At 39.9% G+C, this 132,026-nt stretch overlaps 2 protein-coding genes across 3 annotated transcripts; one reads left to right on the forward strand and one right to left on the reverse strand.

Annotated features, from left to right (window-relative positions):
• Window positions 1-17,202: 17,202 nt before the first annotated feature.
• On the forward strand, window positions 17,203-30,795 carry LOX (lysyl oxidase; the record flags this gene model as incomplete). Of its 2 annotated transcripts, XM_080372672.1 has the most annotated exons (7): window positions 17,204-18,272; window positions 18,718-18,826; window positions 20,076-20,213; window positions 22,462-22,618; window positions 25,079-25,174; window positions 25,355-25,470; window positions 27,039-30,795. In XM_080372672.1, the coding sequence occupies exons 1-7, from the start codon at window positions 17,528-17,530 to the stop codon at window positions 27,043-27,045; spliced, it is 1,368 nt and encodes a 455-aa protein (XP_080228798.1). In that variant the 5' UTR covers window positions 17,204-17,527. The 2 variants fall into 2 exon arrangements, with proteins under 2 accessions (XP_080228799.1, XP_080228798.1); XM_080372673.1 differs by lacking the exon at window positions 27,039-30,795 and having other exon boundaries at window positions 17,203-18,272; window positions 25,355-25,474.
• Window positions 30,796-34,986: 4,191 nt separating this feature from the next.
• SRFBP1 (serum response factor binding protein 1) lies at window positions 34,987-118,176 on the reverse strand. The gene is made up of 8 exons (XM_080372674.1): window positions 118,012-118,176; window positions 90,080-90,168; window positions 88,950-89,022; window positions 61,391-61,462; window positions 38,642-38,723; window positions 36,977-37,718; window positions 36,522-36,559; window positions 34,987-35,784 (listed from the first exon to the last, which is right to left on the reverse strand). Exons 1-8 carry the CDS (start codon window positions 118,039-118,041, stop codon window positions 35,597-35,599), a joined length of 1,314 nt encoding a protein of 437 aa, XP_080228800.1. The 5' UTR covers window positions 118,042-118,176; the 3' UTR covers window positions 34,987-35,596.
• Between the last annotated feature and the right edge of the window lie 13,850 nt (window positions 118,177-132,026).

The raw sequence follows: 132,026 nt of genomic DNA on the forward strand, positions 1-132,026 counted from the left end.
TATGCCAAGGCTAACATCCTTTCTTTCATGAACACTTCTAGATGTATAATGGCTACAAGTGATTTAAACCCTAATTCTGCCCTCATCTCATGTAACATACTGTACCTCTAGCAACACAGCATTTCCTACCTTTGTGCTGGACAACAGGGTTAGCTAGCAGCGACTCAAAGCTATCACCCACTCAGTTATTATCACCATATACTTCAGTATTTTACAGCAGTATACTTTCAAAGAGTCAGACATAGCTGACCATAGATGGTCTAAGTTCTTCTGGACTACACTTAAGGTATTGCTTCCCACCTGTTCTCTTGCATTGCTTTAGCTAATCTCCAGCTCTCCATTTAAAATTGCTTTATATTTATGGTTTCCTAAATAAATTAAATTTTTTTAAAGAAGAAAATACTTGCCACTTTTTAATATCCAGTGAGTTTTCTGATCTTAGTTAAATAAATCATATTGCTTAGAAATTAACTTGGAGCACAAAATTCCATGGAAAAGATAATATTTTAGTAGTACAATTCAGAATCTCTGCCTGGATATTAATTTGGTGCTACTATTTGAAAAATCAAATTAGTTCATCTTCCCCCTCTCACACACCCTTGAAGCTAAAAGGAGAAAGCAAATGACTACCTTATCAAAGAATAAATGGCAAGATGACGATGACGATAAAAGCCAATTTAGTTTATAAATCTTATACACAGTAGAAACAAAGTAGGAAGTAGGTGTGAAACCACACAAAGTCTTTGGGTGATGAATTTGAGTTGGTTTCACCAGGAAACATTGTTGTACTGACAGAAATTAAAACTATACCCTAAGCCTCAGTAGAAAAACTACTGTCCAAACGTGAAGATTTACTAAAGGAAAGGAGAAGTGATGCTTACCTTTCTAACAGTTTACATGCATTATGTCTCCTTAAAATCCATGAAGTTTTTCATGGACTTGAACCTGTTATGAAAAAAGTGTGTAGATACATAAAGAATAATCAAAGTGTATCCACTTCTGTAGTATCTCTTTATTTTCAATTTAAACTACAAGATTCTCTCACCTTGAACTTAAAAACACTGATGTGCCTTAGATATTCAGTGCCTCTACCTGACACTTGATCAAACCTCTTTTACAATCTGGTTGCAGATCTACCTATACCAACACAGCATATGATGCCTAGTGACTACTGTATGTTACCTACTATATTAACAGTTTATTTCTTTAGCTGTAAGGACAACCAAAAGTTCTCACTCCTTTTAGTGTTACCATGTTATATAAAGCCATATTCCAGGATGTGGACATTTCCACTGAAACCTACCAGAATGTCTGCTAAATCTGGCAGACAGAGTATTTTGGGAGCACTATGAAGTTATTGTAGACAAATTCTTTAGTCTAAACATTCAGTTTAAGTCTCATCCCATTAAAGTTAAAGACTTCCCTTACACCTGGGAGGTCCCAGAACCACCAACATTCCTCCTGGGCAGTTTGGGATCTGAATAGAATTATCTTCAAATGGAGAAGATTAATAAATAACATAGCTAAAGGAAAAGCGGAGTTTCAAGAATGTCCCAATGCTCTGGCTTTCAGGACAACACTGTATCTGCATACATGTAAGAGTCTATGTTGCAAGGTCCAAAAATTCGCTTAAATAATTGTAGATCTTCATGTCATTGTTCCAACAGATGAAGTAACTGGGGATTTGCTAAATTAAAAATGTGGTAAATTGAATATGATTAATTAGATTTTGCATCATAAAACACATGACCTTGCATTCAAAGCAGGAAAATCTGGGATGATTCGGTATTATGCCTTAGTTGCATGCCCAGGTTTACTGCTGATGTGGCCCTTATGCAGGTGTCCTTGCAAGACACCTGGCTAGCTGGCTGTCCCTCTTGCTTCCTTGCCTGGGAAAGCCTTTCCCCAGGTGTGGGCTTTTAAAGCCTCTTTTACTACTCCAGCACTCATTTCACAGAAACAGAGGACAGTAGGTCAGAGAACAACTTTCTAAATGAAATGTAGTAATTCTGTTGACATTTTATATGTGCATATACACATGCATGTATGCATAATACTCTCTCCCCACTCTCCCGCCCTCCTTGCCTCCCCCCCCCCCCCCCCCCCCCCCAAATACCTGATACATATAACAGGATATAAAAATCAGTGAGAAGCTTCAGTCTATATGGGAATCCAAGATTATTTCCTTCAAATTTATGTATGTGGGAGATTAGATCCTGGGCTCACACATAAAACTGTTTACATGGAATAAGACTCTGCTACTTCTCTTTTCAATGTATTTTCCATCTCATGCCATTAAAGCTGCACTTAAAATTTCTCATTCTTCTGGATGACAAATGCAGGCCACGGGGTTCTTAATTCAAAATCCATTACCATGTATGCCACCTGTGTTAATGTATGATGCCCCTGCTGGTACCCAGCATAGGATGGCTAGGGGGCCAAACACCAGCAGGTGTGTCTGGGGTGACACACCTTGGGGACACGTTCCTAACCTGGAGAAGTCAGCAGGCTGCAGCTCTCCTAAGCACAGCTGCTGTCAAACTGCTGGATTTAATACATACTTATGGATTCTGTCTTTCATTATTTTCTCAGTTCGGTTCACAACTCCTGCATTGTGCCCACTATATCATTCAGAAGTAGTGAGTCCACAAGGTAATTATAACCTGCTGTAAAAAAGATTATTCCTTTTTTTTAACTTTTACAATGTGAGCTTGGCAATGTTCATATTTCTGAGTACTTCTTTGCGCCAGTCATGATTTTAAACCTCTTATCATTCCTCTGTCTTCATGAGTTTTCTCCTTTATGAAATGAAAGGTCCTGTTCTAAGGAACAAGCTCATCAAATTAGAACATGGGAAAAATCTAACTTAATATTAAGAAAAATATTTTACTGTGATGGTGGTGAAATACTTGAATGGGCCCAGAAAGCATGTGGTACTTTCAGCCCTGGAGACAGTCAGGCATTGCCCTGAACAAGCTAAAGCTAGGCCTCATATGTTTCATGAAGAACCATAAGATTGCTGTCTTCTGACATCCCTACCTATCATAATCTATTATCTCATAATAGCCTCCTTCTGTTGTAAGCATTTAAGGCAGGATGTTACAAAAAGCATTTGTTTAGTTTCAGGCGTTACCCGCATTGCCCTAATAGTGCAACAGCACAAGGAGCGGAGTTCACCAGGTCTGACTCAAATGTTGCCTTTTAGCCTGTTTCCAGTACACTAATGAGAGAGGTCATTTGTACAACTTGAAAACCCGTGTCCATGAGTCGTATATGGGACTGAAAAAGGAAAAAATTCTGTCGGAGGAATGCATAATGTTCTCAGGAGGCTCGTTTGGGATATTTGAAACCTGAAAAATTACCAGACGAAACCAGGAGAGGGCAATGAGCACACAGAATATTGTTGATAGCTAGAAAGGTCCAAGTTCCTGAGTGGTATGGTATTTTCCTCTTTTTAATCAAGGGGTAAATGTTTATTTGCCCCATTATTGGCTCTGAAGAAGCTGCATTTCTAAGGTTAAATATCATCGCATTGCACATGACAGGTCTAAGGGTGTCTCAAAACAAAACAAAGGTTTCCACATCAATCTCCCTAAATAAAAAAACCAACCAAACAAAAAAAACAATTCAGAATTGCTGCTGAGAATTTCCTCTTGGGCTACATGGAAGAATGGGTTTAACTGGAAAAATTCCCAGAATTAATGCCACAGAAATCTGCATTAAAAAACCCAACAATCAGCATTTAGAAGTGGAAAAACCATCGCAAAGATCTGTTCTAAGAAAATGCTTTCACAACAGTCTTCACATGAATGCACTCTCTGAGTTTCTTCTTTCCCAACACGTATTATTTTTAAGAAGCCTACTTAGTACATTTTAGTCTCTTTCAGAATGTTTAATTTTCAGTGAACTCTGAAAAACCTATCTGTTCATTAACAAAATGAGGCCAGCATTTGTTTGGTTTTCCCAGAAAGAAAACTTGCTGCTATATGTGTTGCTGTTACTTTCACTGCAGACATAAACAACAATAAATTGTCCTGCTGGATCGAGGCATATAATTTTCTTAGTTTTCTTTAACAGGAAACTCCCTTTAAAAAGACAGGGTAACTTCTAACCTCAAAGATGCTGTAATAAAAAAAAATTAAAAAAATGCTTTGGCTAAAACAAAAATAGCCTTTTCCAAAAGCAAATGAATAAGGTACACCATTATTCTCAGGTGTAAACAAGTGCAGGGGTTTAAACTGAAGTATTTTTATAGCTAAAGTGGAAATATATTCCATCAAAAATTTTTTTTTCAGAAGCTTAAGTCCTGATTTTTTTATTTTTCAACCTTAGTAATTTAGGTGGCATGTGTTGGATTCTGGTTTTGTCTTAAAGGTATTGGTTTAACATTTTATAACATAATATTTAAAGCCATGAGGCTTTAAATTCTGAGGAATTCAGAATACTTTCAGTATCCACAGGAGCAAAGACACACATATTGCCTGCATACCTAATAGTCTGCTGGCCTACTGTAGTGAGAAACTGCCCACCACATTTTATGGCGTAACCTCAGTGCTTAGTTTTTTGTGGGTTCAAATGAGTTTAGTTTGCATTTCTCAAGGATACCAGTATCTCACACTTAACATACGTATTTCGTTCACTGCTTGGAACACCTCTCCAAAATAATGTAAGTATCTGCATAGTTTATGAAAACAGGATTTCACGTGATATGAATAAGAACACGACCATTTTCTGTCACAGAAAATGACTGAATCAAACCTTATGTTCTTGAACAGAACAAGCTATTATTGAGAGCATTACTTTTGTAATTGGGGTGCTGCCACAGTAAGCAAAATAAAAATGAAGGCACATTTATCTCAATGGTAATTTAAAACCTAAAGAGATAAGAGATTATAGCCACCAAAAATCCAGAAGAGCAGGAATTAATGTTCCAGTGGCCTCATTTTGTTTGCAGGCTTCCTGGGAGAAGGATTACCTTCTTGGTAAGGATTTGAGCACATAGAGCACGGAGGTGCACCAGGCAGTCTGGAGTGCACAGGGCTTGCTGGGACTGCGCAGGTGAGACAGGACTGACTGGGTCACACTCACCACCATGGAAATGTGTCCTTTGTTTCTGGTCTCTGTTTGCTGTCTCTGAATCACAAAGAGAGGAACCTGGCCAGTTTCTCCAGGTACAGGATATAGTTTACCTGACATATTTTAAGTCTGGGCAAAAGCTGCAAATCATGATGTAGGACTGAGTATGTGGAGCTCTGTGGTTCCCCAGCACCAGACGCTTTTTGACCAGTCTCTCCACCTAGTATACCTTTTCACTAGAATGTGAATCTTAAAGATAGTTTTATAAACCACAACTACAATTGTGTGTTCTGAACATAAATTTTAAATGGTGGAGGAAATTGCATTTTCAAAAGTGACGCAGTATTCATTATGATCCTAGTGTTTAGAAAGTAAAAAACATGTAAGAATAGAGAAGACTTAGCAATTTATTTTGATTAATGTGCTTGATCACTCCTGGGAAAAAAAGCATCAGACTGTCTTCAGGTGCTTTCAGATATGAAAACTTCCCAAAATACTTATGGGCACTAAGCAGGTCTCTTCCTGCCAGCTGACACTGATTGGTGGTTTTCTCAGTCCAGTAGCACTTCATTGTTTGGCATGAAGAATGCAAAGTTAGATAAATACATTTTCATCACACCAGATGCTGCATCCAAAACTACTATAAGCAACATGCTTCTTCCACGCAGGTAGAAAGCTGGTGAAGGACAGTCATTCCAAAGACCAGGTAATGGCAGGGTTAATTTCAAAAGGTGCTTCAAAGCTGCTACAGCTCTTCAGCACTCTGGCATTCCCTCATGAAGCAAGCAGCCAGAAGGGGAAAGTGAAGGACCTTGCAAAGGTAAGTGAACAAACAACAGTGACCAAAACTTTGCTTTATTTTTCTTAACCCTCCAGTCACCACTTTTCATGCTTAAAACATGTTCATGCTTGTGTTAGCAGGTGCCTTCTTACTACAGGTGCTGTCCTGAATGACAGCTTCAGTGGACCTGTTCAATTCAAATTATAAATAAGGCATTGTTTTGTTTTGTTTTGAAGTGAAGGGGAAAAAAACTATTGCATCAGCTGTCTTTGGGATGTGGTGTGCTCTCTATCATTTGACCTCTTTAATCCAAGACTGTATTTCTAAAAAAAGGTATCTTAGCTCAGTGACTAATTATACCTTTATGTAGAAATTACTGGGTGACATTCCATTGCCTGTGTTATGCAGAAGATTAGACTGTGTAAGTCCTTCTTGGCTTTAAAATTTTGTAAATCCAAATTCCAATCCAAATTCTAACACATGTAATCATACTTAGAGATTTCCCCAGAGGTTTCTATAAAAGAATATTTCGTTTTCTTCCTCTCCAACACTGCTCATTAACATTACTTTAACAAAGATGACATGCTCTTCCTCAGTGGTGTGCAGAGTGATTGAAGATATTTCTATAATGTGCCTTTGAATCTTCCATGATGTAATGCAAACTAAAGTTGCTACTTGTTATTGTTTAGTCTTTGGTAAATACTAGCCTGTAAGGACAGTACAGTAATGGTGGAAAGGCAAATATTAGTTTGAGAAAGAGAGTATCTTGTCCTTAATTAACTCAGGCATTTTAAATTGTGCTCTGACCCTACTTTCTACCACAGTTAAATTTAAACTTTAATTAACCAAAGTTTTACAAGAAGAGATTTGTGCTGGAAACCGTTCTGATTTTAATGCAAAGTGAAATGGAAAGGCAAAGCTACAACAAAAAATGTGAAAAAGACAGTACCTGGTGGAATTTTCATTCTTTAAAATATACATCACAGGACACATACAAACATGTTAAATACTCTACTCTCAGCTGCAAAGCCCCACCCTGGTGTTATCAACTGATTCTCATAGGAGTTGTTCACTACAGTTGAGTATTGTCCACATAATTTTAAAGGGGAATCCAGACACAGTGTCTTCCTCACACATCTGTGAGGGAAACGCCTGCTTCTGAAACCAGACATTCAGTAAGCTTCATCCTCCTCAAGCAGCATCTTTCCTTCTTAAACTTGCAAATGCTTATTCAGGTTCTCTCTTCCTACAGTCTCTTCTGCTGATACAATTCCTAGAGAAGCCCTATTGGAGTTCCTATAGGTTCTGCTCTTTATTCCTTAAAAGGTCCATGGCAATGAGTAAAAAAATCCCACCAGGTCAAGACTTTCTGATTCCTTATTGATTTCTCATGGCTCTTTGGAGAAACACTTTTTGGCTTTCTCTAACAAAGCTTGACTTCAGTGGAGCAGTCACAACAACCTTCCCTCGGAAACAGCAGAAAACCTAGGAGCAGGCACAGCTCCCTTTCAGACTGGTGAGACACCGTGTTCTGCAGAACAGCTATGCCTCTGTTGAGTTGTCCATAGCAAAGCAGGCATGGTGACCAGAACTAGACAATTTCCTAAAGCGTAGGACTGTATGTATTTGTTTATGATGATCTGTGTATTCTTATAGATCCAAGCGTTTGCTTTTGTTCAAGCTATGCAGGGAAATGGTATTTGTATCTAGATACACTATTATATAGATAGACACATACAGGAAGTTTTGCTAAACAAGAACAAGTAAAATAAGACTAAAAGAAAGACTACTGTGGGTTTAGCTGTAGATCTACTGGGGAAGATAAGTAAAGGGTTTAATTGTTCTTATTTTTTCCCCGTCTCATGTCCTCGTGTCCTTGCCCCATGCCACCATACAGATAGCTGATACAAACCCAGCTATTGTGTGAAACCACAGCTATTCCCTAGTGCCTCCTACGCTACAGAGAAGTCAGTGCTGCACCAGAGTTGAGGCTGTTTGCCGTTGGTTCTCTCCACCATCCTGTTGCCTATCCTCTTGTAGACCCTAGTGGCATCATCACCACATCTCCTGACCTGATGCAGTCACGCAGCCTACACATATATCACAGGGGACAACACAAGTCAGCTGGAGGGGTGGAGAAGTGGCTCCACTTTCTCAGATCAAGGCAGCAGCCACTTCTGTCACTACAGTATTCAACTGAAATTAGCACAACTGAGTGTATACATTTCTGAGTAATGTATTCTCATGGACGTTTCTGTTTGGCTACATGACATCAAATGTAGGGATAATTTTGAATCCTTTGAAATGACACACATGCAGTGCACTTTAAAGCAATTACTGTGTTAGGCCTCAGCTCAGGTAGAATAAACCCAGTGAAATCAACCGGGCATACCGTGACAGTTTCTGAGCTTACCCTCAAAGATTGGTCTTCAGTTTCTAGCTGCTTGAGTCTTTTCACTGTGAGGAAAAAATGGTATTTACCATCAACATTTTTTTAAGCTCATTGAAGCCAAACAACTACTTTCTAAGTATATCTCTTTTCTTCTGCTCCTAGTTGGTAAGGCAAATATTGCAGTCATTGCCCTGATATACCTTCAACATCTTTTTATAAACATTCCTTTCAGTCTAACTGCATGACTTAATGTTTTACTTCAAGTAATTCCTCCAATCATCTGAGCAATGAGAACACCTAAAGTGAAATCTGATAATTACCTGTGGATAAAAGTAGGAATTAGATTAAGAATGTATTTCAAAAAAGATCTACTACAGAGCAGGATAGTAAGAGAGTTCATAATATTGGTATGTAAGACAAAATATTATGATGAAATTTAGACCAAAGGGAAAACCACCATGGGTGTTTTATTTGAGTCAGAATTGCTGAGTGTCAACTTTGTTCAATAATACACACAGCTGCATGAAGGCTTTCACTTACTTTTAATGTCAAATCTGTTCAGTACAGCATTCTGTATTCAGTGCTGCTCTTCATGTTGCAGCAGTGGCCAAAAGTAATAGTCAGACTCAGTGCCCTACCGTGAGCATCACAGAGCCTATACATAGGGAGCCATCGTCCCTGCCCTGGAGAGCTTACAATCTGGCTTGAAATAGGACCTAACAATTCAGAAAACACAAAACCCCCCAAACAAACAAACATACATACAAACAAACAAGAATAGTAAGGGGGAAAGATAACAGGACAAAGATCATGTACTTGGATAGGATGAGAATATGAACCACAAAAAATTTCTCAAAAGGTTTAGTGTTCTCTTCATTTTACAAGAAAGGTAAATAAATAAAGCAAGTTCTTCCCAAGACTCATTCAAGTAGACACTACTTTTTTCAGTCTTCCTAGAATACTTAATTATGACTAGAGAAAGAAATGCTCAGCATCCAAAAAATGCTTGAGTCCAGACCATCAATTTAGGCAACCTGGCATATCTTCACTGTTGTATGTAAGCTGATTTTTTTCAGAACTGGAAATATACCCATTTTCATAGACACATAGGATAGTTTGGGTTGGAAGGGACCTTCAAAGGTCATCTAGTTCCAACCTCTCTGAAATGAGCAGGTACATCTTTCATTGGGTGAGGCTGCTCAAAGTCCCATCTAACCTGACCTTGAACACTTCCAGGGATGGGGCATCCACAACTTCTCTGGGCAACCCACCCCCGTGTCTTACCACCCTCATTGTAAAACATTTCTTCCTTACATTCAGTCTAAATTGACTCTTTGCCAGTTGACCCTTGTCCTGTCGCTACACTGTTTTTCTTGTAAGCCCCCATTTATATACTGAAAGGCTGCAATAAGGTCTCCCCAAAGACTTCTCTTTTCCAGACTGAATGCCTCCAGCTCTCTGTCCTCCTAGGAGAACTGTTCCATCTATCTGACCATTTTCATGGCCCTCCTCTGGACCCACTCAACAGCTCCATGTCTTTCTTGTACTGGGCACTCCAGATCTGGATGCAGTACTCCATGTGGAGTCTCACAACAGCACAGGAGAGGGGAAGATTCAGCTCTCTCATGCTGCTGGACACCTTTCATTTTATGCAGCTGAGGACACAGTTGGCTTTCTGGGTTGCAAGTGCATGTTGCCAGCTCATGTCCAATTTTTCATCTACCACTGTGCCCCAGTCCTTCTCTGCTGAGTTGCTCTCAATCCATTTAACCCCCAGACTGTACTGATACTGGGAGTTGCCCTGACACTTGCATGTGGCTTTGCTGGGCTTCACAAGGTTCACATGGGCCTATTCCTCAAACCTGCCAAGGTCCCTCTGGGTGGCATCCCTTGCCTCAAGGAAGTCAACTGCACCATTCAGCTTAGTTTCATCCACAGACTTTCTGAGGGTGCACTCAATCCCACTGTTGGTGTCATTAATAAAGATATTGAGCAGTACTGGTCCCAATATGGACCGCTGAGGGACACTCCTTGTTACCAATCTCCCTTTGGACATCGAGCTGTTGATTGCAACTCTTCGGATTTTGCCCTTGGTGAAGCCATGTTGGCAGTCTCTAATTCCCTGTCTGTCATCCATATGCCTTGACATAGCTTCCAGGAGGACACACCACACCTGTACTCCACACAGAAAACCTTTTTCAGGGTTTACAGGTGAAATTTTCCACACATAATTGTCTGATAAACAAAATAGAGCCAGATTGTGTTAATATCAAACATTTGCTTGCCAATACCAAGCTAGGAACCAAGACTGAGTTGCAAATGTGAGGGTATTTATTTTAGAAACATCTTGACCTCTGATCAGACATTTATATTTTGACAACAGGTAGAGCAAAACACTGCTGGAGACATCTAAGAGGGATTAAAGGTGGTTAGATGCCTAAATTATACTGTTTTTTCTGTGGGAGCTTGGCTAATATAAGGTACCTTATAAATTTTAACCTGCTTCTCTATCACAAGACCTTTTGTCAAGTAGGCTTCTGTGTTCTGATAGAGGTAGATCTCAATGTGGAAAATTTGGCCTTTCCATCTGTTTCTATTCTTCCTTCATTTCTTTTTGAATACAGACTGGACACTATGTTTCTAATGTCCTTGGTGTTCACCTCTAAAACATTCTCTCTAATGCAAAAATGTGGGGTTGTTTGTTGTTTACTGTGTACATACTCTTCAGTGAAAACAAAGTTGCAACAATTAAAATCCTGATCACAAGGGTATGGGGGTTCCTCTGCCAGCTCTTGACTACCTTCATCATTTTCGTACCTTTTATGCATCCACATTTGTATTATCAATGGCATTATTTATTGCAGTTTCCATTGAGCCTTTGTATGCACCTTATCAGTATAACACAGAATTCTTCTCCAATGTCAGTTGTGAAAATTCATTTGGAATTTGAAAGTGGGCTCTTTTTTTGGTATTTTTCCATCAGACACTGAAGTTCCACAAAGAGAATTATCTGTCTCTGTGACAGCTATGCAAACTCAGGAATGGTTATGACGATGAAGATGTTATATGCTAGATGGAAAAGAACAATCAGATCCAGGTATGTAGGAGAGTTAGGAATTATATCTACTTGTAAATAAAGCACCCTAGATATGATGAACGAGAGAGACACCATGAATCTGGAAGTCCTTTATAGTATTTTAACAAAGTTAGCTTTGCTTTAGAGAGCACTGCTGCACTAACTAGCTCTGATGAGATGCATAGTAAAATCCTGTTCCAAAATCTCTGCCGATGTGTTCTGCTTTTACATTATGTTGGACAGTGTTCCACTTTGTGATAGATTTACAAGGACTTCTCCTCTGCTGAAGAGGAAAGGCAAATGACAAATTTGAAATATTTCTGTTCATCTCCCTTCATACATAATGTTCTTAATCTCAGAACAGTCTGAGTGAATGCCTCAATTAAAAGCAAACTCTTTTCTCAAGTCTTCATCAGCTTGGACTTACTAGCTGGGTTTTTTTTTTCTTTTGCGCAAAATATGCAGAAGAGAAGACTCATCTTGGAGCCCTGCCACAACAAAGACATGTCTGTGTATAGAACTGTTCTGAATTTACTTGGGTTTTTCAAGTTTATCATTGTTACCTCTTCTCAGTATTTGAAAACGTCAGCAGAATTAGGTAGCTCGATCTGAGATGGTAGGCAGTCTTGAGCATGTGCTCTGCTTGTGAAGACAATACAAGACTGAACTCCCCCAACAAAAAAGTACTGTTTACACATGCACTGTACGAATTTAGTTTTAATTTTAATAATGTTGCTAAGTAAAACTAACCAGTTGCTATCACAGGCATTAATGAACAGACAGCGGGCTCTTCACTTTGTTTTGGATTTCTATTCCTTTGTACACGTCATCAGGTAACTTACTGAAATGAAAACATATCCAGTTATACTACTGATGGTAAGTTTTGCATGCCATTGAAATGAATACTTCTAAGACAATAGTTAGGGAAGCTTTCATTACAGGCACTGACATGTAAGAAATAACTTTGATGGATTTTCAAATCGTTGATTGTATTTGCAGTAGCTGCCTAATTTATCTTTCTTATAGAAACCTTTGGGAGACCAATAGAAAACAAACAGAAAAGTTAGAAAACAATATTCAGACATGAAATATAAATTATAGATTTATATATATTCTCTATATATTATAAATCTATAAATTAAAGAATGGAGAGGCTTTTTGTTTAATTTTCACTATGGTCTTTTAAAATCTAGGTTAAAGTACAAAACCATGTAACTGCATGCTGTCAAATGATTCATATTCAGCTTTACCAGCACATCGATGCTCTAAACTTAAAAAACCAGTACTATTAAAACCTCACTGCAGACCCCCGATTTAGCAAAAAATCCACTGATATTAGAAGGCTTTTGTCTTTGGGTGCCACACAAGAAAAGAACAAAAGCTATCTCAGGTCCTGTAGCTGCCTTTCTCGGTAATGCTGTCAGATCCTGCAGAGGTAGACAAGTGTGCCTAATTTCCTTCATTACGCGTAGACATCTGCAGTTCAGTAGCTCTACCCACAGTGTATAAAACAAAGTAACCACAAACTAGTTTTGTAATGCAGATAGATATATGCAAAATATTAGATAGGTGCCAGGTGCCATTTTGGCTGATAATTTTGAATAAGACTACCTACTAATAAAATTATAACTATTTTCTTTCTTAAACAAATCAACAAGTTCATTGAAACAATGAAAATCTATGTGTTCCTATATAAATTCAGAGCAGAAAAAAGTCTGGAAGTTTACTTCTGCGCTTTACTTATGGTCATAGGAAGCTGCCTGATTAGAGACTTTCAACTCAGACCTACAAATGGTAGCTAAATTTAACTAGAAGATTAACTTTTGTCAAAATAAATTCTTACAGTCTGCTCCAAAGACTACTGATGTCAGGAAAAGTCTATAACCCTGGTCTCTAATTAAGTAGGTTTGTTAAAAAGAAAAATATCTCATTACAGACGTGAGTTTGAAAATACTTAAGCGTTCTTAGTTTCTAGTGAAGTTCACGTATTGTAAAGAATATCTTAACATCTTAATTCCAAGTATTAAATGGAATGCATTATAATTAGGAACCTTTTAATCCAAGTGAGTTTCTAAATAAAGATACCTGGACCTACTGTAAAATGTGCTTCAGAAAAATCTATGGTGTTCTAGTACGCAACCAAATTACCCAATATTGAATGTTTGAATGCAAAAAATGACAAGTTATAAAAAAATACTGTAAGATCTGCAAAACAATTAAATTTGAATAAATTAGTTGGAACTCAATGTTTATACTGACAGAAAAATCAGAGTAAGTTCTTTGTCTACTCAAGAATAACTTGGATGAGGAAAAAATTTTTCTTAGATACAGAAAGCTAAAACAAGCCGCTGCTCTTCAAGCTTTTTCTCATAATGACTCCTCAATAACCAACCCTTTGATCCCAAACAAATAAATACCAGCTTCAAAGAAACATACTTAACACATACTCAGTTTGTCTAGCTTCATGTTAGGTTTTTATAGAATTATTTATTTTTCTGGCTTCGTGTATGTGACTTTAGCTAAGCATCCTAATTTACAAGAACATAAATTAGCCATCCTATAGCAAAAAATGTGATGATTTCTAAAAAATAGCATTAAAAGTAACAAATAATATGATTGGTGTAAACTGCAATTTAAAATAACCTCCTTTTCTACATTATCATGCTTTTATCATTCACATTTTAAACAGTAAGCTCAGAGAACCTTAAAATATCTTCCTTAGGATGTGTGCTAAGATGTACCAAATTCAAATAATGGGTTTTGTTTGTTTTTTGTTGTTGTCGTTGTTGGTTTTTAAAGAACAGGTTATTAAAGAACAGAATTTTCCCATTTTTGAGATTCACAACTGATGTTTAATAGTGGTGTACACATAAAGAGGGCTTCAAATGCTACACATGCTGTTGAAGACATTTTTCCATGTGTAATTTTTGAATGAGCACTGCAACAACCTACCAATTAAATCTAAATATATAATACCTCATGGTCTCAGATTTTGAGAAATTACTGCAATTACTTAGCGATACCTGCTTCAATTAGTGTAATTTTCTGGTGAAGGAAGATTTAAGTACTCAGTTAAAATAGAGTGTATTTATTTCTGTAGATGGCAGAAATAAAAATCCCCAGTGCAACAAGTACCTAGGCATACCAGTCATTCCAAAAAAGGAGGAGGTAGGCAAATGCTTAAGTAACTAAATTAACTGTGATCCAGTATTAGAACTGGGCTTTTTGAAGAAGCTGTGTTAACCTCACAAGAAAGCCTAATACCACTCCACAGTTTTTAAGGCATTTTTAAAGCAATCATGGTTCCTGGCTTGTTTCCAAGACTTTTAAAGTACTGCAGAGATTTTCACCTCCATACCTCTGGTCACAGATACTGGTGGTTTTTTTGATGGTCTAGAGAGACCCAAGGTATTAAAACTAGGTATAATTAGGCAACCTGTGAGGAGATGACAGTAGCTGGATGGACATAGGCACCTAATGATAAGTGGCTCTCTAGGCATGCTGATAGTGCTTTTCATGCTTTATGAAACCAAAATTAATTAACAAATAAAACTCACGCTATGGAAAAAAAGGCAAACAACACGAATGGCTGATAAATGGGCACGACCAGCCTCAACTATGCTTTCTCCAGTTTCTTGAAAAATAGTTACTTAATCAGGCAAAAAAAAAGGGAGAAAAAAGTATGGCTAGAATCCCATTGTGTGGAAACATTGTCTAATATCACAATTGGACAACCTGCTGTTTGTAACACTACTAAGATTTAGAGGAAGATTAGAAAGACAGAAACCTCATTCCTTCAGTGTTGTGTTTTCCCAATCTTCAACCTTTCCATTTCACTCAGTCTTAGTCACTGATTGTTCTAGGCAAACCCTTAAATGGAGAATAGTATTTTCAAAGCCACAGTGAGAAAGATCTGAGGGGATGAGCAGCCTGCAAACATGACGAATAAGAGCCCAAACCCAACCACCACTGTAGCAGGCTGTCCAGACTAGTACTGACCCGAGTGTCAGACATAACCCACATGTGGAAAGACGCTGGTCACTGGTTCTGGTGGGAAGCCCAGTCCCGCAGATGCTCCCCACCAGCCTGGTGCTGGCTAACCGTTACAACCAACACCTACTTTGCTATCGGGGCTGTTCCCAAGTACAAAGATTTTGCCTACTTTGGTGCATACCTCTGCTGTGCTCCTCAGCGTTCTCCAGACTGGGAATTTTTACAGTTAACTGCTAATTTACCAGAAATTTTGAAACCCTAGCCTACGTTCTTCAGGTGATGGCAGGGAAGTAGACCCAAGGCTGCACACTTGCTGCAGCACAGGCCTGACCAGACCAGGAGCACAGCAAGCAAGCCTGGCTTGGCCAGCAGCCGGTATCAGGCACTAGTCACAGCCTCTGACCCACAGCGGTAACTTTGATGCCCAGGATGGCACTACTGATTTCAGGGGCTACAAAAAGCTACTTTAAAGCTAAGTATTATGACTAGTAATTAGGTCACAGTGTAAATCAGCAATTCACAGTTTGTCCCAGCCACAACGAAGGACCGTGTTTTACAGTATTTAGATTATGAAGTGTGAACCATTTGCAGAAATATGCAATCAAAAGAAAATATTATATTTATATATATATATATATATATATATATATAAAAAAAGAACTGTATGAGGAATGTCAAAATGCCGTAGCAAATACCTGCCTGGCCAGTAGCATGTGGACTGTTCACCTGACCTGGGGAAGACAGCAGGGATGGGAAGATGCTTTGCATCTGCCTCAGTAGAGTAAAATCTTCCAGCCTGGGCTGATCACTTTGACAGGAACTGCTTCAGAAAAATCCTTACCACCAAACTTTTGGTAAAGGATAACTTTTGTGTATTCTCCTCCATTCCTTTGCAAGGATTCATAAGCAAACAGCCGTTGGAAAAATACACCCAAAAGGAGTTTTGGCTGAAATCCACGGACCTTAATTCATTTGCCTTGCTGGGTGATTGAACTTATCAGAACACAGTGTTGATGAACTTGTGTAAAAGCAGGAAGGAAGGGAAATGCTTTCGGGCCACAGCCTGCTCCTCTTTGCCAGCATGGTTTTGGGGAGACGTTGCCCGAGCCAGGTTTGTTTTTTCTGGTGACGGGGCTAAGCCTCTCCCATGTGAAATTTCACTTTTCAATGAAAACTTACTCCGGGAGGAGCAAAGCCAGTGTAATTCTCGTGTGACTCATGCGCAGAAAACCCAAAAGTCAATAGTCAAGAGTTTATTTGATGGAGGTTTTCTCCTAATTAAGAGGTCATTAAGGGGATCCGACTGTTACTCAGCGCTGAGACGAAGGTCCCCAGCAGCTGCTCCAGCCCCGGAGATGTGCTGCCAGCACATTTTTCCAGAAACATGTTTCCTCTCTCGCTAGCGGCCCCTTCCCCCTCCCCGCCACCCCGTTTCTAGTCTCTCCAGCGCTGATGAGCTAATAGCATTTTTCCTTTGCATACTTTGGCGCTGCCCCACGGCATACTCTGGCAGCCTACGTGTGTCTGAGCGCGCCCGCCCGCCGCAGGCTCGCCGGGCGCGGGGGGAGGATGGACGGGGAGGATGGGGAGGATGGATGGGGAGGATGGGGAGGATGGATGGGGAGGATGGGGAGCCCCCGCCGCCGCGCCGGCCCTCGCCGCCCCGGCCCCCCCCCCTCCCCGGTCCCCCCCGCGCGGGCGGGCGGGGGGCGGCCGGGGGGGAACTGTCAGGGCCGCACGTTTCCAGCCGCATTACGTGAACAAATGGCGGGGGCGCAGCCAGCCCAGCCAGCGGGGCTTGTGTAACTTTGCGAGCGTGCCAGCAAGTTTAAAGTCCCTGGTCTCTCCTCCTCCTCCTCCTCCTTCCCTCGCTCCAGACACCAGCGCGGGCCGGAGAACGATGAGAGGCTGATTGTTTGCTCCGGCGCCCATTCGCATCCCCTCGCCTATAAATATCGGCGAGAAGAAAAGCTGCTCCCGCCGCCTCCCCTGGGCCGGGTTTCCTTCGCGACGGCCCGACCTGCCCGATGGCACCGCCCGGGTCCCGCCGCGCCTGAGACCCCGCTGCCCGCCTAACCCCTCCAGAGGCGCAGCCCCCGGCCGCCCCGCACCCCCGCCCCGTCCGGGCAGGAAGGCGCCCCTCGCTGTCCGCTTGCCCCCCGCACTCTCGCCCGTTTCTCTACCCCGCCGCACCCCCACAGCGGAGAAGATGCAATTCGCGCCGCCGGGGCTCCTGCTCGCCCAGCTGCACGCGTGCATCTACTGGAGCTGCCTGTGGCCCGCCGGCTGCCAGCAGCCGCCGCCGCGCCGGGACCCCCCGCCGCCCCCCGCCGCCTGGAGGCAGCGGATCCAGTGGGAGAACAACGGGCAGGTGTACAGCCTGCTCAGTCTCGGCTCCCAGTACCAGCCGCCCCGGCGCAGGCAGGCGGCGGAGGCCGCGGGCAGCCCCATCCTGCTGCTGCGGAACAACGGCTCGCTGCCGCGGAGAGTCGCCGCCCGCCCCGCCGCCACCGCCACCGCCGCCGCCGCCGCGCAGCCCCCGGCCGCCAACGGCAACCGCGGGGACCCCGGCGCACGGCACTGGTTCCAGGCCGGCTACCAGGTTCCCTCCGGGGGTCGCGCCGCCGCCGGGCAGCGGAGCCAGGGGGCCGCCACCCCCGCGGCGGCCGGGGCGGCCAGGAGCACCTCCTCGGGGGCGTCGCGACCCAGCGACCCCAGCGCCCCCGCCGTCGGCACCGGCACCGACACCAACCGGAGCAGCACCGGGGCTGGCGGCCCGCCGCCTCTCAGCAGCTTCAGACCCAGGCGGGAAGATGTCATGGTGGGGGACGACCCGTACAACCCCTATAAGTACACGGACGATAACCCCTATTACAACTACTACGACACGTACGAGAGGCCCCGCCAGGGCAGCAGGTACAGACCCGGCTACGGCACCGGCTACTTCCAGTACGGTAAGAGCCCTCCTGCTTCCCTTCCCCTTCCCCTTCCCGCCGCCCCCGCCGCGCCGCCCCGCTCCCCCCCGGCGCACGTCGGTGCCATCGCGGAGCGTCCCCAGGGGACGCGGTGCGGGGGTCGGTGCGGGGGTCGGTGCCCTGACCGCCCCTCCCTCGGGGAAAAACCCTCCCGGCAGGCGGCTGGGGCCCAGCGGCCCCTGCCGTGGCTGGGGGGGGGCGGGGGGGCGGCGCGGGGGGGGGCAGCCCACCGCGGGGGTCCGGCCGTCGCGCTTGCGATGCGGCCTTTGAGAAACGCCGAAGGAGCAAGGGGGAGAGCGAGCGTTGTGGTGGGCAGGGGTCCGCAGCGGAACGGCGGCGCCTCACGACTGGGACGGCGGCCAAGTATTTGCAGACGTGTCCTGGGTTGATCTTGCTGTTCTGTGGTTGGTTTGATGAACTGCAGGTCTCCCTGACTTAGTCCCGGATCCCTATTACATCCAGGCGTCCACTTACGTCCAGAGGATGTCCATGTATAACTTGAGATGCGCTGCCGAGGAGAACTGCCTGGCAAGGTAGGCACCACCGCGCGTCACGGCTCGCTGCGGGCTCCTGTGCCCCTGCGCCCACCACGGAGTACCTGAGGCTCGATGGTCCGAGCAAACATAGCCCTGCTTGTAACCTTCTTTGAAGCCCGTGGCAGATGGTGGAGTTTGAACATAAGAATACGATACCGCCATATTAGAGAGACAAACTACAGATGCTTCGAAGAACCTACATTTTGTGAAGTTATATTGCACGTTTCTATTATCAGGCTCAGTCCAACATATCATAATTTTGCAAAATGGAGGCACCTAAAAAAACCTGCTTGAATTTGGTGATTTTCACCTTCATCCCCCAACCAAAAAAGCTCATACCCTACTCCATTTGAAAAAGAAAAAAGACCAACCCTACTCTTAATCAGCAAAAGTTACTACTAAAATTATAACTTGCTAATTGTTTCTGGGCCTATGCCTTGTAATACCTCCTAAGAATAAAATCTCCCTGAAAAGTGTTTCAAAGTCTTTTAACGTGTTGAGATAAGAGCTTTGCCATGAAGTTAGGTCCTGTCCAGTTGGCAAAGAGGGATTTTTCCTGTTTTGTTTGGAAAGAAATTAACGGGGCTGTTTTTAACCGTTTTGTTTGATACCTTATCGTGCAAAACAGATTTTATTTATTTACCAGCATCATTAATTGATGTCAGACTGTTTCCAGGGTTTTAGACTCTTTCTTCACTTGCTGGAAAAAGAAAACGAGGCATAGGAAGTAGTACTTTTTATGCTAACTTTACAGAGAAGACTAATGGAAATGTTCTTGCTGGCTATCTTGCTGGCTTAAAGGACTAGATAATAGATGTGTCAAATAGGAAAATACAGCCTGAGGCACATATATATTAATTTTTTTTTACAACAGAAACATCTGTTGTGTGATCTTACATACACAGTGAGTTATTTTGGTTAACAGCAACCGATGAAATTGTATTTTTGGTACCAGAGTAATTTTACAGATAAGCAGTGATCTGCTTCCAAGACGGAGGCACAGAGTCAAGGTTTTGAACTCCCTTTTTTTTTTGCTAGAAGCCGATCTGAATCTTACTCAGGTCTTGGTCTGACACCAGGCACTTCTGAGCATACCACGTGGAATTCTTGTGTGTCTCCAATGCATGAGCTTTAAGATGGCTGAAAAAAAAATTTGTGCTATTAGTTACTTCTGAAACAAACTGAAGTGTTTATTAAACTGTTTCTTGCACGTACTTACGGCTTCTGGTTTTTTGCATTTTTACAGTTCAGCTTATCGAGCAGATGTTAGAGACTATGACAATCGGGTGCTCCTGAGATTCCCCCAACGAGTGAAAAATCAAGGCACATCAGATTTTCTGCCCAGCAGACCCCGTTATTCATGGGAGTGGCACAGCTGTCACCAGTGAGTGAAGTGCTCAGTATGGTACCTTCTAATTATCTTTTTACTAACAAATTTCACTTACAGGGTGACATTTTCTAAAACTGCAGTGAAGCAGGGGGAAGCCATGGGGAAACTTCAGCCTTTTACTGTCTGATCAATTTTAGGGCAGTGGTAATTACTCTTTATATAGCCACAGGAAACCAAAATGGTTATGAAGCTTATCTAGAAATATGAAACTCTCACAAGTAGGAATTCATTACAGAGACAAGTCTCGACAGTAGCACCTTCTCCCTTTACATATATTTTACATGGATTATAGTCCAGTTACATGTAAGTGGAACCCATAATTAAAAGTCCCAATTATGTTAAAATAACTGTGGAAACGCCCAAATGCACATCTACTAACATGTTCCCTATAATACATTACTGTAAACACTGACCCATACTTATTGACCTGGATTTCATGGATTAGTTCCTGACAAAGAATGGTCTGGTCAATCCAGAAAGTAGAAGATACTGAGTTGATTGATCCCATTATTAATGTCCTTTATCATATCATGATACTTCCTTATGGCAGTATTACTTTAGAAACAGCAAAATTGCTGGAAACATGGCAAGGCAAATGTAGTAGAACATTTTCAACATTTTGGGAGCAGGTAACGCTGCAAACTTGTACCTTTTCAGAAAATTCACATACAACAGTTTGCCGATTTGTTCCAATTTTTGCTATTTCATAGAAGGACCAATTGTAAACTTCTGGAAAGCTTACCTTACTTCCACCTTATTTAAAATACAATCCTGCTGTTATGGGTACATAAATAATAACCTAGTATTTCTTCATTAAAAAAGTAGTATGTAATGTGGGCTTGATCTAAAGGCCCCTGGTGTCAATGGAGTATTTCTGTCTAGCTTCAGAGGCTTTAAGCTTTTAATGAAAAATCAGTATCAGAACAAATTATTTCAAAAAGAGACTGATATTACTAGTTTATAAATCTTGTAAGGATCAAAAAAAGCTGAAACTAAATCAAAGCAAAGAAAAAAAAGCCTCTATAAATGCCTTAGTTAATACCCACCCCTGAAAAAAATCACTACCAACAACAAAAACCCCACAATCCTGGAGCTTACAAAGTTGATAAATGGATGAAATGGATAGAGAGCAATTGAAATGTCCCATTTGCAGAAAAGCTGTTTCTTACTCTGCCATCATAGCCCAGATATTGCTATCCAGATGCAAAGTGTCTCTGATGTTGATTCATTTCTTGGACAGAAAATACATTGCCTACAAAAAATGCATTTCTCGTGATCATTTCCATGACAGTGATACAAGCCTATTTGGAAATGAACTACAACTGCCAATTAGTTTGGCTAGCCATCAGAATTCAGTGTTAGTCATAGTTTTAGTGTTCCTGACATGCATGCTTGTGAGGCTTGTGTGCTTCTCTTCATTTTAACAATATGTTTGAATTCTGTTTAATTATATCTTTTTCATATACCTCATGAGCTGAAAACATTTGTAAGTAATGACAGCCAAATGCTGCGCAGAGTGCCGGTTGATAGTACAAGTTTAGTTTTCCATGTGTTTGGAAAAAGTGAAATTACAAGGATAATAGGTGTTCAAGTCCAACTAGAACCCACTGTGCGTGACAGCAAGAAAAATAACCCACTGTGCCCAGATCCGAAGCACACACACTTTTGAAATGGAGACTACATTAGACTAAAAAAATTGTTGGCATCGGAGGAGATCTCCACTGCTATTACACAAAAGCTGATTTATTTATGCAGATTTTATTGTCACTAGCGTTACAAATGTGTTACACTGATTGAGGGCCATCAAAACGTGAAAGTGAATTGTTGGGTTTTTGCTAGCAAGTAGCAAACTCCCCTGGAATTTATAGTATGTAAGGTAAGAATTCCTAGCAAAACTCTGGCTAAAGGCAGTTATAAGATGTACAATGCAAATATGAACTACTTAATGCTTGCTATTGTTATTGGAGAAGAGCTGAAACAGGAAATTTTGGAAAAACAGTGCTCCTATGGAGTCTTTCCCTTAAATTAAAATGTATTATTTATAGAAGATGGCATTTCCATAGTAATTGAAAATTAGAATGCTGAAAAAAAACCTTAACTGAATAGGCAGCAATAGTACAGTATACTAACACTGAAGTTCTATGTAATAAATAATATTTGGTCAGATCTAACAGAAGGTAGATCAAATAGGAATATTGACAAGACCTGATCCATCTTTAATCATGTACCTATGGTTTTACAGACATTATCACAGCATGGATGAATTCAGCCACTATGACTTGTTGGATGCAAGCTCACATAGAAAGGTTGCTGAAGGACACAAAGCAAGTTTCTGTCTCGAAGATACCTCCTGTGATTATGGATATTACAGACGGTATGCATGTACCGCGCATACACAGGTAAGACTTCGTTTGGAGACAACCAGGTTTCTTTTCCCCCTTCTAATTTATCTTTGGGTGCTTTAGGTATTTTGGGTATTTTTCTACCAATCAACTGATGCCCTAACTAGCTCTGAAGTTCTCCATCATAGAGGCCAGGATAGCCACTTGGAGACTTACAGTTTACCCAGATGCTGCTAAACGTGGGTGTCTCATTAAAATGCAGGGACACTCATTAGCTAGCATCACTGGTAACCGAACTATATTAAAACACACCACAAGTTCTTGTGCTTATAGGACTAGTCAAGAAAGCTAAAGAGAACTCAAGACAGAGTCAGTAAAGAAGTGGTTTCCAGTGTTCATTCTGCACAGACTGCTCAGTGATGTCCTTGGCTAGTCCCAGAGTTTGTAGCCAGTATTTTCTCCCTTACAGAGCATGAGGCTGTGAGGTGCTGAATTCCCTAATACCTATAGCTACTGGCTGGCAGTCCAACACAGAAAACTTAAGAGCATAGTTTTATGTGTGTATAGAAGGCTGTTAAAGAGAATGGCAGCTACGTGAACATAGTGATGCGTCATATACAAATGTAAAACAAGGTCTTAGGGCTTATTAAGGGAATAGATAAAAAATGAAACGTACCATTATGATATCACACAAATTCATGATAGAATCCTACTTTGAATATTGCATGGAGCTGTGGTCACCACTTCTCAAAACTGCTACAGAAAACCTTAAAAAAATCAAACCAACTAACCCCAGGAAAACAAGGATGATCAGTAGTGTAGTATGGCTACCACACTTAAAAGATTTCATAGACTATTCCCATTGACAATGGAAATGCCCATAGACACTTTTGGAAAACCAGAAATAATAGGAAATCTTGAGTAGTCCTGGATGGAAAGATGAAATTGTTGATATCGACTGTTCCTCCCAATAAAAGAATTTAAGGACATCCAAAAGAACTGCCAGATAACAGCTTTAAAACACAGGGGTGCTGTTTTGACACATGAATAAAATATTAAATTCCTTGCTGTAGGATGCTGGAGAGATCATAAATATCTACACGGGTTCAAAAACAATGTAGCCAAAGTAATGGAGACCATTAAACAGAAAAATCTGATGTTACGCCATGTCTTAAATGCAGTTAAATTCAATGCCTAGTGGAAGGAATTTGCCTGGGTAAAGGACATTACACATCCCATTTTTTACGTTCTTTTCTCCTCAAGCATCTGCTACTGACCACTGTCAGAGACATGACACTGAGGCTTGATGGATCTGTGGTTTAACTCGGTGTGGCCATACTTATACATAAACTTGTATCCCTTATTCTGCAGTTTTTAATCTAGAAGGTAGTTATTTTATCACAGAGAAATGGCAGCTATGCTTTACTGGCTGACGTGTCCACATTTGAATTTTAAATGTAATGAATGATCTGCAATAAAGAGAGGCTTTGAAGAGGTTTTATAAATATCTTTTCTCCTTCTGTAAACAATGACATCTAGCTAAGCAACATACATATTTTACAGCTGCAGTATTTGTGTCACTAGAATCATGGCTGTGTCAGCGTTTCCACTGGAAGCCCATATTTCAGGGGTTTGTAACGGGGCTGTAAAACTTTCCTCCAGCCTCAGACTTGGCACATACGTGCGAGAGTCTGAGCTGATCACCAGCTGGGTCAAGAGGGAATTCCTGCAACGCTTGGGTTTTGTGCACTGTGTGTCGCCAGAGCAGATCAGCTTTGCCTAGAGCAATCTATGTTGGCCACAGTTAATGACACCAGATTTGAACCACTGATACACTCATACATGGAGATTTTTACTAATGTTCCTAACAGCAAAGTTTTCAGAAAAGATTAATTTGGAAGAAAGGCTACATTTTCAGTTCTCTCAGATTCTTGTGTCACTATTTGCCTGAAAAGATGACACTTCCATGCAAAACTCAATGTGAAAATGGCCGTAATCTGCACTATTCAAAGATGGCACTGTGGCAAAGTACATCTACAGCAAAAAAGTTGCATTATTCCTAAGAGTAGAAACACGTTCCAACACAGTGATCAAGTTTGTACTCAAGGACCTTGGAAGCTATTTACTTGAGATTTACAGATATTTAGGTCCAGCCTTTGGTCAGTTTTGATTTTATTCTCATCTTTTGTAATGAACAGTGACTAATAGCATCAACAATATTTACATAAAAGGAGTACTGTAACAAGTACAGCTATCTCGCAGATGAACAACTATCAATAGTATAGGTGTTTCTTATGTAGCAGTAATACAGTGCTGTCTATAAAAGTAGTGTGTTAGACTTATGTGTTCTAGTTTAATATTCAAATAAAATGCCAAGAAAGAATAAGCCTCATTTACTGAGGTAATTTTCTTAGAAAAATATGACGGTTAAGTGAACTTCAGTCTGAGAGTCCCTAATGTCTAGAATGTTACTATTCCTAATGATTTTTTTACATCCATCTTAACTTCGTTTTTAAGGGACTGAGCCCTGGCTGCTACGACACTTACAATGCTGATATAGATTGCCAATGGATTGATATTACAGATGTAAAACCTGGAAATTATATTCTGAAGGTAAGCATATTGGGAGTGGGGCATTTTAGGGTTTGGGGGTTTTTTTGTTTGTTTTTTAAAGCAGCAAATTACATGCATATATTCTTTTGATTATACTTTTGATTATATTTTATTATATAACTTTTGAAAGTTATCAGTTTAAACCTGGAAGTAGACAACACTGTGCTTTCTCCCCTCAAGGTGAGTGTAAACCCCAGCTATTTGGTGCCTGAATCTGATTACTCCAACAATATAGTACGCTGTGATATACGCTATACAGGCCACCATGCATATGCCTCTGGCTGTACAATTTCACCGTAAGTACATTCCTTTGTTTTTGCAACTGTTTCATATTGACAGTACTGAGTTGACAAAGAGATTTGTAAGCTTGGAGATTTACTTTAGATTGAAAATAGTAGCTCCCACCATTGTGATACCAGTTTCTTCAGTATGTTGTGCTGTGGTTTCAGGACCTCGTGTGTTAATTCAAAATTCAGATGGTACTTTTCAAAAGTCTGTTTTGGCAGGAACGATGGGAACAATTGCTTTGCTCTTGGTAAATGCATAGCTTCCAAATCCTGGCCTCCGCTAATTAAACTATTTCCGTAAGGCTAGCCCTGATTTTTAAAAATTATTTAGTCCTGAAAAACAACTGTGAGATTTTCACTCTTGCAAGTGTGTCATCAGGATATAGAGCACTTTCAAAATTGCTGCTGCTGTCTGGGCTGCTCGGTAACTACCTCTGGCTCACACCTTCTTTGCATTTGCACTAAAACCTTTCTGTGCTCATTTATAGCATCCACACAAAACTGTTGAGCAGTTACAGAGCTCTTAAGACGTTCCGCAAAATCCCACACATGTATGTTACTTTGCTGCTGCTGCTGACACAGTAGCCATCCTCCCTGTAAACAGTTCTTCCAGACACAGCCCATTTACAGTTTAGTTCTTTAAAAGTTTAATCAATGCCACAATTATGCCCCTCCCCCCCAAAAAAAAAAAAAAAAAAAAAGGGAATGTCATGTAATTAATTTTCTCATGGTAGATCTACTGGATCTACTGTAGCTTAGTATCTGTGAAACACACACACACAAAGCAATCAAGTCTTCTGCAACACAGAGGTAAGCAGTTCTTGGGATAATATAGTAGTTGCTCATACGAAATACTTATCAAGGGGCTTCATTTGGATTGTATAAAAGTTTATGTGAAGTAAATTCCAGACCAGTAAATGAAAAGTAAAATAAATGACCAGTGTAGTGTGCTATAACTGCATCAGTGAAACAAACATATTGAATTAATGTGATTATTGCTTAATTAGCCTTTAAAATACAGATTCCTTACTTTGTATTAGGAAGACCAGTAGTTAAATGAGGCTAAAATGAGAAACGTTTTCCCGTGCCAATGTGGAGATCTGTATTTGCAATCACACTTTGGTCATAAATGTGACAAATCAAATGGCTTCAACAAAATCGCTTCAACAAAATCCTCTGTTTGTTCTTGTCATGTGCTGGTCAGACTTGCAGGAAACAGAGGAAAAAGAGCAGGCGTCCTGCAGGTCATGAGAGATTACTTTTGGTGGAGCTGTGACAGGAGCTTTTAAAGCATTTCTCTGTAACAGGACGGACTAATAGGTACTTCTAGCAACACCGTTTCTGTTAACTTCAGGTGGAAGGGAAATATAAATTTATGCTTCATGGCTTCAGCTTCTAGTCTCCCCATGGTACCTCTGTGAATGTTAACAATTAAATATATTCTTGCAGGGTGAGGAAACAAAATTTCTGTTCCATTTTGTTGACCTAGCCTTCAAGCTGGCAAAAGGCTATTTAGCAGATACTCTTTTTGTATGTGCTGGGTCATCTGCATAACATTGTTTCTCCTCTTTCCACAGATACTGAGAAAGATGCAAGATAATGGATGAGACCGTGCCAAATGTTTTGAACTGAAGTATCATTATATAAACTCCAATAGGATGTAAACACTATAGAAACAAAACTACAGAACATACACACATACACCCACACACCTTATGTGATTTTTGAAGCACTTCAGCTGCTTCTCAACCAAATCTGTAACTGGATTTTAAGCATTTAAAAATTGGTGTTACTTTTATTACTATTGAAATGTGTGGAACTGGTGATTCATGCACAGATACTTTGAAATTCTGAAAATCATAACTCATTCGTAAAACATGAGCATTTCCTAACTCCTGAAAATTTGGAGTTAAGGCGATAATAGACTTCAGTGGGAATATTACTGGTGAATGAGTTGAACATATTTTAAAAGGTAGCAAACATTTATGTATAATGAATGCAATAATAAAATGCAATAGGAAGTACTAATGTCAGCTATCTCAGAAAATACCAGAATGAAAAACAGCTTAAGAGTAATGCTACAGTACCATTAAAATAAAACTTGCTAGGACACGTTGATACGAATGAGAAAAAAAGTATGTTCAGTTTTCAAGGAATATTAACATATAGCAGAGAAATACATATATATATATATATCAGTTATACCCCTGCAAGAAAAGTTATGTTTACATTTTTAATACCTTTAGAAGTTTTTCCATTTTCTTAAGTAAAAAACAGATGGGGTTTTGAAAGAAACCTTTTCATCTGTGGAAATGACTTAAGTAACTTAGCCACCTTTCTATGTTCAAGAGATTTTTCAAGGTGGGGCTTTTAAAAGACTTCTGCAAACTTAATGTGGATAAAAATAAACACCTGTTAAGAAGAGGGCTCTTAGCGGTGATGAAGAGTTCCTGATGTAGTCATCTGTGAAAAACATCCAACTTGAACAGGTTAACCATCAAAATAATAGAGGCGATAAACTCAGGTGGCACCACAAACAGAAGTAGGTTAGAATCTCTAGCAAAAGCCTACTACCTGCTTCCCCCTTAAGTACTGTATTTTACTTTAAAAATGAGTATCTCAGTACTCAAACAATGAATTTGAAAATATACTATATATAGAGGGAGAAAAAAAGTCAATGTATTTAACATCCTACTTCAGGCTGTTCAGGAACCAAATACAACATTGTCAAAAGGGAAAAACTTCCAGCCCAAATTAAAGATTTTGCTGAACTGCTTAACTGGTGCTGGGTACACCACTCCTCCTCCTATCCCCAAATTATTTTGCTTTTGCAGTGCACCCTGCTGTAAGCTACAGTAGCTGTGATTTTGTTTTTAAACTGTGAAATAACATATCACAAGGGGATCTGGCGTTTTTTTTCAGAAGATTTCTGATCATGTAAAATAAAGGATCTACTTTTGAAACAAAGGGACCTAGAAATATTGATTGGCATTGGTTAAGTTTAATGAGCAGATCAAAACATCTAATGAGACACGGGAAGGTCAGTATCTTTAAAAAAATTGCAATATACTTGTGCTATTCAGTGTAGTCAAAAATGAAAAATCTGAGGAGTACGGAGAGGTTTGTGCAACAAAACCCTATGGACTTAATTCGGAAGTTTTATGAATTGCCCTTTAAGGATCAGCTTTTTCTTTACTACATATATTTAAGCTTATTTCACAATTATAAAGTATTTCCACCTCAATCATAACTGGGTTACAAATTTGCACAACTAGTATGTATACTTAATCTAAGAACCAGCAACTCGGTGATGGTAATCACTCAACATTGGGAGTGTGTGCAGAACAAACCCCATCTATACCTGCAGGTCCCTTTTTGTTTGCTGAGACATCCATTTTAGCCATCGCTAAAATTAGCATGGGCATCAAACAGAAGCAAAATTTGGAAACTAGATATATTAGAAAGCCATTTATTACATATGCCTGCACAAATGAGGGTCTGTTTAAAGCTTAGGCTTCTGCAATCTCAGCCCAAAGAGTTTTTAAGATTAAAAGGTGTTAAGGGATGCAAGTGCATTCACCTTTCTACAGCCTTAGGTCACAGTTGGGGTGAAAGTCCTGACAGCAGATTGGGCAATGGACACAAAAGCTACTGTAATGGAAGCTAGGCTGTGGGCACGGGCTGCTTCCTGATTAGAGGTTGTGTGCTTGTACCTCATTGTGCCTGATGCTGAATGTGGGATAAGAGAGCACTAATTGGACACAGAGCAGCCACAGGAATTCAGTTTATCCCTCGGCTTACGAGGCAATAACCTGCTCACATGTCTATACCCAAACTACTTGCAGAACTCCACTGAAGTCAGCAAGGAACCAGAGGACCTTGAGTATCTCTGTAGGCAGAGCACGTTGTAATACTGGACTTAGTCCTTTCAGTGGGAATGGCCTGGTTCAGAAAGGTGTTGAACGCCATAACTTTGAATATTGGGGATATTGTAGCTACAAAACTGTAGCTTTTTTTTCCGTAGCAAAATATTGTATTTGTTTTGAAATGTGTGTTAAGCAACATGACAGTGATGTACAATAGCACAAAAATTGCCTATAATGACATGAACAGTCTATTTAGAAAACCAAGGGATTTTAGGATTAAAAAAAATGAAGGAATGTGACTTTAACTTCCCCTGTTTAACTATAGTAAATCACAACGCAGTAGAAGTAGAAGAGCTTATTATAGAATCTGTAGAAGTAGTTCTAAATAGGGGAGTGCCAACCAGTATTTTCAGTAACTTGGCTCTGCAGTTTTGACCCAGACACCTTAACTTGCCTTTTTCATACTGGAATATATTTGTGGAATTACATGCATTTTTGTTGAAAAACATTTATAAAAAGTTTTGATAAAACCAAATTATACTTTGGAATCCTTTTTCCCAGACATTGGGCTTATTCCCATCATCTTTGAAAGGCATCTTGCCATTGGTCTCAGTGGGAGCAAAATCAGATTTAAATTTTGTGAGAATTCTAGTACAAATTTGATGTCTTGCAGTCTTGAATTTCCTTTGAAAAGCCAAATCATGAAAATGTGTGTGAAGCAATTACCTCCCACATTTCAGATCTTTAGATAAAAATTGCACATAAGCAATGTATTGTCTGTCAGGCTCATTACAGGAGGGGTTTGTTATGTATTTTTTTTAATCCTGAAATACATCTGATATTTGCATATTTTTAGACAACAGTGTAACAAAAATGACAGATTGGTCACCAATGGAACCAACATATTGTGTAGATGTTTTGTGTTAGTAAAAGTCTACTCATTTTCTCTATGCTCCAAAGTTTACTGTGCAGTGTCGAATGAGTGCAAACACCAAATGTACTTTCCTATAATAATTCATGCATTGTTTGCAGTGTGCTCATTCAAAACCAGCAGGGTGAATTTCATAAATGAGACATTGAAAGGTGGTTTATCCTGTGTCTCACATTTATGCCGATATGGCATTTTCATTTTCTCCAAATCCTAAAAGGTGCTGAAAGATTTTAACTTGAATTAAAACCAAAGAGTATGTTATTGGGAGGTTTTTATTATGCAACTAAATGCTACAGATACAGTGAAATGCCACTTGTTTTTGCAACTCTTTAAAAAGTTTTCATTATTTCCTTCACTTTTCTTCCAAGATTCTTAATTTCAATAACTTTGCATCTTTATCTGAAGAGCTCTAATTTATAATATTCAGGCACTAGCTTTGTATTCTTCATTGCACTTTCATATTCTTGTGTTACATGCCCGTATTATGGTTGCAAGTTTATGTGAAAATGACTTGAATAAAATGTTTCAAGCGTTCTACTTGTTGAAGTATTATACTTAATGCATAAGCCAGATCCATCTCTCAATGAGAAAGATTCAATTAAAGCTGTTATATCTATATGAAAATGAGGAAGATTCTGTCATGCTGACATGGTCTCAGGAAAAGTATCACAGTAAGTTAGAAGCAAGAAAGAAAAAGTTGCAAGGCATGATAAATTGCCTCCTATACTACACAAAGGCTTAACACATGAAAGCATAACAGGATCAGGTATGGTTCATCTGGATACAACTTTTCGTTACCGTATCATCTGTCTCTGTAGGCACACGAACTTAGAAACCACTTTTCTGCTCCAGAAACCTAACTTTCATGGAAAGAACATTTGTGCAGTCCATGGCAGAAAGTCTATGTACTCTAGAAAACTGACTAATGCATTTAACACTCAGTTACTCCAAAAACATTCTACCTTCCTCACATGTCTTGTTTACCCCAAGTACAAACAAAAGTCCTGCTGCCTCTTCAATCCATATGCTACATTGGTTAAAAAATGCTGAACTGTGAAGCAACTCTTGTCCCTTCACTGAGGGATTAATACAGAAGAGCATGGTTAAAAACTTTGGAATGTTCACTCTAGAAGAGGTTATCAAACACTTAAATATCAACTAATGGCACTCTCAGCTTTGAGTAAATGGAGACAAGTATGATGTAATATCTTTTACAATTCATAAAATAGATGTAGAATTACTTCAGATATAAACAATGTTGTGACAACATTTCTGTAATTAATTTAAAAAAAATATTCCTATAGCACTACATATTAAGAGCTAAGAGCTTCAAACTGAGAATTCCTGCAAGTACTATCCCTAAACCGCAGAACTGTGTGGATCAGAATCCATGCAAATACAAAAAATGCAGTAAAAAAGTGCATACAATTATTGCAGAAAGTATACTAAAACTTCCTGAAAATAAAGCATCTCTTAGTTTCCAAGTAACTTCTATCTGCTATTCTGCAATTTCATTTTCACATTAGATCACTTGCCTAGTATTGCAAAATGATCTATTGCCAGTCTACAACTGGAAAACAGCTCAACACATTCAGTTAAGAAAGTGTGGCTGTAACTGCATTTTCATTCAAGCCTTATTTCTCCTGATCTAATCAGTCCAGAAAATCTGATGAGAGAAATATTTGTGCCTGTTTGGAAATCTTCAAACTGGTGCTATCAATAGTACACCTGTCGTTCTTCTAAAAAAAAAAAAAAATGAATAATCACATTTAAACTAAAATTCTCTTAAAAGATACTGACAGTATGTACCTTGACTGAGAATATTTCTTCTATGGTATGGTACTCAACTAGAAGCATGGTTCTTATTTTTTAAATTTAATCATCACAGGACGAAGTAACTTTCCATATCACTATAAAAATAAATTGGTAGTACTTTGTAAGAAGCCTCTGTCTAAACAGTATTACAGATACAAGTAAAGTTAAAATCATGTATATACTGAAAATGTTACATTGGTATAATGAGAAAATGTTCTGAACTTTATCAACAACCTCCGGGCAAGTTCATTAGGTTTATCAGTTCACTAAAAAATTGCCCAGTTACACACAAAAAATTACCAAGTTTCAATCATCACTAGTTTGTATAATACATGAAGGCTGTGATCCAGGTGAGTCACTAAGCACCAGCTAAAAGCAGTAGCAACCTATTAAAATATGAAGCAATGCCAGTAACCTCATCTCTCTTCTTTCATTCATGTTCCCCCTATGTTATCTTTTTCTTTAAAGTAAGAGCTCAGAAGTGTTTCGAAGACAAAAAAAAAAGATGTTTTGGTAAGTCAGGCTTCCTTCAGGAAGAATTCTATGGCCACAAATTACAGCTGTAAGAATGGAGTAAGAAGCTTGCTGAAATGCCAAGAAAAACCAATGCTCCTAGACCTCTAAGCACATGCAAAAAAGCACTTTAGAACATAAGCTCCTTAAAGAGCTCCCCCCCCAAAAAAAAAACCCAACCCTATTTGCAATCTTTAACTTTTTGGTCTTTAATGAGAATCAACTCTTAAAACAGGGTGCTCATCTACTATAACAGGTCCATGAAGAACTGTAATATAAACTGATGACATCTACCAAAAGAAATTTTTCTTGCTGTTTACTGGAAACAGAGAAGTAACATACCAAACACCTGTTTGGTGTAGCATTCAGCTAGGATTTATTAACTTATTTATTTGAAATATTAAGGATTAGCGTTTGCATCCGGAAAACTTCCAAGTTTGTAAATAGCAGGTAAATGCATGGCTTTTTCTGCAAAATAGTATCCTTCCCTACAAAACCACAGTAAACGTAACTTCCATGTTTTATTTTGATGCTTCTGACCTTAGATGTTCTTCGATACAGTACAGTGAAAATAACAACAATGAAGAACACTGGGAAGTGGAGTGTTATTTTAATTTCTAATTCCTCTGAGTGGCAATGCCATTCAGGAAGATAATACCACATATACTGACATTTGTTTAGATGCAGAAAAGAAAGCCTAAGTAAGTGAGGCAAAGACAAAATGGACCAACTGGAACATTTAGCCTTCAAGAACTTAACACAGGATGGGAGAATGGGCAGAAATAGCTGGGCTATAAATATTAGGATGCAGAGTCTGTAAGAGGGGGTGGGGGGCATACCAGCAACCGAGTTACACTACATAAAAACCCCTGAAGTTGTTCCTGCCATTTGACTCTAATGCTATCCCAGGTGGAATACACTGAGGTTTTACACAGTACCTACATGTTTTAGACACATCCAGTAACTCCCCTGTGGAGCTGCTCATGGTTAGGGAGTCATTGCTTGGCTTGGTCCCAAGTATAAACAATCACAAGGAGTAGATGAGGTAAGAAGTGATCTCTGGAGATCATTTAGTTCAAACCCACTGTCCAAGCAGGGTCACCTTGAGATGGTTACCCAGGACAGTGTCTAGCCAGGTTCTGAATACCTCCAAGGATGGAGACTCCACAGCCTTTCTGAGCACCTATGCCAGTGCTCCATCGCTCTCACAGTAAAAGGTTTTTCTTGTTTAAGCAGAATTTCTTGTATTTCAGTTTGTGCCTATTGCCTTTTGCCCTGCCACTCAACAGAACTGAGAAGAGTATGGCTAGATCTTTACACTCCTCCTGCCCAGCCTCCAACCCCCACTCCCCCTGCCCTGCCTCCCCCTCCCTGTATTTATACACATTGACAAGATCCACCTCCCCCCCGACCCTCTCTCCTTCTGAATAGTCCCAGCTCTCTCAGTCTCTACTCACATGCTTCAAGCTCTAATCATCTTGGTCACCCTTTGCTGGACTCACTCCAGTCTGTCCTTATCCCTCGTGTACTGGGAGGCCCAGAATTGGACCCAGCACTTCAGATGTGTCCTCACCAGTGCTCAGTGCAGTGCATGGATCACCTCCCTTGTCCTGCTCATAACACTCTTTCTAATGCACCCCCAAGGGGCTGCTGGCTTTCTTTGCTGAGACATAGAAAAGGACTGTTTTTCAGAAGAGTGTAATACGTAGGAATGACTTCTACATTGTTAAGGATTACAGATTCTACAAGTTTACATGGATTTATCTGCAGAAAAGAAATCCATCAACAATTACTGAACACAATAAGCTGCACATATCACAAGATGTCCCTGAGCTATAAAACTGGAAGCTTAATGAGTTGGAAGCTGGATGATATATCACTGTGCTAATTCTATCACTATGCTTAAACCATCCCTTCTTGACTATTGTTGAAGATATTAGGCTACATAGACTTTTGATTGGATGCAGGGCTATTCCTAGGCATTACAAAATGCTACATGAATTGCACGGTGTATTATCCTACACCTACTGCAGTCATTTACCAAGTTTCTGAATTAATTTGATTATGAAAGATACAAGATTCTGAAAGATAAATATATTTAAATAAACAACACTGCCAAAGATTAATTACAAGTTCGGAACCTGTTTCAGTGTAACAGTACAAAAAGCCCCTGAGGAAAAATACAATGAAGATTTTACCTCATCCCAAGCAAATGAACGCCCAAACTCAAAATGGCCCTTGAAAGTCGTATGTTTCTTAGTGTACAATGACCTTTCAGTTTTTCAGCATTCTTTCAGACAGTGCAAGATAGACTTGTTGGAGCACCCAGATATATCCACCTGAACAACATGAACAACTTTCAGTTCTTGAAATGGGCAGTGCAATCACAGGACAGAGATCATAATTCAACAGTCAACTACTTTATTGCTCTCCAGAAACTTTCATATCATGCAGCATACTGATTGGCTCTTCCAGTTACCCGATACATGCATTATTTTGTGAAGTCTGCTCAGTTTTAGGAATCTCTTACTTTTGCTCAGCTGAGAGGTACTTGATAATATAGTTCTAGGATTATCACCTCAATATTTTGTATTTTCCCCTCTTTTGACATCGAAGTCCTCATATAGTTTAAAGAACATGTCTACACAAAAAAAAAACAAACAAACAAACAACCAGCTCCAAAGAATCTGTACTATTCCCACAGGGCACAAATGATGTTCCTAAAAAACATTCATTCACGCTAGAATGTATTTTGTAAATGGTGGCACTATGTAATGGGAGTTATAAACCAACACCATATGACCATACATTAACACAGACAGCACACTGAATAAATGAAGCAATCTCAATTATTAATAGATGGTAAGTTCTAGCAGCTGCTATTTTATAGGTTGCAAAGGATAAGGGCAGTATGACAGAAGTGTTCAAACAGCAGTTGTTACTTTGTAAAAAAATACCACAGGATGCAAACCTGCAAGAATCCTTTTTTTTAATAAAATTCATACATAGTCTAGTCATCAAATTTAATCTTTTTCCCTTGGAATGCTGTAATTTGAGACATTTGTTCCCGGCGCCGCCTGCTTGCTTCCCATGACGGATGAAGAGGCTGCTCCGAACATGCTTTCTTATTGTCGCATTTAATACTGGTAGCTTTTGCAAACGGTTGCTTCTTGAGGTGTGGTTCCTTTTTAAGAAGAGCTGTGCAAGAAGTACAAAATATAATATTAACTACATCATGAACCTTCACAAAAATATGCTAAAACTACTTTGAGATTGCAGATGTTTTCAAGAATTTCTTAATGAGCCACAGGGAGCACATTCGTCTGAATGTTCCCAGCAAGATTTCCTCACCTTGCAGTCCAATAAATTGTCACTTGGTAGACTGCAAATAGTAAGGCTTATTACTACTGACCACATCTAAAATTTGTGTAGACAAATACTCAGCACAGTCTCAGCTTTTTTCTTCATAATAAACCAATAAGATATTACACAATGTAACTCTGTATGCATGAAATGATATCCTTGATGTAATGAATTCCAAAATGGTACCATATATAATAAATGGAATAAAATATTGAAGGAGCCGTTAAAGGTATTAATTATGAGATAAACTACTTGTGAAATATCATAAGCTGTACACCTTTAACTGTGCACACATAACACTAACTGCTCAACATGAAGAAAGATGGAAAAGCACTTTCCTACGTTTCCCTACTTCAAATATTTATAATATTAAAAAATAGGAAATAGCAAACCATATCTGCAGATTAAAATGAAATCTCAATGATTGGACCATTTTAACAACAAATGTTGAAATATCTGTCACAAAACTGAAATGAAACAGAAAACTAGCCTATCATGACTAGACTGCAGAAGCAACAAAATCTCAAGAAGGTTTTTACTCTTATAACTTCATCAGATTAAGTAATACATACCTGTTCTTCCATTTTTTAGAGGCTGATCTTTAGAATTTCTAAAAACAAAAAAATAATTTAAGATTTATCAAGAAACTTGTAAGACAACAGACACCCGTGAGTAAAGAATAGTTATCACCAAAACACTTGTGCGAAGACTTTTCAAGCATAACGTGCAAAACCCTTAAATATTGTTTCCTCTTTGTTAATCAAGAAGTAAAAATATAAGCATTCAGTCATGATTTAATTTGGATGCAGGTCTATTTAGAACTCCTATGAATATGTCAGTGCTAATGCGAATATGAAAAATACGTGTCACGAAAGCCCAACAACACTGCAGAGCAGTTTATGTGAAAGTGTTCTAAGCTGTAATTAGCTGAAATTCTCCTTGTTTGGTAAGGGGTACTAAAAATCACAACAATTTCCATTACTGGGAAGGAGAGAGGGAATGGAGAACATAACAAGAAAAGGTTTACCTTCTTCTGTTTTGAGATTTCTGATCAGAGGTAGACAAAGAACTGCAAAACATTGATTCTAGCTTGCTTGGTTTTGCATGTGGCTTTCCTTTTTCCATGATTAAATCTTGTACTGTCCCAGGTGCTGTGTTCTTTCCTTTATTCAGCATGTTTTTCTGAAGGCTATCCTTTTCTTTTGCTGAAGAAGGATCAGTAACTGCTGCTATCTTTTTCTTTCTTTTTACCTTGCCAATGAAGAAATCATCACTGCTGTCACTGTCAGAATCTGATGACTGGTTATAAAACCTTTCTTCAGTACTATCATCAAAGTACTCCTCTTCATTAGGATGTTCCTGGTCACTATCATCATTATTTTTTTCTTTTATGGCACTGAATTTGTTCATGCTCATATTTTCTTTCCTTTTTTGAAAGTTGAGCTTCTTTCCTGTTTTACTCTGACTGCCTGCTTGCATTTCTACTGCCTGAAATGAAGATTCTTCTGTAGCATATGCTGTCTTCATTTTCACATTTTTCTGCTCAGATTCACTCTCACAAAGTTCTTCACCCACACTGTCAATTTCTATTTTCATACTAATTTTTGTTTTGTGTTCACATCCTTGCTGGTTTTGAGCTTGTTTAAGAGCTTGGTCATCCAAATTCCTATTGAAACGTGCTGATTTAGGCTGTTCTTCTGACTTAGCCTTTTTTGAAGGAGTGGCTTTGTCTGGATTCTTTCTTGCATCCTTAAAAGCTTTTACAGCAGCTATACAAGGAGCAGAAGAAAAACCTTTTGTTGCAGATACCCATGAGTTTACATAAGTTATTTTAATATAATAAAATATCTTTGCAAGTTAAATATGTTGTATTGAGTAAATGTACTTTGAACGTCCCTATCAATCATTTACTGAACACAAGGGTCAAGAATTACCTTAAGAGTACAGCACCAACAAAAGTGAGGAAAAGAACTTGAAATTATTACTGATTGAATACACTATTAAACTTGGATTTAACTGTCAGCTTTTCTTTCAGCAAATAATCTGCAGTTGATAATCATGTTCATTTAGGGCATTACTTTGTGTGTGAAAACTGCAAACAAATAGTAAATTGCTCAGATACAATTAAATGAGTATTTGACATACTCTGTTATTAACAATGTAATTTTGTGACATTATTACTGGGACTTGTCCCTTTTTAGGACTTGTCCTTTTTTAACATCAACTTCAGTTGGAAAGACTGAGTTTAAAGAGAACAAGGGATAACCTAAAGAACCAGGAAAGGTTCCCAAAGAATTCTGGGGACAGTTTCCAGAGCAAAACCTCTTAGCTGCCTTTGGAACACAGTTTTAATTCCCCTTTAGTTTTGTATCTGCCTGTTATGTACTCATTGCCAGTTCGGTCCTATTTCATTTAGAGATACTCCATTATACCCCTTATGAGCCCTGTTTGTCCTACAACCTGTATCTTAAATGTCATATAGTATACTATCACGTATAAGCCCATTTCAACCAATATAAATGACTACAAGGTTGTGACACTTTGTTCACTGCACCTAGTTAAGGTAACTACAGAGGCTTTTCCAGTTTTTTACTTCTTTTATACTGGTTGTTCATGTCAGGAATGTACAGGAACAAGATAACACACCAGTAAGCTACTGAAGTCATAAACAAGTTAATATAATATTACATACCTTTCAGTTCAACAAATCTGGATTTCAAGATGGGGTGTGTTGCAAGTCTTGCAATGGCTCGCTCAGTTGCAGTACAATTTGGCTATACAAAATAAATTCAAAGGCATGAAGTCAATAGAATGGTGAATACTTACACAGGTCTGTATCAGTTATGCTACAATGCATACTAATGTGATTCCGGACTACTAAATGAACACCAGGAAAGGCTTAATAATATCTGAATATTTCTTACCCTTCCGGTATTACTGTCATTTTAAATGAGGAAAATTTTGACTGCCAAACATGGACAGAAATGTAACAGACATGTAAATCTGCTGTTTCTTAGGTAGTTAATAGGGATAATACGATTTTTATTTTAAAAGCATACCAGACACATCCTTCAGAGCTAACATACTGATTTTACATTCACTATTTCTTATACATACAAAGCAAATTAATGAATCCCCTGAATAAAGAACATCATATTGGTAGAAGGCATTCTGCATCAAGGAGTACAGCAGCTTGCAAAAAATGCAGTACAGATGCCATAGAAGTAGGCAAAATTACGTAGCAGGTATTGAAAGAATATACATTAAATGTGGTTGAGAGATCAAACTTGATCTTAAAAGACAAACGACCATGAATTTGATGTGGTGGAATACTGGAACTCTGCACAAAATCATAGAATCATTTAGGTTGGAAGACTGTTACAATCATCATGTCCAACCACTAGCCCAGGACTGCCAAGTCCATCACTAAACCATGCCCCTAAGCACCACATCTACGTATTTTTTAAGTACCTCCAGGGATGATTTCACCACCTCCCTGGGCAGCCTCTTCCAAAGCTTGACTACCCTTTCAGTGAAGAAATTTTTCCTAATACTCAATCTAAACTTTCCCTGTGTAACATGAGGCCATTTCGTCTTGTCCCGTCGCTTGTTATGTGGCAGAAGAGACCGACCCCACCTCACTACAGCCTCCTGTCAGGCAGCTGCAGGGAGCGATAAGGTCTGCCCTCAGCCACGTTCTCTCCAGACTAAACACCCCCAGTGCCCTCAGCCGCTCCTCATCAGACCTGTGCCCCAGCCCCTTCCCCAGCCCCGCTGCCCGTCTCTGGACACGCTGCAGCCCCTCAATGTCCCCCTTGCAGAGAGGGGCCCAGACCTGAACACAGGGTTCGAGGGGCGGCCTCAGCAGTGCCCAGTGCAGGGGGACGGTCACTGCCCTGGTCCTGCTGGCCACCCTGCTGGGGACACAGGCCAGGGTGCTGCTGGCCGCCTGGGCCCCCTGGGCACACTGCTGGCTCCTGCCCAGCCGGCCGTCACCCAGCACCCCCAGGCCCTTTTCTGCCAGGCAGCTTCCAGACTGATTCAAAGAACAAATACGATATTCATGCTTTAACACAAAGGAAAAGGAGAAAGGTAGGAATTGCTTCTGACTTTCTCTTTTATATATCAGAAGTCCTAGATACAACACACTTGTAAAAGCTACGCCATTTTCAGTTTCTTGCCATTACTCTGCTTGAAGAACAAAATGAGAGGTATCTAAGACTTCCAAAGATAGCTTTGTCTTCTTTTTTCTTTGAAGAGAGGGAAAGACCTTCCTCCCTTCCTCCTAGCAGTACTGTAATGGATGTATGTTTAAATTGTTGCTATGTGTGATTTCAGCTATATGGTACAGGCAGTACTACAGCAGAAGCCACCCAAACCAACAGATGATGAGCCTTGTAAAGGACCAGGCAAGTGCCCCATGACCCAACCTGAGCTGTTTTGGGCAGCCAACAGCTCAATGTTAACACACTGCCTGTCCTGTCCCAAGAGACCACTGCAACGGATGGAGCCCAAGTCACATGTATGTAAGTGCTGGAGAACAAGGGGAGGAGACTGTACTGGCTCTGCCCTGTGACAGAGTTAACTTTCTCCATAGCAGCCAAGATGGTGCCATACTTCGGATTTGTGACTAAAGCATCTCAGAGTTCGTAACACACCAATGTTTTAGTTATTACTGAGCAGTGCTTGCACAGTATCAAGGCCTTCTGTTTCTCACTCTGCCCTCCAAACAAGTAGGCAGGGGATGGGCAAGAGGTTGGGAAGGAAATACACCTGTGGCAGCTGATCCAAATCGATCAAAAGGATATTCTATTTCATACCAAGTCATGTTCAGCAAAGAAAAGCTCAAAGAAAGGAAAAGGAAAGGAAGGATGTTAGTGGTTATGGCATTTTTCTTCCCGAGTAACTGTTACGTGAAATGAATCCCTGCTTTCTGGGATGTGGCTAAACATCTGCCTGGTGATGGGAAGTAGTAAATAAATTCCTTATTCTGTTATTGAACTTTATCTCAAGCCATGAGTTTTTCTCACTTTTGCTCTTCTGGTGCTATCCCCATCCTGCCGGGTGGGTGAGTGAGCAGCTGCTGCATGCTTAGCTGCTGCCGGGGGTTACACCTACAACACAAATGCTACCTAACACATCAGCCATGCATATTTAAAGAATCTGATTTGCTTGACCTAAGAGTGCTCAGTGGGGAATCTTACTTGTTTGCATATACATTTTCTTCCGGAAGAATTATGCCACTTAATATAAAAAATTATGTATTCATTGCAAAAAGACAGATGGACACTTCATGCCAACTACTAGTGCAGCAGAGTCACTTTCAGTGCTTTGGCCTGAAGGAAAGACAGCAGAAGACACTACATCTACAGTAGTGCCAGTACTTCTGAATGCAGAAACTAATTGGTTTGCAAAATGTAAATCTTGTTCCTCAGGCAATGCAAAGCAAATCCTGTTCGTATTTCTTTTTTTCATAGTTCTAGAGCTTACAAAATATACTCCAGGTATATCCATCATACTACATGTTTGAAGTGCAGAGCATCTGGGAATTCTAGTACTTTCCTTTCTTCTCAAGTCTCTGCTATTACAATGTTCTTTCTTTATGTCAAGAAAAACTGGAAAAAAGTTTTCTCTGTAGACTGTCTACAAAACTATTAACACTGGCCAGAGGAGATGGGTCAAAAGGTGGGTCCATTTCCAAGGGCCACTGACTGGCTTACTTTCAGGCTAGCCTAGCTCTGAGAACTTGAAATCTGAATTTTGGTCCCCATGTGCCACCAGATTCCTGGGATAGCAAGCTCACAGCTCACATTTCTGAAGTTCAAATGCTATTTTCTTCAGATATTTTTCTATAGCTGGAAAATCTATTTCTGAACTTAATTGATACACTTTTCCCCTCAGCTACTTCCTGTGGGTTTTGAAAAAATACACCATGAAGTTGAGAGAGCAGCAGCAGCTTCTGTGCAAAACCTGGTGTCCTTTAATTCAAATATTTATAGAAAAGGTTTAAGCACATACATGCCAATCCATATGGAATAACCACGTTTTCTCCTTATAGCAAAATACATCAAAAACACTACTTACAGTGATAGACAGTAGCCAACAAACATACAATATGACATTTACGTTCTTTAAAAATTCCTACTTTTCTGTTTGGTTTTTTTGGCATATCCAATGCTCAATGTATTTTTCCTGAAGTATTTTCCAGTACATAAAACCCTGGCAGAAAATAAATTGTAATAGAAAAATGTCAATTGTATTTACAGCAAGAACACCTTTTCCCCCTCCTCCTTGCCCCCAGTATCTGTAATTATGCAGACACTGGAACTGGACATGTTTATTCTCAAATATTCCTGCTATTTCTTGTATTATTTTGCACTGTTCATTTTGTCACACAAGAATGTCCTAGTACTTTCCACAGGAACACTCTCCCTCATTCAATGTGCAACTGAGGCACTGCAAAGTGAACAAAGCAACTAGGCAGTGTAGAGTGTCACACTTTTCAGTGAGAAGTTGTAAGCTACATGCAGAACCACCTGAAAGTCAGTCTTCTCACAATTCTTGTCTTGGTAAGTCATGCATTATTTCTTTATATAGTATTGAAGACGTCTATCTATCATCACCGAAATGTTTCATTAAATTCCATGTGGACATTTAACTGAATTAACTGCATTGATCTCTACAGTTTGAAATCTCTTAAAATGAAAAGAAACCCAAACTGCATAAACAAGCATTCTTCATCCTGAGGGGTAGATGTGCACACAGATGCACAAACTTCAGAACATAACTTGTCAGTTACAGCATAATAAAGCAACAGTTGTATAACTTACACATGTGGAAACACACATGTATGCCCCACTTAAGGGAGACAAACTTCGTACAATGTGGCAATGATTGGGAAGAGAACGGACTTATAAACTTCCTAAGATAAAAACAGATTCACAATGCAAGTTTTGAGATGCACTGGAACAGGGGTCAGAAGTACAGAATGGCTCTGAGAGCTGGCAGCACTGGGTAAAACAAAAACAAACAAACATAAAAGCAGCACGATGGAAATGTCAAGCTGAAGTTCTCTGGGGAGTAACTGCTTCATACAGTTCAAGTGATAAAGTAAGTGAGAATGAGAAAATGAGTGTCTCAGCACCTTGGGGCAGATGGGCTTGCAGGAGTTGAAAGGGATACCTTGTTAGCATACTTGAGACAGTAGTGCTTCAGGAAGAATTACAGGGCAGAAACCTGGGATTCACTCAGGAACGTGAAATGGTGACTTCTAACCATTGCTTCATTCTGATCTCTCTTCCTGTTCAAGCCTACTTTTGTTGGTACCCTCTCCGCTATAATTGTAATCAGTAACAGGAAAGAAAAAGGTCATACTTCCATTGACTTCTGTACAGAAGGGGATTGCCTTGTTACACGTCTCACAGAAAAAGACTGCTACCAGAATTTCAGCTGGGTGAAAGGACCAAACTGGTAATGCTTGGTGGCCCTGAAACTGTCCCTTTAGATCATATCTCAGTTATTGAAAATAACAACATTCAAATGGAGACAGTTCAGAAACCCCACTGACAAGTATGCAGTACATGGCAAAAGCCACGACATGAAAAGTAACCCTGTAGCATGTCATACTCCAGTTCCTAAACTAAATGGAAGTGCAGTTTAATGTCGAGTGTAACAACAGCCTGATTTTAAGCAAAAAAATGGCAGAGGTAATACTAACCAGGGTAGAGCATAAAGAAAAAAAAAAATAACCCCCAATCCTGGGCCAAAACAAGATGTCATTTCAATACCCTTTGTAGCAGCTTAGGAGAAGAGCTGTCTCTGTACTTAAAAAAAACCACACAGAAAACCTGTTAATCCACACGTTCTTCCCAGAGCTCTAACTAGTTACAGCTGTCCTTCATAATAGCAGATGTGGTTAATGTGGAGTCACAGGGTGGCTGAAGGTGCCAAACCATGGCTGCCACCCAAGTCCATCCCATGACCTCATACTGGTTTTGGAATAAGACCCTTGAGAAAATTTACTTTCTGACTGTGAAATGCTGTTAGTTCTCCCTCTTCCTTTTTGTCTGTAAGACTTACAGGATGTGATTTGTGGCCATCAGACATTGTGAATAGTGTGGTATGAGAGGGAATTGGTTAATGGTATCTCTCATGGCAGCACTGCTGTCTCTCAGCTCTTGAGAGCAAGAGATTGTTTGTTGACTGTGCCTCATCTTGGTAATAGGAGGATGGATCAACTAGAGATTGCAGTAAGCAGGTCTCTGTTACATGTGGCAAAAGTTTAAAAGAGGGGGGTTCTCCTAAATACTGAAATAGCAATCCCGTAGTGTTCAAAGGAGAGAAACATTCGCACTCAGTGCTTCAGACTCTGCACTGGAAATGGAGCGCCCAAACCTGTCAGATTAATAATCAACTTTTACTCAGTTTTTACTCAAGCTTTCCCAATTTTTTCACATAGTATCAAAATGAGGGTATAGGTGTTACAAAGAAGTTGCTATACAGGCTTAATAGCAAGGCAGATGAGAAGTTCTTATGGCAATTAATTCTGTATGGATCTCAGGAAATCATGCAAATTTAAACAGACTTTTTAATTGGACTATATACAAGTTTTGAAGTAGTCTAATGAAGAATTTCCAAATGAAGCTAGAGTGTATGTCCTAACAAATCTAAAAGCTTTGCAAAAAATGTCAGCACGATAATGTCTTGTAACAGAACAACAAGGAAAGGACAATTTCTTACAAAACATCAGGATACACAAGTAAACCTGGAGTCCCCCTTGGCTTCTTGCTTATTATTTTTTTCAATGCTTGCCACAGTTTATATTTATTTAGGTTGTTTTCTGTTATTGTGGTAATTCAACCATGACAGTATTTGGATATTTACTTTATTTATCTTGTAAGCTGTGGTGTGTTGACCCTGGCTGGTGGCCAAGTGCCCACCAAAGCTGCTCCATCACTCCTCCTCCTTTGCTGGACAGGGGAGAGAAAATACAACAAAACCCTCATGGGTCGAGACAAGGACAGGCAGAGATCACTCAACAATTAGCATCTTGGGCAAAACAGACTTGACTTGGGGAAAAATTACCTTACTATCAGTCAAATCAGAGTACGGTATTGAGAAATAAAAACTAAATCTTGAAATTCCTTCCCACCACCCCTTCCTTCTTCCTGGGCTTAACTTCACTCCTGATTTCTCTACCTCCTCCCCCCTGAGTGGCAGAGGTGGACAGGGAATGGGGTTTGTGGCTGATCCCTCCTCCTCAGGGGGAGGACTCCTCACATTCTTCTCCTGCTCCAGTGTGGGGTCCCTTCCATGGGTGACAGCTCTCCATGAACTTCTCCAGCATGGGTCCTCTCCATGGGGTGCAGTCCTTCAGGAACAGATGGCCCCAGCATGGGCCCTCTGCAGGGTCACAAGTCCTACAGCAAACCTGCTCCAGCCTGGACTCTTTTCTCGACATGTCCTGCCATGAGACTCCTGCAGCACAGGTCTCCCATGGAGTCACACCCTCCTTTGGACATCCACATGCTCCAGTGTGGGGTCCTCCACGGGCTGCAGGTGGGTACCTGCCCCACCGTGGGCCTCCATGGGCGAGAGGCACAGCCTGCCTCACTGTGGGCCTCACCACGGGCTGGGGGGGATCTCTGGCCCAGCATCTTGAGCCCCCCCTGCCCCTCCTTCTTCAGTGACCTTGGTGTCTGCAGAGCGGTTGCTCTCACATATTCTCACTCCTCTCCGGCTGCAGTTGCTGTTCCACAGTAACTTTTCCCCTCTTCTTATTTACCACAGAGGCACTATCACTGTTGCTGGTGGGCTCAGCCTTGGCCAGCAGTAGGTCTGTCTCGGAGCTGGCTGGCATTGGCTCTATTGGACATGGGAAAAGATTCCAGCAGCTTCTCACAGAAACCACACCTGTAGCAGCCCTGCTACGAAAACCTCCACACAAACCCAATACAGAAGCATTATGGAAGCTGAAGACCCATACATGGGGTACTCTGGACAACCGTTGCCCATCTGCAGAACTGTACACAACAGAAGACAGAGGTCTGGAGAATCTAGCTGACATTGTGTTGATGGCAGAAGCACTGACTGTGCACTCATCACTGACTTCCGCAGACTCTTCAATCCAGCGTCAGGGAGAAGAATGAGATTCTTCTAAATCCTATCAAGGTGCTTACACTGCCCTAACTTAAATTGCATGTCTGGACCAAAGCTGCTCTTTCCCCCATAATTTTTTTCACTTAGATTTCCCTTCACTCCTACATGTATTTTGGCTTGTCTTTTATAAAAAAAAGTGTATGAAGTATAAACTTGGTTTCTATCATTATCACCTCTTCTTTTAAAATAAGAATTGCAAAATAGGCCACAAATTCAAACAAAAACGTATCTCTTGCTGTTCTCTGCTGCATGCATGATAAAAAATACCTACCATCCAAGCATCTGAAAAAGTTTAAAGGCCCTTTAAGAAGTGCAGCACTTTACAAGTGTTAGAAGACCACATTTAATTGCAGTACAAAAGAGCCAATAGAGTTTCATTGGATTAACCTGTCACAACTAATTTAGCCAGCCATACAAGTGTGAGGTAAATGCTTATTTTTCAGGTTGAGAAATAGTCAAAGGGAAATGGAGTGTTTCATCCCAAATTACCACGGTGATCTACAGCAGAGCTTGGCATAAACCCCAGACCTGCCCAAGTACAAATTATGTACTTAATCTTCTACTAATACTTTCCTTCTTCTCTTTATGCATAAAATAATTCCTATGATTGTTTCAAAAAACAAAGGCAGAGCAAAAAATTCCAGAATAAAGCAGGCATGGATTCTTAGTTATCTCCTCATGGAGAACAGGATCAACTCTAGGTGTAAACTGAAACGCAAGATTATGGGTAAACTCAAATGCTGCTAACTCTTATTCACTTCTTCCAGGGCTAGTAAGAATATGTGTCTGTAATCCTCTCACTTTGGCATCCCACAGAAACAATACACACATTTTTAAAGAAAAAAATGTTAAAATGTTAACTTTTTAAGGTTATGAATGAGGATACAAAGCGAGCACTGTGCTAATTCCCCCACTCAGTTGTGGTGGTCTAACTCACTGTGACTACCAACACTGAAACCTCTGCTGGCCTTTGAGAAAACCTAGAAGCATGCTGAACATTACTTTACGCTATGGACAAATCTGTCTATGATTTAGACAATTCCCAGTGGAAAGCAGTAGTAAAAAGAGTGCCCCTCAGATTGTAGTATTAAGAAATATCTGTAACATAAAAAGATTACATAATCTGAATTTTATATCCAGTACAACTAACCAGTCTAAAATATGTACAGTTCTTACAGCAACATAAAAGCAAACACATAACATGTAACGATATAAAGGCTACATGTTTTTTGCTTTTAATATATAGCTTTGCATTAAATATATGCATTTTGTATGTTTTGACATTTGAACAGTTGAGGCACTGTATCACTATAAAATATATGCATCTTGCCAAACTGAATAAAAAAGCCCAGCACACAGAACAGTAAAATAGATGCCACTACAAAACCCCAACAAATCCCACAGAAAAACCAAGCAACCTTCCCCTACCACAGCCTAAATCAGACAAAAGACAATTATATTGAGAAAGTAAACTGGAAAGCCAAATACGATGAAACAGAAAGCCTGAAACAAAAAATGTACTTTCAGGGGAATAGAAACAAAATGCATCTCAGATAACAGGCAGTAGCTGTGAACAACACAAAGAGAAAGGTCTTTGCCACAAAATTCACATAGACTGCTTCAGAGAACATAATTAAATTTGGAGGAAAGGTCATATATAAATTAGTTTTGAAAACCACTACATATCAGATCTAAAACCACAACTGACTTCTGCAGAAAACTGAAGCTGACAGATCATTTGCTTGTAACTGGCCATCTAGAATGAGGTCTAGAGACTCAAGATAGGCAGCTATTTATTAGCTCTGAATCCTGAGTTAAGTGTTACTTGTACTTATTTGTCATAGAAAAGAGAGCAGAAACACAAAATAGACCAACAAAGTCAGGCAGTGCTGCAAGCTGAGCAGGAAACAGCATTCTCTGGGTTCACTATGACCTGAATGCATCTGAGCTCCCCAGATCCAGCTGTGTATCACAGGCATCTCTGAAGACTGAGTGGAAGCACATGGTAGCAAATAAATTGGCGAGACACAGGGATGAGCTCCATATTAATAAAACTCTTTAATGGGCCAAGAAGTTCAGAGTATTCTGCCTTGGATGAACCTGAGAAGTTTAAGAATTGAGATATCTGCTAGTCTCCTTGTGAAGTCAATTTGGTGACAAAACTCTACTGAACTTTCAGGGATGTAATCTTGAGACATCCTTACAATATTTCACTGTAAAACAGATGCTCAGACCTCAAATTATCACTTGTCAGATGCAGCCTGATACAGCACAACATGTATAAGCACATATGAAAAACAGTTTATAACACAGAAAAGTAGACATAGTTCAGATCTTCAAATTTAAAACAGATGCAAAGCTTCAAAGCTAGCTAACATCCCAAAAACAAACTCCCATTTAATTTTAGATAATTTATAAAATAAAAGTAATTGATTTATCCCCGCCAACAAACCCTGTCTTGCTCAGACCTTCACATTTACAAGCACCGCCACCAGGGAACACACCTATATGTAACTATTGTCAGGTCAATGCCTTCAGATAAAATTCTCAGGAGAGACGTATTTCTGTTCAGAGCATTGCTGAAGGAACTAAATATGAGAGCAAGAGATCTGGAGGCGCAGATGACTTAAAGACTTCACAACCGCCGCACACCCTAACCAGGGGTAGGGCATGTTATAATATGCTATTCAAAACAAGACAGAATTTCTTGGCATACCACATTGCAATTTTTGTGCACAATTGAAAACAGATTTCTTTTAATCTATATGTTTTTTCAGCCACTTTCTGAAAAAGACAATGGAAATATAAATTCAGTTCACTGAAAAACTATTAAAACATCTGAGATAAACATACCAGTTCTTTGGCACCAAAACGTAGATTTTCCATCATTAAGTCTATTGAGGGAGTATATGCATTCGAAACTTACTCTAATGATAAACACATGTTAGTTATATATGGAAGCCCTGATATTACTTGAGCGTGTCAGCACGTGATGGATGTAAAATAAATGGAAATCCTGGATGTCCACATTTTATAGCAGGTATTTCACCATATGGCATACAGAACAGTCACCTTTATGCTTAGAGGCTCTCCGGCATCTTTGAGGCCATTACATTATTACTTAACTCTGGCATGCAGAATTTTCCTAATGTGTAGTCACCCAACCATTTCAATCATCATGCAGTTATTCATATTCCAAACCCAAGGAAAACTAGACCATCATGCTTTAAATTTAATGCTGTTATACTTTCACTAAATGACTAGTTACCTCATGTTTCCCATACTTTCTCTTACCTAGTAATCTTGCCATAGAGGAGTGCTATGCTGTAAACTGATACTCTCATTTTACCAAGCTGTAAATTTTTAATGTAGCTGGTCTTAGCAGCTACATTGACATCCCAATAGATGAGATTTTTCTTTAAACAGAATTAAAAAAATTCAAGAAGATCTAATTTTTCACCTTCTCCAGTTAAGTTTTAAAGGTTCAAGCAATAGTACCCTCTAGCACTTTTTGTCTAATTTTCCAGTGTTAAGAGACTTGATGGGCTTCATAGTGAGCTGAAAAGGCCCATCTAATTCCATAACTTTTTAAAAATTATTTTTATTTTTATAAATCTCTATTTCTTAATTCTGAGTTGCAGCACTTCAAAAAACTGATCTGGTTTGGGAAGAGAGGAAGAAATCAGAATGGTTTTGTACTTTATTTTTGTATGATATATAATGAAAAACTGATAAGAGTTTCATTTATAAAAATAAAAAGAGCAAAAGACAGCAGCAGCTGTTTTTCATTTTCAGAAACATCAGGAATGTCAGACTTATTTCTTTCTGATTTTGTAATGCAATTCTGAGTCACACTACAAAGCATATGTACAGAAAGAGCTTTTCCAGCTAGTAACATGTGAGTAGCTGTCAGTCTTTAACATAAAAGATTACAACTGTTTATATAACATTAAAGACATCTTAACACTTTTAAGTTCTTTAAGCAACCAAAATAATGAAAGATTTTAACTTATGTATGTTCTACATTATGTTGTCTCTCCTTGCACTTACCTTCTGTGCCAGCTCTATGGTGCTTCTCAAAACAAGATCAAGAGGTAATGAACCATGGCCACCTTTCCCTCAGTGGTACACTGATTTTGATTTCTCACACAAAAAACAACGCTGCTGGAAGTTAATGCTTTTTAAACCACCTTCAGTAACCTTGGCTGACATTGCTTAAAGTGTAACAATACTCAGAGCATTTGCAGACAGATGGATGGCAAGACAGGGTTTACTTTCTCATTGGGTTGAGCATACCCTTCTCCCTGCCTCTTCATGTGGATCAACTTTATAAACTGATTTAAAGGATGCAATTCAAAGATTCTGTCTTTAGTACCTAAGTGAATTAAGGGTAACTGAAAACTCTCACTATTATTATATGTTCTAAATTTGTAGCTTCTCTAATCTCATTTAACATGTTCTGTTCACCATCATCATTCTGACTGGAGGCTTATGCTGGTTTTGGCTGCAGATGAGTTAATTTTCTTCATAGTAGTGAGTACAGCATCTATGTTTTGGATTTGTGCTGGAAACAATGTTGGTAATTCAGGGATGATTCAGTTGCTGCTGAGCAGTGCTTGCACAGAGCTAAGGCCTTTTCTGCTTCTCACACCATCCCAACAGCAAGTGGACTGGGGGTGCACAAGAAGCTGAGAGAAGACACAGCTGGACAGCTGACCCCAGCTGACCAGAGGGACATGCCATACCATATGGCATCATGCTCAGCATATAAAGCTGGGGGAAGAAGAAGGAAGGGGGGGGGGGGGGGGGCGGAGGAACTGTTACGTGTGATGGAGCCCTGCTTTCCTGGGGATGGCTGAGCACCTGCCTGCCAATGAAAAATAGTGAATGAATTCCTTGTTGTGCTTTGCTTGCATGCACAGCTTTTTCTTTACCTATTAAACTGTCTTTATCCCAACTCAAGAGTTTTCTCACTTTTCTGATTCTCTCCCCCATCCCACTGGGAGAGAGTGAGCAAGCAGCTGTGTGGGGCTTAGTTGCAGGCTGGGGTTAAAGCACAACAGTCCTTTTTGGCACACAACATGGGGCAAAAGGGTTTGAGATAATGACAGATTTAGTTGGAATGTGAAAGATTGAATTTATAGCTGTTATTGCTGCTTAGCTATTAATGGGCAAGTTTCTGTGCTTGCCACGGGGTTTGCTTGCCTCACTGTATATTAGAGTCTAGTGCTTGTTAGTGGCTGCTTCTTGCTTTCCCTGCTTGCTGTACTGCTGATCACCTCACTGTGCTGTGCCCAGGAACATGCTGGTAACAGCCATGGCGATGCGCCGGGGCTGGCAGGTGGCCAGGGCATGGCTGCTGTGTCTGTGCTGCTCTGCTGGACAGGCTGGAACTCCAGTGTGAACTCGAGTCGAGGGGAGGCTGACCTGTGGATAAGTTCACCTCAGAGCAGCACACTCCGAAATGTCTGTAGCTGTGATTAAATCCACACCACAGAAGGTACATCTTGAAGTGTCTGAGGCCATGGTTATGTCTGTGCTGCAGCAGGTGTACCTCTGAAGGGACTGTGGCCCAAGCACAGGTCCATGTTGGAGAAGGTACAGCTTGAAACATCTGTAGCTGTGGGTAAGTCCATGCTGCAGCAGATATACCTTGAAGCATCAGTGGCTGTGCATGGGGTCATGATGGAGCACCTCAAAATATGTGGCCATGGATAAGCTCACGACAGAACAGGCACAGCCCTGGAGGGACTGCAGCCAGGGGTAAGACCATATTGGAGCATGTTTACTTCTGAAGGGACTGTGACTGTGGGTAAGGCCACGCCAGAGCAGGTCTGTCTCTGAAGGCATTGTGGCCCATGGGTAAGGCCACACTGGAACAGGGGCACCTCAAAGCAGCTGTGGCTGTGGGTAAGTCTATGCCGCAGCAGGTGTCCCCCTGGAGAGACTGTGGCTCACAGATAAGGCTCTACCTGGAGTAGGTACAACCCTAAGGGACTGCAGTCTGTGGATATGTCCAAGCTGGAGCAGGGGCAAGGGGAGGAAGTCACTGCCACGTTAAACCCTATAAGCTGGCTCAATGGGACTGGGGTGGAGATTGTAATGGAAATACCTTTGAATTATTGTAACCCATTATTTGAGTTGCATATTAGAGGAATTACTACAGCAGGAGCCACCCAAACCAGTGGAGGTCAAGCCTCACAAGAAGCAGTGCAAGTGCAGCAGTGACCCAATCTCAGCTGGCTTTGGTGTCCAGTAACTCCATGCAACACACCACCTCTCCTCTTCTGAGTGACACCCATAACAAGACAGAGCCCAAGCTCATGGATTAAATTAACTCAGAGGACATTTTGTGGACATTTGACAAACATTTTACAGAGGTGGTCCGTAGACTAGGGGAATGATATCTGTGTATTATATCAAAGGATGGGAATGGGGATGGTGGTTAATGAGGATGTATTGGATAGTGCGGTACTTGAGGATGGCATAAATGACATGGAATAATGGATGGAGAATGTGCTAGGGCAAAATCATGACAAGGCTGTAGCACATTACTACTATCAAACTTTTATGACAGTTGGAACTTCTGTTTAAAAGGTTTCTTAGTACTTTTCTTTTCCTGTAATACATTTGTGCTGTTAGACTTAAAATACAGTGCTTCATAACACAGCACATTCTCATGCACATACACCCTACTCTGCTATCCCTGTAAAGATGGAATGTAAAGATGGAACCTTCCATTAATCATCTTGAAAACCTGTTAGAAGGAGGACATCTATTATTTGATAACGCTATACGTCAGCTATCCTACTCTCCCTCCATTAATTTTTTTGGTTCAAGGATTGGCATGGAAGCATTCCTAATTTAAACCCTTTCTCTGTACCTTAGTATCGGAGATGGCAATCAGCTGGCACTGTAGGCAGTCTGATTCACCTTCATTTTTTATTGGATAAAGCGGTACCCTCCTTGGCCCTTACGAAGCATTCTGAAAAGCAGTTGCATGCCCCCTGTTGGTCATGTCATTGTGAAACAGATGTTCCCCATGCATATTGCCTTCCCCATGCTTTTAGTTTAAGTATTCCTCTATGACCTTTAAAATTTTCAGTGCTAGCAGCCTGGCAGAATTTTGGTTATAATGCATCTTTTGTATCAAGTTCTTCCAACACAGGTTCTCCAAACACCTAAATAACTCTTTTTTTATACCAGACTCTCAACCATACATCGAGATTGAGGACCTCTGCCTGCCTCTTGGGCACTGTATGCAAGTCTGAACAGTATTTTGGAGAAGGATACCAAGGAGATTCTGGACATCAGTAACTTGGCCTTCTTTTATTTAAATAAAAAATAATAAAGACACCACCCCCCAATAAAAAAGCCACACCCATCACCACACCTTGAGAACCTCTTGTTACACTACATTTTTCCCCCTGCATTTTCTTCAAGAAAAGCATAAACGCAAAATTTTTCTAATGTTTTCCTCTACTGTTCCCATGACAGCTCATATCCATTAAGACATTTACAGACATCACTTAAATACTCATTAAAAATAGGAATTAGGTTGAGAGTTGCTTGTCTTTCATTAGTGCTGTGATATAAACGTTTCTGGGACTGAAAAAAACCAGCCATGTGCATGTGCACAAGCATATTTGGGCTTAAAAAGACTGCTCTTCCGCACCCACCATTTTGTCCATTTATGCTCTTGCAAGCATGTTCATTGTATCTGAATCACCTGTATGATCCAAGCTAGGTATCACTTTCAAAAATGTGAATCGACTCCCTCTGAGCTTTACTAACAACAATATGCCTGCCCACATTCTGGTCTGACACACCAAATAAGTGAAATGAGCATATTCAAATCAAAACCAATCCCATAACTTTTGAGACTAAGCCTTGTCTAAGGACAGGAATACACTGGAATAGTATTGAACAGTCAGTTCAGTCAGGCAACAAAATTAAGTAGGACAGCTTCACAGGAACGCAAATGAATGGTAGAAAGATCCCTGTACTAGTAACTTAGTTTGACAGTAACTTAACATTGACAGGAGACTGCCTTTTTCTGTCAGATACAAACATAGTATCTCTGTGAAAAACTGCCTAAGTTACTAGCAGTTTATTTAAATACTGAACTTTCCACATTCTTTCCAGAATGGAAAAAATCCAAGCTGTAATTAGACTGAGATCACTGCAATTGCTACCCTGCTGTTGAAGATGATGGCATCTTTGGTCTAGCCTATCTCCTTGTCTCAGACGCTGACTCTACTGAGGCACATGTGTGGCAGCCTAGTTTGAATGCAAAGGGCTAACTGAGAAGAGATCTACAAAATGGCCCAGAGAAAGTAAGGGAAAGGGCAGGGGGGCAGAAGGAATGGCTAACCAAAGGTGGGAGGGCAGTGGACAGAAAAGAGCATAGACAGGAGCCTGAACTTCCCCACTGGAAGCCTAGAAAGGGAATGATACTGGCTGGGCTAGCAAACAGATGGACAATTGGGTGCAGAAGGTGGTGAGAGAAAAGCGGAGAGAGATTTGTCAAAAATTGACAGAGTTAGTTTTATACTGACACAAAACTTCCAACTGCAGCCATAGGAATTGATTCTAGGCTCTAAAATATAGAGAAGTATATTCAGAAGACAGGCTAAACAACTTGCAGTTCAAGTGATCAAATCCAAAAGAAGGGGAACCTTCAGGAAAACAAAAAACAGTCACACAGAGAAAGTATTTACGCCTGAATGTGATATTCATCACTGAATGCAAAATTCTTCACTTCATCAGTAGTCTAAGGAAGACCACAGACATTCCTGTTTAATGTTAACATCTGGTGTTTGACATGGAAAATTCTCAGGGAACAGTGGCTTCATACATTCAGTGTAACTCCCATTCAAAGTCAAAATACTCCGGACAAAAAGAATTCAACTCTGCAACACTGATTCCCAGCATCAAGCAAATGATTTTAGCCTGTGTTACAGGAAATTATGCCATTAAATTAATGCAACACATTTCCAAAAATGTAAAATGTTGACAGATGCAACTATTAGATACAGAAAAGTATACCTGGTATCTGATATGCAAGTTAATAACTTCATTTCCATACTGAAACAAGTAAGTAACATAACGATTTAACTTGTAGGAAAGAGAGTATTATTATTTTACTATTCACAGCATAAACACTTTGTTTGAGAATGGAAACATCCCTGCAGGTACAAGGCAATACATTCTTAGCAAAAGTAGGTGAAGCTGATGTTTCCAATAACTGATACTTAGAAAGAAAGAAGGGGGGTGGGGTGGGAATAAGATGGAGGTAGTGCTACCAGAGTCTGGGTAGGTCATCACTAAACTATTAAGTTATGCCATGTTCTTCTTTTAAGTATGCTCTGATTATCTATACACAATTTCTAATTTAAGAAGAGTGTAACAAATAGAATTTAGATTAAAAAAAAAAAAAAGAGGATGAAGTTTTTCATGGGTTCCCCCAAAATACCAGGCATTTATCCCCGCATAGCCAAAATCAAACCACAAAACACCAAAGTGCAAAGAATTACCGATAAGCACATTATACAAAACTGATAGACTATCATATAAGTATTAGACAAAAGACTGATTCATACAGTAGTACTCGCCCTATGGTTTATGGATTGCAAACAAAATATTTTCATAAGCAAAGAATGTTAAAAATCCACATCAGTAATTATCTAGTTATGCTGCTATTAAAGGCAGTAACAACAGAAACAGAAGATTTATACCAATAATAACATCTATCCTAATCAGTATATGTTTTTGTGGTCAGTAGAATTCTTCTTCGGGGGAGGTGAGGGGAAAGGGTGGGGGTGGGGGGTGGAGAAGGGAGGAGGTTGTGGAAAAATCCCCCAAAGCCTAAACGCAAGACAGCAACTACTCTGTGCTTGACCCAAAGTCTTTGAAGTTAACAGAAAGTCTTCAACTAAACTGCAAAACACTTTGCATCAGGCCCCTTTTATCATTTAGTGCATTTCCTCAGATTAATCCACAGAGAATACAGAGGTTTTGGTTTTATATATTTTCCACTAGAAAAAGTTTTAAAAATAAAGTAAAATATTACAAGTGTACATTTAGAATACTCAACTAAAATAGAAACCTTTTTATTTTTACAAGTTAGAAAATACAGGTATGACTGCTCCTTCTCAAATGCACATGTGTTTAATCAAAAGTTCTACTTGATTCAGAAATTGCATCTTCCTTTCTTTCTGTCTCACAGTTAAAAAGTATTAGCAGCATCAAGTTTAAAATTTCATTAATAAATAACTGTATTCATTAGAATGAATGTTATGCATTTATTGATTGTGTAACCCTATCCTGCATGTGCTAGTGTCTCGTTACCAAAGGTTACCATCTAGTGATAAGACTCTGGGGAAACTGATGCTCCAAATAATTACTTACAGACTATTAGTTAATGCCTCAAAGCTAGAAGCCTTTCATAAACTGCCTTTCACAGATTGTTGGTGTAAAACAGGTTTTCGGTGTAAATCTAAACAGAAGAACGTAGGACAACACAAGCACTGTGACCACCCTATTCTCACTCTTTTTTTTGGTTACTGATAAGAAAGAGGTTGTCTTTCTGATAAACAGACTAATCGCAAGCCATCACCGGCATAATTTAAAAGGAAGGTGATACAAATCTGAGAAATGCTATTTTGATATGCAACTTCAACACTCTTTTGAAAGAAATAAAGGTAATATATAATCAGTCCTGTAACTTCCTCCTTTTTGTTCCCATCTGTCCTGTGCAGAAATGTTTTTCTACCTCTTTCTTATGTTCTTCTTGCCCAAGGACTTCCTTAATCCTGTATCAGAGATTCAGTGAATTCAGAGGAGTTTGGGAGGTGAAACAGGGTCTTCTCACATGTGAAACAGTGAACTCTCCTTTGGTAAATCACAGAAAACCTTTTCTGATTACTGTCCGTGTTTTAGCTGGTTTCCCAATCCCAAATCCATTTGAGACATACAGGTTAAGAGCCATAGATATTAAATTCACTCATCCCTGAAAAAAAACCCAGAACTTCAACTGAAGCATAACAGTCCCTGGGCATCCATTAAAAATACCTGGACCTGAAGCTACATAGCCCTAATGTCACACCTCTGAAACCATGTTAAGTACAGCAGTCCTCATCAGGCAGCTTAGACTTTTAATGGTCAAAATCATACTGTGCATCAGGCTGCTCAGTCAAATCCTGGCACGTCTCTATGGCCGTACATGAGCTGCCTGAGATCCTGTTTCTAAAGCCTTTGAATTCCTTTTAAAATTCCAAACAAGACAAAGTTGGTTTCTGAATGTGAAGCAATCCAAAATAAGCTCACGAGGCCTTACATTAGCAAAAAAACCCAACAACCCAAAAAACTTCTAACAGCTAGTAATGGCTTACATTTCTGGTTTAGAAGAAATTTCTCAACACAGACATTGTGGCAAGCTTTTCAGTAATTCTGAGACTCACGAGGTATGTGGCATGGCCCAATGAACTCATGAAGATCACAATACACTCAAAATTTGCTGTGCCGAATCCTCTTTGCAGACAAGCATCTGCATGATTCAAACACGGCAGGACTGGAGTAACAGTTGAAAATACAGGGCTCAGTAGGAAAAGGTGCTGCTGTTCTCAAGAACCACAGATTAGAGCTCAGTGCAAAAAAAGGAAAATGATGCTACTAAGGTTATGTGAAGACTGTATCTGGAGCAAAAAAGAGATGTATTTATCATCTGTAAGTATTTGTTGGTATTTCTGCAAGTCAGAAGCATGTGCTCAATTCAAGCCCTGACAATAACATATACTGGTACTCTATTTTTCACTCAAAGAAAAATACAATAGTTCTTTGCAGTTGCACTTTCAATCTTCACCCCACGCCCCACCCCCATTTGAAAGTTGCTGAATTATTTAGAAAACCTAAGAAGTATTTTGACTTAAGGCAAGTGAACATTCCAGATTGTTGCTTGTAGTAGAGTTTTGATTATGCTGGAGTAGAATTCTGTCATTCTCAGTGCTTAAAACACTTAAGTCCCAGAGACTTACTGGAAGGAAGACTAAATGACATACTACAGTAAGTTAGTATCTGTTAGCACCTGGTGCAAAGGCAACAAAACAAACCAGTTATGACGAAGGCGTTCACAGGTGGGCCAATGTCACCTTTTCAGGAGAAAAAGCACAGACGATAGATACAATTTCCCTGTATAATTTCTCTACTAACAGAAAAATACTAATACATATTAACCTATCTATCCTGCCTATGTTAACCCATCTAAGCTACCTTAAAGCTATGTTAGCAATAAGTTGAAGATAACAGTTCAGACTTTAGTCAGTTCCTAAGTCAGTTTCCTGCTTGTAATGCACAGCATTTTTAGGATGAGATTCCAATTGGTAACTTCAGGGTGCCGGAGCACACCACTAACAAACCAAGCCTCCCATAAGAGTTCAGGTACATATACTATACGGAACACTTCAAAATGCAATCACAGCTGGAAATTCCAGTTTGAAAAAACATTAGACAACAGATTTGCCATGTTTTTTAATTTTTTTAATGGCTGGCAAATACATTTGTTGCAGATAGTATAAAACTGCGTACAGGAAGTGCACAAAAACCCCCGTCAAACCCTAGAAAATAAAGGTTCCATTTTTCAACAGCTGTAACTAAGCACCAACAACATAAAGTCTAGTTAATAGTTGCACGGCAACTTCATTACAAATTTTACTATATAATTTTTCATCTGTTGATAGCAGTGGTGCCAGCTGCAGAAATATTAAAATGGATTAAAATTATTTCAGCAGAAATGCACCTACTGCTTCTTGTCTTACAGTAATGTGGTAAGCCCTGTAACATTTTTATAAATCAGAAAGGAAGAAGTCTTGTGTCATGTGGCTGGTGACTCTTGCCAACTCACTCTGCAACTATGATAAATCTTATTTGCTTATTAGCAACCACCAGTACAGAATACTGACAGCTAAATCATAAGAACTCAAGTTACAGTGCCATTTGCTATTGACTAAAACATATGCAAACTCTTTAAAAGAGGAAAGTATGCTTATCTTATTCTGAAAAAAATATTGGGGAAACATAGTAATGGAACATAAAATCTCAGTGGGCAAAAGGAATTAAACAAATATCTTGACTACATGTCCACTATGAAAAACTAATATTCAGCATTCCACAGTGAATTAAAAGCAGATTGCATTTTATCAATGAAAACAAACGTATTCTGAAAATGAAAACAGCCACAGGATGTTTTTCTTCAAATATTTCGAAACTCAAGTTAATGAAAAGGTAAACAGTATAGTCTGCATTTCATGTGACCTACTGAATATTGCTAGGAATAGAAAATCAATGATTTTTTTTTTTATTGTGTTTAATAAGTAACTGGGGGAAAAGAAGAGATAATATATTGGAAAATTAACTTTTGTTAAAGAACAGAAGGGACACCTTCTTCATTGGGGATATGCTATGGCCAACCAAGCAACTAATAGATTTATGATGGCTTAGCCACCACTTGTCAACAGTACTGTAATAATGAATTGTTCATGTTCTTCCACTGCAGTGAGGTTAAAAACTCTCTACGGGTTTAACAAAGCATCAGCACCTATCCACAAACTTGGTATGAAAGATGAGACACACTCACTACAAGGTGTGAGATCAATAGACCACTGAACAACAAGACCAGCAAAACGTAACTGACATAACAGTTCTAAACCCCAAAACAATTCCATGAAGATACCTGTATAACCTGCTTTCAAGGATTACAGCTAATTGAAGCCTATTTTAAGTAAATATGGAAAGCATACAATCAGCCATGATTATGAATACATCAAAAATAATGGGACAAAATAAACTAGTAAGATTAATAATATTCCTTCTGTATTCTCAGCAATAAAGTTGTCCTCATAGAAAATAAAATTCCAATTGTAAACATGTAAACTCCTTTAAAACAACAGCATCAGTTACTTAATTTTGGAGCTTCTATACTTTGTGTAGCCAGCATAAGCCTGACCTGTTTGAATTCTTGGCAGAAGAATCTCCTACAGGAAGTGGCAAAATGTCTTACTGTTTGAATTTAGCAACCCTTTTCAAGCACAAAATCCCTCTCCATGTGCCCTCATACATCCAGAATCTTCACTTCTGCACCATTTCTAAGATTACAGCAACGAGGTTTTTACTAGCTCACCTTCAGACTGGAAAACCTCAGTCAAATAGATTTAAAAGAAGAATGCTGCTTTTAGGCTCCATATCAGTTTATCTGTTACCTTTTTTACTCTTCTTTATCATTAAGAGAAGGAAAAGCAGTAAGATACTTCCATCCAAACACTGCTCATGAAATACAAAATTCCTATAAAACTTTCCTCTTCACTTGATTTTGCTCACATGAAGCATGGAAATCCTACTGCACATTACGCTAATAACTTAACGGTATCACACATGACTGTGCTTTGCAACAGCATAGCTATATTACAAATCAATGATGCCATTATAGGATGAAGTGACTCTATTCTACATGAAAACTTAGCCTCTAGACTATAAATATTTCAGATTTCAGACTCCCTCAGTGGACCCACCCATAAGAATTCAGGAAGATGGGAAGGAATTGATTCAGAATTGTTTCTGACATCAGTTCTGCAGCACATCCCTTAAACCAGTACTTGTTTCTGCTCTTCTTCACTTTTCTTCTAGAGCATCCGCAACCTCAACTGCTTATTTCAACAAGCGTCTTCCCACTTGTACATCTTTATCTCTTACAAACATCAGTAGTTAGATAGGTAATATTTAATAATGTACCACTGGTGGGCTTCAGGAGAAACACTGCACTGAAATTTGTGAGCCACAGGGTTATTAAAATTCTACCTTTGTTTGTCACATTTTGTTCACATGTGGAAACTGCATCTAGAAGTGTTTAGTCTTTTTCTAACTGTTATTGAAAGCTTAGATATTTTTACACTGACTGAACCGTATATATACTACATAAAATGAATCTATTTATGAAGACTCAAAAACCACTACTATGTTTCCTGGTATTCTGTTCTAGTTACTAGGGATTAGCCCACCAGTCTAGATGACAAGCCACTTGTACTAAACAGCTATACAATTTTTTCTGTAGGTATGTCTTAGTGGGTAAATTTCCTTAGAAAAGGAAATAAGGTCTATAACGAAGATGCACTCTAACATACAGAACACACTGCAGATGCATGTACTCCCACCCACATATGCACCTTTTCCTAAGAAGCACTCTCACACTCACAGAAGCAGTGGAAATAAAATAAAAAACATCAAACCTCACCTTTCTGCAGACAGTTTCGAAATTAACTTCTGTTCTAAGAGCCATTCTGGTAACTTCATCTGGCTTTATCTCCTGTGGATGAAAGACATATTTATTCTTCTTATGACCAGACTTCACAAAATCTTTCTAAGGTTCACCTTCCTCATAAACATTCTAACTTCATGGAATCCCCCTCTGATCTCTTACAGGAAGGAAATCAGTTTGTTACACAGAGATTTCTTTTGTGTGTATGTAAAATACATTTACTGACTTCCAAAACGTTACTTACAACTAATCTGACTGTTACCTACTACTACTGAGGACAACAGAAATTTTCAACAGCAAAGTATGCAGAAGGCTGATTTTATTTACATAAATGTCTAATTTGTATAGTTGTGCTACAAATAAACTTTGGAAGGTTTTAAATGCCTCACTTATCTTAGATTCTCAAGTTATACCAGAACTTACCAACATACATGAATGTGTAAGTTTAAAACAAAGAAAATTAAGCTGAGGAGAAAAAAAAAATATTTCTCTTTTCTGAAGAGACTGACTACACATGCAGCTTTCATTCCTGGACTTAAGCATTTCCATTGGCAGCTGAAATAGAGGAATGAAAATCCTGGACAAGTGGATTTTGTTAAAAGTTGAATATTTTATGAAACATGCCCCCATAGCAGATTTCTCATTATTTAAAAATACATTCTTTATATATGTTATATTACAAAATGCCCTATTAACCTTATCAATTGAATGCATTGAATATTGGATTTTTCCTCCAAGGGCACTGTGTCAAATCCTGTTACATACCAGTTGTTTGTCAGATAGCCATTTTAAAAGCAGTTTAACTACTGTTATGTAGAACCCAAATAACTCTACACATTTATAGTTCTGAAAAATGAGAAACTTTGTACAAAGAAACCTAGTTATTCTGATAGCTTTCAACTAGATGTATCCTGTATCAAAATGCTGGTGGCTTCAACACTTGAAGAAAATTATCTGTTTGCTGAATTTCTAAAATTCCAGGAAACTAGATGACTTAAATATAAAATACACTAATTTTGCAACACTTGTGGTTAATAATGAAGAAGAAAACCTAAACTGGAAGCGCCCATGCAAGGTACTACAGTTGAGAAAACAAGACATGTCCAGGTGCTTGGGCCGCACCTGTAGTTAACGTTACATTCAGATCTGGACAAGCAAGGCACAAACTGAAAACCCTTAAAAGCAACTACTGTAACTATTGGCTCAGAATAATTAATGTATTAGCAAATATTCAAATGCAAATCAAATTATGGGAGACATGATAATTTACAAATGGCTAGGAAAAAAATGTGTACTATATAATAGCAAAGACTGTAATGTCCAACAACTAAGTTGTATCTGTTCCTTTCTCTGTTTTTCCCTACTTAATTATCCTTGATGAGTATTCCCACACTTTAATACCCTGCTCAATTATTAAGTTTCCATATTCTACCCTGTTTCTGTCCTACGTCTGGAGCAGTCTGCACACTTCCTTAGATGTAATTTCAGAAAGAACCAAGTAGATTACTTTCGTAAACACAGTCACACCTTATGTTTCAAAACCCTACGCTGTCCTTCCTTCTATATGTTACCTAGACCTTTAAGGTGTTGTGTAAATAGCATGTGTCTTACAACTATAACAAAACATATAATAATGGGGACAAAGTAACAAAAAAAATTAATAATAAAAAAATAAATCTCTTTTTGTGAATGTCAGAAGAGCTTCCTGACAATGAGGTCTAGAAGTCTGCAAAATCATCTCCCAGAGGTACACTGGTGGAAGACCAATCACTTGGAGGACAGAATCCAGACTGGAAAAACACTGGTGGATATAGGAAACAATCTTCTACTGGCAGATAGACAGTTGGATGACCTAACAGAATCTAGAGATGGAAAAGACCTATGATTCAGTTTTCCATGACTTTTCAAAGCATTTCACAGATGGTGAAAGTAGGACACAGTGGTTAAGTGACATGCTTACTGTCACATAGTTGGTTGGGGGCTATGAATGAAGCTCTGGAACGCAATACTATTCATTAAATCAAGCTGTTGCTTTATTAAAAAAAAAGACAATTTACCTGATCTTCATCCCAAATAAATCTGCCTATATCCTGTCTCTTTAGGGTTCAAACGCAGCAACCTAGTTCAGAGGGGAGGCAGGTAAACTTCAGCAATCCCTGCACTAGGATGTCAAAGGTTTAAATTTTGTATGACAATATTGCAGAACTCCCTTAATACTGCAGAATCAAGCATAATAACAAAGAAATAATTACAGTTTGGAATGTGAAATAATGAATGGAGCTTCACTGATATGCTTAGAATACAGAATGAGGCCAAGAACCTCCTGTTAAGGCTTAAAACTGCAAATATATAAAGTGCTTCCTTCATATCTCTTAAATTTAAGGCAAAGCAAGCATTTTTGACTTAATAGTTTTCAGCAGCACCCTGGTTTTGTAAAAGCAGTCATATAAGTCAAGTTATTGGAATAAAGACCTTTCTTCTGCATCTATTAATGGTCAGCAGCAGACAAGAAAATAGGAAAAGGTTATGGTGATATCTTCCCCAGCATAATTTTGTCAACTTTGCCCGTAGCTCAAGAACTCCCAACTCACAAAGAGAACTTTTGCATTGAATATCTATTACGAAATCTTCTTTCACTGATTATGCTACAGGATGTTATAAGCGGCTGTCACCTCCAGCATCTCTGGGACCAGTCCAGGGATTCCTCTGGCCCTGCTGCTGGAGCCTAGCCTGGTGCATACAGAGATCTGGAGGTCTCCATCCCAGGTCCACAGATGTAGCAGGTTCAACCAATAGTGAAGCTCAGCTATGCAGTGAGCTGCCATAAACAAGGCACCGCCCTTGACAGCAGCCATGTGTAATACTCCCACAACTCATGTGAACTTAAGTACAGCCAGCCAACCTCCTTTTCATCTGGTCAGGATACTGAGTGTGCTCCCTCCTACCCCCCTCTAGATTCACGAGCACATGCATACATGCATATTCATGGATCCCTCAAATATCAGCACAGCATATCCCCCTGTCCATCTAATCCTCTGCCTACGTCCAGAGCCCTTTTATCCATCTCACGGGCCTCCTACTTGCTGGCTGGCAGCAAATCACTAGCAGGCAGATGCACGCACTCACACTCTCGTCTTACAGGTACCCCATGCTCAGGTTTATCCCAAACACCAGCACAGGCCCTCTGTCCACCTGATACCCCTGCCAGGACACAATGCCTCCCACTCACTGCTAGTACAACTTGAAGTTTGTTAGTGAGTTAGACATACCAAACAGACACACGTGAGGTCAAACCATGTGAAAATACAGACACTGCCTGCCTCCATCAGCAGCAGACACCAGGCATGCAGGCTGCGACCTGTGGTCCGGTCCCAGTCCAGATGCTGGGCTGAGAGCTTGTCCTGCAGTCTCACCCACAGCTGTACCCAGGGCACACACAGTTCCTGTCCTCCCAGCTAGGACATGTGTTGCTCCTGCCCCCGTGGCTGGAGCCGAGACCCTCACCTGTTTCTGCGTCTGACACCACAGGCTTGGGGCACCTACACCCTTGTCTGACTCCAGTTTCTGGTCCTGCACCCACTCATGCCAGTCCCTCCCATAGCTGGCACCTAGTCCCCACAGAACTCGCACACACAGGGTGAAGAGTGAGATTCCACAGAGAGTTAAGAGAGGATTTATACAAAAAATACAGACTGTGGCGATCAGACACATGGCTTGGTCAGGTAAGTGTACTGACTGGCACTGGTTGGGACTGCCCCCTCTGATACCTGTTCCCACCGATGCCCCCTAAACATTGTTTAGTAAATTTCATACAGTCCATAGGTCCCCCGGTATCCCAAAATCCTCAAGGTCATCTTGCTTCCCCTTATCAGTTACAAAGTCCAGGCTGACCTTCCCCAAAGCAATACCAGTAGCTTCTTAATGGCCCGTTACTTAGTGACTGGAGATTTTTTGTCCTTGTCACTATCTCCATTATCCCTTGTCCACCAGCTCTGTTCCGCTCTCTGTTTTTGTTTATACCCTTCTCCCTTCACTTACTATACCCTTAGCTTTGAAAAGGTCTGCTACTGGAGGCTCATAATGAAGCTCTCACCATGTTCCACATGCCCTCACACATTACAGCTGCTTTCTGAAATGGTATCATAACATCCTGTGCCAGTAAGTTTCCAAGATTAATGAGAAGTTATGTTACAAGTGCTGAGGGAATACAAAAGTTAAGAGGGAACCAGATAATACGATACCTCATGAAGTATGCGGTCCACGATAACCCCAGATTAGACAAATACAGACAAAGCCCTCCAGCCCCCCCAACCAACACACACACTTCTCTTCCCTCGAAAATAATTTCTGAGAAATATTTTAAACAACCTCCAAATACCTATAAAAAAACAAGCCTTAAAAGTAAGGTGTTGAAGTAGTGACTGCCTCTTGAGAGATGACAAAAAAACAACTGTTGGAATCAACATGCATGCTTCCCTGCATGCTGACCATGTTCTTCTCTTGTGGGAAAGAGACTGCAAATACAAGAGCTACCGACTTGCAGACACACTGCCAGTGCTGATAGCAACAAGTGCCCTAGATTGCAAACGCTGGCACGCTGATGGATAACGCTTAGTAGAGCAACAAGGGGAACCAATCCTTTTCATTACAGACTGCACTCCTATCTCAACTTCTGTCATGATGCCCTTTCAGAGACGGGGACTTGTGCAAGAGAAGAGGCTGATGTACACAACACAAAGCACAACGCCGTAGCTCGCCCTGTCCTGGTGCCTCAGCTAAGCCAACAACTGCCACAGGAGCAACCCAGATGAGACTGCAAGGAGGTGGCGAAGGCAACTGAGTGGCAGCAGCAGGACCAGCCTGACTCTCAGAGCTGGGACCTGCACTATTTTTCAACAATGTTCACAATGTGGAGACAGAGGCTCCTCCAGGTGTTCACCGCTCGAGCAGCTGCTCCGCACGCCGGTGGGCAGCGGGGGAACGCCAGGCAAGGCAGCCCACCAGCCCGTTGGACCTCATCACGGCTGCCGGCACAGGGCTACGCCTTGGCCTGAGGTTCAGTTCAATAAACAGGATGTGAGAAACTACTGGACATGACATAAGAAAACTGCTGGATGTAACAGATAATGCGAGAAGCTGACAGAGCGGCTGGATTTTACAGATCATTAAGGCAGAGTTACATGAAAAACAGACAAGCTCCATGGAAAGGTGGAGTACAGGGCAGCTTTCAGGGGAGCCATCTTGCAAGGCTGATGGTACCAAGGTAACCACACTGGTAATAACACATGAAGCCAAGACCGCCTACAAAGTCACTGGAATACCAAATTTGGGGAAAAAACTAATTATGGGTGGGCAAAGACTGGCCTGGGCTGGGAAAAGGGAGTGCTGGGGCTCAGGAAGGGAGGGACATGGCAGCGGGGGTCGCTGTGGGGCAGCCATGCAGCTCTGAGGCCGGTCCCAGTACCAGAGGCAGCAAACTTACCCCACTGCTTACAGAAACTTAGAACAGCAAAGTCTGGGGTTTTCATTTTTTAGATGCTGAACTTATTTCAATAAACTATAGCTGCCTTATACAGGAAGGCAAGACTATATCGAACACAAGTATGTCAAGCATAAATGGCATCTGAAAATAGGATTTCATGCCAACACTACTAATGCTTACTCAGACAGCATTTTATCCAAGTGATACTGACGAAGACACAGTTTCTGACTTAATGGGTATGGAAATGTAATTTATCGAATAGCATCTGGAAGACAGAAAAGACACAAAAAACCCCCTGTCGGATGGCACATCTCAGAAACACAACATTATTCACAAAAAATGTATTCCCAACTATGCTGTGTAAAGCAGTTTTAGGTGACTCTGAAAAAAAAAAAAGTTTGCCAGTAGTGGCCTGTGGAAGCAATTTATGAGTCCTCACACTATTAAAAACTAAGTTATTTCAATTTTGACTAGTATTTTCCTTTTACCTTTATCATGCAATGTATTCATTTTCCTCATTATTTTTTCACATTTTCTCAGTTCTACGTGTTAAGCCTTTCCTTACGAAACCACTCCATGCAGACCACCTTCAGAAGATGATTTTTGTCTTAAAATGGAGTAATTTATGCAAAAAAAAAAGTAATAGAATCAGGGTATATACCAGTACATAACAGAACACTTCAAATATTTCTGCTGAAATCTCAACTGCAGTTTGTTACCCATTACTGCACTTGCTGTTTTCTGTCATTTTTCCAGGTTCCTCAGTAAGGAGAAAAGGATAGAGAAAAAATCCCCAAACCTCATTTCAGAACATAACTTGTTTTTTTTCCCCTATAATTTAATTACTGCATGGCTTCCTGTCATAACCCATTTGTTCCCCTGAGTCTATAAAAGTTCAGTATTTTAGTCATTCAGACCAAAAGTAGTCTTCGACTTTTAGTGTAAATATTACCATTGTGAAAGTACAAAAAAAAGGTATATCTTCAAAGCAGTGAAATAAAGCAGCCATGGTTTACCTGAAAATTCATATGCTTTTCAAAAAGAAACTAAGTCCATGATAACACTACAAGTTTGTTTCAGCTACAAAGGCCTGTTTTCAAGAAATGCAGTACTCTAATTGGTCACACCAAACTGATTATGAAGAAAAAAATGACACTTTTTTCCCCTTGACAGTTTACAAATCCAAGTCCTTTGTCAGTAACTGTGACCCAAATATATCTAAACACACACACACAAGAATTTCTACAGATGTAAGTCTCATTAGTGGACCACCGGTAACAAACTAAATGGCACTTGGCCTATGTAAAAAATAAATCCACCTCGCAGGCCATATTCTCCCAAGCCCCTATTTGAGCAGATGTGAAACCAGGATGAACAGTATTCCCAGGAGGGGCATTTGGATAAAATCAATAAACAGAACAGTAGGACAGAAAATTTAAGCTAGTAAGTAAAAATCTGATATTGTCTAGTTAAGCATGTCTTAAGCTTATTAATAAAGTCTATTGAACAGATCAGCGCTACACTGAGATATCTGCTTTATTATAAAATCACTATGTAATTTAACCAACAGACAGAATTAAGCACATTTGAATAGCTGGCTGCCTTCCTACCAGTTACTTATGCACTATTACCAAGTCACCTCTCAAGCCCTCTTTTGAGTAAAGTCCTGACCTTCCTGCACCACAGAATAAACATTCGTCTGTATGAAACCTCTGTAAGTCTTTTCTGCATTTGCTCTCATTTTTTAATTATAACTTTTTAAAATAGGAATAAAATGGTATACAGTATTTATCTTGGTAATATAAAGAAGAGAACTCTCATTCTACACAAAAAGCTTCTAGTCTTCCTTACTCCTGGAAATTTAATCTTCCATTTGGCTTTACTTTTTTCCTCAATGGAATCCAGGCAATCCAGGTCACTCTCATCTTTATCCATCACCTTTAAATTACATAAAATCCTTCCAGAGAAGTCTACTGCTTTGTCTCAAATTTCTCTAACTGTAACCTGATGTTAGGTAAACTCAGAACACTGTATTTACTACTTGTTTGTGACTGCACCTTCTGCAGTAAAGCTTTTGACACCTAAAGACTCAGAGTTTTGTTTTAATGATTTCCTGCTTTGTTGACAGTGACAAGTAAACCCTGTTTATCACCTCTGACCAAATAACATGAGAACACCCGAATGATGCAACTGCACAATTTATTTTACTTAGTGCTAATAAATTGGTTGGATAATCATTAAATTGTTTCATTTCTAATTAACAAAACCACAAGCTCGTACATTAATTTAAATGGATATACTAGCACTACTTTGTTACTAAAAATTCTGTTGCTAGCCACCCTTAGAAATCTCCAGTCTTCGCACCCATATATTTCTACTAAAAATACAGCACAATCTGAAAGTATGGCAAGCAAAACCCAGGTATTTTTCAACAGAAATTCAATTCAGCACTTCAATACTGAAACCCCATGCCATTGCCTCCTGCTGCAGCACATGGCAGACAATATACCTCAGGTGGATGTGTATACCAGTTAGCAAGGGTTTCAAATTACTGCTGAGGAGGACTGAGGTTTTCAACTCACAAGTGAGAATCCACTAATAAGTCTCAGATTCACACAGACTGATTCACAGGGAGTCTCTGATGGTGCTGTTAGGGCCATCCCTGTCACAAGTCACTTGCTCAGAATATTACGGCCCCTCATGAGTCAGGTATCTAGATACCTCCATGCTAGAAGCTTTTCTGACTTCTTTTTCTTCCTCAACAGTAATTTGGAAAAAAGCTGCACCCACCAATCCTGTGTCAGCTCACCCGCTGGCCCATGTAGCTGAAATGGGGGTTCATTCTTGGGGTTCTTGGCTGAATCACACTTGGGGGTCAGGGCAAAGGATGTGCTGGGAAACTTCAGCACCTCAGCTCCCCCAGTTTACAGAATCCCCCCACTACACACATAATGGCCTTGATATGCCTCCCAAACCACACTCAGTTCATGCTAGATTTAAATAAAATTCAATTTAAAGCATTTATTTGCAATACTCGAAACAGACATAGAAACATTTATAAAATGCTTAGGTAAAGAAAGACAAGGCACTGGCAGCACCTCACTGGAATAAATCCTTACTTTTAAAATTACAGATGGGCACAAAAGCTAAGCCACGCAAACATGTAAAGCTTATAAAAATACACAGTACTCTACTAAGTGTTAACAGAGACCATAAAAGACAATAATTAACGACTGTAGGGTGAATGTGTTTGGGAAGATGGGTTCCCAATCTTTTTCATCTAGTATAATGTAATATACTGTGTAAATACCTGTGTTATAAGGAACAGACAACTACAGGAAAGCAAAACCACAACAAAAAAAGATTCCACAGATCTTTTTTGGTTCCACCAGTCCAACCAACAAAGCTTTTCCCAGCAACCTGACTGGATGACTTGCTTCTGTATCATCACATACTGAAACCAGAGGTTTTATCCAGTAGAAATGAAGACATTTTCTCTCTAATTGCAGACAAATTAAGTGAATTATAATTTAAATACATTCCCCTGTATTGTTAGGGTTGAAGATTATTATTATTATGTCCTACCATAATTACAGTATTTTTCACTTATCAAATATCTAGATTCTCTATTACAAAGAGGAAGGAAAGCATAAAAAGAAATGGTTCTACAGTTGCTAATTTTCCTAAAGTATACACTAAAAAAATCATGGATTTTTTAATGACTTTGCATGTTTCATCGACTGCCTTATTCTTTCAAAAGCTTTATAGAATTTAAAGTGGTTTTAACTTGTCTATTAATTTAATGTATGATTTCTCAAAATAAAAGATAATCTTCCTTAAAACAATTAATTTTCAGCCTTGTTGGATTAATAACAACTTGGGCAGCAATTCTACTGAACAGATTAAGAAAAAATAGTACAACTTAGTTCTCATTTCAAAAAATCAAAATTAAATAAGGAACTAGAGGAAATGATTAGAACAGAACTTCCCCAAAAATTGAAACCTGTAGAACTATCTCACTTTAGATGAATATATGGCTTTAGATGAAAATATAGATCTCACTTTGGATGAAAATATAGATTTTGATGGGAACTAACTATTGCTAACCTGTTAAAAAAAAAAAAGCACTCCAAAATTACAGTTAATCATTGGGAACACAAGAATGTATTTCAAGTGGAACTTGTCTAGCAATTGTACTTTTTGTAAACTACACTGGTGTCAGGTTTTTGCTGGCACTGATTTTAAACATTACTAAATGTCTACAGTATTGCTGTCTCAGTTTAGATCCAAGTGAAATTCAATGTCAACCTGTGAGTTTTCATCTACTAAGTTTTACACTACAAAATTTTATAGTTTTCAGTTTTTTATTGTTCTCTGGGAAGTTAAAGTTATTAAAATAGTCAATCAAAAGTACACAATATTTCTATAAACATAATTTTGCCCAAATGGTTACCACCTTCATCTAGCTAAATATCCTTATTCTGATATGCTGTACAAGCTCTCTCAAAAGCAGAGCATGCAGCTGAGGCAAAGAGTACTAATTCATACAGTTTGGTAACAAAACAAAATGCAAAAACAACTCCCCAAAAGAAAACTTAACATGGCTAGTTTGTTTAAGCTGTTGTAAAATACCCAAACTTTATTTGGCAAGTATAGGCTGCTCTTTTCTGCCACGTTTATAAACTAATTTAATATTTCAAGAGGTATGCAAGTCAAATGCCAGCAATTACATCAGTCCACTGAGACGAACACTGTGAACTTGGCATTTTACTTAGTCAATCAGATTAAATGAATTGTTTAATTTTGGAGGTTCCCATCTGATTCAGTAGCCACTTTCAAGGAGCAAGCAACCATTTTCACCACAGGATACAAAAAAGAAGTGTTAGCAAGTCTGTAATCTTGTGACAATTTCAGAAGTAGAAGGTATTATGAAGGTAAACTACAATTACAAACATTCAAAAGAAAAGTTACAAAAAAGGAAAAAAACGAGCTCACTGGATTATTCAGTACAGCGAGCATGATGATGCCAAAATTATCTTTATTTGAATATTATTTTTTTCTTCAAACATCTTTTAGTTCTGAATGTCAATATTCACTTGCACTGGTACAATCTGTAATTTCACTCTGTACTGGCAATTTGTTCCACGCTGCTTTTCTAATATTAAAATAACAACCACATGCAATTTCAGGGTTAACATATTTCCAAGCAGTCCTGTGTTGGCTGGAACTATCTTCGGTTTTGAATTACTATCCCCGGTATTCACAACTGTTGCCAGTATTGCTGGTTGCCAGATGAACTGTTTTTGTAAAAATTAAAGAAAAACAGTGTTACCTGCCAGAAGGGGACGCTATGCACAACCAGCAGAAAGCTGTCTCTTACTCGGTTTAGTCTCCTTTCTCCCAGCAGGAGCTTAAGCCAGCAAGACTGCCACCAAAGCAGCCAGGAAAAGTTATGTGCTATATTCTCAAACGTTCTCAATGAAGACAGCAACTGACAAATGACTGCAATCCAGCTAATGATCCCCACTTGCTAGATTCTGGTTTGAAATAGATATGGAAACAGAATTGACTAAGAAAAACAGAAGAACCTGAAGAGATGCAGAAAGATGTAGAAGAGTACGAATACACACAGTCATATAATATACAGGGCCCCTTTGCCTGTTTCCAGAGGGCATAGAGGAAAAGAGTTCAAAGATTAGACACAATGGGGAAAGAAAGAATTTCCTTTTTCCATTCCCCTTCCCAGTACATCTCCAGGATCTAGTCTTTTCTTAAAAGCACCATGCCGAAGAAGAAAAATTACTTTTTGCCCTTTCCTAGAGATCTTGAAACTTGAGCAAGACAAACCTGCTACTTCATTTGCCCAAGGTGAGGGGTAAAGGTGGAAAGAAGAGATCTGGCAACAAAACATGAAAAACACCGTTTTTTTTCAGTACCTACAGATTTTCAAAGTGGCTGCTAAAAGCTCCTGGGCAAAATATTGGTACATGGAGTGCGAAAGAACTATCCAGGACAAATACATGAATTGTGTAAACCTCCAACATCAATAGTTTGCCCTTGCTCTTCTTTATGTTTTTACTAGATTTTTTTTTTTAATAGACTAAGATGACTTACGCAGTATATGGTAAAACAATTGATTTAAATAGGAACAGACTGTCTTCTGTCTCAAGATGCCGAACATCAATACAGCATTTTCACAAAACTACCTATGGTTCAATACTAATCTCCTCACCGAAAAGTCAGTTTCAGTCCAGTGAAAATGAACCATTTGACATGTAATTCTCACCACCGCCACATGAATCACTTTGCATTTATCACCACTGAATTTGTTTAGTCATTTTATTGCCCAGTTAGTTTTGTAATATTGCTCTGCAGTGTCTTAGTGTTAGTATCTTCACTATCCTGAAATTTTGGATTATCAAGCTCTGTCATCCATTCTCTTTTTCTGAGTAATTTCCAGCACTGATCTCCACAGAACTTTACTGTTAGCTTTCCAACACTATGAAAGCTAACCATTTATTCCTCTCTTCCACTTATTATATTTAACTCTGTGACTAAAAGAAGAAAACTCATATCCATGAACAGCTTTAAAAAACAAAACATCATGAAAAAACACCAGAGTTTGGTGAAAGCTGGACAATGGCTTTTCAGAAATTTGGCACACTACACAGATTCAATCAGCAACATTGTCTGTATGTATTTATTCCTTCAAAGAACTCCCACTGATTTGCAAGGCATGACTTTCATCTCCTAAAAGTACAATTATTCTGCCTCATCCTATTCATCCATGTGTTCACAAAATCCATTCTTTAATAAAAGTGCCAATGAGTCTGTCCAGCACTGAAGTCATATTTACATTGGTATTACATTCCCAGAAAAGACTTTATATATTTTTTTTGTAAGCAGGAGGCAACCATGGGGCAAATAAGACTTTACACACAAAACCATCAATTGGAATAAGGAATCATAGCAGCTGCAGTCACCATTCTGAATTAATTAGTTTCCAAGTGACTATAAAGATATTCACAGTAGGTCTCCTGTTCCTTTTTTTCTCCCTTCCAACTAGAATTAAGAATGAAACCTTTCTTACAATATTCAAGAATAATTTCTTTTGTGAAGAACAAAAGACCAAATTTCTGTGGGAAACTTCTTCAGATTAAAATGTCCCAAAGACAACAGTTGTTCAAGGATATTGAGACATTTTAACACTGATCCACCATACTAAGCAGATTCACTGCTTTCTGGAGATACTTTTCCTAGCTTCTCCAGAATAAATTAAGTACAAAGATCAGCTAGTATACAGGAAGAAATTAATTAGAACTGCCTCAGAGATCTCACAAGGACCATCTTCTCTGGCAAGTATTAGTACAATTTGGCGTGGGATGGTCAAAATGTAAAGAAAAGGTATGCAGTGCTTAAAGAAACGTTCTTTTATATCTCAGGTTTACATGAATTATGGAGAAGTTTTACAAAGACGCCCAAGTTGGTGCACTAAAGTGAAATACATGTTGGGATGATATAAGAAATCAACAACAAAAAAACCCAAAACTGTTTGGAATATACATAAATATTTTCAAAATGAGCACAGAAACATGCTGACACTTCTGTTGTTATTTTGAATAGTAATAACAATAAGTGTTTCGGTTTGCTGTCACTGGTCAATTTTCAAATAAATTAAGGCATATGGGTTGCATTAATTTGTTTTTTGACTACTGCAAAGGTTGCCTCTTTATTAAAATAAACAATAAAAATACTTATGCAGAATTCTGAAAGGAGATGGAGTCTCATCTGCAAGCCATATTTTTTAAAAAGTGAAAATAACTTATTTTGCATCCTTACAAAAAAACAAGATAGTAAAACCCTTATGCAAGACTCAAGAGGAAAAAGCTTCATCTGCAAGCCATATTTTTAAGAGTTGACAACCTTTACTCAGAACCTACTTTTAATATTTTCCTTAGGTTGACTCAAATCCAACAAAAAGTTGCCTTTGTGATCTGTTTTTCACTTTGTAGCAAAGAATCTAGTGCATGACAAAAAAAGCATATAATTGCTTGTATTTAAATATCTTGTCAACGATGAAGTCTTGAAAATGAAGCTGGTGATATTTTTATTGATTTTTATATTTAAGAAATGCATCCCATCCTTTTTTATGCAATCCAAAAGAGTATTTGGTGGTAAAAAATAAAAGCCTTACTTTTGTTATCATAATGAAATAAAACAGTATAAATGGCTGTCAGTTGTTTTCTCATTTCAAATTAAAATTGTACAGTACAACATTTGCCCCGCACACTATTTTTCTCTCAGTTTTCCTTAAGATTCGAAGTATTCTTTTATGCTAGAAAAAAATACCTATCATATTCTACAGCTTTCTCACACTAGGATTGTTAAGGTTGCCCTGTTTTCACCTAGCAAGAGCAGCAAACAGGAGACTGACTTGGGAAAACAGTTATATTAAATATGGGGGTTCTCACTGTAGCATAAACATGAATAGAAGTGAGGTATCAGTGAATATAAAATATAATGCTATGAAAATTAATAACAGAACAGAACTCAGTCAGAGCATACCAACCTGCCTTCTCACCATTTTAAGAAGAGTGTCAGAAAAAGATGGTAGGTAGGAATATTCAAGGAAAGTGGGTATAGAGAGGAGACATGGTTATGTAGCCTCTTGACAAGGCACTCCCCCCTCATCCTTATTAGTCAAGAATATCAAAAGCCAAGCCTTATAAACTCTGAGAAAGGCATCCCAACAGTCATTCAGTTCATCACTTCTGTATACTTTTACTCCATCTCAGCTATGAAGAACAAAACATTTGTGTTTTCATAAAAAAAGGTGTCATCATTCACTTCTATGGATAAGTCCACACACATATTGATAGACAGGAATAAACCAAATTTTCATGAAATAAATTCCAAAGCAACATATTTGCTGTTTTGACTAGAGAACAACTACATACACACAGCATCGGCTCCAGGAACAGTTTATATTTGTTCAGACTCTTCTACTTCCCTCTGGAAGCGTTACATCATCTTTGCTCGTTATTTCAATGTTAATATAGTGTTTTTATTCAGAAATAGAATGAGGTTAGTTTTTTAAAGTAAGAATTTGTTCAGTATTGGAAGATCATAATTCTTCTGAACAAAATGCTCCTTAATTACTGAGGAATTATCTCCTACAAGGATATTACAGAAGAGTAATTCCATGGAACTACATGATTAGAAATAAGCAAAAGGTATCAGTGAGCACATCTGACCACCTATCATGATGGTTTTGATAGACAAGCTGGAGAGACAGCATACTGTAAAAGTGAAAGAGGCAAAATCCTGACCTTGAAGTTACAGCAACCAACCCTTTTCCCCTTCTAATCCAATGCCCAAGATTTGTTAATATTCATATGGAAAGGACAATAAAACACTATACTGCAACTAATTAAATACAGAAATACATAATACTATCTTCCCTGCCTCCAGTCATGAGACATTGATTGTCATATAAATTTCTCTGCCATTTTTGTACGGAAAGTGTACAGGTTTTGTCTGTTTACTTGTAGTACCAGTTTAACAATACAAACTAGCACAGCACAGAATATCCCTAAGTTTATAAAATGAAACACCATTAAATTCCAATGTCTAGACAAGTAGAGGTATGGTATTGCTCCACACAGTATATTCTCAAGCACTTGATCTAGCTGCCTATATTCAGTACTGTTTATGATGCTCTTCCACACACTCTTTGGAAGGTAAAACTACAGTATAGCATAGTTCATACACAGTTATTCATGTGTATCAAAACCTAGGCATGCAACTCTGTTGATTTATTCCCAAAGCTATTTCTCAAAGAGTAGAAAAATAAATCACCAAATAAGATGGTTTTTACTCCTAACTAAAGCTAAAATAATTTTATTGTACATCTACAGTTTTTCAAGTTCCTAACTTGAAAATTCCTCCTACTTACAATTGTGTAAACATTGACTTACGTAAGCTGGAAGAGACTTCCAGATCTAGTGCAACCTGCCCAAAGAAGCTCTAGACAGAGAAGGTTGTTCAGGGCCCTTGAATTTTGACTCTCCAAAGGCTGAAATCCTATACCCTCTCTTTGCTATCTGTGTTAGCATTTTATAACCCCATTGGTGAATTCCATCCTTCCTCCTGACACAGCAAGTCAGAATTCTCCAGGGTGTAACTTATGCCCACCATCTTTCCTCTGGACATCTCTGAAGAAAGAATGGCTCCATCTTCCCAGGCCACCCTAGGTAGCTACAGCCAGTAATATAGTTTGCCTTTAGCCTTTTCTCATTAAGCATGAATAAACACAGCTCTCTTACCTTACATATTACGTGATCCAGCCCCTGACCAGCTTGGTGGCCCTCTGCTGGACTTTTTCCAGTAGGTCCATGTCTTTCCTTTACTAGAACTCAGAAATGGACACAGCACTCCAGCTGCAGTCCCACCACAACCAAATAAAGGGGAAGAACCACTGCCCTGGACCTGCCAGATACATTAATTTAGCCCAGAACGCAGCTGGAGTTCCCTTCCACAGGGGCACATTTTTGTCTTGTGTTCAACTTCCTGTCCATCAGGACACCCAGATCCTTTTCCACAAATCTGGTTTCTATGCAACTAGTCTCCAGCCTGGACTGCTGCATGGAGCTACTCCATCCCAGACACAAAACTGCATTTGCTTCTCTTGAACTACATGCAGTTCCTCTCAGCTTTTTTTTCTACTCTGTACAGATCCCTCGGAATAGCAGCCCTGCCCTCAGGGATATCATCCATGTCCCCCAACTTGGTATCATCCACAAACCTGCAGTGAATGCAACCCATATAGTTTATGGCACTACTAACACAGCAAACAGTACTTTTGCAAGCACAGACCCCTAAATGGACATCACTAGTCACCAGCAACCATGTGGATGTTCTACCACTGATCATAATCCCTTGAACCTGACAGACCTGAAAGATTTTCACCCACACTTATTGCCGAGTTTTCCACTTCATCTCTCTCCACAGATTCCAAGAGTTGTAGAGTTTGCAAAGGAATGCCTGGAGTACTACTCCCACTACAGTTTCTATCCCTAGTCCAACTACACCTGCTCAAGCAACTCCACTAAAAGATTCCTTGGTGCTACATACAGACAAGTTTTGAGTATTTCCAAGGACGCAGACTTCAGAAATTCTCTCATCAATCTGTTCTAGTGATTAATCACTCTTACAGTGAAAAACTGATCTTGTCACCTTGAACAGACTTTCTTCAATTTCAGTCTGTGCCCACTGCCTCTCGTCCTGTCAGTGAGCACAACTACTTCCATCAGGTATTTTTACACACAGGTAAGATCCCCCTGAGCCTTCTCAAGGCTGAACAGTCCCAGCTCTCTCACCTGCTCCTTGATGCTGTAGTCCCAGAGTCATCTTCATGACCCTTCATCTGACTTGATCCAGGATGTCCATGTCTTTCCGGCACTCAGGACACCAGAGCTGGACCGAGCACCTCAGATGCGTCTTACCAGTTCCAAGTAGAGCGGAAGGATCACCACCCTCAGCCTACTAGCAATGCCTTTCCTCATGTAACCCAGGAGACTGATGGCCTTCCTTCTCATAAGACTGCTTTGCTTGCGCACGGTCAGCTCGTGTCCACCAGGACACCAAGGTCCCTTCACGCAAAGTTGGTTTCCAGACTGTCAGTCACCAGCATAGATGGCTGCAAGAGTTTACTGCTACCCAGCGGCAGGGCTTGACATTTTCTTCTGCTAAACTTCAAGAGATTTCCTCTCTGCCCTTTCTCCAGCCTGACCGTGCCCCTCTGAATGGCAGCAACCTTCTGGTGTACTCTTCCCAATTCTTCACCTTCTGCACACTTCACGAGCACACGCTCTGTCCTATTGTCAGTGAAGATGTTAAATACTAACGACCTCAGCACTGAACTCTGCACTATACCACCAGTTACTGGCCTCCAGTTAGGTACACAGTCGTGCTGACACCAAAACTCTTTTTGCTCAGCAGTCCAGCCGGTCTTTGACCCACTTCGCTGTCCCTTTAACCAGTCCCTGCCCCCTCGGTTTGTCTGTGAGGATGTTACCGGATACAGTGTCAAAAGCTTTACTGAACTACAGAAAAACAACCACTGTGCATCTCACCCACCACACTACTCACCTCGCCGTAGAAGGCTACGAGGTCCGTCAAATGTCATTTGCCCATTGCAAATCTATGCTGACTATGCCCAATCAGCTGCTTGTCCTTTAGGTTTTGTGAATGGGTTTCAGTGTTACTTGCTCTGTCCATCACCTCAGCAACTGAGGAGATGCTGCCTTGCCTGCAGTACCCCTCACTTTCCACTCTGCCTTTCCTAAGACAGGAGTGACACTGCCTTCTTCCCAGCTGTCAAGAGCCTTCTGCCCGCACACCCCAAGTTGGTCCCACCAGGACATCTCAAAAGTGACCAACACTGGCAACAAGGGCCAGCCTCCTCTACTACGGGCGCGCTCCAGCAGGTCCCATGGACTTGTGTATGTCTGCTTTGTTTAAATGTTCCCTAACCTGATCCTCCTCCAACAACCGCAAATCTCCCTTGGTCTGCACTTCCCCACTAGTTTCAGGGACCCAGGACTGCTGAAGGCTACTCTTGCCACTAAAGACTGCAATCGAGAATGATGGCCTACCTTGGCCTTTTTAATGTCCTTTATCAGAAATCTCACGTCTGCTTACCAGGGGGCCCACGTTTTGCCTAGTCTTCCTTTGGCTGCTGCTGTTTCCTGCAGAAGTCCTTTGTGTTTGCCCTTCATGTCCCTCGCCATGTTCAACTACAGGTGGACACCTGGACAGCGTCTCTATATTCCTTTCCGGCCAGCTGTCTCTGTTTCCACCTCGCATACCTCCCTTCTACAGTTGAGTTGGTCAGTGCTGCCCCTGACCTTCCTCTTGCCGACCAGTTCTTCCCTCCTTGTATCTATCAGGTCCAGGGGAGCATCTTCTTTGAGTGGCTCCTCCATCACCTGTGTTAGAGAGTTCTCATCAGCCCTCTCCAAAAACCTCCTGGACTGCTCGACACCTGTGGTTTACACTGCTGCAGCAGCTAGTGGTGCTGTTCTTCTGCAAGAGGCTGTGGACACGAGGCTTCTTTCAGTGGTCTGGAGAAGGTCCTGCCTACGCCCTGGGCAGGGTGCGCGTGGCCATGGGGGAAAGCTGGTGGTGGAGCAAGCGGCGCCAGGCGAGGGGGCTTTGGCCAGCGCTGGCACCAGCACAGGCAGGGGACAGCATGTGCAGCCACGCATTAACGGGCCCAGTCTGGAAAGCAAAGCGGGCTGGACCCTCTCTGTAACGGGACAGGAGACTGCCTGGGGAAGCCATTCTGCCTCTGCCCCTTTCCGTTTTGGGGTTCCCCCCTTCCTCTCTTGCCCTGCATTTTGTTGCCCTAAAGCCTCCTTGCACACGACGTGGAAAGTGGCTGCCCAGGCGCACAGAAGCGCAGGGCCATCCTCCCACCTCCCTTTTCTCCCACCCGCGTCACCGTCTGCAGCATCGGCACCTTTGGTGCCGGCCTGTAGACTGGGAGCCACGTCCTCCACCTCCACCTCCTTGGGGTGGGGTGGGTGGACGTGTGAGCAGGTCTTTCTGCCCCACCGAGGTGGTGCAGGGGCTTCCTTCGCCCCGTCTGAGGGGCTGGGGCAGGTCCCCAGACCTGGGCCAGATGGAGCGCGGGGTGGCCTGGGAGGGGGTGGGAGGCAGGGGCACGAGGAGGCAGGCAGGGCACCCATGGCAGAGCGCCAGCGCTGTGGGTGCTGGTGAGGAGCACCGGGGAGGCTGGACACTACCCAAGGCTGGGCCTTGCTGGTACACGGCTCCCTGACAGGGCAGGCTGCCACGGTGCTCCAGCCCACAGCACGGGACACGTGCGCACTGCCCTGGGCGGCATGGCGGGAGCTGCGTAACACGGGGGAGGTGTCCTTTGCCGAGGGGATGGGGTGCGTGAAGTCATCTGGAAGGGGGTCTTCATCTCTGTATCGGAAACAGTGTGGCCAGCAGGACCAGGGCAGTGACCGTCCCCCTGCACTGGGCACTGCTGAGGCCGCCCCTCGAACCCTGTGTTCAGGTCTGGGCCCCTCTCTGCAAGAGGGACATTGAGGGGCTGCAGCGTGTCCAGAGACGGGCAGCGGGGCTGGGGAAGGGGCTGGGGCACAGGTCTGATGAGGAGCGGTTGAAGGGACTGGGGGTGTTTGGTCTGGAAAGGAGGAGACTCAGGGGAGACCTTATCACTCCCTACAGCTGCCGGACAGGAGGCTGTAGGCAGGTGGGGTCGGTCTCTTCTCCAAAGTAGCAAATGACAGCATGAGAGGCAATGGCCTCAAGTTGTGCCAGGGGAGGTTTAACTTGGATATTGGGGAAAATTTATTCAACAGAAGAGTTGTCAGGCATTGGAACAAACAGGCTGCCCAGGGAAGAGGCTGGGTCAGCATCCCTGGGGGTATTGAAAAGATGTGTGGATGGGGCACTTTGGGACATGGTTTAATGGCAGGATTTGGCAGTGTTAGGTTTATGGTTGGACTTGATGAAATTAACGGCCTTTTCCCATCTAAATGCTTCTATGATTCTATTATTTACCTGAGAACAAGCCCAAACCTAAAAAAAACCCCAATACTATCTGCCTCTGGGGTCCCTCAGCTATGTTCAGAATCCACATTCCAACATTCATGAATCCCAGAACAGTTCTCTCTTGGTGACATTAAAAAAAAAGGTGGGTTTTTTTCCTAATTTGAAACTTCTGAAATATTATTTTTAAAACAACACTATCATTTTTGGATTCTGCTGGTAATACTGAAAGTCAGTTAAAAGTTCAGTGATTTTAGTAATGTGTATTTTTGCTAGATTTTCAAACCCAGCAAATCTCAAAGAAAAGTAAACCCAAAAGATGTAATTACTTCAGAAATTAGAGGTAATCAGTAGAACAGATTAAGAAATACAAGTGGTTTTTTGGATACAAATTCCCAGCATGGCGGGAGCTGCGTAACACGGGGAAGTTGTTCTTTGCTGAGGGGATGGGGTGCGTGAAGTCATCTGGAAGGGGGTCTTCATCTCTGTATCAGAAACAGTGTGGCCAGCAGGACTAGGAAAGTGATTGTCCCTTTCCAACCTAAATGATGCTGTGATTCTTTTACTTGTTTCTGATCAGGGTATGTGCAGTAGATAAGGTATTATGTTTGGCTGCTAGTGCTGACCTTTATGCTCTGAACTGGCTCATTATCCACCTCAAGGCAGAGTTCTATAAATTCCTGCTGCTCTCTCACACAAAGGGCAACTTTCCCTTCCTTGTCTTCCTGGCCCTACTTTGGCTATAAGGAGATTACATAAAACAGTGTCACAGTCTTTTCTAAAAGTCAAGGTACACAGCATCTGCTGGTTCCTTCTTGTCTGCACAATTATCTCATCACAGAACGGGATCAGGTCAGTTAGGTACAATTCACTCTTGGTAAATCCATTCTGGCTACTCCCAGTCATCTTCCTGTGCTTGATTCCTGTGCCTGAAATTGGCTTCCAGAAAAACTTGCTCCACAACTTTTCCAGAGATTTAAGCTGAGACTAACCAGTCTGCATTTTTTCAGATACTCCTTCTGGAAGTTGATAGGATGTTTGCCTTTTTCCAAACATCAGTAACCTTTTTCAGTTGTGACCTTTCAGAAACAATGAAAGCAGCCTCATCATGATATAATTCAGCTGTTTCTGCATCCCAAGTATAAGGTATCTGGTCCCATGGACTTGTACAGGCCCAATTGACTTATGCATTCCTTAATGGCATCATTTTCTGCTGTGGGTAACACTTCACTCCCACAAACTCTGCCTGTAGGCTCTGGAAACTGAGAAGCCGAAGGGCAGAACAAACCAGTAAAAAACAAGAGAAAAACCCCCACCCTGAATATCTCGCCCTTTTCCATAGCCTCTCACTGAACTGTGGACCCTTATTTTCCTTTAGCTTTACTTTTGCTCCCAGTGTACTTACAGAAGAAAGCTGGAGAGGGACTTTTCACAAAGGCATGAAGTGATAGGACAAGGGGTAATGGATTTAAGCTGAAATAGGGTTGATTTAGATTAGGTATTAGGAAGAAATTCTTTACTCTGAAGGGTGGCTAGACACTGGAGCAGGCTGCCCAGCGAAGCTGTGGATGGCCCATCCCTGGAAGTGTTCAAGGCTAGGCTGGAAGGGGCTTTCAGAAACCTGGTCTAGTGGAAGGTGCCCCTGCCCATGACAGGTGAGTTGGAGCTATATGATCTTTAAAGTCCCTTTCAACCCAAACCATTCTATGATTCTATGATTCCTGCAGACCCTCACATTCCTCACTAGTTGGAAATCCATCTAAGCTTTTTATTTTCTAACATTATTTGTGCATTGAGGTAGTGTCACTATATTCTTCCCAGGTAGTATGTCCTTGCTTCCACCTTTGGTGGACTGCCTTTTTGTGTTTGGGCTTAGGAACACACTGTCTATCCATGCTATCTTCTGTGTTAAGCGCTCTTTGCATAGTTTCTTACTGGGAAGAGCTTTCTACTTCAGCCCTGACAGAATCTGAGGTATCTGAATGAATATTCAGACCTCGTAAAATAAAAATTATCTGCCTTACAATGCATGTATTACCTAGAAGAGCCACATAAAGTCATTGACAAAGTACAATGTGCTATCGAGAACATAAGCAGCAAAATTCAGTGTCTCATTAAAGTGCCTGACTTCTTGCACATGTACATCCAAGCAATGCACACATGGATCTATCCACCACCCAAAGCACCAAGTTTCCTGCATTACTGGAGAGAAATGCATCATGTATGGATAACAAGTCAAGACACTTGCCAAGGCAAGGATGTGCACTGCTCCTTTGAAGGAGGGCTAAATGACTGAGTTCTACTCCTTCTAGCTTCCATGAAATGGTCTGTAAGTGGCATCTGACCCACACCACTGTGCAAGTTGGACCACCCCTGCCTCTGCCTTTTAATGAGAAGCATCAAGGACCGTTCCTAAGATGACTACACTAGATTTGAAAAGCTTTCCATCAATCTTTCAAAAAAAGCTTTAAAGTTTCTGTAATAGTAATAGGAAAGTCTGCTATCTACTATGAATGAAAATATGGAAGACTGTTGTGGGAAACATACACTAGGAGAAAGAAAAAGCAAAACTCCATGTGAATTAGTCCTCACTCTTACTCAAAGCAATTCTACAGTGAAATGTGAAGTGAAACCAAGGCTACAGGATTAAAGCATTAACCAAAAAAGACACCACTACTGTTAGAAGAAAATGATGAGGCTTTCTGAAAAAGCTGGGCATTTCCAGAGACAAAAATTCCATGCGAAAAGATGACAGAAGAAAGATCTATCAAGCTCCTTAGGCTGACCTACTCTAAAATTATCAGTTACCCAGTCCTAAGCAAAAGCCCTTTCTCATCCATATCACTATTACTTTCATGAAATAAGACAATTTTTGTTCCAAGGGCAAAGACTGTGAAAACATCCTTCAGACTGAAGCTCTACCTTTATGTAACAATTTGGCTTTCAAAAGCTTGACAATAATACTGGAGTTCATACTTTACTCCTGTTCATATCTTGCTAAAATATAAAGTTAAGAGAAAATAATTTAGAATGAAACACTGTTTCCCCCCTGTATCTCTCGTACTAAACTCTTTATTCTGTGATAATTACTGTGTTTTATGTGTATGTAAACAAGAACGTTGTACTGCCTTATCCAATTCTCCAGTGATTATTTTCAGGACCAAGGAAGTGTCTTCCCAAGCCATTTAACAATGGTTGTAAACAACTGCCCATGTTTTTGCCCATTCACAACAAATGGAAGACATATTTCCCTTCAAGCACTGCAAACAGCCTTTCTTCTGTACTTCATTAACAGGCATCCTCTAAACACGATATTGCTGTAGCAACACCTGCCATCATACCACGGTTTTCATTGTAAGGTAAAGGCAAACACTACTCCTAAATACACAGCAAAACCTACATATAAAGTTGTATTCAAACCTAATTTCAGTCAAGAAATTGAAACAATTCAAGATAAGCTACACATTGCTAAGACATCACTAGACAGTTACTTTTGTGTAAAGAAATTTTTATAGTATCATAGCTTCCTAAATATGGTTAAAAGTACTCAACAATGGATAATTCATCCATTTTGAAAGTATCAACCCTGATGAACAAATAAAAAAATTCCTGTAAGTATACACAATTTTATATTAAAAAAAATAGTATCGTATTAGAAGGACTAGAAAGGATCATACTGTTCCTTATTCTCGTATTTCATGAATCGTTAAATAAATACTTTAAACAGTTTTGGCAAAACAAAATCTGAAGGCCTCAGAAAACAGTGTACTATTCCAATAGCACTGAGAACTCCTGCAAACAATTAATCCAGTTCCTGCATCCACGTAGCTGCAATTTTTAACTGTTCTCACTTCCCACAATGTTTACTTCTGGTTGTTGTGCTTGAGAAATTATTAATTGTACTTGCCAATTAAGTTATTTTTAATCTCCAGTTCTAACAATGAAAACATATAAAATCAAAAATTAAACATAATTCCAACAATAATACAACAATATATGCTATTTGCAAATTCAAGTAACAGAAGCCCAGCACCAGTTCCGAAGTTTTCAATATATGTAGAACTATGCATGTGTGACTATGTATAGGATATAAAAAAAAAAGTAAACAGACACAGTATTTACTGAAAAGTGAGCATCTAATTACATCCTACTCCTAAGGAAATCTATTTCCAGTGAAATTATGTCAGCTGTGTCCAATTAGAGTCTACTTGAAGACAGGAAAAAAGCATCTCCGAAAGTTAGTGATAAGACAAGAGTTATCAAATAATTGTATGCATTATGTCCTCCTTATAACATCAGACTCTTAATAAGTAACGATCCACACTAGAAAGAGAAGGTAAGATTTTATAATTCAAAGGTCACATTTGCCTCATTCAGAAGGACAGCAGCTCTTACAAGTCCTGCTGAGCTGAAGGCAGCCAGAATCTAAAAACAGATGAACCATCAGTTAATTTTTTTTATATTTTTTTTTTTGTTACGGTCTGGATGAAAGATAACAGTTTCCATGAAGTGGCAGCAGCCATATTAAGGCACTGTGCTGACCAAGAAACAGATTCCCCCAGTAAATGAACTACTACAAAAGGTTTGTGGGTTTAGCTGAATGCAGAAATGTAATTCTTAAGGTGACAAGGAATTCTCATTTATTAAGATTTCAACCCCTCAGATTATTTTCCTGAGTAAAAGAAACTTAAGCCATCACATTAAAACCTTCAGTAAAACAGACAACAGTGTGAAGGTCCCAGAATTTCAGTCTCTCTTCCCTGAGCTTGAAACAAATTCTCTGTGAAAGGGAATCCTCCTCTTGTGGCTTTTGAGGTCATCAGGATATATGAAGTCCTTCACAAAAGACTATTCCTGCCAGCAGTCCCCAGAAGGTTGGTGGGGTTTTTTTCTGGATATGCAGCAGGAGAAAGGTAGTCTGAGTTTGTTCCTGACTAAAAGAAAAATGTCTATTTAGAAAAAGGTGTGCCATCTTTGACAACTGGGAAAAATGAAGGAAAAATTGTAGTATTTGCCTTTTCTTTCAAAGATGTATTTTCTTCAGTCTATAGCAACCCCTCATACTTTTGTCCAACCAATAAAGAAGTTCTAGAAGTTTTAAGTAGCAATCTCAAGATATTTTTTGATCTGAAAATACACATGCTGTCAAACTCTGCTGTAACATCTGCTTTTTCCTCCAAACCAGAGTAATGGCTAGCATAATTGTTTTTACTGGTTTTTGTCTTTTCAATTGAACTTCTCTTTGCAGCTTGCTATACTCCTCCAGACTAAACATTCAGTAAGCAAGAAGGCTTTTTTTTTAGATAAAACAAGTAAGATAGAAATTTATGTACTATTTCTGCATGTTACATGGAAAATTATCAACTCCTATATTCTGCACACAGTCAACCACTTTTGAAAGGATCTGCATCTCCTCTGACAAATGTTTGAGATCCACACATGGAAACTGCTAGAATAGACTGGATAATACAAGCCTGCTCTAAGTTGGAACTTCGTAGACTGCTTACCAGTTTGCTTCATTCACAATTTCTAATCTGTCCATTATTTCCTAAAAATTTTCAAATATCCATTCAGGTTATGCTAAGAGTTCTTTATGAATCCTATGATCAGTAACTTAAGACAAAAGGCTGACAGGAGTGATCTTATACCAACATAAAATTTCCCCCTATCTTAAATAATATCAACAATTTCTGTGAAAACTGTCTTGTTACTCTTCCATGATGAATGAAAAATTTTTCTATTCCAACTCTAAAAAGCTGTCTTACTCTAGAAATCAAGTAGTGAAAATATGTAAACAACTACTGCCTTTTAGGTTGTTTCATAAGAAATAGGAATTTCTCTTTTGTCTATGAAACAAATACATTGTAGAGATAGTAAGTGTCTTATTTGTTCATTTTCAAAGTAAAAAACCCACCAAAAGCCAATCCTTTTGCTATAGAAATATAATTAATACAAGAGTGCATTTTTTTTAACAATAAAGACCACTTACAGCACAATTTCAGATAACCGAGCACATTTACTAGCTACCGGCCTGAGAAATGGGAGAGCCTTTCCTCTTTCTCAGCTGCTCACTTTGAAGACTCCTCCCTTTAATAAAACTATTTCAAAGCAAAATTTGTTTGCTTTCAGCTCTCCAGATCACAAATCTGTCCTCCCTTGACAATCACCCTTAAAGTTAACACTTACAAGTCCTGCACTCATTAACACCAACTGAAGAAATGGCCTGAATGTACTTGGCCAATATAGTCCTGAGTGCACATAGCCTTTAAGATGTCTACACTAGCCAATCCTGGAAGGAAAAGCACAATGTGGACAAATCAAACACTTCTGGAAGATACATGCAAAATGGATCTTGCAGTAAAACCCTCTCAGGAGTGCTCATGGAAGCCCTGTAAAACATGGGCTTGTGAGCTTCAGTCCTACACCACACATTATCACTTGATATTTACTCATACAAATTGAGAAACGTTTCCAGAAGTCTCATCATGCTCCAATAGACACATAAATGTCATAAAAAAAAGTCACAAGACCAAGTTTAAGACTGATAGCAAGCCAGAAAAGCAGAATGCCTCAATAAGACTGTCATGTTCTTTGACCAGTGCTTTACCCTTTAATATAGTGCCACCCATTTTCTTTTCCTCTTTATTGATTTCTGAGCACCCCTATGATTCCACCTGGTGAATCTGGCACAAAGCATATATAAATGAGTCAAAGAAGGCTTTCCAGTTACCAGCTTTCTTGAAGACTAAGATCTGCGCAAGGATCAGGGGAGAAAAACTACAAAAAAATGTTAAAAACCCCAAAGGATCAGGGAAGAAAAAGAAAAATAAAAGTTAAACCAAAAAACCCACCCAAACCAAACAGAACGGTAAGGGTGATTTAATGACTATAACCATGAAGAAAAAACAAAACCCCCACCCATTTCACGTGAAAAGTTATCTTGGCCTATACAGGACTCCTGTGCTGCACAGGAACACAGCTAGGCTGAAGAGAAAAAAGGTCTGACTCAAGTGTTACCAGTTCCTTGCAGCTAAGATTTCAAACTACTACAGAACTTTGAAGTTGAAAGTAAAATACAAGTAGCATCATACTTAAAGCTAAGATAACTGATAATAAGGATGCAGTGTTGTCAGGCACACAAAATGCCCTCCATACTCCTGAGCTGCAAGAGAACTTTAATTTCTGCACTTTAACTGTTACAGTAAAAACTTCAAGCACCATGCATTTCTAAACAAATTCATGTTTAGCCTGGCAATCTTGAGAATCAAATAACACCTCTGATTGATGTGGCAAACAAACATGGAAATATGCAAATATTCATAATTTTCCAGCTATGTTACATTAATGACCAAGCTGACTCTAGAAATATTTCAGTTAAGTTCCAGTAGTACAGTCCCAGAAAACAGACAAAGCTTTTTCCTAACTAAAATTAATTGCCTCTAATATTTAAATATCTAAACATGGTATTACCTTCATGGCATGGATTTCTTCAATTAATCTCTCAACTCGTTTTTGGTTCTTCAATTTTAAGTCTTCTGAACCCCTGCAAATGAAGTCTGTCTTCATTAAAAAAATCTGGGTTTTGTTCACTTTATTTCCCTGTGCGCTAAAACTAAGTAGCAAAATAAAAATATCACAAGAGTGAGCATAAACAGATTCCCTTGTTAAATGAACATTTTAGCAAACAGTTGAATGCTTCTGTTGTTCTGAACAGAGGAAAAAACCAGGGGATTTACTAGAACAGTAAGACAGACAAATATTATTTCATTAGAAAACAGTAACTACAATTCCTATCAACAATGTACAGGAGACACTGATCTCTCAACTGGAATTACATTTTAAGATCTATAATACTTAAAAGATCATTGGCCTTGCTTCCTATTTTGCACAATATGCTAAACTCATGGGAGACCAGTATGGGCAATTTACACTTTGAACAAAGTCACAGGTGTATCTTCTGTTGTCTCCAATAAGCCACATTGAAAATTACTCTGGGCCAGTTATCTTTTAATCTACAAAATGTTGTTTATCTGTTTACTCATTATTAAAAAAATAAATTATTTAAAATTATAACCCCCAAGTCATTAATTAAAATTAATTATAAATTTTAAACTGTTTCATTTAATTAAAATAAATTTAAATTCTATTTATTTAATTAAGTTTATTGATTATTAAAAAAACAAGTATGACCTCTATATCTATGCAAACTGAACAGTATTTTTTGCTATAGAACCTTAAAGACAACTGCAGTGAGAAAATGTTGCATAACTTACTTTCAACAGCAGAATAACCTAGCAGATCAAATCTGACATTGTTAAAAGTGCTGTAGAAGATCCTACAAGTGATTTGGATTAAGTTCCAATACACTAAATCCCTCAAAAAAAAATGTTATCCCAATTCTGCTTTATGAAATTGTTTTTTAGATACTATTTTTATTCTATCTAAAGTGATGTAAAATTAAGACAAACAGAATTTATGCATCATGGTGCCTTAAGTTTAAAATGTAATACATGCTTCTCTCACTTCTCCATTTTTGGGAAAACAATTAAGATATCGAGTCATTTAAAAACACACAAGTAACATTGATATTTAAAACTGACTTTTTCAACTTCAGTTTCCCAATGTGTCTGGTTAGTCTGCGAATAGTCAGGACTCTGGCCTTCTTCACATCTTTTCTCATCTTCACAACCTGTCAGAAAGATGGAAGGCATTAATAAAGCTTGTATATGGAAACCAATCAAGGAAAACAATACATTAATTACATTTGCCTTATTATAGAAATCAGTTCCTTTTGTTGAACTATTTTTTAAAACAGAGTGCATTCACCTACTAACAAAATCCCAGGTCAAATGAATTCAGATTTCATTTAAAATCCAGTTGCTTCAATAAACATCAGAGGAAGAATAACCAGCAGTCTAAATATGTGTCCAAGGTCGAAACAGAAGACATTCCTAACTGGCCATAGTTTAATATTATTCTTACAGCTAGACTGAGCTAGAGGTTTGAAAAGACTCACCTTCTGCCTTCACTTGTTTTATTTTTGTCCAGGTGAAACAGCACCAGTACTTTTCCATTAGTACGTAATATGCAAAAGCATTCTCATTATGAAACATTTTGAAAGATTAAGGAGACTTCTAAACTAAACATTTTAGAATAGAATTTGAGATATGAAATTTTTTTCATGTTTGAACTGTTTTTTGTTGAAAATAAAAAAGTGATTTCCAGCTCATTACTGTCTCTCAACTTTGTATCCAACCTAGTACTCTATTCCCAAAATGTACTTCAAATGTTTTATTTCTTGCCCCAAAATAAAAGAAACAGAATTCTAATTATTATTAGATAGATGGTATAAACAGACAAATCTTTGGAATCTTTTGCTATTTAATTTCATCACAGGAAACCTTAAGCCTAGGCACCGTCTTCTCTATGCACATTTTGGAGATACAGGGAGTAAACGGTGACTTATAATCTTGCATTTTTACAACTCAAAAACTTTCCTTATTTATTCAGATGATTCTTACTATCACTATTAAGCTTTTTTATTTAACAGTTAATCTTAGAAAATACAAAATATTAAAATAAACAACAAAAAAAATCAGTCTTCCTGACAAAAAGCTGAATTTCTCTTAAAATGTATCCAAAGGGATAAGCTTCAAAATAAGTTGGTATCTCTTTCTCAAAGAAGTTCTTTACCTGAGATTTCTCTTTTATTTTCTGGTTTCTCAGAGATAACACCAAAATGTTTGCTTGATGGTGACTGCACCATCAAGTCAGTTCCACCAGGAATATTAGGATTATAAATCTGCATCAAGCTTGACCAAAAAAAGACTGGGAAAAAAATCCTCAGAGCTCACAGAGGAATATTTCACACCTCTGGTGAAAAGCCTGGCTAGTATATATCCCCTGTGCAGAGACCATAAAGGTGAGACTATATAATTTATTATTAAAAAAACCCACCAACCACCCACCCGACATATTTTGCACACCTGATTATGTTTGTAGCTAGGTTACCCAACACAAGCAAGCGGTTAGGCCTTGAGCTGTTCACAGCAGCGGTTCTACTGAAGGCTGAATCAGTCAGAGGAAAACAATTTCTAGAGCGGCACATGCTGACTGCCCACCCCACCGCTGCCAGGGCGGAGGAGGAGCGTATGGAGCAGTGCCCTCCTGAAAAGCATGGGAAGGGAATTGTACTGGTGCAGCACTGCTGGCACAGAAAGAAAGGAAAAGGCAAAGAAGGTCTTGGGTCAAGAATGACTAACCTAGAATTGGTCTCCTGTTCTAAAATAGGTACAGCCAAGGTCAGTACCTACCTTGGTTATCCTAGAAAAAATAACTGTGCACACAGGTCTACCTACAAAATTTTCTAATTTAATTAATAGCAGAAACCATGTGCCAAAAAGCACCTGTGTCAAGTCTCTGCTAGACAGCAGCACTGCTCAAGTGTCCACGTGCCAAGTACTAGGGAAGAAATCCTTAACATTACCATTTGCCAGCCGAGCACGTGAACATTTCTTTTTATAAGATACTGAATGGAATTAACACAGCTCCCTATATCACACCTTCTTCTAAATGGAAGAAATAAAAGGAAACATCTTCTGGTTGAATACATCTTAGATACCATGTATGTTCAAAGAGTTTGGCACTTCAGATGCAAACTGGGTATGCCTTCTCAGAAAGTTTGGGGAGGGAGGTTGTTTGGTTTTGTTTTGTTTTTAAATAACTGTTAAAAACATCCACAAGCTACAAACACATCTGAATTTAAATAACTCATACTTTACATATTAGTTACTGTCTATCCAAACATGAAGTATATTTAACATTCTCTCAAAAAATATTTGTATTTTAATGTATTTGTAACGTATTTTTTAATAGAAATATTAATGCAGACACAGCATGTTTCTGGGGTCTAGAAGAGCCAAACCCTTGCCTCCTGCACTGCCAGCCAACCAAGGCTAGATAGATACATGACAGAAGGAATGAAGGAAGGTATTTGCTCTTTGGCAGACTAGGAATATCAATTTATGTAATCCATGGCCACTTCTTTCACATGGGACACTATGCATCAACTGTGTTCTTGGAAGTACTCATAAAGTTCGTAAGAAAGCAGTCAGCTCTTTGGGACTGAAATCAAAAAAGTTTTGCTTTAGATTTACAGAAACAATGGGTCTTAGACCTAGGGTGGCTCCTAGGACTCATTGAACTATCTGCCTCTCATGTTACAAAATGAGAGAGCCAGTTTCCTCCTGGTGAAAAAAGAATACTGTCAAAACCTCCCCCACCAGAACCAGTAGATTTTAAAAAATAACAACAAATACTTACTCATAATAAGATTTTTTTTATAAATAGGTTAAGAAAACAAGAAAAGTCGTCTTTACACTGAAACTTAAGACACATCACAGTATTTCAGGTTCAGACCTACCAATGCTTTAAGGCTGGGCAGTAAGGATTTTTCATCTACTCAGAGGTCACAGTAAATACAGTAAAAAGAATAATTATAAACACAGGCAAATCTTGAACCAACCAATTTCTTCTATCAGTAGGAACTCATTGTAGGATTCCTGGAAATTCAGGAAGCCTGCAACTGTAAGTGGAAATAACCACTTCAAGGATACCTTGCAACAAAGAAGAGATGCTTTACTTTGTTGAAGACTTCTTTATTCTGCAGGAAAACATTATCTACAAGGTGATTAAGCCATTACGATTTATTAACTATGTTATTATACTAACAAACATCTGTGTTTATTGATGATTACTTATTTATTAATTACAATTTTTACACAGTAAGAATAGGAAATATAGAATAATAGATAATACAACAGAAATACCAAAGGTAATATAAAAATAAGAATATATATTGATGATATATAAATTACTAAATCTAAAAGAAATCATAAGGGACATGAACTCACTTTTAAAAACAAGCCTTGACAGTAATACATACTAGCCTGGAAGCACGTGAGCATGCTTCAAAAGCTATTGTTAGGAATAAAAATCACATCCATTCTGCATTCTGCCTTCCACAGTGTAAGTATTTATATTACTACAGATCCTAAACAAAGGTGAAATGTAAAACATTCCATGGTTGCAGGTATTCCACAAAGAGAGGCTTCCACCATCCCAACAGCTTGCAACCTACAGCAAGCACTGCCACAACACACAATGTGCGCCAGCCAACCGCACAGAAGCTGTTTGAAGCCACAGGCAGACAGTAGCTGCTGCTTCACGAAAGGGCAATGAGCACAGCCTGCCATCAGCAAAGGACTGGCCAGACTAGGAACCCTCCCTCGCTCTCTACCTTTGCCCAAGCAGTGCACCTTACTGAGGGGGATTATACCAGGAATTGCTGACTTCAGCACAACCTGCACTAATGCACTGAAGTGAAACGAGCTCCGGGTACTCACTGCTAGCAGCAGCAGTATCTGGCAATAAAAAGAGCCCTGCTGTGGATGCATGAGTATGCTTGGCACGGTACAAAGGAACAAGAGGGTACATGTCAAACCAAGGGGATCATTTCCAGCAAACAATGCATCTAACAAGTGTGTGTTTAAAGGCATCACAAGCACTGTATTTAACCCAGAATTTATGGCAGAGGACAGGAGAAACAAAGCACTGCCTTCTTATTACAGGTCGCTCCTGCCTCTGAGGGGTGGATAACCATTCCTAGAAATTTGTCCTCTTGTGTGGTAATCCAATCAAGTCTTCCCCAATTCTCAGCACGTCCAAGCCCCCAAGTGAGAGAAACTGACACTGGGTTGTTTAATGGTACCTTTGATATCTAATTTTCCTTCTAGGTTTTTTTGCAAGAAAATAGTTCGGTTCAAATACTGAAATTTCAGTCACAATTAAAGTAAACTTAATTTCAACTAACTAAAATCTTGGAAGGGCTAAATCAGTGCCTGCATCAGTGTTTGACTTACTGGAAAGGCCTTCTGATCACATACATTATCCCTTTTAAATTAATGGGATATGGTTATTGTATGTAAGACAAGACAAAAACCACATGTAAGAGAACAGAAAGTTATTTTAAGAGCCTCCTACACAATTAAGCTGTTGCAAAAAACCCTTATATTAAAATTTTCAATAAACTTTAAGAGACATCTAAAGTTTGTTTAGATGAAAGCAAAAAAAAAAAAAAAAAAAAAAATATCTGGTTCAGGCTCCAAAACCCTAAATCACTATGGAACAGTCCTCACGTCAGTGATGGCAACAAAAACACACTAAGCAATGTGGACAAAGTAACAGCACACACACAATACCACATGCAAATTCACATGACTAGTCAAAGGTATTTGCCTTCACATTTTTAAGACAACAGCAGCAAAGTTCTCAAAGGAACACTACATTAGAATAAAATGTTATACTTGGCCACTTCTGAAACTTGTTTTGAGGTCTGTACAGGCAACATGCCTCCAAACTAAGCTAGTGTTCAGCCAATTAGAAAAAAATAAAGGAAAGTGTGACTAAAGATTTGTAATCTATCAAGAAAGGTACGTGTCTACTCTGTAGTATCAACTATACTTGACCAAAAAATACCCCACCAAACTAAACCCACCCCTGGAAAAAAAAAACTTCAAATGAAACCATTCTTCAAAAAATATTCATTCAAAGGGTTAAGAGAAAAAATAAGTAATAACATCTTTCTGCCCATGACTTCTTTAATCTACTTTATTTAAAAACATTGAAATACTGTAGGTTTACAATATGGAAAGTGTTTTTTTTCATGTTACCATGTACAAAAGCTAGTAATGTACATTAAAATACCTGAAAGACCCAGAATATCTTAAATTCTTCTTAACTTTAAGTTTACTTACGCAGTCAGGCCCAGCTATCCAAAATGCAAGAAAGCCAATAAACTGATGGCCATGTCGTCTTCCTCTGAATAGCCTGAAGCACATACAACTGTTCTCTTTGGGCTTCAGCCCATGAGGTGCTGAACATTTTGGTCCTGACCCAATAATGCACTTAAATTATTAAATCCTTAACAACCACCACTAGGCAGACTGGAGTTTCTTCATCCACTTCTGCTTTATACCAGCACACAGTCTAGTCCTAGTTCTTGTACAAGCAACCAGAAAATACAAATTATACTGTTCTCCTCAAGGAAGGACACTGCACTGAACCTCATCCAGTGGGAAAACCTCACTGTAAGAATATACAGTATTGTGAAATATCCATAGTGTTGTACAAACACACACCCATTAAACAGAGGGCTCCTTCCTCTCCCCCAGCATGGCGAAGTCTCTCCTGTATGAAGACTGTCTTCAAGGTCCAGACACAATCACAAAAAAAATTCCTTTACAGTTTGAAGGTATCATTCCTAACAACGTTCTGTAATTTTACATAGACATGTCCAAATCCACTTTGCAACATAAGGTCTTTTACATCTTTTCTGTTACTTGATCCCTGAAAAAAAGAGTGTAGTTCTGAGTTTGCTTTCTCCTTCGCTTTCTTCCTGTGCTCTCAAGGCTAACAGCCTTTATCTGACATGGAGGTCACACTTCAGAGCGGGATGACAATGAGAAAACATCAAGAATCTACCTCCTAAATTCTGTCTCAGGAAAGAAACTACTTCAAATATACCTGACCACATCACTGTCAGTAATTACCACATATCTGCACAAACTGGGTCCAGTAAATGAAGATAGTGATAAACAAAATTGTAGGTACAGCTATAGGTCAGTTCTAATGGAGCCCTTTCATGCCAAGAGAACCCTAGCAGGTTGAAATAATGGTCTGATCCATTAAGATTAAAATGGCTCAAAGCAAAAGGAAAAAAATATTTGCATGTGCCCAAAGGTACGTAACAGCTTCTTGATTTTACTGCATTAAGACATTTGCTTCTGAACCCCCTCAGGTTTAAGCAGCACTGCAAAAGTAGAAAGGGAAAAAGTCATTAAAAACACACCAAAACCAGTTGTGTATGATGCATAATTTAGGCAACAACAAAAGTCAAAGCAAGAGATCTAGCTTAAGAAAAAAGATTAAAGGTATTTGAGTATTCAAAGTCTCTCCAACACCTACAAGAAAAACATGGAACTAAGTAATGTTCTCACTGATCTTCTTGCCTTTCCTCGTTTTAGAGCACATCAAAAGCATTGGTTTCATTTTATAGTTACTTGGCAGTCTTCAAACCAAGAAATTACCATGGCAACAACGTATTCTAAATGTTAAATTTTTGGTGCTATTTGGCAACAGAGCTTCAAAACTCAAAACACCTGCAGCTGGATCACATATTAGCCAGAACTAACAATAGTACATAATCTTTTGAGTGAATAATCTAAGTGAAAAAATGTTTCTGGAACTTCATTACAAATATTTTTCTATTATCTGGAATGTCAGCTTGAAAGATCTAACGATTTTTAGATACTTAGGAAAAGCTGGGAATTGCCAAGTTTACTTTTTTTTTTCTTTTTTAGAAAAAGAATCACTACATTACAGCATATATTTTATACATGTCAAAGTATCTGAAAATAGCCAGTCAGACTTATTACAGCTTCATATATTTGCATTATAAAAACATATATAAGTAGGAGGTAAAGGCAGCAAGAACAATGTAAATGTACCTATGTGGAATATCAGGGTTCAGTTGTTCAGTTCCAGAACAGTTTTATACAAATATATCCACAAAAAAGAAAAACTCCCTACGGCCTAACCTTAGAAAAAACCCAAAACAAGGTGAGTTTTCAGTCAAATCAGTTTCCTGAATTGTTTTGTCTGATGGTCACATGAATGCTAGCTAATTCCAAGGCAAAAGAACAAAGTGAGAATGCACAGAAGGAGACAGAGAAATGGATTACAACCAGACTATGAAAAATGAGCTACTCCTGTATTTAATATAAGGAACAAATCCCAACATAGAGAGTGCTAAGGAACACACAGGTTTTTCAGCTAGTGTCTGTGGCCATACCAATGTAGTGTTAATCTTGCTTTCGCTATCTTCAGCTACATGCAATCAGATTTGAACCAAGTGGAATGAATTATAACACAATACATCTAACAAAATATAGATAAAGTTCATAAAACATAAGGCAACTTTTTCCTGGATTAAAATATTGCATTCTTCTGCCCAAAGCAGGCAGAAACACCACCACTAGCTGGAGGCACCCACAAAGCAAAACACCTGCAGCCTCTCAGGCTTCTGGACACTCACTGACACGGTCAGGCTCCCAAGCGGGGGTGCTAAAGATGAATGGGAAAAAGCACACTGCCCCACTTGGGCACACTCCCACCCTTCTCACAGCAAAAGCAATGCACACACTCTTTGTAAGTTACTGTCAAACCCTTCTTCCACTGTCTGCCCATGCTACTTTCTTTGTACCTTCTCAACTGAAACACTGAAATAAGAGTTTCTTTTTTCAATATAGCACCGTATTTAATCCTGTGTGGAGAACAGTTGTCATTTGTAGCATAATTTCTCCAAGTGGAAACCACAATAGAGTACTGGGACTGCTAGCAAAGATCATTTTCATCTAAAAGTTTTGAAAAGCAATTCCAAGTATCTCAGATAGTCAAGAGAAGTAAGGCTAGTCTAGAATTACTTGCTCATTGCCAAAGACCAAAATTTAATGGATTTACTGCTTCAAAGTCGGTGCCTCACTGTATGGAGTCAGGCTCTATGTAGTACTTCAGAAAGCATTCATGTCTCAAGTCCAAACCAGGATCATGAGCTGGCTAGACACATTTCTAAACTCTAAATAAAACAGCAGTAGTTATAAATGTCCAGATAAGAAATAACTGTGATAAACTAGCACAATGATGCTGTATTACATGAATCAGCACACAGGTCACCACACGGAAATAAGAATTTTTGCAAGTCTTCAGAAACAGAGAACTCCCTGAAGGCAGTTTCTAATTGATCTGATTGGATTTAGTTGATCAGCTGGACACAAGTTTGAAAACTCTCAGCTAGCACTCTGCTAAAAATACTTCCATGGAATGTTGCAGAGGGATGTTATCAAGGCAGTCAACACAGCCAAGATCAAATCAATGGATTTCTGTCTAGGATTTTTTAATTAGACCAGAGCTCTAGCTAGAAGCCCCATGTGAATTTCACACCCCCTTATGCTTTGATTTTACAGGAAGACAGTAATAGCAGAAGCTATAGTAGTGACCTAAGAATTATCAGTATGAACACACATGATTAAATAATGAGGGTGGTGAGGTTTTTTTCCCCTTTCTCTCTTCAAATTGTGAACTTTTTAAAAGTAGATTGAAAAGACAGCAATGCTCCCATGGCAACACCATGTATCTCTACATTAGCTGCATAATATGAAGCACACCACCACACCTTGACTATACTGACTCACAAACAACCTGTGCCATTTTCTTGGATGAATTACACAGACATGAAACATCCAGACCCATAGAGCTGAACTGCTATCATAAAACGAAAATTGTGGCAGAACTGGGTATGACCCCTTTTACATAACAAAACCATAAAGGCAACAACAGTGTTTCCAGTATTAGTTCAGGGGTGCGGTGTGACTGTTACTTTTTTTTTTTTCTTTTAGATGTACTGCCATTTGCTGCTTCCTCTTCTTCCACTTTTAAGTAAGATAGGAGCTTTTCTGTAGAAACTGCGGTTAAAAAAAAAACAGAAGAGGTTTACAAACTTATACCTCTCTTCAGAGGGTATTTTAAAAATATGACTGAGGTTAATGTATAATTTTCAAAGACTAACCTCCTCTTACCTAAAAACGAGCTCAAGTCACACTATTCAGCACTCACCACCCTTTCACTTACCACAATTCATGAAACACAGTAGTAGCCTAACCACCAGTGAGGAGCTGGAAGTCTCTCTTCTGACTGCTTGCTACCAGCTCAGCAAGCATTTTCAATGGAACTTAAATTCCGTCCCTCTGTCAAAGGCCCACAACATCAAGGGACTGGTTTGTCTGACAAAACTAAGAGATGTAAGGCTCCTTGCTATGGAAGCCAGCAAGAGGTCTATTAAGCACTAACTCCTCTGCAACAGAGTGTAAAACTAAATCACTTGAACAGGTATCACTCCATCTTGCAAGAAAAGCAGCAGCAGAACAACCAGTTGGCAGCTCAGCTGAAAGGTCAAACCAGTTCATCAGACAGTTTTCCCTTACTCTATATCAGTTTGATTGTCTCAGTCACAGGATACCAGGCACTTGAAAAAGCACATCGTAGAAGTGTTTACAAGAAGGGTATGGTAAAAGAGTGAATAAACTTTAGCAAACTGTAAACACAGTGCTGTTTCCCTTATATTCTTCTCTACCTTTCCTCATTTACATTCACTTCCACACAGCACTGGACTGTTGAATATTCATAGAATTGTTTGGGTTGGAAGGGATCTTTAGAGGTCACCTAGCACAACCTGCTCTTTAATGAACAGGGACACTTAACTAGATCAGTGCTCATAGCCCCTTCTGACTTGACCTTGCATTTTTCCAGAGATGGAGTGTCTACTAACTCTCTGGGCAACCTGTTCCAGTGTTTCATTGCAAAGAATTTCTTCCTTATACCTAGTCTAAATCTACCCTCTTTCAGTTTAAAACCATTACCCCTAGTCCTATCACTACAGGCTATATTAAAAAGTCTGTCCCCATCTTTCTTACAAGACCCCTTGAAGAATTCAAAAGCGGCAATAAGGTCTCCCCAGAGCCTTCTCTTCCCCAGGCTGAAGAACTCCAACCCTCTCAGCCTTTCCTCACGGCAGAGGTGGTATGCCAGCCCTTTGATCTTTTTTGTGGCTCTCCTCTATGCCCATTCCTACAGGTCCATGTCCTTCCTGTACTGACAGCTGCAGAGGTGGATGCAGTACTCCAGGTGGAGTCTCACAAGACAGAAGTAGAGGGGGAGAATCACCTCCCTTGACCTGCTGGCCACACTTCTGTTGATGAAGCCCAGGATACACTTGGCTTTCTGGGCTGTGAGTGCACATTGCCAGCTCATGGGCAGCTTTTCATCTACCAGTACCCCAAAGTCCTCCTCCGCAGGGCAGCTCTGAATCCCTTAATCCCCAGCCTGTTTTGATACTGGGGGTTACTCCAAGTATCTCCAATATCCAAGTTACTCCAGGTGCAGGACCTTGCAGTTGGTCTTGTTGAACCTCATGAGGTTCAAAATAATGGGCTAGTAAATTGCACTTGTTTAAACGTGCTTTTCAAGCATCCTCATACCACTGCTCTGGCCATCCAGTTGTTCTTTGCATGCTACAGTTCACTTTCAAGGAGATCCAGGACTTCAGCATTTGTGGGTCATTCATTCCTCATCAACAGGCCTCCAGTATCCTATGGCCACACAGCCAAGTCAACTGTCAAACTGTCTCACTCAGATTAGCATGCAAGTGTGCTTTGTCATTAAGTAAAACACCAAGATCCATTTTTGAACCACAACAACACTGCTCAGCTACACCTGTTAAGATCAGCCTGCTGCACTAGAGTACTAATGGGGTATGGGATGGGAGTGGGGAAATAGGGACAGTGGCAGCTGCATGCCAATTAGCCCTACAAGAATGCATGCTGCCCCTCCTTTTTGCACTAGTAGAACTGATCTCATGTTATTTATGCATTCATTTCTTTTGGAAGTGCTTTGGACAACATCCACTGAAAGCAATTATTTGCATCAGAAAGGTGGCACAGCTTATGATGGGCTTTAAAGGCAAGCAGAGAATCAGCACCTGAGATGACTGAAAGCTTAAGACAGAACTTCTGAAGACTGTCAGCCAAGCTGACTTTTTTTTTTTATATGTATAATTTTGCTTTTTAATTGCTTACTTGGACTTCCAAGTTCTTTAAGTATTACATCAATTTGTGTAACTTATGCAACACTGACATTATGATAAACTACTTCATTTACATGCTTAAAAAAATGAAGGAAAACATATACTATCCTACATTTAAAACTTACTGTGTCCATGACATCCTAGAAAACCCACTTTCTCAACTTTTTTCAAAACACAGATTTTCAACATTTGTTTACTGCTCAGCTTTTCCAATTGACTTTAAATAGCGATCATTTTTGTGAAGAGATGGAGGTATTATTCCTCCTACATCACCAAAGAAAAAACTCAGAAGTCCTGAGAGCAAACACATAACAACTTTTCTCAGCTGTCCTGAAAGACTGCAACATTAAAACTGTGTGTGTTCTGGAATTAAATTTGTTAACCTGGTTTCTGAGGAAATTAAGTTTGTCAGCACATTGTTTGCCTGTCATTATCCCTCCCCAGTAACTTTCAGGCTTACTAAACAGAAACCAAGTCTGACAAAACAGCAGAGGCCAGAGCTCCTACGTGTTTTGTGAAAACTGGTAGCCAAGTAGGAGGTAAGGACTAAAATTGGTATGCCTAGCATGGAAGAAATACACAGGCAGAATTCAAATCTTTCCCATTTTGGCTGCCAATTACTATACATGTACTCATTCACCAGCACGTCTGGCTCTGAATCAGCCAGAAAACACAAGTCACATCTCCTGATCAGCCAAAGAGGTGGGAAACATGTGCCATAACTACAGTTACTGATTTTTCCTCAAAGTTTCTCAAAAAGAGAAACTCCAAAGGTAATACACTAAAAAACCTGTAGAGACAAAGGAACAGCTGAGGATATCAGTATGACGTTTTAAGAAATACTGGACTCAAAGCCCTAAGATGCCACGTTCCGCAACCTGAATATACAGTATGTATTATTCTTACCACATTCTTTGGACTGTGTTTTTAACATGGTGATTGAAGCTTCAAGGGAAATTAGAACACTGACAGCTTGCTGAACTGGACAGGAGACGGACAGGTTCTTCTGTGCAAGATACTTCATGTAAAAAGAGACATTTTTATAGTTACCTTCAGCTTACACTAGTCTCACATGCCAAGTAGTCAGGGGAAGAATGGGAAGCCTGTGCAACATTACAGCAGCACATTTGCCAAATATCCATATTGTAATACAACCAGAAAATGCATTATTTTTTTGAATCTGTCATCAACACAACCACTCATTTCATACCAAGACTCACCCACTTCAAAATTTCTATTTCAGTGTCACTATATAGTTGTTATTATGCAGGCAGCATAAAGGAATCATAAAGGAAATAGGGTTTCAAGATCATTAAACAAAACTCAGCATCAGCTGAGGAGTGACCAAGGTAAAGGAATACTTATTAAATCACTTCTTAAAAAATCTGAAGGATAAAAACTGAACTAAATACCACAACTTTTAGATTGTCTATAAAGTATATGTATAACCTGTGTTTGTAAAAAATAAAAAAACCCTGTTATTACTATCATAAGAAAAATAAAGTTTTTGTTTTGAATTTGAACTCCTCCTCAACAAAGTTCATCCCTGTCCATACATGTACGAAGAGGACTAAGTATCAGGAAACCAAAAGGCTGGGAGGTTCATTAGGCATGTGAAAACTCCCATTAAAAAATGGCAAGGGCTCAACTATCAATATCCTACTATTAAAATTAAACAGTATTAATTAACTTTTGGATAGAAGCAAATCACACCAAGTTAAATCTTGCAACAGCTAAAGCTAATTTTTGTCACATGAGTATCACCAGTACTAACTCATTTTGGAGGAATAAGCAGCTCTCTCTGTACTACACTCTTCTCACAAGCTGAAGGAACTTCCGTCATGCAAGTACACTTTAATGTAATTTTTTCATCTTCAACTCCCAAGAGTGTCTACTTTTTTGTGTGATCCTCAAATACGACACTTCTGAAGTTTAAAGAGGAAATAAAAAGTCTATAACTAGCATCACAATATCATTAACAAAACCATCAGGAGAATAGTAGAGAGGTATGTCATAGAATGAGGGAGTATAAGGAAAGCAAAGAATTATGTCTAGTCCAATAAAATGATCAAATAAAAGTTAGTGAGTGAAGGTTGCGGGGGGTGGGGTGGGTGGGTGTGTGGCATGGAGAAAATAAATCATGAACAGTTTTTTCCTATGCCTGGATAGGGGAAAAATGCTGTGACAATAAACATGTAATAAGGATTTCACATTCATGTATTCAAAGGAAGAAATACTCCATTAACAAAAAAAAAAAAAAAGACAAGAAAACAGGGAAAGAACAGAAAAGATGTGTATGCAGTTCTAGATTTGCAAAATATTTGGTACTTTTGCATACCTTCTTACAAAAACTGTCTTTTCCTTACTTAACAAATGCTAACTAACAACAGCAGATATCAGACCGCTACTAATGGACTAAAAGTCTAGCATAAGGGTTTTCACGTGCTCTACACTGCCCCTAGTACAAGGTCACCTAGCATGCATGTAAAATATACATACCACAACATACCCAGTGACTACCACCCCTGTTCAGATCTTGAGTACTCGTATTTTTCTGACTTACTCACTCAACCCTGTGTCCCAGACTACTAAACTAACTAGAATCTGAGGTGAGCTTCTGTTGGCTTCAAACATGCTTGAATATTACTGGCCTGCCAGACTCTGAAACAGTACCCTACTTCCCACAAAAACCCTGCTCTTCCATTAAGGTGATTTCTGCTATCATGTCTTTATGACTTATCCTGTGACTAGTGGGAACTCCTTCTCTTGCAGAGCAGTTACAGATGAGGTCCCCGCTCCCCCCAAAAAAACTATCTTAGAAAGTGAGGTATCTTAGCATGTAACTTACTTTTCAGTTTTTTTTGGAAGGACAGGAAGAATTCTTTCTAGTGGGAATGGAGAATTACCTTGCTATACCAGTTAGTATTCTATATTCCCTGAGAACTGTTCAAAAAAAAAAACCAATTTCATTATGATAATTTTTCATAAACAGATACACATGGAAAAGATAGTGTTTGGGAAAAAATAACCTAATAAACTGCACTCTTCATGGAATTTTCTTCATGACATAAAATAGAAACTGAGGAAAAGGACAAGTATGAAAAGTAAAAGGAATGAAGAGCTTAAAATATCCCTGTCAGGTGGTCTTACAGACACTACTCTTGTTTAAAAACTATACCTTCAAGCAATTAGTTCTCCATCAGACAGCTGACAAGACACCAGAGCTATAAGAGGTTACGCAACTATCCCAGTATTAGTTACTAACAACTTAGAGCAGCACTCAAAGGTCCCTGCAAAATCCCCTTTGTTAGAAGTCTCTTATATCAACCATCTGTTTTAGGTATGGTATGTTTATGGTCCAGCCATTTAGAACTCCTCTCCCACACCAAGTGCTGGTTCTGTTGGGGGATTTCTTTATTCTTCTGAAGCTTGATACTTTTTTCAGTCTCCATTTTTTTCATACCAAATACACATCTCCCCTCCTTATAAGCCCTCCTAATTCCTCATTCTATTTCCTCTTGTCCGACACACCTCATTACCTACCTATCATTTTTGACTGTTGCAATATTTAAAGAATTACCAGCTATCCCTCTCTCTTCCTTCCATAGTTGTAATTTCTGAACTGCTCCAAGAGCAAGCAATCACCTTACCTGCCCTTTCGCTTTGTATTTTAAAGAATTCCTACTTTATCATGCAACTAAGTGTCAGTTATGCCCTCCTGCTCCTATGCTACTCATTTCCTTTGCAGCAGTCCCTCAGTGATTTTTGCCTCTGGGTGCTTCATTACTTTGAACCAGTTGCTATTCAGAACAGTTCTTACCAGCCTCATAGAACCAGTTTCTATTCACTGTATCCCTTCCTACATTAGCATACCTGTACATGACCTCAGACTTCTTCTAACATGCTCTCATAAAACAGCAAAGAGGAATCACAGAATGCTTTAGGTTGGAAAAGATCCTTAAGATCATCAATTCTAACTGTTAACCTAACACTATCAAGTCCACCACATCCCTAAGTGCCACGTCTACATGTCTTTTCAATACCTCCAGGGACAGTGACTCACTCACTTCCCTGGGCAGCCTGTTCCAATGCTTGACAACCCTTTCTGTGAAGAAATGTTTTCTAATATCCAATCGAAACCTCTCCTGTCACAACTTGAGGCCGTTTATACTATCATTTCCTATTTGGCATAAGGGACCGACACCCACCTCACTACAACCTCCTTGCAGGTAGTTGCATAAAACAGTAAGATCCTTCCGAGAGTCCTCCAGACCAAACCACCCCAGCTCCCTCAGCCACTCCTCATAAGACTTGTGCTCCAGACCCTTCACCAGCTACATTACTCTTCTCTGGTGGGGCAACGTCTTTCTTGTAATGAGGGGCCACTCTTCCCTAAGCCTGTAGCGCTGCGTGGGGTTGTTGTGACCCAAGTACAGGACTCAGCACTTCCTGTTGAACCTCATACAACTGGCCTGGGCCCATCGGTCCAGCCTGTCCAGGTCCCTCTGCAGAGCCTCCTGCCCTCAGGCAGATCAACACACTCCCACCAACCCGGTGTTGTCTGCAAACTTAGTGAGGGTGCACTCGATCCCCTCATCCAGATCATTGATATACTAAACAGAACCGGGCCCAACACCGAGCCCTGGGGAACACCACTTGTGACCAGCTGCCAATTGACTATGACTCCATTCCCCACCACTCTCTGGGCTTGGCCATCCTGTCAGTTTTTTAGCCAGTGAAGAGCACATCCATCCAAGCCATAAGCAGCCAGTTTCTCCTGGAGAATGCTGTGGGAAACTGTGTCAAAGGCTTTACTAAAATCCAGGTAAATGATATCCATGGCCTTTCCTTTGTCCACAAAGTGTGCTACCTTGTCGCAGAAGAACAGCAGGTTAGTCAGGCAGGACCTGCCTGTCATAAACCTGTGATGACTGGGCCTGATCCCCTGGTTGTCCTGCACATGCCGTGTGATGGCTGTGGACAGAATCTGCTCAATAACCCCAGGACCAAGACTGACAGGTCCTTCTTCTTACCCTTCTTGTAGATGGATGTCACATTTGCTAACCTCCAGTCAACTGGGACATCCCCAGTTAGCCAGGACTGCTGATTGAAATTGGCTGTGAGCACTTCCTCCAGCTCCCTCAGTATTCTGGCTCCAAAGGTAAAACTGATTCTGTACATATTGAAGACAGCCTGTTATTGTCATTTACCTGACACATCGTAATGGCTACAAATTCGATGGAAAATGTTTCCCCAACCACTCAGACATTCAGATATCCATATGCAGCATTCACTGGTAGCTCTATGCCAGTGATATACTGGTATGCACTGCTTATATAAAAAACTAATTTCTGTTTGCCCTGCTCCACCATCAGCTTTAAATTATTTATTTTCTTTACAACGGGTGGGCTTTTTTGTGAACACTTTCTTTCAAGACAAAATAAATGTTATTTCAGTATCTTTAATTTTAGAAGTACTAAGAGTTATACCCTGAGGAATAAGTTCTGTTTTCCACTGTCAACTTTATTTTGCTGGCTAGTTTCCATTCTCTATTGAAATTATCAAAGTCAGAATCTAGCAAAAAAAGCTAAGAACTCCCGAACTGCAGAAGAAAATAGAGAACAGAAAAAACAAAGGAATAAACACAATTTTATGGCCATTTTAGAGCACGTTTGGAGATACTTATTTAAAACTGGCTTACTCTCATTAGTTATTTGGAAACTGAGCAAGCCAAATCATAAGATGGCACTCTTTTTCTAAAATAGCTTCCAAACAAAGAGCTTTTCCAGATTCACTGGAATCTTACCTTAACACACAGTATCTTCTGGGAGAAAGACAAGCCCCAGTTCCGATATTTGTCTCATTAAAAATGGGAAACAAGAAGTCCTTCACATTTTACTCTTCACTCTGAGCTTCCTACTGGATTACTCATTTCTGCTGCTAGACAGTGTAATGCATTTTTGAGATTGAACTCTTTCACGTTACCTCAATTTTAAAGACCTTGAGATCTGGCTTCTGAATCTACCAAGCTGCTATACAGTAATATCTTAAATTGACAGTTATGCAACTCAACTGCTGAGAGCCACTTTATATCCAATGTTTGCTTGACCACAGATAAAAAGGAATTTAAACATGTCTACAAACATACAATAAACTAGTTTCCAACACAACTGAAGGAATCCAACCAGATCTCTAGAGAGTTCACTCAAAACGTAAATTTGAACTCCTAGCTTAGTTTTGGTGTCATGGAGATCTCATTATCAAGCTTACCGGTGGTTTAAATGAAGTTCTCAAACAGCAGTTACACAAATACTCTGCTGGACCGAATTCAACCTGTTTACTCAACATAAAAATTACAAAACAGAAAAGCATGATTCTAAGTCAGATGATTACAGAGCAGAAAATTCACCAGAATAAAAATGAACACAATATTTGCATTCTACAAAAAAAAAAATCCCACTGATTTACATTCTAGGTGGTTAATTTTTGACATATATACACACAGATACACATTTCCTTCGGTATTAAATGCCATATGGATTAACATGTACCATTGTGACCCATATTTGTAGCAGAAATATATTTTTTTCTTTGAAAATCAGTACAAGAATTTAAAATCCCCTGCTCTTATATGACAAAGGGCAATCAAAAAAGTCACTGAATTTTAGAAGCTGGCCACTTTTGTGCTGAAAACCCTCACTAAAAAACTTTTCCCTCAATTGCTCTTCACTATCAACCTTCATAGCATAAGACAAATTGAAAAGAATTTTAACATTGCCACACCAATTGGCAATTTACAATGAATTTGCAGTTGATTACTGTTCTCCTTTTAAGACCTTCCCCCTCCCCCAAGACCCCGAATTCTATTAGGAAAAAAATACACCACCACCCCTTCCCTTCTATACTCATTTCAGCCTCGCCTCCCTGTTTGTTTAGCAGCAAGCTTCAACCCAGCAATGTAAAGGCTGCAGAAAGATGTCTGCAATGACAGCAGTAAGCTATTAAGCAGATTTACGGTAATAGAACCATTTTTAAAAACTGTATTTTATGCAGGCATATATACTCATAAATTACATCTGATAAAAGACTATACTGTGTACTACAAGTATCTCACAGTTCCTTTAAAATAAAAGTTATAAAGTTTCCCATGACTGTGTTTGCATGTTTTTTTCATTAGTGTATACTACCACACCAAGGAACCACAGATGTTTTGTTTTATGACAGCATCTTACTAGTCTACGTGGCCTACCACACACACTTTATATAAACCACTTGAGCTAAGGAAAAGTTTTCATTTCTGTTCTGAAGTACAGTAGTTTGATAACGGCTGTATACGATATTGCCAGAAGCAAAAAAACCTGCATAGTTTGCCATGTTTAATTGCTTCAGTAATTTGCTGAAACAAAATCTGTGCAAACAGCAGATCAGAGTTTGCTGTTAATATTAGTACAACTGATGATGTGGCAACTCTAGAAACTTTAGAAACAGCTGCTGGAACAGTTCCTAGGGGGAAAAAAAAGCCACAATTCCTCAGAATTCTATCTCACAGAGTGTAAGTTTGGAAATTTCATAAGCTTTCAAAAGACCTTTTCCTTAGGACATTTACATGGTCTGTAAAAGAATGTCAGTAATTTAACACTTCAACTGTTTTAAGCAGAATGCAAGCCCAATCTAGCCCAATTTTCTTCTCCTTCAAGAAACTGTTGTATGTAGAATTACTTATTAGTAACGCAAGTAATGCAAGAATTTTTACATGCATTTCCATAGAGCTGAAATGACTGCTGCCAAGTATTCCAGAGTTTAAAGAGAAAGTCTCCTTTGCTTTCTAACTGTGCACAGACTTACAATTTACAGAAAAAAGTACTGATTTGCCAGTATACCGAGAAATAAACTGATGGAAAAGATTAGCTATTCTGTTTTGAATTGTGTAGAAATTTATTTTTTCTTGGTTCTCATAACTTGTTTATATGCCTTTCCAAGACTTATTTCAGTGACATGTAAGAGACTGCATGACCAGTTTCAAGGAAGTATTTAAGCCCACATGCAAGCCAGGGATATGCAGGTCTTGGCAGTGCCAGAAATTGTTACAGCTTCAGTTCTGACTACAGAGCATCCTAGGTACCCATACTTTTTCAGAAGTACCTAAGTGCTAATCACTTCACCTTAAGAATAATATTGACGTGATCACAGATGAACCTAAAGCAGATATAGCTTAACTGTACTGGCATACAGCTCAGAACAGTACTAGAACTGGTGTCCACCATCTGAGGAACAGTCTAGATGTTGGGGCACTTAAGCAGAACTGAAAGCGTAAAACTACAGACCTACTTCAATGTGAGAGAGTCTAGGACAAATGTTTCTACTTCAGAGTGGCTTGGCCAGCATGCTGGGTAGGTGCTGGAACAAACAAGGCTCATAAGCCAGAGACAAAACAGCAAAAGGGAACTCATCTGTAGACCAGCAAGAAGAATTTCCTCAGGGGTAAAGAGTTCCGAGTTCGAGTATTTCCTTTGAGGGAGCTCATGTATTTTATGTTAATTGTTGGATAAGCAGCCTTTGGAGCACTGCCAAGGACTTTTCCTACGGAAATGCTCCCACTGGTGAAATACATGACGAGGCTCCCCTCATCCCAGAAAATCTCCCTTCTTTGCCGGACAGTAGCCCAGCGTTAGCGTTCACCAGCATTTGTGATTAGTGCACTCTGCTGGTCATTCAACATTCAACACAGGATTCAACTCATCTTAAGACTGAGGGAACCAGCCTTCTCAACTACTGGAAAGTTTTCTAAGCCATTAAACAAACAAACAAACAAAAAGCATTTTCCTCATCAGACATCAGCATGCCTTGAAAGACAGTATGGTATTTTGAATTTTGAGTAGTAAGACATCTCACAGCTCAGTCCAACACCAGATAACTGGTCAGATAGCTCACCTCATGCCTCACCTCCCCTTTAGCCAGCTATAAAGTCTGCAAATAGGAATATTAAATTGCCCTATAGGAGTTCCTAGATTCCCACACAGCCCAAGAGATAGCACATGAAACAGATCTTTATGGGTAGCTACTTTATTTCACAGTGGAGCCTGGATCACCACACTGGGCTGGCTGCCTGCTTCAGATTGCTGTAAACACTGTAAGGCCTATAGCACTCAGTCACCGTTACTGTGAAAGTTTCCACCTAGGATTCTTTTTTTATCTCTGGTAAAGAAGGTCCAGGAATGCACTTAAAAATACCAGAACACACCTTAGGTAACACTAGCCATTTGGATATAATACATTAAAAAACTGAATGCTCACATCAGCCTGTTCATGATAGAGGAAAGCAATTTTACAGAAATCCCAAGAAAGAAAGCCTAAGCGTTCACGGTTCTGATTACTGTGCGAAGTCTAACTCCTGAAAATTAATGTTTTGCTTGACTTATTACAGGACTGCAACCAGTTTTAAGAGTTCTGTTGCAACAGACAAGAGACCAGGTTGTTTTTTTTCCCCCCTTGAGATAGCCTTGGTCACATTTTCCAAAAAGAAAATTTAAGTGTAACAGAGAAATTGCAAGATTCTTCTTTCAAGCTGATTTGTAGCTACTCTTCAATTAACTCATTATGTAACATTAAGATCAGACAAATACAAGAGCTCCTTTGACTTCCTCTTTGAACATCTAGTTCTCCTGCCCTTCTAGTCTTGACCATTAGAATTTCTGTAACATAAACACCTGCCAGACAACACAATCGCACATCATATAATCATCCTGACTATTTTAAGTTTTGCTGGTTGGACACCCTCCCCAGATGTTATGCTTGTTTCACAGAAATGCCATTGCTTAAAGATAAACACTTAAGTGAGATGAAGAACAGCACAGTTCTACCAGCCCCACAAGACAACAGAACAGCTCTCTATGGTGGCATTGGGACAGTCTGTCTTCACCCCTCCTCCAAACCCCTTCCATTCCTCCCTGATCCCATCTGCCTGCTGCTCACACTCCCTGTTAAGACCCTTCTACCTTAAATCCATTACAGAAAACTACCCTAGCAAAAAAATTATTCTGCTCACAGAAGAGGGAGGTAGGACCATGTGGCTGGAATGGATGAGGAGCAAGGAGATTGAGAAGCCACAGCTTCAGAAGCAGTGAGCCCAGCTGCCTGTGAAATCCGCCAGAGAACCACACTCCTTCAGAGGCACATCACGTACCTGAGACACACTGAACAGCAAAGTGAATGAAAACATAGAGAAGCATACCATATCTGAGTGATGCAGCAGTCACAACCATAGAATCATAGAATTGTTTAGGCTGGAAAAGACCTTTAAGACCATCAAGTCCAACCATTAACCTAGCACTGCCAAGTCCAGTGCCTATACATTGAATATTGATCCTGGCATGCTGTGGAAGGCTGAATAATTTTGTTGTTCATTAAATTCAATAATGAATGAATTATTAGGAAGACCTTAAGTAGCTGCAAATAAATACCATGGAAAAATTTTAAACTCACTTTGCATGGAATGTTTCTTGGCAAAAATAATCAATTAAAAAAAAAAACAAAACCACCACCAAACTGTAAGTTAATTTCATTTCAGATCAATTTAAAATTGACATGCTGGACCTACTGTATCAGTAACAGAAATAGATAATGCACTAAGGACTAGCATGGGTAAGTAATCAGGTTTTTCACATTTAATGCACCTTACAAAAATCATAAAGCAGTTCCTGGCTATACAAGTCAACTCAGTCTCAGGAGGAATGCATGACCCTCTCAAATTGCCCCCTCTCCATTCTTTAATAACTCCACCTGATACCCCAGTCAGACCATGGGTTTTTTCACTGCTATACAGAAACTTTGGTCACCAAAAGTGATTCATTTTTAAAAGCATGTGCTTCACCTTTCAGCAATTTGTGACTGAAGGCATGTACAAATGCAATTTCAGTAACTGCCTTTCCATTTATGTTTGTTATCTTAGCTGCGTCTGCCCATCTACTGACAAACATTTAGCCTTACAACATTACACCAGGCCAATCCAGTCTTTATATAAGCATCTCCAAACATACATTTACTTCTGGTTGCAACTGTGATAACACATGCAAGTTTCACAGGATTACAAATATAACTCAGACTGCAGTTTCAGACTTTCAGACCGTATGTCAGTCTTTTTTCACAAGTTAAGGCCATTTCCCCTCTTTTTGTCTGATTTTTTTCATAACCAGCCACACTATCCATCTTTGATTTCACTGTATACTAGTCTAAATCCTTAGGCACATGTCCAGACTGCTTTCTGAATATGTCTTCACCTAAACTGCTGTCCAGGTTAAGTCAGAGATCAGGATGTCAGTCCTAAATCTGAAGAGTAAAAGGGCCAAGTATTGTCATGCGGAGTATCACAACACAAGCTGCTGGGATCCAAAACACTATCGAGTGGAATCCACCACCTTTAAGCATCATTACTAAGCTTCCTATATAACATTTTTTAAACCTGCACTTTGTTTAGCATACTGAAAAACGTGTGTGCGCACATATTACACTGAAGATACACGTTTATCCTGAGCCTACCTTTTACGGAAAAAAAGAACAATCCACCAACTGCAGATGACAAGCATTATGTAGATATCAGCTCTTATTACTTAAAAACTATAGCTTTGTAAATAAAGCTCAACTTTTTCTAATTCAGCAAGAAGTCCATAATGTTTTTGTAGAGAGAAATTATCTTGGATGCATGCAATTGATTATTAAATACAGATTTAAAGAGAAAAAATCACCTGATACCAAAGTTTCCATACCCAAACAACTTTGGCAAATTCAATTCGTAGGTCCCACTGACAGAAAAACCTCTCAATTCGGAGATTTAAAGTTGCTTTACATAATGTGATGCCTTACTAATGTTCAACTTCACCACTACGGCACTTGTGTAGATGCAGATTAGAACACTTATTTTCAAAGCAATTCATACAGTCATCACTTCCACTAGCATCATGGGCTTTCTGCAGCTTCATTCCTTGAGGCAGTTGTAAGCAGAATTTAATTTAAAAAAAAAAGTAAAAAGGATGGCAGAGCAGTAACTGTATTTGTTGTCATCATACAGTATTGATACCAGAGTATCACTGTAAAAACAGAACAACATTATTTAAGATGCATAGGTTCTGAAAAAACACAAATCTGGGTTGGTTCCCATTCAAAAGCTTCAGTTTCATACTACTGTATATTGCTGATCAACAATGATAATTTTTCACATTACAGAAGCTATCTCCCTTGAAACTTGCCCTTGTCCACGGTTGTGGATGATTATGTGCTGCCATCTAGCAAACGTTTCCAGAAAAGTTTAATGTTGAAAGCTATTATGTGACAAGACACCTGAATATTCTTAGAAAACTTAGAACAGGAAACACACACAAGACAGCAACAGTGTTTTAGAAAGATTCCTTCAGCCTGCAAGCTTATAAAATTAAACACAAGATGAGAATACAGTTAGGCTTAATACAGACAAACCCTCCAACAGCATGATCATATGCAGTTGATATATCAGAATTGCAAAACTGAACTTTTTCATTCTACAAGTTATATTTTCCCCTGTATAAAAGAACATGGTTAGAAAATGGTAAGAAATACTGCATTTTGCTCTTCTTTCTCAAACACTCCAGTCCTCACTCTGTCCTAACTTTCTGCAGTCTTTACTTTCCCCCTGCCCCCAGCTCTTCCTTGGGCACAGAAATCAAAATTCAGTAATCCCATACAGAAATGTGATGTCTGAATTATAAAAACATTTGGGTTTTTTAACTCTTTTCAATTTTAATTTTTCAGTCATGCAGTCACACTGAAACTATACCACGTTATTTGCCAGCAGCAAGACGATGGCTTTTTAAAATTACTGGACCCTGGTAACTGTGGGTTCTGCCAAGATGTTGCTTTTTTCTGTTATTAACTAGGTATATATACAATTAGAGAAAAAGAGTATTTATACATTTTTGGCACAATACCTGTTTGTTAACACAGAAATAATTTAAGTTTCTGAAGCTGTTACACTGATAGAAAAATAACTTTGCATAAAAAAATAAAATAAATGATTAACAGATTGTCCAAAATTATTCTGTGGATAGCTGAAAAATTATGACTGATTTCTTACATTTTTCTGTATCATTTCACCTCGTCACAATTGCAATTCCCTCTTATTTTCACCCAGGATCCTGACCACTGTACAGTAACTTCAGATCCCATTCATACAGTCACCTAAACAGTAAAACATTTTCATTGTTTGCTCCCTATTAGATCAGAACAGTTGGAGCATGGTGCTTCATGGAGGCACTATTATTTAACCAAATAATACTTAAAAAACCAAAACAGGACAACTTCTGAGGTCTCTACTCCTTTCCAAATTCCCTGAAATTAGCCAATGAATTCAAAAACTGTCATGAGGGAGACACACATCAGTTCTTCACTTGTTTCACTTCCTTGAAGGATTAAATTTTTGCACTAAGAGTAATACTCAACTTCGAAGTTTCTTTGGTGATAGAAAGTTAAATTATCACTCAATTAAATGACCTTTAATTTCAAAACATGTATACGCTTCATTATAATATTGGAAGCAAAGGCTTGATTTTTACACTGTACTAAGAAAACTTTCCATTAAGAGTGTGGAGTGTTTTGTTTTTTTTTTTTTTTCACCAGAAGAGTAATACCCCAAACAACTCCTGCCATTGAATGACACTGAACTGAAGCTATCTACTCAAGTGGTAAGTAATTATACTTCCCATTCAGAAGTAAGATATAGTTAAACAACTATACCTTACCTGTCCACAACAGATGCTGTGCAACTTTTATCTATGATAATACAGCTTATAGGAATGCTATAGACACTGCAGAACAAAGTAGTTCTAGGACATCAATAATTAACATTAAGAAAGGTGCCAATTTTTGTAACCGAGTGTCCTGGTTTCAGCTGGGATGGATTAATTGTCTTCTTAGAAGCTAGTATGGTGCTGTGTTTTAGCTATGATGTGAGACTTTTCAGTTCCTCAGGCCTTGTTAGCAAAAAGGTTGGAGGAACACAAGAAATTGGGAGGGGACACAGCCAGGTCAGCCAACCCAAACTAGCCAAAGAAATATTCCATACCATGGGATGTCATGCCTGGTACATATACTTGGGGGGGTGGCTGGGACAGGCAGGTCGTTCAGGGACTGGCTGGGAATCAGTAGGCAGGTGGTGAGCCGTTGCATCGTGCACCACGTGTTCCTTTCTTCCTTTCCCTCCGGATTTTATTATTTCCCTTCCCCTCTGCATTATAACTGTTACTGTCATCATTGTTATTATTGTGCTTTCATTTATATTCTAGTTCAATTATTAAATTGTTCTTATCTCAACCCTCAAGTTTTACATTCCTTTCCGATTCTCCTCCCCATCCCTCTGGGTGAGGGGAGAGTGAGCAAGTGGCTAAGAACAACAGTAAGAAACTAACTGGTCTTATGACTATTTGTTCTACCTGTAAGCAAAATAACAACTGGGAAAAATTTTTTGAAACCTACCACCCCAGAATTTCTTGAGACTCCATCATTTAGCTAACCAATATAGTTTATGATATTAATTAATAGCAGAAGTCTGCCTTAGCCAGAATTAAAACCCAAAATATGTAAACATAACACAGCTGAATTTACACAGGTCTTACACAGAACTACTGTAAACCCAGCTAAGACAAACAAGTTTATCAGCTATATAAGAGTCACAAAGTTCTTTCTGCAACAACTACCATCATGCCTATTTGATATAGTCTAATGGGGGAAATATTTTTGATCCCTAGCATTGGTTGACTGTGGAATGCCAAAGGTGCACTGTATAAAGCTGCTTTGTAATTACAGCAAATCTCCCTCCACAAATTGGAAGAATACACAATGAAAGTCCAAGATTGTTTAAAACATTAGCCCTTCTAAAATTGTTACTTTATTCATGCTCAATTTCCACCATTTCACCTTTGTTTGAGGAATATAAATACTTTTTCCTGTTGAAACACATTCCTACAAGGACATCTTAGTAATAAATCCACTGAAGATATCCAGGTATTGGTAAAGAATATATTTCAGATTTTATGAGTAGTCACCATAGTAATTAATGCAGTTCTGATGCTTATGAAAAGGCGTTATATGTAGAAATGGAAAAATTTGTTAATCAGTTCACACTAGGTCTTCATTCTACTCCTAGCCAGCCTGACCGGCTGTCCCTCTTGATGTGATGGCATCCAGGATTTCAGTCTCTATACTACCTTACATCTTGGATGGACCTGTTGTTAGAGAATGCCTGTTTTTTGTAAGAGCTCCAATGAAAGCTGCCACCTCCAGAAAATCGACAAACTTCATTATCAGTTTCCTCTTAGGACAGGGTGATGTTTGAACTACGGCACTCCCAGTGTCCTTACCGAAATTTTTAAATCTTTTGTACAGGAAATCCTCGCATTCTGTCTTTTTCTGAAGAACTGTTTGGTCATTCCTCAGTCAAATAACGCTTCTGCCTTAATCCCTTGTTATAAGAGTAACTTTGTGGTGAAAGGCTACAAATCACCACCCGAACTTGATCAAGCAAAAAAAATTTCTGTTTCAGTGATGAATGCTCTCTTTAGTGATTCATTGGCATATTTCAAAGTGAAATCAGTCACACTTGACCATACCTTTGTTAACAGCTAGGAACAAAAGTTTGTAATAAAGTGCCAAGTAAATATCTGTATTTTATGTAATATCAAACTACATTTTTTCTGATGAACAGGCTACCTCTCACTAAACTCTCGACTTACAAACCAACCTCTGTCAGAGCCACTACATGCCTACAACATAAAACTTAACTTTAAATACAACTGTAATCTCGGAGTGCTCGTATAATCGGCCATTTTTGTTCTACTGATGACAAATACTGTGAATTATCTAAGAATCCTTGAAGTGTATAATGCAATCTGCAGAAGCTGATACAACTCAGGTCAGCATAACTGTCAGCTACTCTTTAGGTGTTGCAGCAGCAGTTTAAAGAGGACAGTTTAGCTGCGTCAATTGCACACGATGATTTGCCAATGTGTAGCCAAAACTCAACACAAGTGAAACACACTTAATTCATTTAATTCATGCCACAAAGCAGGAAAAAAATTCTGAAAGAAATAGGAAACACCAGACTTCTTACAGAATAGGAAAAAGTTAGCGCTAACCCATTAATTTCTCATTCTCTGCAACTCCACCTCCAAAAAAATAGGGCAACATCGTATCTTTGCCATTCAGAAGACAGGCAGCTGAGACTTTGGTAGGTCCGAGAGTATTACCTGCAAAACTTCAGTGCTGACACAAACGCAGTAAGACACGACATGATACGATGACGAGATATACTCAATGACAGGACGTCGAGCCGAAGCACACATGTGGACAACTGCGTGGCATCCCCCGAAAGGTAGCTTATCTTCGCAAGGCAGATCTCTATTTCCACCGCGCAGCCCTCCCGCTGAGCGCCGGCCCGGTGCGCAGCCCTTCCGAGGCGGACGGCGGCGGCCGCCCCAGCCACGCTGCGGCAGCCGCGGCCGGGCCCGCAGGGCCTTCCCCAGCGCTGCAGGCGGCCACGCCGCCCCCACGGAGGGCAGCGGCCAGGCCAGCCCGGCTCGGCCCGCTCGCAGGGTGACAGGCCGCCGTCGCCCAGCTCCGCCACCTCCCTCCCCTCCCGGTGTCCCGGCCCCCTCCAACGGCCACTGCCACCACCTGCCCCATCGGGTCCCGCTCGGCCCGAGCCTGCCCCGCCAGCCCCCTCCGACCGCCACCCCAGAGGACGTGGGGGCTCACCTCGTTGTTGAGGTTCAGCACGGGAGCCATGGCGTCGGTCCCTGCCCGCAGAGCTCCGCCGTCGCCCGACCCGGCGCGGCCCTCCCCCCTCCGAGCGCCCCCACGCCGCACCGCAAGCAGCACGAAGCGAAACTGCGCGCATGCGCGGCGCGCGCGGCGGCAGGCCCGCTCCAGGCTGCAGCTCTATGGGTAGAGCCTCTCTAGGCCGGCTCTCGCAGGTCTCGGTCCTCCGACTCCGCCCCGGCCACACGACTTCCGGGTGGCGCGTGCGCACCTGTTCTCGGGCCCGCAGCCGCCGGGGACTTGCGTTGGGTCGCGTCGGCCGGTGCGTGCCGGTGGGGGCCGGTGCGGCCGATCGTGTCCTGCGCGGGGCGCCTCGGGGGCCGCTCAGCCTGGGGCGCCTTGCTGCGAGCGGCGTTTTGTGCTGCTGCGGTGCTTCGTCGGCTGGATGAGCCCAAGACCTGCAGATCTGTACGACTCTGAATCCTTAAACTACATGAAACATCTGCCCTTCCGAGTAGTTTATAATCTTGGAAATAATCTGTGATTCTTGCTCGTCGTGCTGCCGTTGTGGAACCGGCTTTAAAAGATCACATGAGTAAACGGCAGATATGTCTAGGTTTTGCTTTACCCCTTACCCCCTTCCCTGTGGCCCAAGAGCACTCTGTTTCCAAACTGCTCCAAAATTTGCAGATCGACTTTTCCATTTGTGAAGAAGGCACAGTACAGATTGTGCAGAAATTATATTGTCTGAAGCTTTAGCACTCTAAAATTTTTGTATACACAATTAATTTTAAGTAGCTGTAGAGAAGTGGGGCTGAGCATGTGTTTTGCTCTTCGTGAGATCTCAGTCTCAAAAAATTTGGCAGAACTTTTCCTCCTTATTTCCAGTTTATTGTGCTGGAAGGGACTGTTGATTTAAACATTTGGAAATGTTTTTCTGTTTTACTGAAACAGGACTTCTACAAAACTCATGCCTAAATGTAAGCAAGTCTTGGCATGTCTAGAGAGTGAATCAGTTATTGTTTCACATTACAGTTTATCTGGTGCAGTATTCATAAGAACTGAGATCATACTAAAAAATATTTGGGGAAATTGTTTTAAGTATAAAGCCTTTCTGTTTGTATGAATAAAATCAGTTTCAGGAAATTCTTTGGATGTTCACCAGCGATTCGCTGGCCCCTGGATGGCACTGTTGTGCCTGGAATTCTGCTTTGAAGTCTGAATATTTAAACAAATACGACTGTTGTCAGCTGTCCCTGTAATGCATTTTTTTTCTGCAGGATCTGGTATTTAGATCTTGTTGTATTTTAATATTTGATTTTGACTGGTGCTCAGGGCATCTCTTGTAAGTGAACTGCAGCTAAGTCACCTTTGGCTGTAATTTTTAACAAGTCTTACATGCAAGTGGCATCAGGCCAGGCTAGTCCTTCAAAGTAAAACTTCAGAGTTCCATTTAGGATGTTTCAGAAACTGGTACTGGTTGTTCAGTGGCAGTCTGGATTTCATTTGGATCAATAAAGAGCCAACTGATACTACTTTGTACCCATCCTTGCAGAATTTAGTAAAGGTATTTTGTTCTAACAGGAACTGAATTCCAGGTTAAATGTATAGTTGCTGAGAATGCTGTGGCTCTTGACTGCAGGTGAGGGGTATTTACCACAGCTGCTGTCTTGGAAAAATTCTGACTTGGGCGGCTGTATCCAGCCTACCTAAAGTTAGACAGTATTCTTTCCTTGTAGTGCCACTGATGGCAAGCAGCTATTGTGTCCTACATAAGAAGTAGTTGCATTTGATTATGTCTGCATATAAAGCATGCTTGGATGTGATGTACTCAATACTGTTAATATGTTTTTAAAAATCAAGTAATATGATCTCCTATCTAGATTGGATTTGTATCCACCGAGTGTAAAATTGGAATCAGAAACTTAATAAGGAAAGATTTTCCAAGGAGAATAAAGAGGTGCTTCCCTTTGTCTTGAACTTTCATACAAAAGTAATTCTTAGATATGTCAGCCTTAAATTCCATTGTGCATGTTAGCAAAGAGAAAGTCAAAAGAGGACAAGGGAGCCAGCTGCAGTTCTGTAACTCCAACCAGTGCCAGCCTGGCCTCCCATCAGTTGTTCCCGGTCTGTGTAGCCTACTGGGTTGTAACTTCAATTTTCCTTTCCATTTCCTCTGGATGGTGAAGTACCAAAATAACTTGCTTTGGACGTTTCTTGTAGACCCTGATGTCATACTTACGGCCTTTCTTCATCCAACAATTTTGTTTTCTTGTTACTGATGTCACTGATGAAGATACGTACTTTTGTTGCTTGCACCTTACGAAACCTCACTGCCCTTCCAGAGCTTAGAATCACTGTGCCTCACACCTGATGTATTGGCTCTTTGTGGTACTAGTTTTTTACTTAAATTAATTTTAAGTCAAGGGGTTTTTTTTCAGCTTCTCATAGTCAGGATGCTTTGAGGCATTGCCCCATATAACACTTTCACACTTTGATGCTTTGTTCCGACTTTCTTCCTTTCATGTTGGTATTTCACACAGATATTTTGGGATGCATTCTCAGTGTTTGAATGCAATTTTCTGGACTGTTCTGTTATCTCTACTTGGAGAACAGCTGCCCATATGTGCACATGGCAGGGCAGCATGTATTTGTAGGACATAATATGTTGCAGAACAATACAGGGAAGTCCAACTGGTAAGCTATTTAAGGAAAAGCGGTTGCGTCTGGGACCCATTTCCCTTCCTTTATCTTGGCATTCTCCAAGCTCATATGATGTTGTAGCAGCTGTGCAGACCATCTTGCAGCTACATCTGGCCTTGATCCCAGAGGCCATGCATATAAGTCATATTTTTGGAGTACTTACTGAAATTTGTGATTATTGTAGACACCTGCACTCATAAGAACAGTACAGATGAAATGAAATATTCATTTAGTGTGTTCTGTATTGAAAATTACAATAAGTAAATGTTAGAAATTTCGATTAATTGTTCATGTTTTGTGAACCAAATTAGAGAACTTAAGAAGCTTCACAGAATGAAAGTGCTAATAATGTTAATTAGACATTGAGGACTACAAAGCCAGAAGATCTTCTGTGACTTGTAGCTTCCTGTATAGCAGCTTGTGCTCTGGAGTTTCTTTTTACTGGTACCAAGGCATCTGTTCTGGGCTTGCTCCCTTTCTTTTATTGGAAATTACATTCCTTTTTTTGGCAATTACAATAAAACTTAAAAGGATCTAGCTGACATTAGGATCCTGTTTTTTACTTACCTTCCTATGTATGTGTAGTAAAAGAAAATTTCAACATCACACAAACAACTGAAATAGCCAGATGAACTAATGAAACTGCTTCTTATAAAAGGAAATGTAGGATATAGGAATTGATTTATGATGGGTTGCAGAAGAAAACAGTGTGTAGTACACATTTAAATTTAATGTCCCAGGTTTGAGTTTGTCACAAGATCATCTTTCCAGGCTCTGTTTTTTTCTATACATTAAAATATTAATTAAATGCATAAATATTTTTGGAATGTAAGTGCTTACAGGGTGACTATATGTGAAATGAATACTAAGTAGGAAGCAATCTCAAAGTTAATTCTGCTTCATTAATAACAGAGGGATGTGATCACTTAGGATTGAAATACATTGAATTTCCCTGAAAAACCTGTTCTAGTGTGTACATAACAAGGGCAGTAGCTGCTAAGTGTGTATGAAGGCAAAAAAATTTAGAAGTGAAGAAAGTAATAAGAAAAATATGTCCACAATAACAAGAGCCAGTTTTTCTGTTGTGTCCCAAAAGTCAAAATGACTCGTTTCATAAAATATTTTTACAGGCCACCAAGGATTTTTTTAATATATATTTTTCAATCTTTTTCTTATATAAGTAAGAAATCACATTTCAATATTATAATTAAATTAATAACCAGGTTCACTATATATTCATATATAACATTTTTTATGTGTTAAAAACAAGGTCAGTTACATTTTCTGACTAATCTTTTTAAAGAGCATGTTCACTGGATTTTTGGTGTGAATTAATATAGTTAAATCACCCATATATTATAGCAACTACATGACATTTACAAAACATACCCTTACGGAAATGATGACACTAACATTTTGTGGCATGTTGGCTTGAATGAAACAAGATCCACCTATAACTGGGTTTGTACATATATGTAAGGCATATCAGATTCTGTGTGTTGAGAATATAATACAAGAAACTTAAATGGAAAGCATTTCACATGTTAAGCATATTTTTTTTATATGATGGTCTGACTTGGTAAAAGTATAAAATATTAAATAAGAGACATTCTAGAAACACTCCACCAGAGGAGTAACATCTGGTACAGCAGTTTTTGCAGCTGCTTTGCAAGCAGTGGATTCTGTCAACTTATCCAACTGAAATTGCTATTAAAAGATATTCCAGAACAATGGCAGTAATTGCAAAGTCATAGAGCAAAACTTATTGGGACAAAGGTGTCAACATTTTAATAATATTTCTAAGACAGTAAAAAGCCTATTTCAAAAAATCTTAAATAGATTTTTTCAAATAATACTAAGAAATAGAGATTCTTTGAAGTGTGAAAGCAGTCTGACATCTGACAGAGGAGAAAGAGCATGTAATAGTTGATTTTCTGCAAAGGATTATTGCTTTCTTGCATTTCCTAGTTTAATGCCATTTTAGTGCTGTCCTCCTTTTCATATTACCTGGTAAATACATGATACATTGTGAACAATGACAAAAAGTTCTGTTCTCCTATTTCAGATACTGTTTGCTCATGTTCTAAGCAGACTCAAGCTGTTTGGCTCTTGAGTTGTCCAGAAACCATGTGAACATGATCTTTATGTTACAGTTACTTGCTTGCACTAGTGAGCAGCGCTGAGAGGCAGACCTCAGGTTTGACACTGCTTCCTCCCTCAGCTCAGGGTAATAATTGTCTATACACAGTTTTCTGTTGACTCCAGTAGTGTCAGGGAAAGAATATTAAGATCTTGAAAGTTGAGGATAAGAAGCTTGGGTTTAATGCATAAGTAAGGCTGGAAAGGCAAGAGCAGTAAGATGAAAATTACTTTCTAGGAAGATGATCTATGCATACAGTGCCAGGGCACAGACTTACAGTGTGGCAATAATTGTAATTCAAAAGTGGTAACAGAAACCTTGATGAGACTATTGGCTCCATGAGTGGGCCGGAGAGACTGTATGTTCAAGGTAAAATCGTTATGCCTTGTATGGCAAAGTTGTGTGAATATTCAAAGTTGTGTAAGTATTTGTGCTCTGATAACCAGTATATGTCCATGGAAAGGATGGTGGTGCTGTCATTATTGATTCAGAAAGGACGTGGGAGAAATGACAAGAGGGTAAAATTACGGTAGTAGCCTAGTTGATGGTTACTCATGACAAGAGAGCAGGAAGACAGGCTGAAACATGAGTTTTAATGAGGGGTGAGTTTTGAGTAGAAAGCTACACCTGTATTGTTTCAGTCCAGGGGTGACTGCAGAAAAAAATTACTCAGAGGCAAGATTCAGGGGGAGAAAAGGATGAAACACCAAGCCATCTCAAATCCCTTGCAGCTGGATCACTTGATAATTAAGCTGCAGAAGCACTCTAAATGAGCAGAAGCTGCATGAGCATACAATATTGAGATGAACAGTGGGTCTTTCTTAAAGGACACAACTGATATGCTGGGAAAGACATGAGTGAAGTGGGTCTGATTCTTGCTCAGAGAAAGGTTGCTGGAATTCATAGTAAAAGATGCACTGGGAGTGTATATGACACGTAGGGTGAAAGCTGTATAGAATGAGTGCTAATATCAAGTTGGTGGGAGGGAATATGGAAGTGGGTGATGGAGCTTGGAGATGGACGGGGAAGAAGTCTATGGGATAGTAGCTGGAGTGACTGATGGGATTAGTGGGGCTGTCTGCTGACTGTAATGTAAAGAAAAAGCTGCAGAGAATGCGTGGGCAAGGGAAAGATAAATGGTAGTGTGAAATTAAAGTAATGGGGTAAGGAATAGCATGGAGTCATTAGGGCAAATTCAGAGGTGTGGATAGATGAGTAGATGACAAACTTCTTGGCTAAAACAGAAGAGAATTTAGCATCCACAGAATAATGGTAGGTACTTACGTAAAAATATAAACCAAAGCATCATAGTTTAATTGTACTCTGACAATTCAGAAATTATTTTCTTCTAGTTTAAATTTTGTAAGCATAATTTTTTTGTATAAAAAAGTCTGAAGGCCAAAGTTCATCGCACCCCTTCTTAGGCTTTTAAGCAGGATGTTTAGTCAGGAACCAAATCAGCGTTAATTGTCCCTTCCATTCCCTTCAGAGGGAGACAGAGTGATACTTCAAGAGAGTACTTAAACTTATCTAAGTTCTTGCTGCTGAGGATAATAGAAGTCTAGGGTGACTTGATTTAAAGATTAGGTAGGATGAATCTTGGCATCGGTATCATTGTCGTAGCTGTGAAGAAAAGCTCAGAAATGTGAAGAGTGTGGTTGGTATGTACTGTGTACCTAAGTCTGAAATTATAAAAGAGATGTGATTTAGTCCAAATACCACAAGGTGTTTTCTTGAGTGCTCCCCACAGTAATGAAAAGTCAGTGTTTGAGTCAGTGTCATCTTTCATCAATTCATGTGCAAAAGCAGTTTGGGGATTAGAGTCTTACAGGTTATTCCAAGGGGCACCTGACTAATCAAGCTTGCTCTCTGCTTTCTTTCCCCTTTAAAACTGATCTAGGAGTTAAGCCTGTGGAGCTGAGCAGAATTCAGACAGGATTCTCCCTCAGAGGAGTTAAGTCAAAGGAACTCATCAAACTTCACAGATGAGAAGCTGATTTGGTGGAGCCTGCTTGCTTTTTAAATGAAGCCTTATTTTGGTAACTCAGATGGTTAGAGTTTTTCATAATCATAGTTTGGAAGAGTAGTGCTTTGGAATTGCTTATTTGCACAATATTCTTATGTAGTGATAAAGGAGAATCCTGTTTCAGCATTGATAATAATCATAGTTTTGATATATGGAGAAAGATAACAGACATACAAGAACAAACTTGTAATAGTGTAAGTTCTCCAAATTTCTTGCAGTCTACTAATTTGCAGTTATTTTTACCAAAATGTGGGAAGGATTGTTGCATTTTAATGTAAGCTTCTTAAAGGGATGGTTTGCTCGTGTCCTTTTCTCAAAGTAAACTAGATTTATACTAGAAAAAAGTAACTTTTTTTTTTTTCCAAAGAAAATCAGTAAAATGTAAGCGAAAGTCTAGGATACACTATAAGACTTCTTAATTAGTTATTCACAGTAGTTCTTGGAAGGATCACTTTTTCTATTACTGGTTTTACAGAAACAGCTGCTGACAATTAAGAGCATAATTACTTACAGAACTAAAGGAGATTTTAAAAAATGTGGGTGCCTAGGAACATGAGTAAAATTTGCAATATTAGGTGCATACTGTATTTTATGTTCTTACAGCTATTTCATAAACTGCCCTTATATGTCTTCACCTGGCCATCTGTTGCAACTCTGAACAGGAGGACACATTACTGGTCAATTTAAAGATACGTATAATATAACAGATGGATTGTAGCAACTTCAGATCAGCAAGTTCTACTTGTAAGCATGTGAGTCCAATCACTGAATATTCATTTGTAGTAACAGGTTTTCAAAGGTGAATCCATCATTTCTATTATTAAAATGAGCAGAAGGTTACAACTAAGTTTTGTATAATCTCTCTTCAAAATGTGGTTTATAAAACAGGCTGCCTTTTGTTTTATACAACCTATAGGAACAGAAAAACTGGAAGACTTTATGCTTTAATGTTTTGGCGTTTTTTCATGTGGTCCTGGCCACATAAGAAAGAAAACAGTTTACAATTAGCCTTAGAAAGCAATCTGAAGCTTATGTTAATATCCAAACAAAATTTTATGGTACAGTTTGAGAGTAAGTCTGTAGTGGAAATTCTGACTGCTGAATCTGTAACTGCATCAGTATTAGCAAAAATGTGGTTTGGAGTTTTTATAAATGGAGTTGAAAAATACAGATGAAAAATTAGTAAGTCTTCTTAATTTACAAGGTGGTTGAACCAGAAAAAGCAGCAAAAAGGGTTTAATTTAAAAGCACTCTGTATCATTGCAAAAGAGTACATTATGTGATATACCCTGAGTTTAGGTAACATTTGACCCTTTGCCAAAAATTAAACTTCCTTAGCTTTCAAGGCACAAAATGATGGAAAAAATCTGGTGTCTTTCCAATGTCAAGGCAACTGTTGAATGTTTGCTGTGAAACCAGTAAAAACTGGACATAATTTCCTGAATTCTGAAGACTTAAAATATATTATTTTTTCATTTTGAATAAATATTTTCTCTATTACACAATGTTTTAAAGTAACATCAGTGACTACACACTTGTTTCTATACTCAGTTTGAGGAGAAGGGATTCTGGTATGAAAGTGATGGCAAGGGAATCACTGCTGTAATATTTTTGCTACAGACACAGATATTTGCTACAGACACAGCTTCCAGGAAATCTATCGTGCTGACGTTATGTTTCAGCTTTGTTGTGTTTTCACTGAAAAAAATTAAATCTATGTGGGAATTTGTATCCAAAAAACCACTTGTATTTCTTAATCTGTTCTACTGATTACCTCTAATTTCTGAAGTAATTACATCTTTTGGGTTTACTTTTCTTTGAGATTTGCTGGGTTTGAAAATCTAGCAAAAATACACATTACTAAAATCACTGAACTTTTAACTGACTTTCAGTATTACCAGCAGAATCCAAAAATGATAGTGTTGTTTTAAAAATAATATTTCAGAAGTTTCAAATTAGGAAAAAAACCCACCTTTTTTTTTAATGTCACCAAGAGAGAACTGTTCTGGGATTCATGAATGTTGGAATGTGGATTCTGAACATAGCTGAGGGACCCCAGAGGCAGATAGTATTGGGGTTTTTTTTAGGTTTGGGCTTGTTCTCAGGTAAATAATAGAATCATAGAAGCATTTAGATGGGAAAAGGCCGTTAATTTCATCAAGTCCAACCATAAACCTAACACTGCCAAATCCTGCCATTAAACCATGTCCCAAAGTGCCCCATCTACACATCTTTTCAATACCCCCAGGGATGCTGACCCAGCCTCTTCCCTGGGCAGCCTGTTTGTTCCAATGCCTGACAACTCTTCTGTTGAATAAATTTTCCCCAATATCCAAGTTAAACCTCCCCTGGCACAACTTGAGGCCATTGCCTCTCATGCTGTCATTTGCTACTTTGGAGAAGAGACCGACCCCACCTGCCTACAGCCTCCTGTCAGGCAGCTGTAGGGAGTGATAAGGTCTCCCCTGAGTCTCCTCCTTTCCAGACCAAACACCCCCAGTCCCTTCAACCGCTCCTCATCAGACCTGTGCCCCAGCCCCTTCCCCAGCCCCGCTGCCCGTCTCTGGACACGCTGCAGCCCCTCAATGTCCCTCTTGCAGAGAGGGGCCCAGACCTGAACACAGGGTTCGAGGGGCGGCCTCAGCAGTGCCCAGTGCAGGGGGACGGTCACTGCCCTGGTCCTGCTGGCCACACTGTTTCCGATACAGAGATGAAGACCCCCTTCCAGATGACTTCACGCACCCCATCCCCTCGGCAAAGGACACCTCCCCCGTGTTACGCAGCTCCCGCCATGCCGCCCAGGGCAGTGCGCACGTGTCCCGTGCTGTGGGCTGGAGCACCGTGGCAGCCTGCCCTGTCAGGGAGCCGTGTACCAGCAAGGCCCAGCCTTGGGTAGTGTCCAGCCTCCCCGGTGCTCCTCACCAGCACCCACAGCGCTGGCGCTCTGCCATGGGTGCCCTGCCTGCCTCCTCGTGCCCCTGCCTCCCACCCCCTCCCAGGCCACCCCGCGCTCCATCTGGCCCAGGTCTGGGGACCTGCCCCAGCCCCTCAGACGGGGCGAAGGAAGCCCCTGCACCACCTCGGTGGGGCAGAAAGACCTGCTCACACGTCCACCCACCCCACCCCAAGGAGGTGGAGGTGGAGGACGTGGCTCCCAGTCTACAGGCCGGCACCAAAGGTGCCGATGCTGCAGACGGTGACGCGGGTGGGAGAAAAGGGAGGTGGGAGGATGGCCCTGCGCTTCTGTGCGCCTGGGCAGCCACTTTCCACGTCGTGTGCAAGGAGGCTTTAGGGCAACAAAATGCAGGGCAAGAGAGGAAGGGGGGAACCCCAAAACGGAAAGGGGCAGAGGCAGAATGGCTTCCCCAGGCAGTCTCCTGTCCCGTTACAGAGAGGGTCCAGCCCGCTTTGCTTTCCAGACTGGGCCCGTTAATGCGTGGCTGCACATGCTGTCCCCTGCCTGTGCTGGTGCCAGCGCTGGCCAAAGCCCCCTCGCCTGGCGCCGCTTGCTCCACCACCAGCTTTCCCCCATGGCCACGCGCACCCTGCCCAGGGCGTAGGCGGGACCTTCTCCAGACCACTGAAAGAAGCCTCGTGTCCACAGCCTCTTGCAGAAGAACAGCACCACTAGCTGCTGCAGCAGTGTAAACCACAGGTGTCGAGCAGTCCAGGAGGTTTTTGGAGAGGGCTGATGAGAACTCTCTAACACAGGTGATGGAGGAGCCACTCAAAGAAGATGCTCCCCTGGACCTGATAGATACAAGGAGGGAAGAACTGGTCGGCAAGAGGAAGGTCAGGGGCAGCACTGACCAACTCAACTGTAGAAGGGAGGTATGCGAGGTGGAAACAGAGACAGCTGGCCGGAAAGGAATATAGAGACGCTGTCCAGGTGTCCACCTGTAGTTGAACATGGCGAGGGACATGAAGGGCAAACACAAAGGACTTCTGCAGGAAACAGCAGCAGCCAAAGGAAGACTAGGCAAAACGTGGGCCCCCTGGTAAGCAGACGTGAGATTTCTGATAAAGGACATTAAAAAGGCCAAGGTAGGCCATCATTCTCGATTGCAGTCTTTAGTGGCAAGAGTAGCCTTCAGCAGTCCTGGGTCCCTGAAACTAGTGGGGAAGTGCAGACCAAGGGAGATTTGCGGTTGTTGGAGGAGGATCAGGTTAGGGAACATTTAAACAAAGCAGACATACACAAGTCCATGGGACCTGCTGGAGCGCGCCCGTAGTAGAGGAGGCTGGCCCTTGTTGCCAGTGTTGGTCACTTTTGAGATGTCCTGGTGGGACCAACTTGGGGTGTGCGGGCAGAAGGCTCTTGACAGCTGGGAAGAAGGCAGTGTCACTCCTGTCTTCAGGAAAGGCAGAGTGGAAAGTGAGGGGTACTGCAGGCAAGGCAGCATCTCCTCAGTTGCTGAGGTGATGGACAGAGCAAGTAACACTGAAACCCATTCACAAAACCTAAAGGACAAGCAGCTGACTGGGCATAGTCAGCATAGATTTGCAATGGGCAAATGACATTTGACGGACCTCGTAGCCTTCTACGGCGAGGTGAGTAGTGTGGTGGGTGAGATGCACAGTGGTTGTTTTTCTGTAGTTCAGTAAAGCTTTTGACACTGTATCCGGTAACATCCTCACAGACAAACCGAGGGGGCAGGGACTGGTTAAAGGGACAGCGAAGTGGGTCAAAGACCGGCTGGACTGCTGAGCAAAAAGAGTTTTGGTGACAGCACGACTGTGTACCTAACTGGAGGCCAGTAACTGGTGGTATAGTGCAGAGTTCAGTGCTGAGGTCGTTAGTATTTAACATCTTCACTGACAATAGGACAGAGCGTGTGCTCGTGAAGTGTGCAGAAGGTGAAGAATTGGGAAGAGTACACCAGAAGGTTGCTGCCATTCAGAGGGGCACGGTCAGGCTGGAGAAAGGGCAGAGAGGAAATCTCTTGAAGTTTAGCAGAAGAAAATGTCAAGCCCTGCCGCTGGGTAGCAGTAAACTCTTGCAGCCATCTATGCTGGTGACTGACAGTCTGGAAAGCAACCTTGCGTGAAGGGACCTTGGTGTCCTGGTGGACACGAGCTGACCGTGCGCAAGCAAAGCAGTCTTATGAGAAGGAAGGCCATCAGTCTCCTGGGTTACATGAGGAAAGGCATTGCTAGTAGGCTGAGGGTGGTGATCCTTCCGCTCTACTTGGAACTGGTAAGACGCATCTGAGGTGCTCGGTCCAGCTCTGGTGTCCTGAGTGCCGGAAAGACATGGACATCCTGGATCAAGTCAGATGAAGGGTCATGAAGATGACTCTGGGACTACAGCATCAAGGAGCAGGTGAGAGAGCTGGGACTGTTCAGCCTTGAGAAGGCTCAGGGGGATCTTACCTGTGTGTAAAAATACCTGATGGAAGTAGTTGTGCCCACTGACAGGACGAGAGGCAGTGGGCACAAACTGATAACAATAACAAAACCTAGGGTATAATCAAGTTTTGCATGTTTATTTTTCTATATTGAAGCACAACACAGGTAAATGATGGAAAAATGGCCTGTTCCTTAACTGATCAGTGTGTATGATCAAGGCTCAATTCTTTGGGTTTTTTTGAGCAATTTTAATGTCATATTTTGGGGGAACACATCAGTCGTAGATTCTAGTATTTTGCTTATCTGACTTTCTACTAGAACGGTAAAGAGGTGTTTATCTACAGACTTGAATTATTTGAACAAAAGAGGATGCATTTCTATTTCTGATTTTTCATTTTCTGACTCATAGTTTTCTAAGAAGATGGGCTTTTTTTTCTGTAGCGAGTGAAGAGATATGCTAGAACATGTAAGATTCATGAATTGCATTACTGCATAAACAGTTTGGGCACCTGCACTCTGCAATATAAGTTTGATTTTTCAGGCTGTTCAAGAGTAGACTTAGTGCAGGCTCAGTCTGGTTATTGTCAGGAATTTTCTTTTTTTTCCTTCCTGTCTTTTTTTCAAATTGCTAAAATTGCATACAGCTGGACTTGGTTCCAACTTGGTCTGTCTTTCATTTCTGTAATAAAAGCCTATCTATGACACAATAAGCTGTGAAGCAGAATGCGTAAGTAGTGAACTGTTGATTTCTTTTTGATTTTCTCTTGCAAATGCATTGAAGTTTTTGGTTAGCACTCCAGTAATTTTATTAACCCCTGCTTTTTGATTTATAATAACTTTAGGAAGCATATTCCAATTCCTTATTTGCCTTTTTCCTTGATTTTTTAGCATTAGAATATTTGTGAAGCCTGCTAATAAATATATTACCATACATTAGTGTTTCTATTTGATCACTCTGTGACTTCTATGTGGGTGCATGTGTGCCATGGACATGTGCATTTGTTTTGATACTACATGACAGAATAAATAGAAATTTCTTTTGTACTACTCTGAAAAATTTGCAGGAATTGATTCACAAGGTCTTCATAAGGCTGGTGCAGCAGCATCTGCACAGCTGAGTTAGTGCAAACACAGCTACGTAGAGATTTTGTTTCTTTTGAGACAAATAGAATAGGTGAGGAGCCAAGTGGATTAATTGGCCTCTCTTGCTTCTTTTGCAACAGAAAACTCCCCAAAGCATTGACAACAGTGGCAGGCAATTGTTCAGTTACAATATTCTGGGACTGGTTGTAGGCTCTTGTTTTTCATTAGTTTTGGAAAGTGATGACTGGTTTGTAAATATGCATATGATTTCTCCTGAAAACAGTCACCGTAAGTGAATATCTGTAAGTGGATGGCAGTTATGGTGATATAAGGCTCTGAATGAATAGCAGTTTTTTTGTGAATAAATGCATGCACATAGTGATCTGGTTTGGTTCTCTGCCAATGAATGTACGAAATCCCTAGGCCTATATAGTTTCCTGATTAATACCTGATTGTAATTCTGCCATTCATGGCAGTCATGCCTGGACAATGAATGAGTATATTCAGTTTGTTCCAATCAGAAAGAAGCATATTTCAAGAGCAATTTTGAAGTGAATATATGAATCAGAAATCCTGTGAAATGATTTCACATTCTTTGATTTTTGCTGTCCAATGATACATACCCACCTCTGGGATAATTTTAGAGAGCCACAGTAATAGATATGTTAAGAAGGTCTTTTCAGACTCCTCAGGATTTAAGAAATTTAACCT

This window comes from Falco punctatus (assembly GCF_963210335.1).
Source record: "Falco punctatus genome assembly, chromosome: Z".
NCBI lineage: Eukaryota > Metazoa > Chordata > Aves > Falconiformes > Falconidae > Falco > Falco punctatus.

What these genes read in the sequence shown, in the direction of transcription:
- SRFBP1 (XM_080372674.1), bottom strand. Translation starts at nt 118,041, where the DNA reads ATGGCTCCCGTGCTGAACCTCAACAACGAG. An exon ending in GGGAAACTGAAGTTGAAAAA is followed by an intron (nt 89,023 to 90,079) that starts GTCAGTTTTAAA and finishes CTTCATTTGCAG; the next exon opens with GGGTTCAGAAGACTTAAAAT. An exon ending in CAGATTTGTTGAACTGAAAG is followed by an intron (nt 37,719 to 38,641) that starts GTATGTAATATT and finishes CTCCTTGTATAG; the next exon opens with CTGCTGTAAAAGCTTTTAAG.